The 108,910-nt window shown below is 39.4% G+C and overlaps 1 protein-coding gene and 1 non-coding gene across 2 annotated transcripts; both read right to left on the bottom strand.

Moving 5' to 3' along the window:
- Positions 1-6,914: 6,914 nt before the first annotated feature.
- On the bottom strand, positions 6,915-103,712 carry LOC132776898 (bifunctional heparan sulfate N-deacetylase/N-sulfotransferase 3). The gene is made up of 14 exons (XM_060779022.2): positions 103,118-103,712; positions 95,343-96,471; positions 62,214-62,301; positions 58,629-58,783; positions 53,872-54,057; positions 52,168-52,296; positions 31,140-31,322; positions 28,591-28,687; positions 26,981-27,104; positions 24,350-24,524; positions 23,070-23,240; positions 20,727-20,836; positions 15,580-15,682; positions 6,915-9,974 (listed from the first exon to the last, which is right to left on the bottom strand). The coding sequence occupies exons 2-14, from the start codon at positions 96,336-96,338 to the stop codon at positions 9,855-9,857; spliced, it is 2,637 nt and encodes an 878-aa protein (XP_060635005.2). The 5' UTR covers positions 96,339-96,471; positions 103,118-103,712; the 3' UTR covers positions 6,915-9,854.
- LOC132777393 (U6 spliceosomal RNA) lies at positions 64,028-64,130 on the bottom strand. Its single transcript, XR_009631676.2, has one exon. It is a non-coding gene; the product is annotated as a U6 spliceosomal RNA (small nuclear RNA).
- Positions 103,713-108,910: the final 5,198 nt, after the last annotated feature.

The following is a 108,910-nucleotide window of genomic DNA, read 5'->3' as shown; positions in this document are numbered from 1 at the left end:
AATAATCCAGTTCAAAGCAGATTATGTGGATTATCTATTTTGAGAATTTGAATTACATTGCAGTGTAGATCTAGCCTCATAATGGCTAACAATGTTAAAAAATAAAATAAAAATGTACAATTTAAAACCAATGTAGACGCCAACTCCTACACTGCCATATAAAATCCAGATTATCTGCTTTGAACTGGATTATATCACAGTGTAGACTCATATAATCTAGTTTAAAGCAGATAATGTAAATAATATGCTTTGATAATCTGGATTAGATGGCAGTGTAGGTGGGGTCTAATGCTGGATCTACAGTGCCATATAATCCAGATGATCAAAGCAGACCACCCAGATCCTCTGCTTTGAACTGGAATATATGGCAATGTAGACTCTGGCCCCTTCTACACTGCCATATAAAATCCAGATGATCTGCTTTGAACTGGATTATTTGGCAGTGCAGACTCATATAATCCAGTTCAAAGCAGATAATGTGAATAATCTGCTTTGATAATCTGGATTATATGGCATTGTAGATCCAGCCTCATTAACAGCTAACAATGTGTGTGTATGTATGTGTGTGTGTGTGTTGTTGTTGTTGTTCATTCGTTCAGTTGTCTCCGACTCTTCGTGACCTCATGGACCAGCCTACGCCAGAGCTCCCTGTCGGCCGTTACCACCCCCAGCTCCCTCAAGGTCAGTCCAGTCACTTCAAGGATGCCATCCATCCATCTTGCCCTTGGTCGGCCCCTCTTCCTTTTTCCTTCCACTTTCCCCAGCATAATTGTCTTCTCTAGGCTTTCCTGTCTCCTCATGATATGGCCAAAGTATTTCAATTTTGTCTCTAGTATCTTTCCCTCCAGTGAGCAGTCGGGCTTTATTTCCTGGAGGATGGACTGGTTGGATCTTCTCGCAGTCCAAGGCACTCTCAGAACTTTCCTCCAGCACCACAGTTCAAAAGCATCAATCTTCCTTCGCTCAGCCTTCCCTAAGGTCCAGCTCTCACATCCGTAGGTTACTACAGGGAAGACCATGGCTTTGACTAGGCGGATCTTTGTTGCCAGTCTGATGTCTCTACTCTTTACTATTTTGTCGAGACTGGACATTGCTCTCCTCCCAAGAAGTAAGCGTCTTCTGATTTCCTGGCCACAGTCTGCATCTGCAGTAATCTTTGCACCTAGAAATACAAAGTCTGTCACGGCCTCCACGGTTTCTCCCTCTATTTTCCAGTTGTCAATCATTCTTGTTGCCATAATCTTGGTTTTTTTGACGTTTAGCTGCAACCCGGCTTTTGCGCTTTCTTCTTTCACCTTGATTAGAAGGCTCCTCAGCTCCTCCTCGCTTTCAGCCATCAGAGTGGTGTCATCTGCATATCTGAGATTGTTAATGTTTCTTCCAGCAATTTTCACCCCAGCTTTGCATTCATCCAGCCCCGCACATCGCATGATGTGTTCTGCATACAAGTTAAAGAGGTTGGGTGAGAGTATGCAGCCTTGCCGAACGCCTTTCCCAATCCTGAACCAGTCTGTTGTTCCGTGGTCAGTTCTGACTGTTGCTACTTGGTCCTTGTACAGATTCCTCAGGAGAGAGACAAGGTGGCTTGGGATGCCCATCCCACTAAGAACTTGCCACAATTTATTATGATCCACACAGTCAAAGGCTTTAGAATAGTCAATGAAGCAGAAGTAGATGTTTTTCTGAAACTCCCTGCCTTTCTCCATTATCCAGCGGATATTGGCAATCTGGTCTCTCGTTCCTCTGCCTTTTCTAAACCCAGCTTGAACGTCTGGCAACTCTCGCTCCATGTGTTGCTGGAGTCTTCCTTGCAGGATCTTGAGCATTACCTTACTGGCATGAGAAATAAGGGCCACTGTACGGAAGTTTGAGCAGTCTTTCGCATTTCCCTTTTTTGGTATAGGGATATAAGTGGATTTTTTCCAGTCTGATGGCCATTCTTGTGTTTTCCATATTTGCTGGCAAATGGCATGCATCACCTTGACAGCATCATCTTTTAAGATTTTAAACAGTTCAGCTGGGATCCCGTCATCTCCTGCTGCCTTGTTGTTAGCAATGCTTCTTAAGGCCCATTCAACCTCACTCCTCAGGATGTCTGGTTCTAAATCATTCACCACACCGTCAAAAGTATCCTCGATATTATTATCCTTCCTATACAGATCTTCTGTATAGTCTCGCCACCTTCTCTTGATCTCTTCAGCTTCTGTTAGGTCCCTGCCATCTTTGTTTCTTATCATACCAATTTTTGCCTGAAATTTGCCTCCAATGTTTCTAATTTTCTGGAAGAGGTTTCTTGTCCTTCCTAATCTGTTGTCTTCTTCCACTTCCATGCATTGCTTATTTAAAAATAGTTCCTTATCTCTTCTGGCTAACCTCTGGAATTGCGCATTTAACTGGGCATATCTCCTCTTATCACTGTTTCCTTTTGCTTTCCTCCTTTCTTGGGCTACTTCCAGTGTCTCAGCAGACAACCATTTTGCCTTCTTGGTTTTCTTTTTCTTTGGAACGTACTTTGTTGCCGCCTCCTGAACAATGTCGCGGACTTCTGTCCATAGTTCTTCTGGGACTCTGTTTACTAAGTCTAGTCCTTCAAATCTGTTCTTCACTTCCACTGTATATTCGCTAGGAATGTTAGTGAGATCATATCTAACTGGTCTGTGTATTTTCCCTGATCTCTTTAGTTTTATTCTAAATTGGGCAATAAGAAGTTCGTGATCTGAGCATACAGTGTGTATGTGTGTGTATACAGTATAATTGATATAGTGCAATATAGCAATATTTAAAACTGATATTGTACTATGTCAATAATATATTGTATGTATATATACCTTGTAAGCCGCTCTGAGTCCCCTTTGAGGTGAGAAGGGCGGCATATAAATGTCGTAAATATATATATATGTTGTTCATTCGTTCAGTCGTCTCTGACTCTTTGTGACCTCATAGACCAGGCCACGCCAGAGCTCCCTGTCAGCCGTCACCACCCCCAGCTCCTTCAAGGTCAGTCCAGTCACTTCAAGGATGCCATCCATCCATCTTGCCCTTGGTCGGCCCCTCTTCCTTTTGCCTTCCACTTTCCCCAGCATCATTGTCTTCTCTAGGCTTTGCTGTCTCCTCATGATGTGGCCAAAGTACTTCAGCTTTGTCTCTAGTATCCTTCCCTCCAGTGAGCAGCTGGGCTTTATTTCCTGGAGGATGGACTGGTTGGATCTTCTCGCAGTCCAAGGCACTCTCAGAACTTTCCTCCAACACCACAGTACAATTTAAAACCAAGAACATATAAACATGAAAATAGAATTAAATGTAATAGTTATTTTTTAAAAGAAATACATAAACACCAATCCCACCTTCTGACTCAGTCTTTAAAAGCATTTTTAAATGTTCCCAGTGCAAATCTATGATCGGCTTCATTAGAAACTGACCATACAGTCTTGCTGGAGGACCTAGAGATTCATAGAGATACACTTCTTTAGGTATTTGTAGGTTCTCAGAGTGAATCTAGTGGAAGTTGACCATAGAGTCGTGCTGGAGAACCTAGAAGTTCCTAGACAAGTGTTCTGTCAGATTTTTAAAATCTTTCTATTAATAGTTTTTCACTTTTGCGTTGAATTGTGCCTCTAACCCCAATGAACATGGAGGACAGTATAGCTATAATCCGAATAAACCTTTCCTGTAGAAAACTTGGGCTTGTATGAGGTGCAACAAGAAGTAGAGGACTGATATGAAGCTCTGTTGAATTCCAGCATATACATATATCTTTGGTTGACACTATATCCATTTCAAGATGTTTTATTCATAAAACATTGACTAGCAAATGCTGCTTTTTATGATGTAGCCTTTTTCACAAACACTAATGCACAAACCAGCCTGGCCACTGGGTGGTGCTCTGGCTTCACAGATTCTCTCTCTCTCTCTCTCATCTATGTCATCTGTATCAATATCTATCTATTAGGGCTGGGCGGTTTCGTTTTGTTAATTCGTAATTTGTTAAAAATTTGTTAATTTTTTTGTTAACGAAGCGATAACGAACCATTCTGGAGCAACTTAAAAACGAAACGAATTTTTCAATTCGTTTCGTAAATGCTTCGTATTTCGTTATGTATTCGTTTAGTTATTGGTTTGAGGTCGTTTCGTTATTATTTCTGCATGTCTGGGGCAAGTTTTATAGTTGTTTTTTGTTTAATTAGTGAAAAAAATTATAATATCACACCAACAGTCAACAACAGAGGGAGAGGGAAGCTTCAGAAGTTTTTTTAGCGTATTGCGCGATCGCGGCCGCCATTAACGAATCGATTCGTTATTGTTTCGTTATTGTTTTGTAATTTTTTTACCATTTACGAAATTTCGTAAATGTCGAACTTTTTTTAAGGAAAATTTCGGAATTCTTTTAAATATCGAAACGCAAAAAACCCCAAAAAATGAATCGATTTTAGAAACAAATTTTTCCATTGTTACCCAGGCCTACTATCTATATCTATAGCTAAGGTTGGTGATAAAGCTTCAGTGGAGACACCTTTTCCACATGAAATCTCTTTCATGATCGTAGTTCCCTTCCAAGGGATAGATTTCTCTCACTTCTTCTTGGCTCACCTCTGTTCTTAACTATGAGTCATTTGTAAGTCGGATGTTTGTAACTTGGGGACTGCCTGTACATGCAGACTATTAACATTTTAAACCACTGGATAATACTATTACCCGCTGCAGTAGAAAGCACCAGCCAAATTATATCTGAGGCCACTTCCACACAGCTGAATAAAATCCTACATTATCTACTTTGAACTGGAATATATGGCAGTGTGGACTCAGATAACCCAGTCCAAAGCAGAAATAGTGGGATTTTCTGCTTTTATATTCTGGGTTATATGACTGTGTGGAAGCGCCCTGAAAGAAAGGCAATTCCTGTAAAGGATCACCCACAACATTTTCAGCTAGAACATGTTGTCCCCAAATCTCAAATAATCTCAATGACCTCTATGAACAAATCAAATCAACAAAACAAAAGGATATAATACATTCATAAAGTTGTCATAATTATTGCTGTAACCTAAATGCAATTCAACAGCATTATCAGGGACTGGGATACTGGACTAGAGGATATGCTTATCGGATTTGCAGATGACACCAAATTAGGAAAAGTAAAACAATTTTAAGGGATTGGGGAGCTGAACCAGAACTAAGGCCCCTTCTACGCTACCATATAAAATCCAGATTATCTGCTTTGAACTGAACTATATGGCAGTGCAGACTCATATAATCTGGATTGTATGGCAGTGTTTGTTTTCTGCTGCCTTGGAAAGTAGGACTCAGAGCAATGGGTTCAAATTGGGAGATTCCACCTGAACAATAAGAACTTCCTGACTGTTAAGGCTGTTCAGCAGTGGAACTCTCTGCCTTGGAGAGTGGTGGAAGCTCCTTCCTTGGAAACTTTTAAACAGAGGCTGGATAGCCATCTGTCAGGGGTACTTTGTGCTTTTCCTGTATGGTAGATAGAGGGTTGGACTAGATAGCCCATTTATTTATTTATTTACATTATTTCTATTTCGCCCGAAAGCAACTCAGGGCGGCACACACAGTTGGCAAAATTCGATGCCATAAAATACATACATTGATAAGCAAAAAAGAACATTATAGTGCATTTAAACATAAAGACAGTGCATAATAACAGTTTAAAAAAACTATGTCCACTTATTCAAATCCTCATCTGTTCCATTGTCTTCGGCCATTCCTGGGTCATTTTCCGATTCAAGTTTGTCTATTTATTCCGAGGTTCCAAATGCTTGCTCGAAGAGCCAAGTTTTTACTCTTTTCTGAAGGAGGGAGGGGGCTGATCTAATATTCTTAGGCAGAGAGTTCCACAGCCGAGGGGCCACCACCCATGTGGTCTCTTCCAACTCTATGATTCTATGATTCTATACGAACTTGATAAATTGAAGTCATAACTTGTTGACAAGTAAGTGCAACAATAGTGTGCTGTCATCATAATGTGAACTTGATTTTATAGGTATTACTGAGATGTTTCCAATAGTAGTCGCATATGCTTTCGATGTCAAATTCTTCCTGAAGATTCTCTATATCAGTAGTTCCGAACCTTTTTTTTGACCAGGGACTACTTTGACCAGGGACCACTTTCCAACATTAGTACCAAAAGGGTCACAAATCAGTTTTTGGTCAACTTTAGATTTGGTCTGGTTATTTGGGGTGCTGATTCAGAAAATTGCATTAGATAGACCACATTAGCTCTAGTTTCTGATACAGAACATATGCCATCCTGTAGTCCTCATCTGTTTGCCCACAAAATCCATATTTAATAAGCCTCAGCACTATAAGAGGGTCTCACGAGACCAGTTGCTCTCATTGCAATTGTGTAATATGGTGAGGCCACGGACCATATTTTAGTTCTTGTGGACCACTGGTGGTCCACGGACCACAGGTTGGGAACCACGGCTCTATATGGAGAGAGAAGCCTTTGCATGCAAACATTCTATCAGTAACTATGAGGCCCTTCCCACCTGCTGCTATATAAACAATTTCTATTCAGGCAGCAGCAGGATGTAGGTATCTATTTTAAATAATAGTGCAAGTGCTGGGCTCTTTTTATTGTATCACATTTCACGATTTAATGTAATTGCTAGAAGTATCTCTACTACTTTTCCTTTTTGTAATAGTATGAATGTGGAGTTGTAGCGTACTTGAAAGAAAATCCGGCACTGAAGTTAAAAACAAGTCTCAAGATAGTAAACACAAGCAGCCCAATAATGTTATCTACTTGGAAACAGCAGACAGCTTTAAAAAAACAGAAATAAAAACCTCAGCCAGGCTTCTTGAGTATGTTATATCTTGGTGTCAAGTTTCCATAAATGCTGGAGAAATAGTAAAGAAATCTGTAAATTGGAATAAAGTCACTACCAAGTGCTGAGGCCATTTTCTTATCAGAGTTTATTGTTGCACAGCAGAAATCATGCCACTTTCAGAATAATATCTAGTTTTGTACTTTATTTTTTAAAAAACGGAGAAAAAACATTTCCAGCAATTTTCATTCAATATGAATGAGAAGAGTATTACATCTATAAACACAGAAATATCTATCTTACTCTTCCTGAGGAAGCTTCACGTTTTTCAGCAATATCAAAGTATAATCTGTACAATATATTCTGAAGATTGCTTCCACTTCTTTTTCCTTATGTATAGGACTAGGCAAATAATGCAGCGGAACCGTGGCGTTTGCTTGGATTGATCGACTGACATCCGTTTTTGGTTTGTTTTTCTCTTCCTTTCCCATTAATACTTGCTACAAATATCCATACTCATTTCCTACTAGCACAACGGTTTCAGATAGGCAGCTTTCAATGTCTCTTTCACAAGAAATGCCTAGCTTAAATTAAATGTCTAAAAATATATGCTGGGATTTGAGCTGCCATTTAAAGAAAGACAATGTATTAAATGCCATTCTGGATTTTTGAATGCTTTTGCAGTGCAATGGAATACAAGCCTATTCAGGAACAATATGGGTTATTGTATGCCTGAACCAAATAAATAGTTAATTTTTAGGAAAACAGTAAATGGTCTTAAATACAGCGGACCCTTGGTATCCACTGGCATTTGTCCCGGACTAACATTTGTGCATACTCAAGGTGCTTATCTAATATGGGGAAATCAATGTTTGCTTTTTCAATTTTTTTTTAGTATTTTTAAGCTGTAGATAGTTGAATTTGTGGATATGGAGAGGTAACTTACAGTAATGGAAAAATTTTGAAAATCAGAATAATAGCTATACAATGTGTTTATAAGCTTAATACTGCAGCCCCCGGTGGCGCAATGGGTTAAACCCTTGTGCCGGCAGGACTGCTGACCGAAAGGTTGGTGGTTCGAATCTGGGGAGCAGGGTGAGCTCCCATCTGTCAGCTCCAGCTTTCCTTGTGGGGACATGAGAGAAGCCTCTCACAGGATGGTAAAACATCTGGGCGTCCCCTGGGCAATGTCCTTGCAGACGGCTAATTCTCTCACAGCAAAAGTGACTTGCAGTTTTTCAAGTCGCTCCTGACATGGAAAAAATCTTAATACTTTCTAAAGTCTGAGCACGTTTAAATAAAAACTGAGTCCGTTCATGTACTTTTAAGCATTTAAGATTGCACAGAAGAAGAAAAAAACCAACCAAAATATCAACCAACATAGACAACAGTAACAGTAAATTACTAAATCAGATTATTTAAAGTGATAAATCATAATCCTTCTTCTGTTGATGAAAGATTACTAAATCTGATGTCAGTGGCATATTTTCCCATTTCAGGCAGCTGAAAACATCCAGAATATGTGTTTACTTATCCCATGTAGTGACAAAAGCTACCCAAATTAATACATAAGACACCACACGAATTGCACTGGCATTATACTTTCACAGTCTGATGTGTGTAACACTTGAATGGGCTTGGATTCTACTGTTTTAAATCATTTTACTTCACAAAAACATAGACCCTGTTGGGTTCATTTGCATAGCTTACAAGTTCTTCTATGCAAATAAAACAATTTGTGAGTGGTGTCAATGCCTTGTTTCTTTCAGCATCCAAAGCCCTGATCCTACAAACGCACATGAAATACATAAGGAAGCATGATTAGGAAAAATCCTAATCTGGGTTGAATTTGCAGTGCTGGCCCTGAGCTAAATGTGGAGTCCCTGCTCCATTAATTGCTGGATAGACAGAGAATCAATCCAGGCACGCTTCTCTCCCAACAGCACACCTTTCCAGAAAATATAGGGTCCACAGTGTTACAGCTATTCCCAGCTCTATAGATTGGGGCAAAATAATTTAATCACACAGATCTATTACGTATTGTAATTTATTCTCGTAGATCCCTCCTGCACATTTAGCTAATGGTAAGGAGTCCCCCAGTGGTGCAAAGGGCAAGACCTTGTGCTGGCAAGACTGAAGGCCAACAGGTCAGTGGTTCAAATCCGGGGAGAGAGGGTTGAGTTCCCTCTATCAGCTCCAGCTCCCCATGCAGGGACATGGGGGAAGCCTCCCAAAAGATGCTAAAACATCAAAACATCTGGGCATCCCCTGGGCAATGCCCTTGCAGACGGCCAATTCTCTCACACTAGAAGTGACTTGCAGTTTCTTAAATCACTCCTGTCATGAAAAAAGCTAATGGTTCTATTTTTCACTAATTGTGTATTCCTAAAATGTGTACTTTCATTCCAAACTTTATAATTCTTTATAATTTTTTTCCCTATTTTAGAAATCAGCTTGGAAAGTGGGGGGGGGGGTGGCACATCTGGCACTGTGTGCTACATCTTTCCTCTTTTAAAAAAAATAATATAAGACACATCAATTAAACAATTTAAAAACTAAGCAGGCAGACAGTGGGTTACAAAATTGACATGAGACACAATATTCTTCAACTGATATGAATATAATATTTAAAACTGTAAATAGTGCGGCATTTTTGAACAGTTGTGTATCTTTGCCTTTGAAGCTGAAACCAGTTGTCATTCACACAGACACACAACACTCCATAGGCGCAATCATCTCAAATTCTTCTGTAGCAGCCCCACTGAAATGAGTGGTAATTATATAGGGGTACACCTGGACAGCTGTGCAGCTCCCATTTTGATGCATCTGGCACCTTCTCGTATATTGTACTCTATTAGAATCTTCATAAAACCAAAAATTGTTCCAAAATCCATCTCTCCCCGGATGCTTGTGTAGACAGCTTGCCAACCCATGTCACAAACCTCATTTCTTTGTTCTCTTTTGAAGAGACATATTTCCCAACAGTCTTCCGCCAGTTTCTGGAGACTTTAGGTCTGATTACGTTTGAAGTGAAGGAGAGCTCTTATATGAAACTTCTTTTCCCCAGTGCTATCTCACTTTTTGCAGCTCCTGTCTCAGCCATGATGGCAGGGGTTGTCCCAATTTGTGGAGAAGCTTTGACAGTTCCACATTATGATCTCTGTAGTAGCTTGACAGGAAAACCCTGCACTGATGGACACAAAAGCTGACAGGTTATTTGAGGAAATACTATGGTGCCTTCATATTATTTTTATTTGGATCTGAACAGTATACTATGCATTTTATTAAAAACACATTTGGAAATAAATATTAGGACATGAATAACTAAAACAGAGACATGTGTAACCTTTCAGGTTTGTCATGCTCAGCAAAGAGGATGGGGAACTATCCACATTCATGCATTCAGACTATGAGCTCCCTTTTTCTCTCTAGCAGCTAGAACTGTATATCTATAGAAGAAAAAGTCAGGTGACTCAATTCATTAAATAACTAATTTCAGTAATATTATCATTTTGGAGAGTCCTACCATGTACTCTTATACATACGCTTGGAAATTCAGGAACAAAAAATGTACATTTATATGCTCAAAGCAAATCTGAAGCTAACATGATTGAATTAATTCACTCATTCTAACCAAGAACAGTTTGACGGCCTGGGAGTTGGTTATTCAAAATTAACAAGTGGGACCTCATGCAAAGTATCTTGTAGCACCTTTGAGACTTATTGAGAGAAAAATGTTTGTAGCATAAGCTTCATAGACCGAGTGTACTTCATCAGATGCAAGTTCCACTCTGGCAACTGATCAAATACTCTCAGTATTCTTTCTCTCAGTACGTCTCAAAGGACTCCTTGCATATTGAGCCAGACTAACATGGCTATGTATTTGAATTCTACCAAAAGGGACCTGAAATGGTTGCTCTGAAGACAAGTATTTGATTGGTGGAAATCAAGAAGAGCAAGTCTAAAATTGGAGTCTTTTCTCTATGCTACAGCTGATAGAGCAGATACTCAAAGAATGTTTAAGAAAGCTCACCTATAAAATTCTGAATATTTCCAAGTAATGAAAAAAATATATTAACATCATATCGTATAGTATATTTTTGTGTAAGAGAGGCTTAATGCATAAAAAACTAATGCCACTTGGATGGATAATTGTGGAATAAATGACATAGCTAAAGGTTTCCCCTGACATTAAGTCTAGTCATGTCTGACTGGGGGTTGGTGCTCATCTCTATTTCTAAGCCAAAGAGCCGTCATTGTCCATAGACATCTCCAAGGCCATGTGGCCAGCATGACTGCACGAAACGCCGTTACCTTCTATAACGAAGATCAACAACAGCTAGGCAGGGTGGACAAGCAATCCCACCACTGCCCACCAGTGTAATAAAGATCAACGTTCTCTTGGCAGAGGGGACAACTAATCCCACCTCTACCAGCGGTGTAAAGCGTTAACGTTCAGCTGGACACTACTTTAACAAGGATAAAATGGCTGTGACAAAGGGGGAAAGACTCTCTTATCCCACCTCAGTATTACTATCAAGTGACCAACTGTATTAACGAGGTTAATTACTGATGTAATTGGTAGTTTCGCCGCCACCACCTCAATTAATGTCTGAGGAAAACATGAGTGTGAATGTGAAAGAGGCAAAGTACATTCAAGCCCTTAGTTCTTCTTTAATAACTGCTTCTTTTGCGGACTGGACTGAAATAGAATTGTTTTTAGACTTATTATTATTATTATTATTATTATTAACTTTATTTGTACCCCGCTAGCATCTCCCAGAGGACTCGATGCGGCTTACACAGGCCGAAGCCTCAAACACAATACAATAGAGAATATAACATCACAACAACAAGGCAAATCAAACAATAAGCAAATAACATAACACCGCAATACTAAGCAAATCAAACAATAAGCAAAATAACAACAATGGCAGTACATCAGGACATTATTAAAAACTGGTTCAGCCGGCGCACTGGGGTACAAGGGTTAAAAGTGCTGAATGACAGGAGGCACGTAAGGTTAAAAGTGCGATGTGCAGCGACAATTTGTTATGCTAAGGTGCTACTAGGACTTGGGGTGGGGATTCCTAGTCTGGGAAGGCACAACGGAACACCCAAGTTTTTAAGTTCCTTCTGAAAACGGCTAGAGTGGGGGCCTGTCTGAGATCTTTTGGGAGGGCGTTCCAAAGTCGGGGGGCCGCCACAGAAAAGGCCCTGTCACGTGTCCCCACCAAGCGCGCTTGCGACGTGGGTGGGATCACGAGCAGGGCCTCTCCAGATGACCGTAACGAGCGCGTGGGTTCGTAGATGGTGATGCGGTCACGCAGGTAGGGTGGTCCCAAACCGTTTAGGGCTTTGTAAGTGAGCACCTGCACCTTGAATTGGGCTCGGAAAACAAATGGCAGCCAATGGAGCTCCTTAAACAGAGGGGTAGACCTCTCTTGATAATGAGCTCCGGTTAGTATCCTAGCTGCTGCCCGCTGGACCAATTGAAGTTTCCGAGCTGTCTTCAAGGGCAGCCCCACGTAGAGCGCATTGCAGTAATCCATTCTAGAGGTGACCAAGGCATGGACCACCCCAGCCAGATCAGCCTTCACGAGGTATGGTCGCAGTTGGCGCACAAGTCTCAGTTGCGCAAAGGCCCTCCCGGATACTGCCGACACCTGAGCCTCAAGTGTAAGCGAAGAATCCAAGAGGACGCCCAAACTGCGGACCTGTGGTTTCAGGGGGAGTGTAACCCCGTCCAGCACAGGTGACCACCCTATACCCCGATCTGGTTTGCGATCGACCAGGAGGACCTCTGTCTTATCGGGATTGATCTTCAGCTTGTTCTTCCTCATCCAGATAGACACAGCGGCCAGGCACTCGTCTAGCACCCGAGAAGCCTCCTTGGAATTAGGTGGAAAAGAGTAGTAGAGTTGTGTGTCATCCGCGTAGAGATGGCACCCAACTCCAAAACTCTGGATGACCTCTCCCAGCGGTTTCATGTAGATGTTAAAAAGCATGGGCGACAAAATAGAGCCTTGCGGGACCCCACAGGTCAAAGGCCAGGGGTCAGAGCAGGCGTCTCCCAGCTTCACCATCTGAGTTCGTCCCTCCAGGAAGGACTGGAGCCACGACAGAACCGTGCCCCCAAGGCCCATCCCGGAGAGACGACCCAGAAGGATACCATGATCGATGGTATCGAAAGCCGCTGAGATGTCCAAGAGAACCAGCAGGGTCACACTCCCCCTGTCCAGTTCTCTGCGGAGGTCATCCACCAAGGCGACCAAGGCTGTCTCGGTGCCATGACCAGGCCTGAAACCAGACTGTGACTGATCTAGGTAGTTGGTATCGTCTAGGAAACCCTGAAGCTGAGAGGCGACCACCCTCTCCAGCACCTTACCCAAAAAGGGAAGGTTGGAGATCGGCCTGTAATTATTCAGCACCGTGGAGTCAAGGGAAGCTTTTTTAATAAGTGGACGGACCACGGCCTGCTTCAAATTAGATGGAAAAATTCCTTGCTCCAGCGATGCATTGACAATCAGTACAAACCAATCAAGCAACCCCCCTCTGGCTGATTTAATGAGCCAAGATGGGCATGGGTCTAGAGATGAGGTGGTCGCTCTCACAGCCCCAAGAATCTCCTCCACTGTTTCAGGGAGAACAAGCCTAAAAGAATCCCATAAAACTGGACAAGCAGGTGCCTCCGTCACCTCTTCTGGCACTGCGATGGAATTGGAGTCGAGCTCGAGGCGTATCTGGGTGACTTTATCTGCAAAATGGTGTGCGAAATCGCGACACCGAGCTGCGGGGTCGTCAGGGACCTCCTCCACTGCAGGTGGGTGGAGGAGTTCTCCCACGACCCGAAACAGCTCCGATGATCTATTTGCTGCAGATGCTATACGAGCGGTCGTGAATTACTTCCTGGCCGCCCGTATGGCCACGGAGTATGCCTTAAGAGAGGCTCTAGCCCGTGTTCGATCAGATACATCTCGAGATTTCCTCCATTTGCGCTCTAGCCCCCTTCTCGTATGCTTCATCACAGCCAGCTCCTCGGTGAACCAAGGAGATGGCCTGTCACGACGCAACGAGATGGGGCGTTCGGGTGCGATCGTATCTAACGCCCTGGCCATCTCCCCGTTATAGAGAGTTACCAAGGCGTCGATAGAATCGCCAGGCTCCAAGGCAGGAAGAACCCTAAGATTCCTCAGGAATCCGTCCGGATCCATCAGTCTCCTAGGGCGGACCATCTTAATTTGTCCTCCACCCCTGCGGAGGTTTAGGGTCGCAGTAAGTCTAAATGTGATCAGATGATGGTCAGACCATGACACTGGAAGGATGTTTTGATCTTCCACTCTGATCAATTCATCGTCCGCCACAAAGACAAGGTCGAGAGTGTGCCCAGCTTGATGTGTGGGGCCAGATATTATCTGTGACAGTCCTATGGCCGTCATGGTGGCCATAAGGTCCTGAGCTGCGCCAGATAAAGTGGTCTCGGCGTGGATGTTAAAGTCTCCCAGCACCACCAGGCGCTGGGAGACCAAGGCCGAATTAGAGACCACTTCCGCTAACTCAGACAGGGAAGCTGCTGGATCTCGGGGTGGGCGATACACCAGCAGGAACCCCACACTGTCACGGCTCCCCACCCTCAAGTGGACGCACTCAAACCCAGAAGCTTGCGGGACAACGCATCTGGTCACGGCGATGGATTGCCGGAAGACCACTGCGACCCATCCTCCCCGCCCCCCTTGTCTGGCCTGTTGATGCACTCCAAAACCTGGAGGACACAGCTGGGAAAGGTTTACACCCCCCACCTCGTCCAACCAGGTCTCGGTAATGCATGCCAGATCCGCTCTCTCATCCTTGCTGAGATTGTGTCAGACCGAGGCAGACAGCAGTTTAAAGATGAAATAAGCAATAGGTTTATTGAAACTTGGTGAACAAATCAACTCTTAAAAAGAGTGGTACAAAATCTTAATGCGGTTACTGAGGCTTAGCTGGTTAAACAGGCAGTCTTGTCTTAAGACTTTAACTTTTGTTTCTTGTGAGATCCTTGCTTCACACTGTTCACTACACTGACACAGTGTGTCCCTGATAACAGTCCACTGACTGCCTCACAGAGCAAACAGGCTTTCCTACACTGACCCTATGTACAGTGATCCAGGAACCTTTGCCTTCCCTATGCTCTAACTACAAGGCTCACTTCAAAAGTTTTCCTTCCCTGTGTAAAATCTTCTCAGCTCCCTCTTCCTAAAGTACTACTACACTCTTCGATGTTTAAATCTCTTCTCCCCAGCTTGTCAAAAGACACAGCCTTTTTCCCCTCTCAAACCTAACTCCTCCCCTGACTGCTCTAGCCAATCAGGAGCCGGCTGACTCCTCCCTCTTGCCTCTTAACTCTCCTGTCTATCTCTGAACATGTCAGCCACTGACTTTCCAGGATTCGGCCTTCCTGGCAAAAGGTTAGATTCATGACACCTTCCCACAGAAACAGTACCTATTAATCTACTCATATTTTGTATGTTTTTGAACTGCTAGGTTGGCAGACGCTGGGGCTAACAGCAGACGTTCACCCCGCTCCCTGGATTTGAACTGCCAACCTTTCGGTCCACAAGTTTAACAGTTCAGCGATTTAACCTGCTTCGCAGCTAGGGGGCCAATAAATGACATAGTTGGTACAATTAACGTCTATCATTTCCATTTTCTATGGTGAAATTAAGTTTACCCACCAATACCTATGAATTCAGTCAGACTTTGACAAAAATCTTGTTGGGTCTTATTCATAGTGTGATGAAGAATAAGTGTTTACCTCAGAATCCATTGGAGGATATTTTCTTCCTTTGCTCTTTCCAAGGCATTTTGTCTTTCCTTCTTCCAGGAGCTGACACCAGAACCCTTTGTGTGAATCAAAGCTGAAAGATATAACGTATGATCATTATATCATTGAAGAATGCTTTCATTTAGTAATTTGAAAAATCAAGCTTTGTTATATGCTAAAATTGTGAGCTAGTTTACAGGTTTATCTATCTATATGGAAATTACTGGGAAGAGAGACGGCAGGTTCAATCAGCCATTACAATTTTCTGCTGCTGAACAATCTCCTTTCCTTACTCCATTCTCCCATAAAGAGAATTTGCTTGCTGCTATATCTGTTAATCCTTAAATAGCAGGCCTAACAGAAATAACAAAAAAGTCATTGCCTGGCTGTTTGCTGTCTTTGTTCACTTGGTATAGCTACTCTTGTCTACAGCTGAGAAGAGGAAAGAATAGGAAAGAGAAGCCAACATCACCAAGAACAAAGGAGGCAAAAGCCAGGCAATAAATATACTGTTTTGTTAATTAAACACAAATGTGATAACAGTGGGTGCACAAAAATTAACTGAGCCCTCTCCTTGAAGGTTGAAGTGATGCATGAATGCAGCAACTGTTCGAGCCTCTTTATGGACAATCCCTGGTATGTAAATAAGTTATTCTCTGCAAATTTCCACAATGCATTGAAGTTACAGGGTGATCACACAAGACCATTTTCAAAGTCCTTGTATAATGAGATGCGGTACACACAAAATTATACTATTTTTCTGTAGTGGTCAAAAAAACTTGTGGTTATGCTACCACACCTTCAAAGCAAGTGGCCCCTCAACTCTGGAACTCACTGCCCAAGGACATCAGACATGCCCCAACTTTGGCAGTCTTTAGGAGGAGCCTGAAAACGTAGTTGCTAATTGAATGCGATCTATTTGTCATGATAAGAGTTCAGTCATTTCCTTGTCCGTTCATCTCCTTGAAAGTCATCTGTATGAGGTATGGAATTTCAAAACTGTCCTTGATCCCCTGCAATATTTGTGGGCATTATTTCAAATCCAGATTCACCGAGGTCACATTATGATCCATCAACACAAATTTGCACACAGAATCACAGTATTTGTTTGACTGGCCAGCTTTTGATCTTTAAAGAGCACCATATAGGGACACTTATAACACACCAACACACATGTGCCTTCAAATCACCTGTTGATTTAAACCAATTTTAAAAAGAAGAGATGTATCTCATCAGCCTATTAAAAACTCATTTCTGAAGAGCTTCTAGAAGATGCCATAAATAAAACGATACCTGCTTGGCACCAGAAGGAGGACAGAAATAGTGTCAGCTTAGCTCCTCCTGGCAGGTGGTTCTACAGATGGGGAACAGCCCCTCTCCCATCCCCACCAAATGTGTCTGTGTGAATGGAGAATATGGCCTTTGAGATAGCCAACCCAACTGTCTATATCCTACTTCAGTCTTTGGAAATGGATGATGGTTATTTGGCATATGCTCATATGTGAAGAACTATAGCACATCCTGTGTAGGAATTAAGAGAAGTTTGTCCAAAAGAGCTGCCTAAAACAAATCAGAACTTATCATGTTTTCAGAACCAGTCTGTGAAAAGTTAATTAAAATCAACATCCACAAGCTCCAGACCCACTATTTCAGCTACTTGCATCTAACAAAAAAAGTCCTCCCTGGAAATTTTCTAGGTCCTCCAGGTAGTTCTATAGTGTGTTGCCTGGAGGACATAGGAAATTCCTACAGGAGATATGCCTCTAGGAATTTTCTAGGTCCTCCAGGGCAACTCTATAACCACTTCTTTCAGAAGTCACTCATTTCAATAGGGGTTGCTATTATCCACAGTCTCCTGCTTCAGGAATATATTCTTTATGGGTATTTCTTCTTAATCCCATGCTGGCCTTCTTATTCATCTTTCCCCAATAGCAGAGAGACAAGATGCTCCTCCTAAGATTAAGCACATAATAGTGTGTATGTTGTAGTACTGATGGAGTGTCATGTCTCAGAAAATGGACTTCATTTGTGGTCCACTTATCTCAAAGATTTGTCTCTCACTGTTTAAAATAGGGATGAAGATACTTCCAGATGATGCAGATCTACAATTCCATTCATGCCTGATTACTAGAACTACTATCTGAGGTGAATGGAAATGTAAAAACACCCGGAGAATCAGTCTTCACCTCTGATTAACCAAAGGTGGGTGTTTATCAGCTTTTATAAGTGAACTACATACAGTAAACCAACAAATATTACCCAAAGGCTAAAATAACCCCAGTGCAATTTTACTGGCTTTATATTAAAGGGTTGGAAAGGAAATGTTATTAAAATGCACATGTTTTAACAAATCTTTTTTCACAATTGGGAGTAGACAGAGAAAAAAGAGCATGGATATGGAATTAGATGCAGATGGGAATAATTCACAGCATCCAGGTCAAGGGCTATGGTGTAAAAGCATTTGAAAGCTCAATAGAATTACTCTAGGGGTGAATTTGATCCATTATGTCTTTACAATGCACTTGACTTTATCTCACAGAAGATAAAGTCAGTTTTGCCACATTGACTACAAAAAAGAAAAAAGGGGGAAAAGAAACAGCACAATTGACTTAAATAAAAAACTGTCTGGGAACAGACACCATTCTTTTCTGAAAGCTTTGTATGAAAACAGACAATGGGATCTCATACAAAGGAGAAGACTAAGGTTATCAATCTCATTTTAAGGGCAAGTGAATAAATGTTTAAATATAAATGGTTTGTGTACATGACTATTTATTATATACACAGCAGCTGCTGTATCCCTGACACAGGCATTGTTGTGTCTCCAAACACGTAAAAGAAATGTAGTTTCTGTTCTTCCTCCAGCAAAAGATGGTGAATCTTTTGCTGCAAATCAAAGAGGTGGAAAGGCATTCCACTCTTTTTATTCATTCAAAAGGCAGAACCAATCCACTGGAGACAGCCTTTGTCTGCCTAGAGTCTGCCCATTATAGAGTACTTCACCACAGACATGTTTAAAGCATGATTTACAGAAATGATTTTCTTCCTAGTTGTCAGGCTTATTGTGAATTAGATGAATTGTAACTTGTTAACACCCAGAATAGGAAATCCTGATGTCAACAGTTCCTATATAAGTGCAGATTTTTTTCTGTGGGAATGAAGTGGAGAAAGCTCTTAAAAACAAAACATGTAGTAATCCAGTTCAGATGATCACAACCCTGTTAAAGGACTTGAGATAAAATATAAATACAGAAGCAGAGAAGAGCATGTTAGTGTACTTCTTGTGCAGTTCCGTTAGCCTTTTCTAAGGTGAGAAATCAGATCCACAATGCTTGGTAAAAGTACTACATATTCACTTCACAAGCTGAGGTTTAAACAAACCCTTTGTCTTCATATTCGTCCCCTTCCTTCTTCTTTACCTGACCAAACAAATGAAACAAGGCTATCTAAAACTAAACAAAATGTCCTATTTTGTCTAAATTGGAGAACTATGATTGCTAGCTTCAGGATAAGCCAGGATCATAATCATAGGATGAACGATAAAGTTGGAAGAGCCTACAAAAGCCATCCAGTCCACCCCCCTGCCATGATGGAATGCACAATCAAAGCACTCCTGACATATGGCCATGCAGCAGTTGTTTAAAAACCTCCCAAAAAGGAAACTAACATACTCTGAGATAGCATATTCCAATATCAAACAGCAATTACTATCAGGAATATTATCCTTATGTCTAGGTAGAATCTTTTTTCCTATAGTATGAACCCTTTGCTGCATGTCATAGTTTCTGGAGCAGCAGAAAATCAGTTTCCATCTTCAATATGACATCTTTTCAAATATTTAAATATGGCCATTTGCTTTGGTCAGACTTTACCTAGAATACTACGTCCAGTTTCTTACACTAAAATTCAAGAATGATATTAGCAAACTAGAATGTGTTCAGAAAAATGTGACCAAAATGGTAAAAGTTCTGGAAACCATGCCCTATGAGGAACAGCTTATGGAACTGGGTAGGTTTAGTCTGGAGAAGAGAAAGTTAAAAGATGACATGATAGCTTTTAAATACTGTATTATTCTTTCATTTTTTTTTGCACTACAATTAAAATCTGTGCAGTGTGCATAGGAATTAGTTTATTTATTTTTCAAACTATAGTCCAGCCCTCCAACAGTCTGAGGGACTGTGAACTGGCCTCAGACATTATACTCCTGCTGATCTAGTCCAGAATCATATTGACTTTTTAAGCTGCTGCATCCTGCTGTTGATTTCTTTTCAGCTTGTGGTCTGCTAGGATTCCTAAACCCCTTTCACATGTACTACTATTGTCAACGTTGGTTTCACCCATGCCATGTCAGTGCATTTGTTCTGACCGTTGAAATTAATTAGTTTTAGCTTAGGTCACCAATCTGTTAAAGGCATTTTGAATTCTCATTTTGTTCTCTGCAGTATTAGTTACCCCTTCTAATTTGGTATCACCTGCAAATTTGATAAGCATTTCCTCTATTCCATTATCCAATTAATTGTCAAAGATTTTGAACAAACCTCTGTGATAGCCCACTAGTTACTTTCTCAGAGATGAGGAGGAGTCATTAGTAAGCATCCTTTGGGTTCAGCTGGTCAATGAGTTACTAATCCACTTAAGAGTAGTATTGTCCAGCTAACATTTTACTAGTTTGTTTGCAAGAAGATCATGGGGGTCCTTACTGAAAAGATGGTATGATACATTTACAGCATTCCTTTCCGATACCAGATCTGTAGCTCCATATAAACACAGAGAGAAAGAAATCATATTACTCTAGCATGACCTGTTTTAAAGAAACCCATGTTGACTTTTAGTGATCATGGCATTCCATTGTAAATATGTACACTGCTGCTTAATATCTGTTTGAGATTCCTTCCTAGTATTGATGTCAGGCTGACTGGCAGGTAATTGCTTAGATTCTCTTCCCCCTACTTTATGAAGATGGTGAATGGGTTTGCCATTGCCTTCCTTTGTGATTTGTCCAAGGTCACACTAGTAGGTTTCAATGGCTGAGTGAGGATTTGAACCTTGGTCTCTAGAGCAAAAACCCAATGCTTAAACCAATATACCATGTTAGCTCACTATGCATATTCAATAAAGAAAACATGGAATTAACTCACGTTAGGGCTTCTGAGTAGTTATAATGAGGAGTAACTCCTAGAAACTTCTGCACTTCGTCCATCACAATTGCTGGGTCATTTCTTAGTTGCTGCCCATCTATAATTAGCAACTAAGGGGAAAAGAGGAACAAAAAAAATGAAAAGTTAGCTATGAAAACTGCATTTAAAATTCATATTCCGTCAAACTTCAAGCTCATTTTTTCATGTATATGAAGCTTAGTGTTTAAAAGGAAGAGAGGTGCCCCAGGGATCAGTAATAAGTCCATTCATATTTATCACCACCTTTAATGATCCAGGAAAGAGGTAAATGGCTCACTAATTAAATCTGAAATAATATTAAATTGGAAGCTGCTTGGAACATCAGTGAAGGCAGAGAAATAAAGCTGAAAGACCTAGACAAATTAGATCTATCAGCAGGAAACCAAACGTGATTCGTACTGAAAATGAACTCAAAAGAAGCTTTGATGAAAGAGCAAACAGTGTAATGTATATGTGCATATCTTTGAAGAATATAAATCAGTTTAGTGACAGTTACTGTCACAAATAGAGCAAGAAACTCAGTTTTTTGGGCATGTGCCATAATTTAATTGCTTGTTATCCGCTAGGACCATCATGGCTGAGCAGAAATCTCTAGGATATAAACCTGCTGGACTGCAGATTTGAGAGCTGGTAGCTTGAGACCAAGCATTTTGAGGCATCCACTAGCTGACAGAGAGTGATTCACAGTACTCTGTAAATTGGAGATGATCTCAGTGGGAATTATAACAATAATGAAAAGATGGCTTGTGCCCTTTTGTATGAAAGCTCATTGTGCAGGCCCTGCTTGGGACTCCTAGGACCCCAGTGAGCTTAGAGGGGCAGAAAGTGTACACATTTCAAAATAAGGGAAGGAAAAATACAGCAGCATGCCATGTAATCATTATCACCATTACTTTATGTCAAAATATCCCTCTAAGACCCTACTATTTGTGATATCCAGACAATTATTCAAATAATAAACACTATTGTCAAATACACATTCCTTAAGTGCAAAATTTTGCCCTTCATAGTTGTGCTGGGCCTGTGAAAGAGTCTGTAGACAGGACGTGTTCTCTGTATGCCCAACGGGACGCCGGGGGTGCCTCGGATTAGAGGCCCTTTGGATTTCCCTAAACAAAGTCTTTAGAAACTTGAAAAGTTTAACCAAGTTCTTTAATATTGCTTAGATCTTCAATAAATCAAACAAATACTTCAAGGCTTTGAATCAATTGGTGGCTTTCTTAATCTTGTCCACAAGGAACAGACAACTATCTTCATGAACTGTTTCTTCACAATCAGGGAAATCCTAGCTAGTCAAAATCTCCTCTTTCCAAATTTGTTATCCATTGGTTTGGATCCTATCTGCTGAAGCAGCAGAACTCAAGGTCATTCCATCATCTATAATAGCCCTTCAGATATTTCAAGATAGCTATTATATCACCTCTCCATCTTCCCTTCTCCAGACTACATATAACTCCCATATAACTCCCACATTCATTCCCAAAAGCAGTTGGTTTGTAGACCTTTTATCAACTTGGCAAATGAAACAAGAAAATATTCAAAAAGATATAGACAAATATTTGAAAAAATAAAAAAAATATTAAAAATGTATGGTTTTGAAAAGAATAAATCTGAATTTGAGATGCAGTTATGTGCAGACGATGAATATTTGATTGACAAGAGATAAAACTTTGTTAAAAATTGAATTGGAAGAGGAACATGTTAACAAGTGCATGTTAAAGTGGTCTCTGAATTTCTGAAATAATATATGGCACAATGTGAAAAATGTGGTCAAAGAGAGTTAGATTTACATTATGTTATGATCTTAAAGGAAATTTCTATAAAATGATGTATCATAGGAATTAAATTCCCAAAAACTTAGCCAAAATGGGAAAAGTGAGCAGGTTGTAACATTTTCTCACTTGTGGGAAGTCCAAGAAATTTTGGAGCCAGATACATAGCTTGATGCAGAAAAGGCTGAAAATTAATTTGTTCAGCTATAAACACTATATATTTTTTATACTAATACTTTTTGTTTCTTCTCAATTTGTTCATTTTTTAATTTTAGTAAAACAATTATGGGTTCAGTTTCAGTTGAATATTATTTTCTATAATAAGATGTATAACAAACTTTAGTTGGAAGTTGAATGTTAATTCTTTTTTCCTGCTCTTTTATTCATTTCTATTATTTTAAAAATGGTTTTTTTCTTTTTGTTTATATATTCCTTTTTCTCTTTAACCAATTGGACAATATCTAATTAAAATATTATTTGAGAAAACATCCAACGAGATATGGGATAGTTATTTAAAAATACTGTTGTTTACCTGATAAGCTGGGAAGTAAGTGAGCCATCTTTCTATATGGGTGGCATACCATCCAGGTACCAGGCATTTCTTCTGCAGAGCCTTAAGGTCAGGTGAAGAATGGTGGCCAGCAGTGATCACCTGATAGAAGGTGAATTTTAGAGCAGTTGGGTCTTTGTGTGATCGCTGATGCTGTAAAGGTAATATTGTAGAAAGAACAGTCATTGTAAAGCAGAGTGGCCACACAGAATATTAAAAGGATTCTTCTTTGTCATGATAGCGGACTTGTAAGGAGACGTTCAGTCTATAGGAATGCCTCCTTTATTTCTAAGCTGCTTGCTTGTATAATGCCCAGACTAATTATGTGTAAAAATTCTAGACTCTTAATTTATGTAGATTAGTCTGATTAAGCATATGTATTTTTAAAAGTGTATGATAAATTCCAATAAAGACACCACATAGCTTGCTTTGAATAAAAGGCTAATGGGCTGTACACAAAAGGATAGTAGTTCTTAACCTTTTTGAATCATAGATCCTTTTAGAAGACGGATGGACACTCTCAACAGAAATACATATGCATATAAACTTATAAAAGATTAATTCCATTTAATAAAAATTACATTTAAATGTTATTTTTCCTGATATTTCATATAAACAAGAAAAAATCCAAGTAAAATGAAATACATGAATTGAATAAATATTCCCAAGCTGTTAACCACCACAGGGTCCTCATTCACACTACACAACAATAGTGCTAAAATTTCTCTTTAATGCCATGGTGCAGTGCCTGGTACTTTTAATTTAGTATGGGGTATTTAGGAGAGGTAGCCAGGCAACTCTAATGCTTCACCAAACTACATAACCCAGGATTCCACAGGGATGTTATCATGACAATTACAGTGGAATGCAGTGCTACCATTATATAGTATGAATGGACTCCATGAACATGGTTAAGAAACTTTGGTGTAAAAAATGGAAAGAACTATATAAAACTATGTAGAAATAAATGTTAATTTTTTTACTGTGTTTAGGTCCAATATATTTGATGAACTGTCTTGCTGAGATGCTGCCTTATTTCAGAGAGGTGAACCTATACCTGTTTTTTGAATGAGACTCACAAGGCATCTCCAATAAATTGGCAAAGCTGATGAGCTATGTTTGGAGGCTGAATATACAGTTTTGTTCACAGCTTTAGTGCAAAGTTGGCAAGAAAGTATGTAAACATATTTAAACATTTAAATAACCTGCAATCATTTGCTATATTTTAATATACTACCTATATTAATTCTTAAATTTCCCACCTGATACCAAGAGTATGCTCGATCTGATGGATCAATGAGAATAGTGATAATCTTTGCTTTGGGAATCAAAGAAGCTGCTCTTTTAGGGGCTTCTTCAGAATGGAAATAGTTGGCACTCTTCTCAAATAGAAAGTCTGTTGTGACATTGGATGGCATAGGGAAAAAGTCCATGTACCTACAAAAAGAATATACTTCTTAGAACAGTTTAGAAGAACAGTTTAGAAGTCTTAAAAACCACACTCAGATATATTTTCTAGCAAATATATTTGCTAGAAAAAAATAACAGTCGTAGATACTATTGTCAGTCTAATCTTTGCACTTTGTCAGCTAAATCATATTTGCTAAATCCAAGGAGAGATGCTTACAAGTACTTATCAAAATGACATTTTTTATGGAAGGTATGGAATTGGAGATTTTGTTGATGTAATCTTCCTACGATTAAATTTGCAGGAACTGGACAACCATTCAATCATATTTTTGTCAAAGAATAATAGATTTATTTCTTTCAAACTACTGTGACAAAAGGAAAAAAACCCAAGTCTGCTGTGAATGTTGATACTTCACAAGGGGCAGGTCCACACAGCATGGAAAGTATGCAAGCTCCCAGATTTTTGTGGGTGGGGGACGTCCAAATGACACCCCTAGCAAAAACAAATTAATTTAGGACAAAGCAGGAAAACTCTGCTTTGCTCCAAATTAATTTGATAGTAGATTCAATGTGTGCCTTCTTGAAAGGCATGGGTCAAACTCACTATTTCCTGGGGGAGCAGTCCAGACAGTAGTCTCACATTTTTCTGGGCTAAATTAGCCCAGAAAACCATGAGGGCACCAACCCCCCCAACTCCCCCCCCCAAAAAAAAAACACCCTTTACAAAAGAAAACTTATGGGGTCAGTATTTCCCTGCTGCCGGCCCTCTCCTGGTGCTTAGGAATGACTCGCCAGGAGAAGGGGAGGGGGCAAGAGCAATTTTCCTCCTCCCCCTTCTCCTGGCACATCATTCCTAAGCACCAGGAGAGGGCTGGCAGCAGAGAAATGCTGGCCCCGTAAGTTATTTTCTTTTTAAAAGGGTTATTAAAGAGGTTTGGGGAGGGCATGGGGATTGTCTTCCTGTTCTCCCAGTAGGTACTGGGAGGACATGTAGACAACACCCACAGAAAGTGTGGGCTTTTGGGATGGTGTGCGGACTACAATCCACCCTGATCTGGACTTTTCCTCTGTCTGGAACTGCCCAAAGTCTGTTTTCCCAAGAGCTGTTTAAGAATACAATATTGATTAAAATGGACAAACGGGTTCTTTGAGATGTTCAAAGACGAAATTGTGATACCTCCTGTCATCTGAAATTTGGAGTGAAAATGCAAAGTGGGAAAGGAACATTGGAATATACATAGATATTTCTCTTCTTAGGGAAGGCAAACATCCCCACTTGCACCTAAAGTCACTGAATCTCGAGTATTTTTTTCACCAAACCTAAATCTTAATGCCTGTTTGCAAAAGTGGGTGTGGACTGAATACTCCTTAAAGCAGGGTGCATAGACTTCTTTAGATAAAATGATGGTGGGGAAATGTCTACTTCTGATTTTGAAAAATTGTTTTTAATATGTTAAACTTGTGTGTGTGTGGAGGGAGTTATCTATTCAAAACATTAAATGGTAGTCCCAGAATTTTGTTAAAGTAATAATTTTCATGGTGGGGGAGTGGGGGGAGATGTTGCCTCCTTCCTCCCCAGCCTTACATGGATAGCTACAGAAGCAAATTCAAGCCAATTGGTTTGTAGTTGTTTCATTTATTTTCTCCATCCAACTTCTAGGAACAATTCTGGGTGTGTGTGATTCCAGGTATCACATAAGTCATATTCTGATATCTCCTTCTGTTTCAAACTGCAGATAATTTGTGATTCATCTACATAATACATCAAAACCCCTTCCAGTCAAGTTTACAAACTACTATTAAAAGTCTGGGGGCAGGAGAATCCTGCAAGTGCCATCTTAATGTTCTTTCTTTCTTTCCCCCTGTGGGCAAGAGTGAAGACGAGCAAAACCTTACAGAGTCTGTAGGCAATATCTGAGTCCCAATCCCAGGACTCATCTGGCACCTGCAAAAGCTGACCCAGAGCTTCTTGCCTCTTTCACTTTCTCCATGGAAGTAAGAATACAACTGAGTCCTTGCGTGAAGTATCAGGTGGAGAAAAATGAGATATGAAGATGTGGAACCATGGCTTTTAATGTCAGATGGCCCTGGAAGGGGGCAAAAGGAGGGGAGCTCTGCCTCCAGCGGTGATACACTTTGTTTTAGTTAGGCTTAAACTTTTAAGTGCCTATACAATATCCGATTGCCTGTTAGCGCACAGCTGAATACCCTGAACTGAAATCTAATCAATATTCTAAGAGCTCAAACAGTCCTAAGTGTATAATTGATATGGATGTGTTTTCTAAAAACAAAGGAGAAACAAAACAAGAAATCACAGACAGGTATTTATTGTATTGATACTAGCTGAGGTTATTTGCACACATTTAATTTTTAGTAAAGTCCATTTTATTCTGCACATACACACTCACATTAGATATGGTAATGCCATTTTTATATTGCGCACAGTATAGAAATGTTAGGTTTATACTAGTAACCCATCTTACCAATCAATCCCCCTGTGGTAGTTATTTCTATTAAAGAACTGTACCTCCTCAAAGGTTTTGGGGCTGGGGGAGTTACTAATGATGGAAGGATGCATAATCAGGAACAAATACAAAGCTGTTGTGCCTGCAAAGAGAATTAAGAAATTGAATAACTGAGACAAGACACACATTCGGCCAGCTGGTCTTGATTTCATGTAAAACAAAGCAGCTGTTTTTCTCATAGTCTCTAGTGAACATTATACCTATTTTTGCCACGAAATAACTGAAAAATATATGAAATGTTTACAAAGCTTTATTTGATGAACTGGAAAAAAGCTTGTATTTAGTAAGATTTCTTGGATCAAAGATAAGCTGATTTTTAAAAAACTAAAGCCAATCTGCAATAGCTGAAAACATCTGCCCTCTGTCCTCTGTACATCAGTGGTTCTCAACCTGTGGGTCCCCCAGGTGTTTTGGCCTATAACTCCCAGAAATCCCAGCCAGTTTACCAGTTGTTAGGACTGCTGGGAGTTGAAGGCCAAAACATCTGGGGACCCACAGGTTGAGAACCACTGCTGTATGTGAGCCATTGTTAAAAAAAGCAAACATTTGGTGCTAAAAAGGCAGCATATATAGAATCATAGAATAATAGAGTTGGAAATCATCATCTAGATCCACCCCTGTCAAATACAATCAAAGCACCCCCGACAAATGGTTAGCTGAATGGTTATGATAGATCAGAAAGACATCTAGTAGGGGAAAAACATAATATGGGATAGCATTTTCTATTTGGTACATTCACAGGTCTAAGAATCACATTGCCCTTTACACTGCCACTCTCAGGAGGGTAGGATCAGCTCTGTGGTGGCTACATGATGCATACAACTGATTTGGATTACAGCAGACCAAGGCCACTTAATGTGGCCTTAAACAATGTTAATAAAAGTTGCAGATAGCATTGGAGTTCCCACAAGAACCTGGAACAAACTGACTTTGGGTCCATGTAAACAGTTGGGATGGTTGTGAGACAGAACTGACTGCAACTGTTTTCATGGCCATCCTGTGTTCCTCACGTGATACAGGATGGCATTTACCATTCCCCTCCTGTTCTCATTGCAGCGATGGCCACTGGGCACAAAATGGCTGGTGGCCAACACTCGTTGCCTGGAGTGTCTGCAACAACTTTCAAGAATAATTGGGCAGGGAGAGCAGAAGTGATTCTTCTTTTTCTCCCTCCCTCCTCCCAAGTTTCTCTGGCACCTGTACAACATGAGTCCAGGTGATGAGCGATAGCCACTAGCCATTTTGCTATGATGAGAACCAGGGGGGTGGTCAGGACTCCTTCCTGTCTCCACATTTTCCCAGAGGCTGGTGGTAATGACTTCTTTTCACTTCCAGATTGGCCTGGGACTGGCGGTAAGGTTCATCCTGCAGCCAATCCAAATTCTGATGCTAAGGATCAGCCCAGGGATATTGTGTCCATGTAGAACTACCCCTGGTTAGAATAGCTATTGATGAGAAATGTTGGGAGATGCTAATTCAACATCATCTGGGGAACCACATATTTCCCCCTGTAACTTAAAATATATCAGCAATGTTGAGTATATAGATGTAATACCAGAAGTTCTCACCAGTTTTTTGAGGTCCAATTACCAGGAATTTTGGTAAACGATCACAGGTTTTTTCTTTAGACCAGATATCTCTGTGCCGCTTGTCATCACAGGGATTCTAAGTGAAGGAGAAAGTAGTCCAATATAATTTTGCTTATTTTGTATTGGCCAATTTATTTCTAAGCATTGGAAAGAAAGAAACCCTAACTTTTATAAAGGAAAATAAGTCATCACACTAATTTTGAATACTATATACAGAGTAAGCATTGATATTTGGAACCCTTTTACATTTTTTTATAAACAAGATGAGCAAATTCAGTGTTCCAGATGTTGACTGCATGCTACTTCTTTTATAAACCAGATGTATAGTGTACAAATCGGCAGAGCTCGTGGGTAAAAAATACTGGGAGCTGCAGTTCAAGGTCATCTGGAAGACTGCAGTAAGCTGAGGGCTGAATCCAATTGTTCATCCCCACTACAATAGACCCACTGAACGAATGTGAACTTGGTAAATCAACACTTTTATAAGTTCCCTTTATTTAATGGACCTACTCTAGTTGGGTTTAACAATTAAATTAAGCTAAATATATGTTTTATCTGACCATTGTAAAGCTACACGATTTGTACAGAGTAATTGGGATAATTTGAATCCTTTGTATTTTAACTTGATGAGTAAGTACAATTGAGTTATACGAGGCTAAGACTGCAGTCTTATTATTGAAAACTCAGTAAAGTGGCTCAATCTATTTTACACAGAAAGTTACATTATTTTGGAAGGTCAAGTATTCAAATGTATAAGTAGTACCTAAGATAGGTCAGTTGCTTTGGTATTCACATACCTCATTTTGGTTTCATTGGAAGAAAATCGTTATCATTGTCCCTTAAACACAGTAGGCACTGAAAGCAGCTTATAGTTTAAAAGGAACCATTTCCTTTTATTTCATCTGTTAAATTCCTACGTGTTTCGAATGATACACAGTTTTCTAAGCTAAATCCAGATGTGTCCTTCATGTGTAGAAGGGCATTTGATCTAGAGGATATTCTTGCCATAAAAGGTGGTAATTTATCACAATTTGTCCTCCCAAACTCATAAAACAGGGTGCAAGACTGGGCAATTATACAAAGAGCTGTTTTAAAACCTGTGTTTCATGCCGGTTTCATATGGATGTCATACAATATCACTTCTATCATCATTTCCTAGTATTTTAAATTGATTTGTGCCCATTAAAAGATGTTTCTGGGGTGGTGGGGCCTTTGGGAAGTGGGTAAATTAACCTGTTATGTTTGTAAAATGATTTGGATCATTTTTTAAAGCTAAAGGTAAAGGTTTCCCATAAGTCTAGTAATGTCCGACTCTGGGGGGTGGTGCTCATCTCCAGTTCTAAGCAAAAGAGGTGGCGGTGTCTGTAGACGCCTCCAAGGCATTGTGGTGGGGATGACTGCATGGAGCACTGTTACCTTCCCGCCAGAGCAGTACCTATTGATCTACTCATATTTGCATGTTTTCAAACTGCTAGGTTGGCAGAAGCTGGGGCTAACAACAGGAATTCAACCCGCTTCCTGGATTTGAACTGCAGATCTTCCAGTCAGCAAGTTCAGCAGCTCAGCGGTTGATTTATTAATTATTTATTTTATTTATTTACAGTATTTATATCCCGGGCGGATCACAGAACATACATATGCAGCAAATATTCAATACTGTTTTTAAACACAACTAGACAGAAAATTATACATAGATTAGATATATTGGCTTTCACCATCTTTTGGCATCTTTGGAGGTGTTGTGCTTGGTCCTGGGCACAGGCGGGTGCTGTCGCTCCATCTCCCTCCCAAAGAGCTAGTTCATAACTTCTTTCATTCCTTCTGGGTGCCTCAGAATACCTCCCCCGCTTTTTTATAAGCAGTACATATTTACCTAATCACATTTTTTTTGTTTCTGTATCCCTAAGTAGGTGGAAGTTGGGCGAAGGTCAGAGCTCACTTTGACCCAGCTTTGAACTGGCAGCCTTTTGACTGACAAGATTGACTACAGTTGGTGCGTAATCTGCTGAGCCACCGGGGGCTCATTTACTAGAATTTAAAATATGGGTGGTGTTTGGGTCTTCTGAAAGGCTTTGGGGCTACGTGCAAATTGTGGTCTGAACTTCCCCTATCCTTTCTATGGGGAAAATTATCTCTCATTCTCTTCTATTAGCAAAGGCCTCCACTTGTCAAAGTCCCTTCAGGGGCAAGATTTCTCCCCACTCACATATGGGCATAATTAGTAATAACATCTGCTTTTATTATTCATATTTTGTATGACATCCCCTGATATTATTTAGTAAAAGGCAAAGTGATAGAAAAGTGAAGAAACTGTGCAGTTGGCTTTCTGATATGAAGCCAGCAGCCAGAAGTTATACTTAGTTAGATGCGGTTTAATAATAGGTCGTTTAAAGTGGGGAAAAAACCAACAATACCCAGTTCATCTATAACAAGGAAGCTGCAATATAATTTATACAATGTAGACTAACAGTTCAAGTAAATCATCTCCATCATATAAAACAGGAGAGTGCTCCTTTTTGTGTTCTTACCTGCCAAAGAGGATCCTTCTGCTCAGGGAAGAGCTCAAAGTACTTATGAGCCAGTTGTACTGGAGGAAGTGTCTGCAGCTTCAAGTTAGTCCAGCTCTGAACAAAATTGGCCAGATTGACAAAGGTGTACAAACCCAGCTGGTCATTCCCATAGTTGGACAGGTGTGTCATAAAGATACTGATCTTAAAAAGAAAGACATTTTTTTCTTATTGTATCACTAGATGGCAGTCAAGTTACAAGGAAGATGTTATTTTATTATTTTTGCCCTTAAAATGGAGAAAGGTATGGAATACAGAACATCCTATGTCAATTATTTTTAAATTGAATTGCAATATTACATCCTTATCCATGATCATTGCTCGTCTACATGTCAGGTGTGACATGTAATAATAGTGCATGTTTGTAATCCTATAGAAATCTTTCAATATGTTCCCCGAACCTGTGCAACCCTGGCTGATTATACATGTAAACACACATGTTGACATACATTCCCTTAGTAAAAATGATCCAAGTAAAGTGGGGAGCACAAGGAAATCAGGGTGTGGCAAGAGGAATACAGAGAAATAATTTCAAAATTTGGTAATATAGAACAGTGTTTCTCACCCCGAGGGTCGCAAGGGGATGTCATAGGGGTAATCAAAGACCATCAGAAAACACAGTATTTTCTGTTGGTCATTGGAGTTCTGTGTGGGAAGTTTGGCCCAATTCTCTTGATGGTGGGATTCAGAATGTTCTTTGATTGTAGGTGAACTTTTAAATCCCAGCAACCAAAACTCCCAAATGTCAAGGTCTATTTTCCCCAAACTTTACCAGTGTTCACATTTGCGCATAGTGAGTATTCATACCAAGTTTGATCCAGATCCATCATTATTTGTGTCCACAGTGCTCTCTGGCTGTAGGTGAACTACAACTCGAAAACTCAAGGTCAATGCCCACCAAACCCTCCCCGTATTTTCTGTTGGTCATGGGAGTACCGTGTGCTGTTTGATTCAATTCCATCATTGGTGGAGTTCACAATGCTCTCTGATTGTAGGTAAACTATAAATTTCAGCAACTACAACTCCCAAAAGCCAAAAGCCAACCCCTCCCCCTCCCAACAAGTATTCAAATTTGGGCGTATCAGATATTTGTGCCAAATTTAGTCCAGTGAATGAAAATACATCCTGCATATCAGATATTTACATTATGATTCATACAGTAGCAAAATTGACTTATGAAGTAGTAATGAAAAGAATGTTATGGTCAGGGGTCACCACAACATGATGAACTATATTAATGGGTTTTGGCATTAAGAAGGTTGAGAAAAACTGATATAGAGTAATGATGAGCATCAGAAACTCATTTGAAACTCAGAAAATAAATTAAGAATCTTTAGGGTATTTTCTGCAACAGAAAAACTGTCTTTTCTACACAATTCAAAGCCACCAGAGGCTTATGTGCTGGAGCATAGTGCTAGCTTCAGTGACCTAAGTATAGTTCACACACATGCCTGCAGTTGCTGTCAGATGAAAATGAATAAGAGATGAGTAGTCCTGAATTCCCTAAAGGTAACTGATCCCATCTGATCTTGGAAGGGTAAGGGCCAAACCTGGTTAGTACTTGGATGGAAGACCACCAATTAATACCAGGTGCTGTAGGCTTTATTTCAAAGGAAGACATTGGCAAAACCACATCTGAGTATTCCTTGCCAAAGAAAACCTTTGTTCCTTGTCATAATGAACAATATTGTGGAACTCATTCGAAGCAACTAGGATAAAAGGAGAATTTTTACTTAAATGCTACTGTAATTTTATTCTGAAATGCATTTTGCCCACCTGTGGATATAAAACTAAGACCGGATCTGCTATGTAATCTGGTTTCTGAATTCAGATTAACTGATTTGAACTGCATTATATGATTATATAATCCAGTTCAAAGTATATAATCTGGATTCAGAAACTGGATTATACTATATAACTTTATATATTAAATAATAATAATAATAATAATAATAATAATAATAGATAGTGTAATACTAAATCCTTATTTCTATCCCACCCTATCTCCCCAATGGGAATTCAGGGTGGTTTACAACATACAGTGGCAAACATTCAATGCTGTAAAGTGCAACCAAAAAGCAAATAAACAAACCATAAATCAAATAACAACGTTATTAGACATTAACATCAGACAATAGTGTAACATTACAACCAATTAGGCATCACACAACTAAAAATTCAAGTTTTGATAGGTAAGCATTTAAAAGCAAAACTTAAAAATTGAGACCAATAAGAATTAAACATTACAATTTAAAATCCAGAGTAATAAGCCATTTCCATATTCCATTCTGTTTTGTTTGTGCCAGATATTTTATATGTTCTCCTCTCTGTATGCTTGTGAACATAAAAGGGGTATTTAATTGTTTTTTTTTTTGAAGGAGAACAAGGAGGGGAATGTTTTGATCTCCTTAGGGAGAGAGCCCCAAAGATAGGGCCTAAGTTGCTTAGTTTTTCTTATTTTGGGCAGGTAGCATAAAAAATAAAGGGTATGGGGTACAAACTTAGACATACATTTGGTAAGAAATGTTGATTTCTGATTTTGATAAGAATTCTGATGTATCATTCTAAAACAACAACAACAACAACAATAATAATAATAATAATATAACTTTATTTTTGTACCCTGCCTCCATCTCCCCGAAGGGACTTGGGGCAGCTTACACATGGCACAACATGCCTGAAACAATACATAAAAGAAAATAAACACAGAATACAATACAAGATAAACCAGTAGTATAGTAAAGGTAAAGGTTTTCCCTTACATTAAGTCCAATTGTGTCTGGCTGGATGTTGGTGCTCATCTCCAGTTCTAAGCTGATGAGCCGGCGTTGTCTGTAGACACCTCCAAGGTCATGTGGCCGGCATGACTGCATGGAGTGCCGTTACTTTTCTGCCGGAGAGGTATCTATTGATCTACTTACATTTGCATGTTTTTAAACTGCTAGGTTGGCAGAAGCTGGGGCTAACAATGGGAGCTCACCCCGCTTCCCGGATTTGAATTGCTGACCTTCCAGTCAGCAAGTTCAGCAGCTCAGTGATTTAATCCACTGCACCATTGGGGGCTCCAGTATTATATAAACAACGATTTGACTCAAAACAGTGCCCAATAACTTATAGTGCCGACTGTTGTAAAAACATGGGCAACTTTAAACAAGAAGAGGGGAAAGGGATAGTACAAGTTGTAGCTAAGGAAAAAGGGTGTGGGATGAAAGTGCTGAATCATAATTGCTTAAGTGTTCCTTTGTATGAGATAAAGGTGAGTGTAATCTTTAAAAATGCCCCCATCCCAAAATAAGTACCTACAACTTCGAGATTACAATACATGCTAAAATGTCACATCTTCTTCTGTATAGTACTCCCCCTAAAGCTCTGTGATTCTATTTCTGTGCTGCTTCTTTGGAAGAATTTGCAACAACCATTGTTTCAAAGAGAACTTGTTTAATGAATGTCATCTTATGACACTGCCTAGCTTGCGACTAAAGCCTACGGCTTCCCCCTTTTTTTGTTTTTCTCAGAGGATGAAGAGATACAAAGAGATATAATTCATAAGACGCAACCTGTCCCTTTAAAGTTTGAATTGTAAAGATGTATTTTCAAAAGATGGTTGTTTTCCCTTCAGGCAAGGAATAATGCATTTTGGCCCACATGTATAACCTTTCCTTATTTCCTTTGCTATTTCTAGTCCTGAAACTATAAGCAGACCAGAAACCGGACTGTTGTTTTTAACAAAGATATAATTGGAAAGTTTCCCTATAAAGTGTAACCTTCATTTTTTCCCCAGCATACTTTTTTCTCCTCCCTTACCTGAACTGACCTCTGACATTTATAATGTCAGTTCACCCCCTGGCAATTCTTTACCTGCCAACAACTTTAGCTCTGCATTGAAAAGGGAAAAAAGGGTGAAAAACTTGAAAAGGTTAGCAGTTTGGGGAAAATATGTATTATTCTTTCCCTGAAGGACATCTCTCTATATTTTTAAAACAGTTATAGAATGGAGGGTTGGGTTTTAAATGTATTTTTAAAAAGTGGACTGAATAGATCACACTAAATTATCTTCAGGGTTAAAATGCCCTACGACAAAAGAAAAACATCTCAAATAGAGTTTTATTACCACTTGGCCTCCTTATACTAGAAATACCTCAACTTGCGTGCAACAAAAGAGACATAATCAAATGTTCCATGTCAAACCATGTAATGCTAACGTTATTTTTCTTTACCGACAAGTTCCAAATACTTCTTACTGCTTTTCTTCTGAAAAAAATCAATATTTTTGAAAGCTCTATTCTCTGAGATGTCACTCTGACTTTAACTTGGTAGCCCGGTAGGGGAAAGTTTCTCAAATGTTACATCTCATTTCATTGAAGGAATCTAATAGGAAATGCCATGCGTAAAACAGTTGATTGGAATCCTGTCATGTATTGCATCTTCATAAATAGACTTAGGATTCATCTGCACAACAGAATTAATGCAGTTTGACACCACTTTTATTGCCATGGGTAACTGCTATGGTATCATGTGAGTTGTATTGGTGAGGCACCATAATTCTTTGGCTGTAAAGGTTAAAGGTCTTGTAAAATGAAAGATCCTCAGTATATACCACAGTACCGATGTAGCCTTTGTTCTGCATCACATTGGTCCCAGTGAGCATCAGGAACTAGGGCTATGCAAAACTTGGTTTATAACTTATTTGTTGTCTCTATTTCATAAGATGCATACATATGAAGCAATATTTAGAAACGTGAGGGGCGCCCACACAAAAAACAGAAGATTCAAAACACGGACCTATGACTTTCGAAAGAGTTCTGTAAGTCTCATAAATGGCTCCAGATCTTTGTCGTGGGTGCTACTTTTCCCCCCAAAAGGGCTGGGTTTGGTTCCTTCAAAGGACCCTGAGGAGGATGGTGAGGCCAAAGTGGAGGGAGAAGTCCTGATCTTTTCCCAAAGGGGGCAGTAAGGGAAGCCCAGGACGTGCAGAAGGGGGATGTCTGGCTGGATGCCTGGGCAAGGAAGGAGCCGCTCTGGCACAAACTACACTTCCCAGAATTCTGCTTACCTTCTTGTGCTGCCTCCTCCTCCCTGAAAGTTTTGATGGGGGAAAACCCATGTTCATTCTCTAAAGAGATTCTGAGATAAAATTGGATTGTTGGGAGTTGAATTAACCCTATGAGTCAGGCAAAGTTGAGAGGCAGTAACATCGAAGTTTACCTTGTAGGTTTCCTATTATTATTATTATTATTATTATTATTATTATTATTATTAGCATCATCATTATTATTTCAAAGGCTGGATGAGTACCCCTGGGGTCTTCCAGTAAAATGATACTGTTAAGTTTAGGTTGGTTAAAATTCCCTAAAAATCAGTGGAGGTGCAAATCTTTCTGAAATTTGGTGGCAATGATAATAGAAATAGAAAACAGAAATTCAAGGAGATAGCTCTTGTAGTTTTTTTTAAAAAAAATGTTCATAAAACCTTTTTTAAAAAATTCTCAAAAGTCAGTGGGTGTGTGAAGCGTTCTGAAACTTGGAGGGGGTAACAGTGGTAAATGTGTTCTACCATTGTAGCAAGTTTTATCCCGATAGTTCTAAAAGTGAGGGAGAAAGGATCCCTGGAGGCTCCTCCCCTGTACAATTACTCAATGAAAAAGTAATGAAAAATTCTTTATATCATCATAGTTATGATACATCCCCCTAACGTTATTTTGGAAACACTTTAGAAATGATTCATTGCCCTAATTTAGTAATGAGTATTGAAACTTTTTTCATTTATTGCACTGGCCTCTCACGAACTAATGCACATCAATTACTCTTCCTGATGTCGCATTACATATCTTTGTAATAGAGTTACTGGGTTTCTTAGTGTCTGTGCTACTTAGCTAAATATGCTTAAAGTAATGTTACATAAATGATCATATAGGATTTTGCTGCTTCTTGTTCTTTTTAAGCAGATCACAGCTAGAATGGGGATCTTCCAATCACATATTTATGTAGGAAAATTTGTATGTGCATAAAATATTTGGGGCATGAAACCATGAGGAAATCAACACAGACTCCCATGGTTCATCAGAGAACTGCACGGGTTGAAATGTGTCCTGGAGATCAGAGGTTTTGTGGATATCCATTTCATAGGATAAGGAAACAAGACTATTCTTAAAGAAAAAAGATATACCACTGGAACCATCTTCATCCAAGAGTGAAAATGACAAAAAGGGCTATTCCAAGAATGTGCCTTAGGTGGGATAAGTAACACTTCTAAACTTCTGGTCCAAAGCCTTTCCATTTTAATGATGTATCCACTGAACCAGTTGGAATGGGGAAGTATGCCAGGCCTGGAGCGGTTGTATTTATTTTTCCTCCAATTATCTTTCTAATTTACATCCTGCCAATATGAGCCAGAAGGGCTTCAGTTTTGGCAGTTTCTCTCTTGCCTTTCCACCCCCCTCCCCAAGAAGTGCCCTGTTATATTGCAGTACAAGCTTTGTGTCAAAATTAAAAGCACAATGTAATGGTTTTAACATAGGCTTTAAAAATAAACACTAGCAATAATGTCCTAGTAGTATTACCCCTTTTCTGGTTCTTTTGAATACTTTTCTGACAAGTTCATACTGTCCAATTCTTCTCGAGCAAATGATTCCTTCAGCAATGCACGGATGGCCTTTATTGCTCCCTCTCGCTTTTATAAAAAGGCAAGGCAGACTGAATAAATTCAACTAACCCTGCTGCACTTTAAATCAAATGTGTTCCAGTGAAAACAGCCTATATTATTAGATTACATCACCCCATCTTTTAAAAGTCTTCCTATTAAAGCATTTCATTGTATGTGGCTTTAGTGCAAATACCGCCATTCTCCTTCACCTTTTCTCCTAAATAAATCCGAACACTAGCTGGGCTTTATTGTGCTCTCTCTGGAAATGAATATCTTTTATAAATGGAGTAAACCAAATGCACAAAAATGTTTGAAATGGCAGTTTGGCCCCTGACTAGTAAAAGGTTTCCAACTTTCATCTTTTGGACAAAAGCAAAGGTTCTCAGTCTCATTTTCTTATTGCATAGAGCCCTCTAGGTAAGCTGTATAATCACCTCCTTTTGATTTCTTGCCAGCCCACCTGCTTTCTTACAAGGCAAAATCAAAGCGGGAAAGGATCTCTTTTTGGGTCTCTGTTCATTCCTAAGCTTTGAAGTAAAAGGCATTCTATCCAGCTTTTAGTTTATGATAAGGAATTGCAGTAAAATGGCAGAAGCATTCAGGTAGTACCAATTAAATTAGTTTCACACCGTTATTTTATTATGTGTTTTGCACCAGCAGTTTGATACAGTTAATGCCAGGAGCACAGAGACCAATGATGGTTGCCAACCACCTCAGCCCTGTTGCTGCAGAATCTCCATATGCTTGAAGAGGATTTCTGTATATACAGGCTTATTGCACGAAAGGATGGCTGCATATTGGCAGCAATGCATTGTGGAATATCACAGAATTCTATTATATTGCCATCTCTCTATTGTATGAGATTTTATTACCATTCATAGTTCCTTCTGACACAGAACAATGTATGTTGTCTATTCAGATGTGACGTGTGTTCCACATACTAAATCCCAAGAATCATATACACACAGTGATATGGAGACCATAACTTCATGTGGTTATAGCTGTAAGGTTGTTTGTTGATTGATGAACCTGCAGATGTGGCCCAGTGCCAGATCCTCTAGCGATGGCAAAAGAGGGCCCCACTGGGCTGCTCCCATCTGTGGTTTCCTAGCCACCAGGGGATATAGAAAGAATCTGCCCTCTGCTGTGCAAGTTGGTGCTTCGATTCTGTGTTCATGCATGGCAAGAAGTTGGACAGGATGGCCCTTATTGTCTCTTTCAGCTCTATCGTTCTATCACTCCAGGCCACACATCCTAAGTGCCAAGTTGGGATCCATTCAACCAATGCTTGGTGAACACTGGTTACCCAGTCTTGGGATGGTGTTTGGAGTGAACTGAGAGTAGCTTGCTCTGATGCCTGGCTTCATACCAGGTTATTGAACGGGAGTGAAAACCAATTCCTACGTAGGAGGTGGCCTGTCAGCCAATGTGAGCAACCAGTTGCTTCAATTTCATTTCATTCACATATCTACTATTCATCTTTCCAGGTCACAGGGGAATCCCAGAAAGAAGAATCACTAGTGTTGCAGGCCCAACAGTAACCCAAAGCTCTGCTACAACCCTGACTCACAGCTTTGCTGACTAGGTGGATTGGGTGTCATATTTTTTTTGTTCAATAGATATAGTGACTTCTCTGTTCCTTACTCTTGAACTGATGATGACTAATAATTACTAGACACTTGTGGAGATAAATGAATGTGTGTGATGGTCAGCACAATTGACAACTTATTTCCAGCTGGGATTCTGCACCTTTTACAAAACAGAAATGTGCATGTTTTCTCCATGAAAATGTTAAGAGTTTAAAGCTTTCATGTTTTGTTCCTTTTTTGTTGCAGCTCTTTCTCTGACTGATGGACAGCTTTAATGCCTTTTTAAAAATGATCTTTTTTTTCTGTGCAATCCTGGCAAATGTGGCAATGCTATATCACAATGAAGAGAGAAAGAGAGATTTACTCTGAATACGCCTCCTGGTGATGCCACAGAATTAAACTGATTTAACTATATAATGATAAGCCAAATCAGTATATGCTGTGTTTCCTACCCATGAACTGCATAAGTGAACATTTTTCTCCAGTTTTACCCTAAATAATATGTGAACTGCAAGGGGTACAGACATAATGGATGACATTCTTTATTGATATATACTCCCATTTTGTCATAGCTCTGTCTCTGTCAACTACATGAGATGTAGATGTTCAGCAATTGAAACTTTTTGAAGTATATAGGTACAGAGATGAAAAATGTTTTGCCTGATAAATGTTCATGTGTTATATAGTTCTGCTGAGGTTGAGGGGGGAGATAGGAATTGCAGTCACCAGTCTGGAAATGTGTTTTGATCCAGAATTAGAATTCACAGTGGAGCATTGTTGAGGTATTCACAAGATTATCCACCATGGGAGAGGAATACATCTGTCTACCAATACTATGAGAAACACATTTATAAATTATAAGTAATTTAATTTGATGGTTGGAATGGGAGAGAGGGGATTTATCTCTGGGGCAGAGCTGAGCAACTTTCTCCAGCTCAGACCTCCACCTGGTTTCTTGATATTTTTACCTGAATGTCTTTTGGCAAAGTCAAAATCACTGTTTCAGATCAAATCTTAATCATGCTTATAATAAGCCCAATTAAAATTATTGAGGCAAGGTACTCATGACAATTTCCAAATGATTTATCATAGTAAAATTCCACCTACAGCAGGTGTAGGCAAATCCAGGCCCAGGGGCCAAATGCGGCCCCTTGGGCTCTTCCCTCCCTCCTTCCCTCCCTCCCTCTCTTTCTGCTTCCTTCCTTCCTCCCTCCCTCCTTCCTTCCTTTTTGTTTTTCCTTCCTTCCTTCTCCCTTCCATTGCTTCCCTCCCTCCATTCTCTTCCACCCTTCTTTCCTTCCATCTTCCTTCTCTTTTTCCTTCCTTCTTTCCTCCTGGGGGAAGTTTCGCTGGGAGAATAGCAGGTAGAGATAAAACATGAGAACCATGTTTCAAAATTTCAAAGGGTGTCTCATTGAGGAGGAGGAAGGGGGAAAACTGACTTTCTGCTGCTCTTAAGACCAGGGCACAGGAGAGCAATGGGTTCAAATGGCAGGGAAAGATCTTCAACTAAAAAGATTAGGAAGAACTTCCTGAGAATAAGAGCTGTTGGAGAGTAGCATAGGAGTGTGGTGGAGACTCCTCTTCTGGAAGCTTTTCTACAGAGCCTCTCTATCGGAAGTGCTTTGATTATGCCTTCCTGCATGGCAGGGGGTTGGACTGGATGGCCCTGGAGGGTCTCTTCCAGCTCTAGGATTCTAGGATTCTATATCAGGAGTAGGTAATATGTGGTCTTTTGAATACACTTTTTCTCTCTGCCCACCATCTCATCTAGACCAAGGCCAACCTTTTTGGGATCCAAACGTTTCTCGTATTTCCTTCACTTTCTGCCTCTGAAAGAAAAGGGGAAGGGGAGGAAAGTGCAGGGAGGGGGCTTGGGGAGAAACCCCTCCCTCCAGCTCACCCACCTTACTCCGGCCCACCATGCAGCCCCCAAGTTAGAAAGTTTGTCCATGCCTGGTCTAGACACTTTCAAGCTGTTAAATTCCCTCTGTATGTATCTTTATGTACTTAATTTTGGCAGTGGAATTACTTCATATGCTGTAAAGATAGACACAATGTCCCATATTCTGATGCATCAAATGTAGTGCTTATAAAATCGAAATAACTGATAATTCATGGATCTGCTTCGTTCAGGTGTTAGAAACAAAAATCCTTCCAGTTTAACATAGTGCTGTTATTTTAGTCACAGAACAAATGTTTACAGGCCACAGGAGTATGTTTAACTTTCAGACCATCTATTTCCCAATTAATTTTGCATTGTGTACACTGTGTATGCAGGTTCCTGATACTGTCGCCATATTACTCTGAAGAGTTCAATCTCAGGTATTCAGAGACTCAGCAACAGCTGCTCTTATACCATTAGACTCACAAAGTGACAGAATAATGAATTAGGCTTCGGTCTGTGCTTGAATATATTTCCTTAAATTGGAGCAGAGAAATTCATTTTTAAAAAGATGGATGGCATGAAAACCCACTGTGTTCAGTGTTCCTAAGAAAAAGAAACCTTGCTGAAACTTCACACTTTTACATTCATATAAATAAATATCACACTTTTACATACTATAAATATCCATTTGTAAATGTTAGAATTTCCTCTCTCCCCCGTCCCCTGCCCCTACTAGAATACAGAAAAATATAGACATCTTATTGACTATACTTAAAGAAAAACACAGCATACATTTTTGTTATTGTGTACCTTCATGTCATTCTTAACTTATGGCTACCCTATCAATGAAATTATTTGGCAAGATTTGTTCAGAGAGTGTTTGCCTTTGTCATCCTCAGAGATTGAGAGAGTGTGATTTTCTCAAGGTCTCTCAGTGGGTTGCCAAAGTTGAGTAGGATTGGAAATTATGGTCTCCGGGGTCTTAGGACCTTACCAAATCGGGATGTTTATATTAGCATGCATCCTGTATTTTTAAAGATTAGACGCATACTGTATTCAGACAGGATGCATACTGACCCCATCACACCCAATTTTTACGTTTTGAAAATCCTATGCTTTGACTCATGACACCAAGGAAAGCTGGCTCCTCCCACTCCATTTGAATGCATCACTTTAATGTCACTTAAAAAAAAATCCTAATATTGCACAGTGGCATAGCCTGGAAATCTTGAACTACCATTCCCATGAGATTTTAACTGATGGAATGCAGACTGGTTTTCCAATCATAGTAAATAAGATGAGAATACTGTGTGTTATTACTTCATTTCGGCAATGTTTTGCAGTCAAATTCTAATGGATTACTGATGGAATGGGGTAAAATATGTGATAAGATCTGTTCAGAATTGTGCTCAAAAAGTCTCTGAAACAGAGTATATCCCAATGTGATAAGGTCCCTAGTGAAATACCCACACTGTTGTAGTTTGGCAAGGATCAGAAGATTTTTCTGAATGTTCAGAGGATGAGGGGGATGGTGGGTTCCAAAATGAGGAGTCTGTGAGTATTTGGGGAAAATTGCAGTCAGACAAGGCTGATGTTTGTAATTCCTCACCTGGTTCTCAAGCAACAGAGAAAACTGAGAGTACAAATTCCCTTGAGAAAAGGCCTTGAGAACCCAAGGAGTTTTCAAGGGAGTGTAGATTAGACCTGAGAACGCAGGGTGTGAAAGGCAGGCAAACTAGATATTCTCAGAGGATTTGCAGTAAAACTTTGAAGTCCAGATGTGTTAGGCATAATGTCATGGGTGCCTGGCAGGCTTAAATTAAGTGGTTTGGTTCCAGGGCTCTCAGAGGAGACAGTGTTGTTAATGGGGATTCGGTCTCCTGTTCATGATTCCAAGTTCATGGTTCCTGTATTGCCAGGATTTCTATTTCATGTTCCTATTTTTGCCTATGCATCTTTGGAGAGAGGTTCCTGTTTTCATGTTCATGAATATACTTTCAAATTAATGATATAAATTTAGGATTCCCTGGTTTTGATGTTTAACTTGGCATTTTTGGATAACTGCTACTGAACTCTGATTTCTTTTGTGTATTGCATTTATATCCTGTCTCTTTTGGATTTGCCCCCTTTCCCTTTGTATATGCTTTTTTAAATAAACACTTTTTTATTGACTCACTGGACTCTGGTGTGGTGCTGAGTGAAATGAGTGTTCCAGTCCTAGGGCACAACACAAACCATTATGTCAGGCTGGTTCTCTCTGCCATGCTGGAGAGATTTTTAGAAGACAATAATTCAGACCAAACTAACCAATATTAAAAAAAGCCCTCTATGTTACATGAAGATGAATGGAAAAATGGGCAGACATAGAAGTGTTTTATTTTTTTGGATCAAGGCCTTTCTACTTGTTCACGACTGTCAAGAAATTTTCAACAGAACAAGAAGTGACTAGTAGAAGACTCCTAGGACACTAATCTCATGTCTGCTTAAAGTAGCGGTCCCCAAACTAAGACCCATGGGCCAGATGCAGCCCTCCAAGGTCATTTGCCTGGCTCCTGCCCTAAACTTTAAACTCAGGGTTGCCCTTAGTCTGAAACGACTTGAAGACACACAACAACAACAATCCTTTTTAACTTGACTGTCTCATCAGCCAAAAGGAGACCCACACTTCCCATTGAATTACTGGTAAGTTTATGTTGGGTAACATTATTCTTCAGTTTCAATATTCTATGGTTCTTTTTTTTTTTTGCAAAACAAATAAGATATGGGCAATGTGCAAAGGAATTTGTTGATTCCCCCCCCCCCAAAAAAAAAACAAAAACAAAACTATAGTCCTGTCCTCCCAACAGTCTGAGGGTCCATGAACTATCTCTTGTTTTCAAAAGTTTGAGGACTCTTGACTTAAAGCATAGGAAACATCTCTCTAAACAATATATGGCACTATCAGTCAAGCCAGTGAATACCAAAATGGATCCTGAAGGAGTCTGATGTGGTATTAGGGAGAAGAGACACTTGTTGCCTCAAGCAACAATTTTCTCGTACTGTGAAAGACTATAAAGCTGTATGTTATTTAATTGCAGTTGTCACTGAAGATAAGTTGAATTTTTTGCATCCAAATATCTTGGTCCAGTACTGTGAGCTAGATTCATGGGCACAGAAGGGTTGCAATGATGGTTTGCCAAGACGTGCGTAATTTTGTTATAAATGCCTTCTCTGTTGCTTTGGTCATTTGCGTGAGTTTTAATAATATATTGTATCATGTATTTGTATGACTTCTTTGATTCCCAAGAATTATGGAGTTAATATTTTAAATACAATTTGCAGTAAGAAATCCACAGTCACTGCTGTTGCTACTAATATTTTTGACTGATATATCCCAGTGGCAGTATAGGTTTTTCAGTGTTTTCTGGATATGGTTGGCACGACTGGCCTCTTCCCAAAATAGCAGGCGGCCTAATTAAAAACATAGTTGCTGGTTCATTTCCTCCAGCTGTGGCTGTTTCTGAACAGCAGATTGGTTCTGCAAAGCAGTTTACATGCCTTCCCAGCAATAGAAACTCATCAGGATACCCTAACCCAGGATTCTATGGAAACATTCACCTTTTCTAGAACTTTTCTCTACCTTGTAAGCAGATTTTGAGAACAAGGTGCTTGCATTTATCAGGTTCATATTTGTAATCAGTCTAAATCAGGCATGAGCTATTAGGAATTGTGAGAGCTGAAGTCCAAAACACACGGAGGACCGAAGTTTGCCCATGCCTAGTCTAAATCATCATAAAAAACCTATGGTCATTGACAACCATTGGGATGGTTCCCTCTATTGCATATAACTAGACACCTTTATCACAAATTAGCAGTTTAACTCCATTTAATACAATTACAACAAAGTACCATTTTATTCTAAAGCTTTTGACTCTTATTGCAAAGATTTATTGAAATAAGAGTTATTTTAACAAAATTACTTGCCTTTAAAAAGTTAGGATTCAATAATATTGTCAGCTTCCTCTTGACAATGTGTGCTACAAGGCCGAGGCAACATGTATGTAAATCAAATTGTCGCAATGAGTCTTATCTAATTGAGATTAATGTAATTAATCTATAATTCATATTTTAATAATATTTTAGCAAAACGTCCAATATGATTTCTTTCAATAACATTTTCCTCCAATACTCACATCAAACCCCGGGGCCTTAGGAAGTGCTCCTATAACTGTAACATTTTGGGGTGAGATATGGATGGTTAGCATATTTTGAAAAACCATTGCCTATGTTTGGCCTTAATAACCTGATCCATAATTTGGTTGTGCTCAAAATGTGTTAAAACCAGTTAAATGAAGAATCAAGTGACAGTATCTAAAAATGGAGGCATCTTCAAGTAAAGATATCTACATCTGAAAGTGGCTCACAGAACACAGTTTGAAAATATTTGAGCTTGATGGTAATAAAGTATGAGGAATGTCACTGCTTAGGATAGACTAAACAGCTTGGGTCATTGAGAGCAACTTCAAACACATGTTGACACATTGCTATATAGATTTAGTATAAACAGGGACTGGCACACAAAAGAAAGAATGGGTATTTGCAGTAACTCAGGTAGAATGATACGGAATAGAGATGACAAAAAACAAAAACAAAAAACAAAAAACAACCACAAGTATCTTTGACTAGGTTTACAGGCAGGTATTTCTCTATGTTGAACTCAGCCCTTGGGTGTAATTGCTCTTCTACAGGCTCAGAGAGACTGATAATGTCTTCCTGTCATGTTTTGTTAGGAAGACTTACAAAACAAATATACTACTGAACTACAATTCTGTATCTGGTTATATTAGGCTGGAAAGCTAAATGTTTGGTTGCTTCATATTTCACAATATGCCCTTAGAAAATTATTAGCATTAGGCGAGTGAACCATTGAATAGAAATATGATTCTGATGGTCTCAAATGGCAATTTTAAAATCCCTGCAAAGATATGGCATGAAAGTATGATTCAGTTTGCCTAGAATATTTATTTTCAAATGGTTACAAACACAAAACTCGTCAATCAAAAGGGAGGGGTACAATTTTTGTCCATTTCTCATTCCCACTACAGCCCCCTAGGTTGTCCCCAAAGTGGAAAACCCAGAAAAATATTTCAATTGATTTTGATTTATCAGAAGTATTGGTTCAAACTTGTGCCTTTCCAATAAAGTACAAGAGCAAATTAATGTAATATAATGTTGGTATACCTATGGTATACACAAGCAATAGGCAAAGAAACATATTGTTGACTCCAATGCAACCTAATCTAAGAATAATCTAACATTAATTTTCCAATCAGCTACTTAAAAGAACTGGAGTCCTAAGACTGGATGGATATTTGTTTAAGTTATTGCTGGTTATTTTGATGTTTTGCAAACAATGACTACATTCTCTAGGACTTTTTCCTCATGTGTGCAATATCTTTTTGAATGCCTCTCTACCATTCACTGCCTAATTTCAAGAAATAGCTGCAATAAACACATCTATAGTGTCCTTTTAATGATGCATTAAGACAAGGTCAGTTACTTGTCATTTGTTATTTGGTGCTTGCTCAAACACCAGAGAGAAGCAAGGAAAGCATTTCTCATTGTGTTTGCCACTGATTACTCCAAACACTTTAAGACCAACATTGCATTGGTATAAATAACTTTTAAGAAATTTAAAGCATAATATATGACACAAATGTCAAATAGAAGGCCCTTGGGCTGAATTCGGCCCACCATGTCATTTTATGTAGCCCACAAGGCTTTCAATGCCAGGGCAACATAGGTACATTTATGGAGTCTTACAATTAGAAAGGTTCCTTTGAAGGCTGATATGGCCCTCAATGAAAATGAGTTCACCACCCCTGCAATAGGAGTTCATTTAGTGGGGTGAACTCCATCCTAAGGACCAATATATTTAATTAGAAAACTGGTACAGATCACAGTTGGACCTGTTATTAACCAGATGAAGCAGCCACCTCATGCAGTATATGATGTTGGAGGTGCTACAGGAGGAAACAGTGTCCTACAGAGACTATTCTGAGCTTTCTAGTAGCCTGTTTCCATCAGATGCAGTGGAGAATAGCTAATTTTGAAAAGGATTCAACTCTAGTCCAGATTTTGAACATGCAAAGGGTGAAGCACCATCTTGCTTTATGTTTTAGGGAAAAAAATAGAGTCAGCTCTTGGATTGGTATCTGCCCGCCAACATTTCACAGATGAAACGTGGAATCCATTGACCAAGTTACATCAGAATATAGTCAAAATGGCAAAAGTTATTAATTAGGAAAAACACTAATTGCTACAACAGTTTGCTTTTGTCTGAGCCTACTGTGGAGGGCAAAATTCAACCCAACTCCTCTTCTCTCAACTGAGTTAATTGAGTGTAAACTACTTTTGCACTTAGAACTTGAGTCTGAAGGAGCTGAAGTAAGTTGACTACAAAGTACAAACTGGGAAGAGGAGTGAGAAACTGGGACATTTTAAGAAGTTATTGAAAAAGTAGGATGATGTAGAATTAGTTTGGACTATCACTGCCAATTCAGAACAGTTGGAAGACAGGTTCAGTACTATCACTTAAATGGCTCACTGTACTATTGCCAATTGTGAATAGCTGTCAAAGGAACATTAAAACAATAATCAGATGGACTGAAGTACAGCCAGCACTCTGTGTCCATAGATTCAATCATACACGGCTTCAAAATAGGCCAAACAACAAAAACATTCCAAAAATCTTACTTAAAAGTGTATAAATAAGCAAGAAAACAATATGAGATTGTCTGCATTATGTAACTTTGCATTCACTACCCTGAACGTTTTCAGCATGTCCATTTCCCTAAGGATTTGGAGTTTTTTATGACATTAGAGAGCTACAGAATGGCCCCTGTCACAATGATCTAGAAGGCTTCTAGCACTTGAGAAGCAACAAAATATGCCATAACCTATGACATTTTGGATTCACAGAAGGGACTACTGTATCAACAATTAGTTTGCTTCACTGAGGTTTCATATATCCTTGTTTTCTTTGCGTGGTAGTAGTGGGTAGCCCTAAGGAAAGAAGGGAAAAAAACAGCAGGAAGATCTGCTGAAAGGCAGAAAAATTCTTGTTATGGATCAGTAAGCAAGCTCTGTCACAGAAAAGATACCACAGTACTGTCAAAATGGAATACCATCAGTAGCAATAATAGAGTCACTGACTTCAAAATGGAAAAACATGAGACAGCAGTCAGTCATGTTTGGAAGCAATACAATGTGAAGTAAATTGCCACCTGAGGTATCAAATTTAGTCATAAAAATAAATAAAAGTAATTGAGAATTCTAGCAAAATTGATAGCATTTATTTTCAGGTGAAATTTTAAAATATACACACATCAAATAGACTGTGCCTTGGGATAGACAGATGACATATTTGCTAACATGAAAAAACATAAGGCACTCAGGAGAAAAATTGAAATAATCCCTGTTCTTTTTAGTTTCTAAACACTAAGTACACTCTATAAGGTATTTAGGGGGAAATGAAGTTAATAAAAATGAAAGTGGTAATAATGATTTTTTTTCGTGTCACAAGTGACTTGAGAAACTGCAAGTCGCTTCAGGTGTGAGAGAATTGGCCGTCTCCAAGGACACTGCCCAGGGGACACCCGGATGTTTTGATGTTTTACCATCCTTGTGAGAGGCTTCTCTCATATCCCCACATGGGAAGCTACAGCTGACAGAGGGAGTTCACCCACACTCTCCCCAGATTTGAACCTGCAACCTGTTGGTCTTCATTCCTGCCAGCACTAGGATTTAACCCATTGCGCCACTGGAGGCTCCTGGTAATAATGATGTATCCACTCTTTAAAATGGAATAGTCTCCTGCCAGCAAAGCCAAGAGTTAAAGAAATACCAATATTCAAGAGAGACTACCAGAGAGGTTGAACCTGATAGCATAAGCTTTCATTTACTATGTCAATAATTTAATCTGTATTTCCTTGACTCAGTGATTAGTAATATTTGGTCTTTTAGATGAACTAGAACACAACTCCTACTGTCCCTTACCATTTGCCATGCAGGATAGAACCAATTGAATTTGTATGGCAAAAATATCCAAAATGCTAAAGTTTTTACATCCTCAGCTTAATGCTTAGTTTAGTATAGTGCACAAGGCTCATAACTTGATGAGTTAAGAAGAAGATCTAGGTCTATTGCCCTAAATCAAAACAGTTTTGATAATTTCTGCCAAGGATAGAATTACACACAATGTATCCCATTAAAGATGCTGAACTCCTATTTAAGGAATAACAATTATAATGAAGTATTTCTGATTTTCAACCCTAAACACCCTAAAGGTAACAGATCTCGTCTGATCTCAGAAGCCAAGTCAGACATATACATTTATAGGAGACTGCCAACAAATACCAGGTACTGTATGACATATTTCAGATGAAAGAACTGGCAAAATTGTATCTGAGAATTCCTTGTCTAAGAAAACCTATGAAAGACATTTGGTTCCTTCTGACATTGTTAGATGGCAACTTCTTTTATCCCCAATTAGCAGAGGTGATAGGAACTATAGACAAAGACTCCATCATTTGTCTAAGTGAAACAATAGCTGTTAGATCTGCAAGAATACACACTTTTTTGGGAATGAGAATCACTGAATTCAGTAGGACTGACGATGCATTAGCTGAAATGCATAGGACTGAAATGCAGAAGCATTTGCTGCTGTAGATCTCACCTTCAGCAGCAGTCTACAGATGTGCAGCTTTTCTTTAAAATATATAGTGTGTTATGAACTTTCAATTCTCCTTATGGAGTCTGACACAGTTTAGTCATTCTATATGCTTTATGAACACAATGAGGTTTGATGCCAGGGTAATTTTATAGCTGCTATCAAATTACAGTTCAGCCAGTAATGCAAACCAATTTCACATATATGCACACACATTAGAGGCAACTAGATGAGCTACTTCAGCACACAAATTCTTATACTTCCAATAAATATTAGGTTTTCTTCACCTAGAGAAAACCTAGAATGCCTGGGGAAAACAGAGTAAATGTAAATTGTTGTGCCATATTAGACATTCATATACGGTTTTCTGGCTATTTTTCCAGCACAGAATGTCTGACATGATATAAAAAAGCACAGAATGTAAAACAAACTTAGTATATCTCTTTTCACAATATAATGAAATGCTTAGATACCAATATATACAATATATAACTTGTGTCTATAGCTGTGTTTTTTTTTAAAACCCCATTATCTTCAGTGTATCTACACAGACAAGTGTAAGTCATGGTTGTGTCAAATATTTGTTTCATGTAAGTACAGTAAAAGGTGAACTAGGACTCCTGGTGACCTTGATTTGAATCTTCACTCAGCCATGCAAATCTACTGGGTGATTTTGAGCAAGTCACACTCTTTTAGCTTAAGAGCAAGCCAGTGGCAAACCTACACTGAATAGATTTTGTGAATAAAGTTCTTTTAGAGGATCACCATAAGCAGCAGAAGTTCATTTGAATACATGTAACAACAACAATAGCAATGAAAGAACTGTGATTATTAATGTTTCCATGTTGATAATGTATTCAGGTTTCAAACTCTGAGTTGCCTTTGTAAGAGGGGATAGTCCAGATTAGACAATAAGACTTACAGAAGTTATAGCAAGTATTCCTCATCTGAAAGCTTGGGACCATAACTGTTTTGGATTTTGAAAAAAAGAAGGTGGGGTGGAATAATAATACAACACCCACATTCATAGGAGATACATTTAGAGTCCCCACATGGATACCTGGAATTGTAGATAATAGTGAACCTTATATTTTGACTATATCTGGGCCTGAAATACCATAGAATTGCATTGGAGGACCTGAGAAACTCACAAACACTTCCAGGATGTATATATTTTTGGAACATGGGTAAGTGAAACCGTGGATTTAGAATCAGTGGATACGGAGGTTCTATTGTAAATAATTAGATATCTTGTAGATGGGACTCATGTCTTAACACTCAATTCATTTATACACATAACCTGAAGGTAATTTTGTAGATATTTTAAATAGTTTTGTTCATGACAAAGTCTGTGTGCATTAAACCATTAGACAGCAAAGATGTCACTATCTTTGCCATCCATGTGGACAATTTCGGATTTTTCAACATTTCAGGTTTTTGTTTAAGGGATACTCAACCTGTACTACTCATATCAGCTCTTACCCCACTCTCACATGCATTCTCATTATATGTATCATGGATTAATAGAGAAAGAGAAGAGTGCAATACCAGGCAACCCTGCCAATTCCCTGACTGCTCAATTGAGCATGTTTCACATGTCGTAAGTCCTCATATATGCAGCAAGAAGGAGAAAGTCTAATTATTAATGCTTGTGTCAGGTCCCCAAAATATGAAGTTAATATATGTGCATGTGCACAGTGCTTGTCAAGTAGGAATCCTGTGCATTCGAACTGGATCAGGCGTTATTAAACATATTACAAAAGCTACCCCAAATAAGCTGGAGCTTCATACAATTTATTTGGTGAAATTGTTTTTGTGTGCTAATACATGTTGTATTTAGTGATTCTGCATATCTGTTTGGAATACCTACTTCAAGGAGCAGGTCTTAGAATTCAAACTTGAAAAAATGTAAAACAAACAAACAAACAAACAAACAAGCAAAACAAATTGTTAAATATAAACTCAGAATGTTTACCATCACATTATTATATTGAACCCGGTATCCGAATATTAAGTTTAACAAATATACACAATTTTTGTAATATGTTTATCAACATGTCCCTAAGCATATCAACAATGTTAAATCAACTGCTTGATTTAAAACCTGATGCCTAGTAGATTAGTTTGTTATTATTTTGGTAAAACATTTGAATTACTTACTGGATTGAGAACAACTGTGAAGAACAATTCTCCGCCCTGTATACTTTTGTTTAATTCCTTTGGACCACCTGGGTATTCCTTGTAAAAAATTGTATGTGTAAACAGTCCACAAGTTTGTCGAGGAAGGACCTGTACAAAAAGAGAACAACAAGTCAATTAGAAGGAGTACACATAGAACAAGACACATTCAAGACTATAGAATGTAATCATCTGGCTTTCCAGATGTTGAGTGCTGTAGCTCTGAACAGCCTTACTTGGCATACTCAAGAAGGAATGTAGGGAATTGTAACTGAACATCAACATTTGGAGAGTTGCACAATTTCTACCCTTGGGAATTGGCCCAGGAAATGTAAGTACCTTGAAGTCACAATAATTGTGATGCAAGAGAAAGAAGCAGGTATTTTAACTTCCCCATTGTGAGACTTAAATATATTTAATATGGCTGACTCGTGGTTCACTTTATTTTATGCACAAAAGACCACATTGACTGAAGTCAAACATCATAGTGCTAGGGTGCCCCCACAAATAAAAAAAAATCATCAAAAGAAAAGACAAGAGGAGGAGACGGGTCTGTATAAAGTGTACATAAACTGACTTATAATGTATATAAATTATTACAAGTAGAACATGCCTTATTGAAATTCCAAAATCCTCCAAACTTCATTATTATTTTACATAAACCTTATATACATAACCTGGAAGGAATTTTACACAATATTTTCCATAATGTTGTGCATGAAACAAACTTTGTGTACCATCCGAAAGAAAGATAGTACTACCTCATGTTGATTATTGTGGATTTTTTCAAGTTTCAGAATTCTGGATAAGAAATATTCAACTTGTACTCAACAGGAGCAGTTACAAAATTCAAAACATCAAAGCCTATTTTTCATTGCCTCCAGTTATATCCGGCAGCCATGAGATTATTTGCAGTTGATCTCAGAGCATGGCCAGGTTCATCAGGGAATAGACAGTTCTTAAATTCACACTGCTTTGCCCTTAGGAGCTTAAGGTTTAATAATAGCTCCTGGAACAGAGTCCAGTAACAAACAAATGACAAAAAGGGATGGTATAAAGTGAAAGTTATATGTTCAGTCTCATGGATCCCAATTAAAATACTAGCAGCTGCCTTCTGGACTAACTTAAGTTTCCAGACATTCTTCAAAGGCATATTAAACATCATTGTAATCATTGTAAACACCATGTTAAACACCAGGAGGGCCATGTCATCGCCTCCTCGAGGCCACCGGGACATCAACAGGTCCAGAAGGGCCTCACCATTGCCCTCCTCAAGGGTACCGCCACTCCTGTTGATTTATTGTTGTTGTTTATTTATGTATTTATTTATTTTGGCAATGAATGTTTGGCACTTTGTTTCTTTTGTCTGTAAACTGCCCTGAGTCCCTTTGGGGAGATAGGGTGGTATATTATTATTATTATTATTATTATTATTATTATTAATAATAATAATAATATACTCTGGATACAGGGAGCTCTGGCATGGGCTGGTTCATGAGGTCTCAAAGAATAAACAACAACAACTCTAGATATAACTAGGATATTAGTAACTAAGGACAGCTCTTCAAACAATGTCAATGTTTAGGATATACAACTTCTAGAACATCTTTTCTATTTCTCTGAAACTATTAACAAGTAACTGAGAACATAATCAGAACCATCAGAATGAGAACTGGAACAGCTCACCATAATGTTTTTGTGGATGAAGCCTTTTCTATATCTTGCAGGTTTTAGGTGTGGGTACTCTTCAGTACTTGTGATTTTAATATTCCAGACTTTTTTCCAGGCATCATAAAGTTGAACATGAACAGGATAGACACCCGAGTGGTGTGGAGCCACAGCATATCCCATATCGGTTGGAATGCCATGTTCCTAAACCAAGGCATAACCAGATTAGAAGACTAAGCAATCTACAAACATCCTAATTATGCATATATTTGAACAAGTATAATAGTGTTGCTTTTCACATGTCAAAAACTGTAGGCTGCCATATTTGTTGTGTTAGAAAAACTTCAGAAGCAACAGCAGAAAACCGTACCTTGGTAAGGACAAAGAAAGAGTGATAAATAATCACCAGGCTTTCTCTCTCCTCTTTCTAGTAGTGCTGCTATGCAACTAAACACCCCTCTTCATAGATGGGATAAAATCATATTTCACTATGAAGGAAGAGGGGGCCATTCAAAGAATACCTAGCCCTGATCCCCCTAGCCCTGGGAAGGTCAAGAGCTCAAACATTGTTTCCATCCTAAATATCTCAGTGTCATCTTGGATTGAACACTAGCATTTAGGATACACTGTATGAAAACCAAGCACAAAGTAGCTGCATGTAATAACATCCTGCTGAAACTTTCTGGTAGAGCATGGGGTGCACAACCAAAATTAATAAGAACATCAGCCCTGGTCTTGTCTTACTCAGCTGCTGAGTATGCCTGCCCTGTTTGGCACAAATCTATCCATGTGAAGCAGGTGAATGGAACACTGAATGAAAAATGCAAAATAATCACAGGATGTCTCAAACCTACACCTGTTGATAGACTCTGGCATTGCCCCCCCCCCCCCCCCGATGTGTGATGGGAAGTTGCTGCTAACTGTGAGAGAAATAAGATTGAACACTGTGAAAGCCATCCTCTGCATGGCTATCAGCCTCCTGCCAGTAGATAGTAGAACCACCACTCCTCTTAATGTTCCCTTAGCAACAGCAAGAGTATCCCTCTGGGTGGCTCAATCTGGCAATTCCAACTGGATGGCCCCCCACAAGGAACTGCCTTCAGGGGCAAATCAAGAATGGGCAACTTGGAAGTCCCTGAACAGATTCAGAAGCGGAGTGGGCAGATCAAATGACAACCTGGTAAAATGGCACTACCTAGAATAATCCCCCACCTTGTGCAACTGTGGAGCAGAACAAACAACTCAGTATATGTATGCTTGTCCACAATGCCCTGCCTCATGCACAGAGGAAGAAGAGTTTAAAGCTACAGACAATGTAGTCACTGTTGCCTGGTTTTGGTCAAAAATTAGTTAACCACTTGTGTTCCCTCTATTTTTATCAGTTTTATACTTATTTATGCAATGTTTTTGATACAAAATAAATACCCCCCCCCCCCCCGATGCAAATAAGTATGTATCCAGAAGCATTTCTTCAGTAATGAATCACGCAATACATAACAACTAAAATTTCTGATTAACATGTACATAATTTTACAAAGAATTTGGCAGAACCAGCTGTAATATAATAGTATGAAGCTGTTTTTCCTGCTGTACAACAGGAATAGGAATCATGTGGCACTTTTGATGTTCATTAATTAAAACTGCACAAGATACACCTGTATCAGGTCCCTTCTTCACTGCCATATAAAATTCAGATTATCTGATTTGAACTGGATTATATAGCAGTGTAGACTCATATAATCCAGTTCAAAGTAGACAATGTGGGTTATCTGACTTGACAATCTGGATTATATAGCAGTGTAGAAGGGGGCTCAGGCTAGGTCACCCCCCTTCCCCACAATATTCTTGTATCTCTATTGGTTTTCTATTGAAACACCTATCTTTTAAAATGCATGTAACCCTCTCAGAATAACTTGTTAATTTAAAAAGACTTACAAGGCTTATTTTAAAACAGCGGGTGAATGCCTTCATAGTAGAAAACCTTTTATTCCTCTCCAGATTCGAAATCTCTCTCCATCCTAATAAACCTCATAGTTTAAAGCTTAAGATGAAGGTTCCTCTGTGATATTGAGTCTTTCCTTTTTATTTTACTAAATTCAATTTAGGTCTCCTTTGGAGATGCTTATCTCCATAAGTAATGTAATTTCTCAATTCCATTTCAAAGTTAAATTCTACTTATTGGCACTGAACACTTTTGAACAAGAATACTGGATCGGAATTCCTTATAAATTCAGCTGTTAGTCCCAACTGAAATGGCCCCACTGTATCAATGATAATTCAACATGTATGCCAGTTCAACCTTTTCAACAAATTGACTTTACAAGCAAAAAGGGTAGGGCAGTGAGCCTGAATGCCTGTCTATCTTAGAAGTAGTCAAATCCATTTAAAAACCCCTTGGATTCCCCCCGCCTCCTGCGCTGAAAAAGAAACAGTTTCATTGTTGTGTGCAAGAGCCCTTGACAAACTCTCCCTGAGTTGTACATTTCTCAACATCAGATATTGCACAGTTTCAAGAGATGTTGAGCAATCCTGCCTGGATTTGAAAGAGGGGAAGTGACTACTTGATTGGCTTTGTTCCACGTGCAACGCCATTGTTTTTATCTCCCCAGATCATCTAAGAGTCATTACGAGTGCCTAGAGGGAAACAGGCAGGGGTCATGTTGTAATATGCATACAGACGAAAAAGCTTGACAAGTGAGGTCTAACATTTGCATTGGTCAATTTAGGCACATGGGGCCTTTAAAAATCATCTATATAATAACCTGCCAGAGATTTCTATTTCACTCAACAACCACTAAAGACTTCATCACATTGAAGTCTTCAAGCTGGATGACAGTGGGGAGATTTGCCGGGCGGTGCGGTGAATCCGTGGGGCAGCAAGGGAAACCATCACCCAGTGTCCCACATTTCCGCTTTCCCATCACATGGGAGAAACCTTCCTCACTTGGCTTTTCCTCATGCTGGCCCTGTTCTAAGTAATAAGAATACAAGGAATCCCCCATGTTCTGTGGGCTCTGTCCTAGCACTGTTCCAGGTTGGAGCAAGGACGGAGCCTTATCGGAAGTAGCGCAGCACCATGTGATGGGCTCCATTGGGGTCCATCCTTGCTCCATCCTGTAAGCATCCGTGTACGGAGCCCAAGGCTAATGTGATGAGATCCATAGGCTCCTTCCTCAAGAACCTGCTTCCCTGCCTTCTAAATTGATAGTGTTGCTGGACTCTTCTTTACATTGGAGGGTAATAAAATCCATCTATGTCTTAGGTTGGATCTACACTGCCCTATATCCCATGGCCTGATTCTAGATTATCTGCTTTGAACTTGATTATATATGAGTCTACACTGCCAAATAATCTGGGATAAGCAGATAATGTGTGATCAAGTCTTGGGATATAGATCCAGCCTCAGTGTTTCAGTGCACCCCTTCTACCCTCCTTAGATTGGTTAGAAGTAGGGTTGTTGTTGTTGTTTAAAAAATCCCCCCTTTTCTTATGAGAAATGGCATTTTTTGAACACAGGCTGTTCAGTTGGGTTTCTGCTTCTATGCAAAAATTGCCTCCCTCCCCCACTGCAAACCTCTGCCCCCCCCCCCCCCAACTTGTCCTTGACCTGATTTTCCCCCATTCACCTTTGAAGTATTCTGGCTAATTATCCATTTCTAAAACCTTATCTTATCGGTAGTATATGAAAATAATAGTTGCAGTATACTTCTAAACTGGGCTATGGGTTTACATGATGGTGGACAAATTGTGTCTTTCCAGATGTTGGTGAATTAAAATTCCCAATGGATCCAGAATGCTCTCTCAGTATATTTTCATGGGTGCATTTGGCACCACTGGAGTAGATTTAAGGGCTACCAGTGGAGCTTTTTTTTTAGCATGGCCAACTCTTTATTGAAAAATAATTGTGTCATTATATTTTATATTAATATTTAACATTGAAATTCTGTAACTCTTGAGCAGTCATAATATAACCTTATTTGGAAAGGCATCATGATGACAAATTTAAGGATGAATCATCGCTTATAAAATACAACACTCTTTGGGAAAGCATTTTGGGAATTTTAAAAACCTGTTTGAGACAAGCTACTAATTTGTACCGTAGTCTTGTTATTTGTTGACACATGACAGCAAACTTTAGCTTTTCAGGCCATAAAAGTATTTGATAGCTCTAATTTGTGATATTATATAAATTAGAAGGCTAACAGAAATACCAGATGTGGGGATAGGAAAATGCCATTTTAGTATTATTTTTTTTTGACATATTCTTGTACTACAACAGCAAACAACATACTTTTATTTACCCCTAAAAAATAGAGCACTATACGGGAAAGCAACATTTTCTGGCTAGAATAGCCTATGAATATTATCTCTAAATCAATATTATTGATCGCTGGTTCAGTTTTCTCTTGTACTTTAATATTGACAGAACCATTGTTGAGTTGGAAACCTGTGGTTTTTAAGGAGCTGCACTTTCCTTGTTATCACTGGTTCATTCAAACCATCTGATTGGCCAAGGCCAACCATCCAAACTAGATCCAGGACTCCCACTGAGTGCTGACAACTGGTCTAAATTTCAGACAATATCACCCCTGTGATTTGATTTATCCAGTGGCATTATATAATCAGGAGTTGAGAACAAAAGTCCTGATTGATGGATTGTTGAGGCATTTCAGTACACGCTCATTAAAGTAAGACAAAGCACTAAAATTACAAAATCAGGGAAAAACAGAACACACAAAACTCCCAGGAAATTCACACTACATGCATCTACTTACTAAGGCAAATTTTTTGTTGAGAATCATTTGCTCCACCAATGATGATTCATTGTGGAAGAGATGAGGCTGCATATGGCTCCACATGTGAGGAAACCACCAGAATTCATCCACAGACCCCAGCAACAGGTCATCACCTTCATCTTCTTCTGCAGTTCCTGCAGAAAAAACCCCAATCAATAAAGATATCATCTCTTTTTAGTTCTGAAATCACAATGACAATTAGGATTAGGAGAAGCATCAGTGCCACTTAACTGTGTTGCCCAAGAATGAGAAAATAGAGCCACTATTCTACATCTAGTAGCCAAACAGACCACTATTTTAATGATTTTTTTTTTTTGTGTATCTGATTTGTTGACATGGAAAGGGACAAAAGCTTCTGAGTCAGAAAGCTTCTGAGTCAGAATTAGTGAATGTGTTTCTAGCTAGCATGTGATTATATGTCTATCCTACCAGTGGGCTTTGGCCTGAAATATCAGACATCCTGCCAACCTATTGAGGCATACCTTCACAAATACACTACAGTCTTGGTTCACTGTTGGAACTGGATTCCTAAGGCCCTTAGGACATATTTAGAGGTATTCTTTGTAACATGTCATGCTCCAAACATCATACTATTTCTATGTCATTCCATAAGACCCAATGTAAGCCTCTTTTTAATTATATCAATATTTTAACATCTAGGATGCAATCATAGGCATTGTAGTAACTCTTCCACACTATTTAAAATTATTTAAAGCATCTTAAGGAGCTTTTAACTGTTAAGACCTTCCTGGGCAATATACAGAGGAGGGGGAGAAATAATGCACAATGGAAACAACTGTCTACAAATTCATGTGATTTAATTTGGCATAAGCTTTGTCCGTACATACTCCAGCCAAATGTATTCTGGAAAGTTTCTAAAATTTCTCATCAGTTTTTAATAGCCAAACATTGTCTTAATGGAGTGATTAGTTGCATCTGTTTCATTTTGTGTTTTCAAAATTACACTAGTCATAAGAATCTCTCTCCCGCTCTGTCACCATTTCATGTTTCTGATTTTTAAGATCACGTTCCAATATCCTGATTTATATGGCTTTGCATATGCAGTTTCATATGTTCAACTTCTATCTTTCCTTTGCTTTTTATTGCTATTGCTCTGTTAATCATTTTGCTCTCAGTGCTTTCCCCTTCTCTTTTAGTCTGAGAGAAGCAAGTAATTTGAGCAAGGAAACAACATTTCGGGCAGCTGAAATGATGCAGCGGCCTGCCTGGGATCATTAGATTTTAGGAGTACATTAAAACCAATGACTTTGTAGTTGAACAATATGGTCATTTCAGGGGTGAGCCAACATAAAGAGATTCGTTCTGTTGTAATTATGTAGATGCACTGCTTTCTCATGCCATCAGGGAGCCTTGGATCTTGTTCACATTGCAGCAACAACGCAAATTAACTTTTTCTTTCCCTGCTTCTTAGAATAGCTATTGGGCAACTGTGGCTGATGGTGATAATATGCTAAGTGGATACATTAGCAGTTTTTGCACAATTCAACACTGACAATTGGGTAAATAAGTAGTTATTTTAAAGTCTATCTACACAATACAGCTAGCAGTTTCACACCAATTAAGCTTCCATGACTCTGTCCTATGGAATCCTGGGATTTACAGTTTTTGAGGAGTGCCCAGAATTCTTTACTACAGAGTTCTAGTAGTTCTCTATCATTGTTCCTCCAAATATTTTGCATTTCCGTATTCAGAATGCTGACCATTGGCCAAACTGTTGGGGCTTCTGGGAACAGAAGTACAAACACCTCGAGACCTCTATAGCAGAAAATTCCAAAAACATATCTCCAATTCTCCATATTCCATGTCTCATAGGATGGAGCCACTGCAGTTAATGATATCTAATAACTGTTACTCTGTAGCATAGATAGATAACTGTCTTAACCAGGGCTTAAACATTTTCCATGTGTGAACTCTTTCCATCCAAGACATTTTAACGTGACCTCAGGCATATAGGTATGTAAAATAGGTATACAAATCAAACATTTACTGGAAATAAATCAGTCTTTACAAGGCTTGCTAAACAGAAAGATTTTTCTTTTTTTGTGTGGGGTACAGATTCTGCAGATGCCACTGTAAGCACAGCTTGTTGTTGCTAATAGATTTGTGTTGGTGCTCAGAAACCATTTACTGCAGCCTAATTTTAGTGACCCCAACATTGAGCTAAAGGGACCCCATTTGGGGTAGGGACTCAAGGTTTAAGTAGTGGTGATCTATACCGCATATGGCTACAAATCTTCAGAAGCCAATATTGCCCTCTCTTTTCCTTTCAGTTTGCATCACATTCTACCTGTTTTTTTGTTTTTTTTTTGCTTTCCTTCATTACAGAGGCCATTCAGATTTACTTTATATTCAACTGGTGCCATGGCACCTGTATGCCTGTCTACTAGAAAATAATCTTGCCAATTTAATCAGCCAAATAGAGTGGACCTATTGAAGCAATGCTTAAATAAAACAAAATTTACACAAATCCTATTGACTCTGTGTGCCTGCTCTAGTTAGACTTTACTCTAGAATACCAATTGGATTTAGGCTTTCATGTATGCTTTGATTTCAGTGAAGAAAAGGTGGCTAAAATGCATCTCATCGTTGGAAATATCGTGTTTTTTAAAAACACAGTAGGTGTTTTGTTCTGTTTTCATTTTGAAGCAATTTCCAGATGTATACATTCAACTGCCATGAGCTCACAATTCCAACAGGAAGAACACTTGGCAAGCTTGGTACCAAAGCAGTCTATGATAAAGGAAAATGAATGAGCACAAACATGATGATGAAAGCATATTGATTTCAGCGTATGGAAGAATGGTATTCCGCCAGTGGTTTCACAAAAGGGGCACACATATTTTACATCATAGCTATGACACTGTGTGTGTTCTTGGGGCCACGCCTAATAAATCTATTGTGAAAAACAGTCGTTGGCAAATGTGCATATATTTTGCAAATGTTATAGGTTTTAAGAATCACAGTCTAATCCAGTTCTACAGTGTTATAGCAGAACTACTACCTTTTCTTTGAACCCAGGTACAAGGGCAAATTTTGCAATTTCAGTCTCAGCTGGGAATGATTTCTTAATGATTTTGTAAAACAAAGATTTTAGCAGGCAGAAACAGATAACAGCATATGTCAAGAAGCTGCTGCTTGGGTTGGTTTTTCTAACTCAATATGATAGTTAGGGACTCATTAAATTAGAAGAATCTTAATGAGATGGTAGAACTAACTGCTGTGCCACTGAAATGGTACATTTCAGAGTAAAGTGTAACATTCCTATATGCAGATATAATGCTGGAAATGTTTGGGATTTCAAAGTCAAGCTACTCATATTGTAAAATTCACAGCATATGGAAGAGGTGATCGGTTTTCTAGTTTTATCCTCTGGAAAGAAGATTTTCCCCCTCCCCAAGCTCCAAGAGTTCTTCACTCCCACTTCCTTTCATTTTATAGTACAGAGCTGCAGCAGCAAAATTGATCTTGACTCCTGTGAACTGCAGGGGAACTAATAAATTGTAACTGCATTTCCTTGTCCCCCCCCCCCCCCCCCATTCTTACCTGTGTGATAAAATTTCCCTGAAAATCCCAGGTTGAAAGTGAAATTTGAAATTTGAGCTCTTAGAAGATTCTGAGTATGAAGCAGAGCCTGAAATAAATATAAATTAATACATATCAGTATGTACATGATAATGTTATTACTGTAGAAAATTCCTTCTTTCCATTCCCCCCCCCCCGAATTGTTTGTAGTATGTTTTTTCTCCAAAACAACAGCAATGCCCCTCTTCTGATTTACTACTTTAACCCAAATAGTTGATAATTACATGAAACATAAAATCTGAGACAGATAATGGAGATACATTCTCAGGACTAGACTATGGCCTGAGTGGAATATACTCTGAAGAGAGTAGTACTCTGCACCAAATGCCAAGGATGCCATTTTGGTCCTGAACCGGTGCCTTTAATCAGTAATGGACTGGATGAGGGCCAACAAGCTGAAACTAAATCCAGACAAGACAGAGGTACTCCTGATCAGTTGTAAGGTGGATCAGGGTGTGGGATTTCAACCTGTGTTGGATAGGGTTGCACTCCCTCTGAAGACACAGATCGACAGTCTGGGGGTGGTCCTGGACTCATAGTTGATCCTGCAATACCAGGTGTCAGTAGTGGCCAGGGTCACCTTCGCACAGCTAAAACTTGTGCGCCAGCTGTGCCCATACCATGAGACTTGGGCATGGTAGTCCATGCCTTAGTCACACCCCATTTGGACTACTGCAATACTCTCTATGTGGGGTTGCCTTTGAAGATAGTTTGGAGGCTGCAATTAGTGCAGAGATCAATGGCTAGATTGCTAACTGGAGCGCCATATCATGAGAGGATGACTCCCATGCTACGACAGCTCCACTGATTGCCGCTCCACTTCTGGGCTAAATGCAAAGTGCTGGTTGTTACCTTTAAAGCCCTAAACAGTTCAGATCCAAGCTATTTGTCAAATCCTGTATAGAGCATCACATGCACTGCCGTCTACAGAGGAAGCCCTCCTCTTAGTGCCACCCCCATCACAAGCTTAGTTGGAGGGGACCGTCTCTGGGATTGCTCCTCATCGCTGGAACTCCCCCGCCCTCCTCTCTGTATGAACCTTCTAAAATATACCTATGCACTTTAGCATACGGAGAGGAGGAGGATTAAGACTGCTGACTAATCTACGTGTATTAGATGGCTGCAATGATATGCTTTAAATGTAACACTGTTGTCAGCCATTTTTAATATAATATCTCATAAATTGTTTTTAGAGTGTTCATTGTAATGTTTATTTATGTTTTAGTTAATGGATTGTTTTTGGTTTTATTTTATTTTGATGCTTAATCCCTTGCTGTATATTTTCTGTTGTTTTCACTATTTTGTATTATTTGATGTGTTTCCACCTCTTTGAGGCATTGAATGTTTGCCTTTTTATGTGTAAATCACCCCGAGTCCCTCTGGGGAGAGAGGGCTGTCTAGAAATAAAATTTCATTATTATATTATTATACTTCTGGTTGAGTATCCCTTATCCAAAATAATTAAGACTATAGGTGTTCTGCATTTTGGATTCCCCCCCCCCCCCCCCCCCATTTTGGAATATCTGGATTTGCAGAAAAAGATAAATGGAGATAGAATCTATGTCTAAACATAAAATGCATGCATGTTTTATCATCAGCAGCAGCAGCACTATCATGTTTACCTGTTCTCTCCACAAAGGAGACTCAAAGTGACTTACATTAAAATCCATGTAATTTAAAATTTAAAAATATACAAATAAATAGAATTAAACGTTAATAGTATTGATTAAAAAATAAAGGTTAAATCTTTTCAATTGATTAAAATGTATTCAGAGAAAAATATTGAATGCTTCAATAATTTGTGTGTCATCCTTGTGCAGAGGTCATGCCAATCTTCTCTGTATCATTTCAATTTTAGTATATGTGCTGATGAAGCACTTTATACACATAGCCTGAAAATAATTTCATACAATATATTTGATAATTCTCTATATGAAACAAAGTTGGTATATATTGAACCCTCAGAAAGCAAAACTGTGACTACCTTAGCTACCCATGTGGGCCATTTCAGATTTGGAGTATTTCAACCACAAGAATTAAGGATAAGGAAAGCTCAAACATGCCACTACTCATTCTGCATGAACCTTTGAATAACAGTCTCTTATATTTCATGTAAGGAAAAACTTCAAAGCTATTTTTTTTCAAGTTTGTTCAGCACCAATTGGAATCTAATCCATAGAATATGGCTCACTAACCTTGAAAGCATTATATGTCAGCATAAACAATATTATATGAATTTAATATAGACCTAATATTTGCAGTTAATCAGTCTCATGACCTAAAAGGCTCATTGAATCCCTCTCATGACTTTGTTCTATGAAGTGTGTCTATCCCAAGGCAGTTGAAAAACAAATAGCTCAGTCCTTGTATTATTTTCTGGATGTTAAATTCTACTATGCTGAAAGAGACTTATTCCCAGGAAAGTGTGCACAGGACTAGAGTGATTAATGAACACACGTTGAAATTGTTCTCAAAGTGTAGTAATCATGAATGATGATAATTGCTAGGCAATCCTCCTCTAGAAAAAGGACAAATTAGATGTAGTTGATTAAGGTATTTCCAACGACAATGGTGGAGAGATCAAACAAGATCCCTAAATTCTATACCTGATCAACAAAAGGAAGCAAGCATTGGTTTCAATTCATTTAGTCTGCTAGTATCTTCATCATAACTTCCACATCTTGGTCTAGAACTGAAATTGGATATGGATGTCTGATGACACCTTGCTCTAAGAACTCCTAAAGTGATAGGGCAGAACATGAAGTAGTAAATGTTTTTAGTTTGAAGAAAAGAGGGCATTTCTTTATACTATGCTGTAACACCTCCAGATTGGTTACCAAAACATCAGTAGTATTGTGCTCACTCAGTGGTGTTTTACTATTTCTTGTCATGTTGTTCTAGCTTGATTAATCCATCTTAAAATTTGCTAAAATTTGCTTAAAATTTGAGCAACATGGTAGTAGTGGTATAAAGTGCACCAAAGGAAAAAAAAAATCTGTGATTCCTTTACAAAGGCAATGATCTAAATATGCTCCACATGGCTTCATCAAGCTGGATGGACACAAGTCCAACAATTCCATGGGGTGCTGCATGTCTGCCCCCATGTAGAAGAGAAATATGCTGAAAACATAATGTAACAATGTATACAGGGGCGGCTCAACCCATTACGCAAAGTAAGCATTTGCAGTATAGTTGATTTTGCCCAGGGGCGCTCTTGAGGCGCTCTTGGGGGAAGATAGACCTTGACATATACGAGTTGTAGTTACTGGGATGTATAGTTCACCTACAATCAAAGAGCATTCTGAACTCGACTAATTTGGCACACAGAACTCCCACGACGAACAGAAAATATATATCAGTGATTGGTGGGGGGGGGGGGGGGGGGTGTTGCCGCTGCCAAAATGCTGTTTGTTTATCGTTGAAAATTACCTAGGGCCGCCTCTGAATGTATACTGGGATGGAAATATAAACCAAAGCATGGTTATTTCCACTTGAAACTAGGTGGATAGCTGAGACCTAGACAATTACTTCCTCAGGGCTACCATTTAATATATGACTAGGCTAGTACAGTAGAGTCTCGCTTATCCAACATAAATCGGCTTACAGAAAACATTGATAAGCGAAAATGTTGGATAATAAGGAGGGATTAAGGAAAAGCCTATTAAACGTCAAATTATGTTATGAATTTACAAATTAAGCACCAAAACATGTTTTACAACAAATCAACAGAAAAAGCAGTTCATTACATGGTAATGTTATGTAGTAATTATTGTATTTATGAATTTTGCACAAAAACATCGCAATGTATTGAAACAGTTGTGGATCTGCGTGGGAGGCAGATTACATTGGATAATAAAGAATGTTGGATGAGCAAAGGTTGGATAAGCGAGACTCTACTGTACCTGAAACAAGAGGGTACATCTTTTGTCAGTACTCAAAGCAGCTGCCAGTCAAATGCGATTAGTTAAGTTTGGTGTAAACCCCAATTCCTATTGATGATCCCAACTAGACTAGATACACTGAATCAATTGTTAATTATATAAAATTAATAATTATATACATTCCCTTGATATAATACTTTTATGTAATAAGGACTACCAACAGAATGCTCTTTCCAGATATAAACAACATTTACTAATCTTCTCAATAATCTAGGTTTTGTGAGTTGCAGTAAGCCTTGTAATGTCTGTGGGTTTTAAGTCATATGATTCTTGTTAAAATCAATAAGAGACATGCGGCTAAAATCCAGCACGTCTTTGAAAGTTTACTAGAAAAAGGACACAGTAGCATCTTTGAGGCAGAGAGATACTTCTCTCCTGTGAACTATTTTCTAGACATACAAGCCAGGCTAACATTTTGGTTGTCATGCCTATGATTATTTTAGGTGGTTTGACATTTTAGTCATCATTTAAGTTCTACAACCAGAATGTTAAAGCTCATGAAATATATACAACAACAGATGGAACAGACTAATAGATTGTTAAGTACATGACTTTCGCAGGGAGAGTAGGAATGTGGGGGCAGAGAGCAGATTTTCATTTTTAAATGCCATTTTATATTGTCAAGGTAAGCTATTTGAAAGGTGCTCTCCACACTTTTACGCTTTCCTTTATGGAGAATTTATCTGTAAATGTGTGTGTGTGTATACATGTGCTTTCAAGATTCCTGTTGACTTAGGATGACTCCATGTGTTCATAGGGTTTTCAAAGGCAATGAATGCTCGGAGGTTAAATATAGCCTATAGAAGCTGGCATTTGTTGGTGGTCTCCCATCCAAGTATTAACCAGGGCCGATCCTTCAAATATTAAACAGGATCTGGTGTCGTTAGGGTATGTGGAGATATAAACAGCATACAGCTACAGACAACTACACTTTATGACCTGTTCATTGATAGCCAAATACATTTAAGTAAATATTGTTTATGCCAGCAATGTCAAATTATGGAGGAATGGGGAGGAAATACATCTGGTTTTTTTAGCAGTTAAGTAAAGAGATTTTTGGCACATGCAAAAAAAAAGTCACTCCTTCATCTTATTTCACGGTTTAGTAGAGATCATAAATATTTCATAAAATGCATATTTAGAACCAGACATCTATTGTTTTTAACAGTAGCAAAATAAATAATGGCATATTGCAGCAAAGAGGAATAATGATGCTGACTGTGACTACAAAAACCAATGTAAATGCACTCAGATTACAAGAATGATAGATGTGTTTTAAAGTTGATAGGATGAAAAACATTAACATTCTGTGTGACCATTTTTTTTTAAAAAAATTAAACATATTTTGGGAGTTGCTTTGCTTCTTGTACATTGGCCTCAGGAAATAAAAACCCGTTTTCTGTTATAAACAAGAATAGAAATTACCATTAGTTCTGAGAAGTTATGGTTTAAAATACACTTCATGTTATATTCCAGCTTATTTACAAAATTTTATATAATGTAATTTATATCTATCTAAAGCAGAAAGCAGTGTAGATATTTCTAGAGTAAAAGATCCAAGTGAGATATCTGTGGTCAGGGCCATAGCCAGAAAAGAAATGGGGGGGGGGGGAGTTGAAACTTTTTTTTGCGAATCATGAAGAGTAATTCCATAACACAAAATAATTAAAATTACAAATTTAATTAAATCCAATTTCTCTTTTAATTACAAAGTTTCAAGCCTTAAAATAACTGAAAATGACAGTTAATTGGTCATTTATAGTTACAAAAAAAAAATCACAATGTCTGTTGGAAACACTTGTAAACTGTGCCAATACACTATGACAAATATCAGGCTCCATTGATAAATTTTGGTGTACACCCAAGATTGCAAGTCAGAGTGTGAACATTGGAATGAGCACATTTCAGTTTTTAATTAATTCCATTAGTAGGCATGATAAGAAGTTTGAACCTCAAATGCATGAGACTAAATTTACCAGACATCTTTAGAATTCCAATGAGAGTAAACATAGTCATTCAACATCACTTTTCAAGTTGCAATGGCACCATATTCAGACAATGACAAATATGTATAAATACACAGGGAAGGTAGTATACTGGGTACAACAACCACCCACAAAGATGGAGGACTGAAGGCAGAATCTGTAACAGGCACACCACACACAATATCGAGGACACTGGACAAATGACGAAGTCTGGCCCAAGCTAAGGCCATGAGGGAATCATAGCACACATAACCTCACACACACAAGGCCAGACAGTGGGAAGCTACCACTGTATTTTATATTTCGCCTTTGCTTCCTCCAATTATTTATTAAAAGTTTATTTTGCTGCTACCAATTTATTATTTTAACAGGCCATTTCCTTCAACTGGAAATGAAACAGGAATACGTTGTTTATTTTGAACAGTCAATATGTGTAATGGTCTCAAATACTGCAACTTGTCAGGCTTTATTTCTTACAGAGGATGGTACTTTTATCTTGAGTTTCTTAAAACAGAGTTCCACACACAGAAATCCAAACAGAATCATTTTAAGCCTGTTGAATCTCCCTTCCTCTCAAAGCACTTTAAACACTATAGAGGCCTATTTATTATTACCACCACAGAGGTATCTTTCATATAACTAACAGTTCCCAACTTCCTTCCTTCCTTCTTCCTTCAAACTCCTGACTGTCTTCTTCTCCACCAAATAATAATAATAATAATAATAATAATAATAATAATAATAATAATCTTTATTTGTACCCCGCTACCATCTTCCCAAGGGACTCGGTGTGGCTTACATGAGGCCAAGCCCAAACTACATCAAACAAAACATCAAACAAAACATCAATAAACAATCAATAAAATACAAATCATATAAATCACATAAACAAAAAACAATCAATAGTGACATAAACAATTTTTAAAATGGCCGGGCCAAATGTAATACATTAAAATTGAAAATATGCTGACGTGAACAAGGTAAAATATAACTAGGATAGGACTTTGGAGAGAAATGAGGGAGCACAGTCCATCCTAAGTCAGTATTAAAGTGCATTGTGAGGACATATTGCTGAGAGTTCTCCTTATTCTGGGAAGGCACACTGGAACAACCATGTTTTCAGGCTCCTCCTAAAGACTGCCAATGTTGGGGCATGTCTAATGTTCCTGGGAAGTGAATTCCAGAGTCAGGGGGCCAACACCGAGAAGGCCCTCTCCCTCATCCCCACCAATCGTGCCTGCGAAGGAGGTGGGAGCGTGACCAGGGCCTCTCCAGATGATTGAAGAGATCGTGTGGGTTCGTACACAGAAATGCGGTCATGCAGGTAGGCAGGTCCCAAACCGTTCAGAGCTTTGTAGGTAAGAACCTGCACCTTGAATTGGGACCGGAAAATGAATGGTAGCCAGTGGAGCTCCATAAACAGGAGGGTTGACTGCTCCCTGCAAAAACCACCGATTAGTAACTTGTACCAATTGAAATTTCTGGGCCGTTTTCAAGGGCAGCCCCACGCAGAGTGCATTACAGTAACCCAATCTGGAGGTGACTAAGGCATGGACCACCCTGGCCAGATCTGACTTCACAAGGTACGGTTGCAGCTGGCACACGAGTGACCAAACTCCTAAGTGATCTAAAAATGGCTGCCTCAGCTTCTTCTCTCCCCTTCTGGCTCCACCCATCTCCAGTAGCTGAGCTTTCCCCTCCGATTTCATCAGCCAATCAGACTGCACTCCTGGCTGTGAGGCTGCCTGTTTGCTTCTCCCCTCAGCTCTCCTTAGCTTTAGCAAGCCAGGCCTGGTTTCTGCCTTTTACACCAGTTCGTTAGGCCTTGGCAGAAACTGGAGGGCCTCTCAGACACAGGTTATGTGTCTTCTGAAGGCATGAAGCCCAACATGTGGTCTGAACAAAAGGGAGACAGACCTTCAAATGAAGGCTTCCTAATATACTGGCAAAGGCTATAAAGCTGAACATGCAGCCTAGTACAAGATGCCAATATAATGGCAAAATTTAAGCCTAACATGAGGCCTGAAACAAAGGAGGAGTTGTCTGCAACCTTCCTCTGTGGCCTAGCAACCATGACTTGAGGTTGAGATAGTATGGCTCACCCAAGCAACAACTTATTAAGAGTTTATTCTAAAGGGGGGGGGGGGGGAGGACAACCCTCTGCTACAGGATGTGCCTTCCTTGAGGCCACCCAGGAGGGGAACTCTGTTTACTGCAGCCACCCAAACCTCCAGCCCAGCCCTTATGCTCTGCTGGGAAATCTCTCCTCAAATTGTAGTGTGTCTACTTGGGGCAAAGGCATAGTAATAGGAACCTTACTTTCTGGAAAAGAGGAGGGAAGGGAGCAAGGAGGAAAAGGCAAATGCCCCATTAGGAACCTGCCTCCTACCTCATGCTGAAGCAAAGAGCACAGCGGGGGGGGGGGGGGGGGGGAAGCAGACTTAAATAGCCTGCAGATCTTCCCCTGTCAACCTCCCCCCCACCTTGGTCTGGTCTCCTTCATGAGGCCTTCAACCCCCCCCCCCCCCCCAGGTGTCTTAGGCTTTGCCAACTTGGTTGCTTTCACAATAATAAGGACTTTTACAAGTCAAACAAGCAGTTGGAGAAGAAAAAACATGCAGAATATGTCAAGGAAAACCAACAACCTACTTTAATTGATGTCAAGAATCGGAAACTCTCAAAGCACAGCATACAAAGAGTCAGTACAAAAAAACTGCACTCCAAACCAGAGCTGACAGCTGGCACAACAAAGCCTTACATGGGCAGTTCCTTGAGAAGATTGAAGGAAAAGTTGACAAGGAGAAGACCTGGTTATGGCTCATGAATGGAACCCTGAAGAAGAAGGCCTGATTCTTGCAGCCCAGGAGCAAATCCTCAGGGCAAATGCAATTAAGGCCAGGATTGAAAAATCAGCAGATGACCCAAAATGCAGACTGTGCAAGGAAGCTATGAAACCATGGATCATATCCTCAGCTGTTGCAAGAAAATCACACAGACGAACTACAAAGACACAACTCTGTGGCCCAGATGATTCACTGGAATTTATGTCACAAGTACCACCTGCTAGCAGTAAAGAATTGGTGGGATCATAAACCCGCAAAAGTCGTGGAAAATGAACATGCAAAAATACTGTGGGACTTTTGAATCCAGACTGACAAAGTTTTGGAACACAATACATCAGACATCACGATTGTGGAAAAGAAAAAAAGTCTGGATTATTGATGTTGCCATACCAGGTGACAGTCAATTTGAGGAAAAACAACAGGAAAAATTCAGCCGCTATCAAGACCTCAAAATCAAACTGCAAAGGCTCTGGCATAAACCAGTACAGGTGGTCCCAGTGGTCATTGGTGCACTGGGTACCGTGCCAAAAGATCTCAGCCGGCATTTGGAAACAATAAACATCGACAAAATCACGATCTGTCAACTGTAAAAGGCTACCTTACTTGGATCTGCGCGCAGCATTCGAAAATATATCACACAGTCCTAGGCGCCGGATCGAAGAGAAACAACTGGAAAAGCTGACACGATATGAGGATTTAAAGATCAGATTGCAAAGATTCAGGCACAAGCCAGTAAAGGTGGTCCCAGTGGTGATCGGCACACTGGGTGCAGTGCCTAAAGACCTTGGTCTGCACTTAAACACAATCGGCGCCAACAAAATTACCATCTGCCACCTGCAGAAGGCCACCTTACTGGGATCTGCACGCACTATTTGCCAATACATCACACAGTCCTAGACACTTGGGAAGTGTCCGATGTGTGATCCAATACAACAGCCAGCAGAGTGATCTTGTCTGCTGTGTACTCATCTTGTTGTGTTTCTATTATTACTATTATTATTATTAATAATAATAATAATTTATTTATATCCTTCCACCATCTCTTCGAAGGGACTCGGGGTGACTAACAAAAGAACTCGGAAGTGCAACACACATAAAATGTGCAAATACATAAACATTTAAAACAACAGGTTCTGTTTTGGATGCTATGAACATTAATTCTTCTACCAACAGTTTCTTCCTATAGATCACACTATGTTCATGGTTTCAATGATGTTCATATTATCATATATGAAAATAATCAAAATCTGGCTAACAGTATTTAAAAAACTCTAAAAATTTAACAGTAAATAAAAAAGAAAACTTAAACACAGGGGAACTCCAGACAAGAAACAATCAGGAGCAGCTAATCACCTCTCAACAAAGGATTCCCCCAGGTAGGAACAAGCCACATTGAAAAACTGTCAAATCATTAAATGCGAATCAAGGTGGCCAAGTGAAACATTCACACCTCGCTCCAACAGACAAGAGTTCTTTCTCCCATCCTGGACTTTCCACAGATACATAAACCCAATTTTCCTAGTTTCCAACAGACCTCACAACCTCTGAGGATGCCTGCCATAGATGCAGGTGAAACATCAGGCGAGAATGATTCTAGAACATGGCCATACAGTCCGAAAAACCTACAACAACCCAAACTTTAAATATTGATGGAGGTTTTTTTTTGTGGTTAACCTGGCATGATGTCAGTTGCAGTTCACCCACAACCTTATGCATTTTGTACAATTTACAAATGTACTTTTTCAAATAACCTGGGCAATGCCGGGTACCTGAGCTAGTAATATAATTAAAAAAAACTCTCTTCAACAGGTATTCTGCATGGCTTCTGCATCTGTTCAGTTATATCTTTGGCATTTTGCATTCTTTTTTGGGGGGAAGGGGGGCAAGAAAGTGGCTGAAAGTGAGGAGGAGCTGAGGAGCCTTCTAATCAAGGTGAAAGAAGGAAGTGCAAAAGCTGGGTTGCAGCTAAATATAAAAAAACCCAAGATGATGGCAACAAGAATGATTGGCAACTGGGAAACGGAGGGAGAAAATGTGGAGGTAGTGAAAGACTTTGTATTTCTAGGTGCAAAGATTACTGCAGACGTAGACTCCAGCCAGGAAACCAGGAGACGCTTACTTCTTGGGAGGAGAGCAATGTCCAATCTCGATAAAATAATGAAGAGTAGAGACATCACACTAGTAACAAAGATCCGCATAGTTAAAGCAATGGTATTTCCCATAGTCACCTACGGATGTGAAAGCTGGACCATAGGGAAGGCTGAGCGAAGGAAGATAGATGCTTTTGAACTGTGGTGCTGGAGGAAAGTTATGAGCATGCCTTGAACTGCGAGAAGATCCAACTATTCCATACTTCAGGAAATAAAGCCTGTCTGCTCATTGGAGGGAAGGATAGTAGGGGCAAAGATGAAGTACTTTGGCCATATCATAAGACACGAAAGCTTAAAGAAGACAATTATGCTGGGGAAAATGAAAGGAAAAAGGAAGAGGGGTCGACCAAGGGCAAGATGGATGGATGGGATCCTTGAAGTGACTGGATTGACATTGAAGGAGCTGGGGGTGGTGATGGCCGACAGGGAGCTCTGGTGTGGGCTGGTCCATTAGGTCACAAAGAGTCAGAAACAACTGAACAAATGAACAACAAACAACAACAAGAAGAAAGTCTAATTGAAATTTAATTCCAATGGGAAAACAGATCACAATTACCAGTATTCATTGAATCAGAAATGTGCATGTGAAGAGGGGGACAGTGCTGACTCTTTTAGCAGATCATGTATATTGGGCTGGTTCAGGCAATCATGTCCCTGAACTTGAAGTGAAGACATGATCCAGCCTCTTTGGGACACTTTCACTGTCCCATCTGACACTATTTGAACTGACAAACTACACAGGAATTCTTAAGGCTACCATAGTTTCCCTACATGTTATTGCCAATATCATTTTGAATTTGTTGCTTTTTCTCTGTTCTTTATTCATATAAAATAAATATAAAATTAAAAGAAACATAATTTTCTGTTTCATCAGAACTTAAGAGTTACTGAACAAACTAACTTCGAAATATGGCCTAAATTTGATTGTTAGTCCCAACCAAAGTGCATCCATTAATAAATGAATACAGGTATCTTGACCTACCATTCAGCAATTAATTCAACAAGTGCATGGAGTTTGGGATTTAGGTGTATGGGTTCAAATCTTGGTTCATTTCAAAGCTCCCCCAGGCCCCAGTCTGGACCAAAGAGGAAGCTGTAATGCTCCGTAGTGTAGTTGCTTATTTGCTAAGATATATCCTCTCAGTGACCACTATTTTAAAAAGCAGTTGTTATACTTCAGAAACTTCGTTTTTGTGGCTGCCACCAACTATGTTGAATTGGTTGAGACTCAATGAGATATTAATTGAAAAACTATAGCAAAATGTGCTGCAGGGAGTCCTGCAAAAACAACATTATTGCAGGGGTGCTGTAAGTTTTTTGGACTGTATGGCCATGTTCCAGAAGCATTCTCTCCTGACGTTTTTGCAGTTTAATAAATTTTCCCCATGTTTTTATAATAGACCCAATTAGGAAATGACATTTATAACCCAGGAACAAAAATCGTGTTACATACTGTTATTTAATGTGGGGAAAATAAATATCTCTACTATAAAAATGGAGTTCTCAAAGGCAGAGAGTTCGTATCACTCGTCAGTACATGGCACCGTGGGGTTTTCCCCTTTACAACAACTTTCTTATGATAAGGGAGGGGAAAAAAACATGGAAGAAGCAGTAGGCAATCACAGGAGGGTTGCAAATATAAGATGTTGTTGGAAGCCTCCCTGAACTTTTGCAAATGAGGCAATGTGACGGTTCAATAAAAGCTGTTGTATTCTGTTCCCGTCCTACATTTTTTTTAAAGAAGAAACTCCACAGTATTCCTCAATGGCCCGAAAGTGCACATTCCATACATAATATCTACGGTCAAAATCAGGCAGTGATATGTACAAAAAGCTAAACAGCCGCCCTCTAAGAACTCAACAAAACAAATGAATCCCTATTGTGCTATCCTTTTAAGAACTAGTATGTATATTATTACCTACTGCTTAATTTTCCAAACAGCTCCTAATTAAATATTTACCCACTCTAAAAGTCCTTTATGGCTTCCTAGAGAAAAATGAAACAGAATACAGAAGTGCTTTTACTCTCTGGATAACTGTATAAGCAGCCATTACAATTTCTTGTATTAACAAATCTGTATTTAACAAAGAACACTTATTGAAGCATGCCAATTTTAAAAGTCTTTCTAACAATGCAGTCTCTCTCTCTCCTACTGAAAAGCAGTCCTAAATGTTTTCAGTAGGTATTACACATCCTTTGCTATCCCGCCTTTTCAAATGTTTTTTTTTTTTTAAGAATGCCTCATTTTCTCTCCTTCTCACCTCACTCTCCCTCTTTGTCCTAAGGGGCTAATCCAGACAGGCCCCAAAAGCAAATTAATTTGGGACAAAGCTTTATTCTTAATTAATTTGATACCCCATTAGACCTGGACCTTCCTGAAAGGCACGGGTCTAATGGGGTATTAGTCCTGTGTAGACTGACTGTCGGGTATTCCTGGGGTTAGTCCCCATTTCTTTTCTTGCTTATTTGGGCTCCATGAGCCTGGAGAAGTGAGAGGGCACCCACCCCTTCTCAACCCCCCTCTGAAAAAAAGCTTTAAAATTAAAGAAACTTACTGGGCTGCCATTATGCTGCTCCAGCAGTCCTCCTGGTGCATACAAATGACATGCCAGAAGACTGGGGAGGAGCAAAATTGCTCCTGTCCTGGTACATCATTTCTACGCACCAGGAGAACTGCAGAAATAGTGTAATGATGGCCTAGTAACTTTAAAAAAGATTTTAAGGCTTTGGGGGGGGGGGGTTACGGGGTGTCTGGGTACCCTCCTGGCAGTTACTGTGAGGGCATCTAGACACACACACACATGGAAAGTCTGGGTTTTGAGAGAGGTGTGGAAGTGCCCCTCATCTTGCTGCAAATAGAGTTCAATATACAAAAATAATTTTCACTCTGTTAATTCAGCAGTGGAGAGGAGAAAGGAGAGAACAGAATCTTGCCCTTCCCAATAGGCATTTTGCTGACGCTCTGATATTGTTTGGCCACATATGTCCAGGTTTTATCTGTGAAATGCTGGAGGTATACAATTGAAGCCTGGAACCAACAGGGCACACAATCCTGTTGTCTGGAATAATGATGCTTCTTTGCTCTGTACTATTAAAACAGCTGAATAGATAAGGAACTTTAGCTTGGGGAACAATTATAGAATGCCTAATCTTAGAGATCCAAACTGGTTTTATCTGATTATTTGTTCTGTCTTTGACTTTTATCTAGATTTCTTTCCATCTGCCTTTATTCCTGTGTGCTTTCTGGGTCAAGTCCTGCAAAGAGCTAAGTGCATAATGGATTAAACAGACTCTGAAGATCTTAACCAGTCATTTAGATATCCAAGTTTTGACACCATGCTTAACCTGCAGGGTGGTGGGGTGGGGGGCAGGCACTGGATAGAAAATATCTGTCTTCCAAAACAGTAAAAACTTCTAGTTTCACAGAGTTTATAGCAGAGGATGACTTACATATTTGTATCTGCAGTGTTTCCAAAGGATAATGCAGAGAAAACTAGACTCAGGATTCATTGTGTATGCATGTGTCCACCTGCTTTCTAGATCATAAAACATTTCTAGCAGTTCGACTTCAAGTTTTTATACTTCAGAGATATCATTAGGAACAGAAAAGAAACAAATAAACATAGCGAACAGAACAAAAATATGTAGTGTCAAAGGCTTTCATGGCTGGAATCTAGTACTAGGTTGTTGTAGGTTTTTTGGGCTGTATGGCCATATTCTAGAAGCATTCTCTCATCAGAGGTTGTGAGGTTTGTTGGAAACTAGGAAAATTGGGTTTATATGTAATAATTTTAAAACACTGAAAATCTCTAAAATTATAACAGTAAATAAGAAACAAAACTCAAACACAGGGGAACTCCAGACAAGAAACAATCAGGAACACCTAATCACCTCTCAAAGGAATTTCCCAGGAAGTAACAAGCCACAACTAAAAACTGTCAGAACATCAAATGCTAATCAAGGTGGCCAGTTGAAACATTCACACCTAACTCCAACAGACAAGAGTTCTGTCTCCCACTCTGGACCTTCCACAGATATATAAACCCATTTTCCTAGTTTCCAACAAACCTCATAACCTCTGAGGATGCCTGCCATAGATGCAGGCAAATCAGCAGGAGAGAACGCTTCTAGAACATGGCCATATAGCCTGAAAAACCTACAACAACTCAGAACAAAAATAACCCCTATTATAGCAGTAAAAGTCTATTATTTGTTATTTTTCAGTTCTCAAGGAATTCAGGTTTTTGAAAGAGAAGCAAGATATAATGGAGATATTTCAGAAAGAGAATTACCATACCTAATGAAACTGGCTGTGGTCCAGTGAAGACAGTTTTTGGTCTTGGTTTCAGTCACTCTTCCTACCCCAGTTCCAATAAAAGGCAACAGCCACCCTTACATCACTTTCTTACATCACAAATATTGTGCTTATATACACATACAAAACTGAGTGGAGAAGAGTATACTGTGTGTTTCCTGAAGGTGTGTTCCAGTTTCTGGAACAAGAATAGTCAACTGTGTCCAACCAGATATTTGGCGCGGCTGGTGGCGATGAGAGAAAGGGCATTCTAGGTGGTGGCCCCCCGTCTCTGAAACACCCTCTCCAGGGAGATTAGGCTGGCACCCTCCCTAGCCACATTCCACAAGGAATTAAAGATGTGGATGTTTCATCGTGCTTTTGACTGACAACTCCCACGACAAACGACCTGTGTCATGACCTGAGTCATCATTTAATCTAAATTCCTATATTACATTACTATTCATGTTTTGTAAGTTAAATCGAATTGTTTCTGATCCTGTTAAATTGCTCTGTTTTCATGATATTTCCTATACTATTATACGTTTCTTTCCATCTTATTGAACCACTTAGCCTTTAATCAGCTCGCATATCAGCCTCCTCCTTTCCTCCAAAATTAGTCTGTTGTTGCTTGATACTTGTTTATTATTGTTATGCTGTGTTATGCTATTTTAAATTGTAATTTGTTATTCTGCTTTTAATTGTATGTTGCCTGGACTTGGCCCCATGTAAGCCGCCCGAGTCCCCCCGGGGAGATGGAGGCGGGGTAGAAAAATAAAGTTCTTCTTCTTCTAAATTCCCTCATGTATGAATCTCTGTAGCACTCCTTTTTCCAGTCCAACACACCACAGATGTGTTGGACTTCAAATCTCATCACTCCAAGCCGGTATCAACTATGGTGGATGAGCAGCATTTACCTGCTGTAATCTAATACATCTGCAGACTGCCAGGTTGGAAGAAATCTGCAATATATCAACTGTTGCCAGCAAATGACCTTCAGCAGTTTATGTTGCCAGATTGAAAGTCACAATATAAGATAACAAATGGCCACAGTAGACATTAAAACAGATAATAAAAAACAGTGGGGTAGCATTTCAATTTTCCTGGACACTCTCATCTCTGACCTTATAGCTGCTACAAACAGACAAATTTCAAAGTGCTATGAAATGTGAACTCATTAACTAATCTGATTATGGCTCTCAGGGCTCAATTTAGAATTATGTGCAATTGTTACATGGCACAAAGAATGTGTTATTGTCATGCTTTTTGTCATTAGGTAGCTTATTATACAGACAGAGGTCAAAACAACAAGTCACAACATCCTACCATTAAATTAAGACATCCAAGCTAAACTTTATCGCCAAGAGCATGAGCCTATCTGCAGTTTTCGTTCAGCAATCTTATTTTCCTGCAGGGGTCCACGATAGCAAAATGTAGCACTCCAGACAATGCTGAACCAGAGGCAGCCCTAGGTAATTTCCAATGGTAAGCAAACAGTATTTTGGTACCCCCCCCCCCCCCAACCAATCACTGATATATATTTTCTATTCGTCGTGGGAGTTCTGTGTACCATATTTGGTTCAATTCCATCATTGGTGGAGTTCAGAATGCACTTTGATTGTAGGTGAACTATACATCCCAGTAACTACAACTTGCATATGTCAAAGTCTATTTTCCCTCAAGAGCACCTCAAGAGTGCCCCTGGGCAAAATCAACTATACTGCAAATGCTTACTTTGCGTAATGGGTTGAGCCGCCCCTGTGCTGAACTATACCTCCCAGCATCCCTCACCATTGGCTATACTGACTATGACTAATAGTCAGACAAATATGATGGACTGCACTTTTCTCATACTAGTTTCAGGGGGTTTTAAGTGTCACAGCATATCACATTTTATGGATTTATTTTAAATGACCTTAAATTGTTCACTGTAAGGAATAAATTTAAGTACTCATTTTGATGCATTGTATTTCACCCAAAATCAAATCAAACACACAATTTGCACTACCACAGTGCTTTGAAACAGTAGTTTTGAAGTGCTTTTTCCAGAATCCCATAGCCAACCTGGAAACTATATTCCAACTTTTTTCAGTTTCTGTACTACTCAGTATAGAAATTGAACAGGATTAATAAAAAAAATTCAATAGGAGACAACAAAATTGGGTAATAGAATAGTGTGTCAGACATAACTCTTCAGGGAGAGAGGGCGGGTAATAAATAAAGTTTTATTATTATTATTAACATTAAATCTTGGTTTAATATTAAGTGAAAAACCTTGGGCTTCCCTATTTCCTTTTTTTCCTGGTCTTCTGAGGCTTCCTGTTTTATGTAAATCAGGAACTCTACAGTTGCTTGAGAACCATGAATTGATCTGCGAAGTTATATATTCATTACGCCTATTCATGAGTATGTAGATGCGATAGTGAATTGAAACCTGTCTCTTGGCCAGCTGGCATATTAAATCCAATTGATTCATGAGGCGCATCATAGCTCCAACAGGCAAGATTGGAAACTCATCTATACCTATGTATAGATACAAAAATCTCACACCAGTCCAGAGAAGAAATGAATCGGATTGATCCCGGACTCCGTGGTGTAGTTCAAATATCCACATCAACCCACAATAAGGGAAGAGTTCAGGCAGTCCAGTTAGGCTGAAACCAGTTCAGCCTCATGGGATTGTCACCCTTAAATGGGTGGGGCTGACATGGCTCCAAGCTATCCTCCTTTCCCCAGCAAGAGGTAATCTAGCTTGTCCTTCATAGATCAGTGAAGAGACTAATTGCTTTCATTGGCACCTCGGCTTACCACATCTTACTTTAAACATATAATCACCCACCACCTAGTTGGTGGTGTTTAAAAAGTGATGCTTGTGTGAGAGGTGATACACCTCTAACAGAAGTATAACAGACACAGTATATCAAATTGCAGCAGTTTTCAGGATTTTAAATTGGAACAGTAAATTAAAAGGAAGGTTTTTGGAATGTCAATCTCTATAAGTATTTGGGAAATGGGATTCATAAACCTTTTGGAAAAAACACCGGTCAAAGGAAAGGCATGACCTTGTTAGAAGTCACAACCTTTTGAAAAATGATGTTCACCAGCATTCATGCAGGGCAACTAGGTCTCTCAGCGGTTGTACCTCGGTATGCCTTTGAACTGTTAGGAACAAAGACATGCCAATGCGCAAAAATGTACAGTATATTCAGCAGAGTTTCAGAAGTGTCCCTTTAGTTGCCCCAAAACATCTACTCTCCCTTAAAATATATTTGTTTTTAAATCATGCTCTCAAGATACAAAATAAATAGTATTCTTTAAAAGTAACCAAGTTGGTTTACTCACAAAAGTTTATGTATACAGCATACAGACACTTTGCTTATGAATTCAGTTACAATTGGATTTGAAGTAGTTTCTCTGTAGGTAACACAGGGCATCTTCCTTAGAATCAATAGTCCATAGTCCATAGAGAGACCAATGGCTTCTGTTCTATCTAAGAGTCTAACACAAACGCTTATCGAAAATGGAATCTCAGGTCCTGAACATGTCCAGACCTGATCACATGGTCTGCAGTCTCTTCCACAACAAAGAGTTTAGGTAAAATTGCAAACCAATATACACATACTATGCAGTAAGCCATTATATATATAACAAACAACTAGTGGAGACTCAAGAAGGTTGCTGTTTACAACAAGGTAACATCACAGGGAAATGTGACGTTTCGGAGAATGGTTAAGACCTGGCTTTATGAACAAGTGTTTGGTTAAGCAGTGCAACCAATCATAGGAAGACGGTAAATGGAACATAGGAATGGCACAAGGATTATGAGAACGGATCTGATTTCAACTGAGGCGTTATGTTATGTCTGTTTTGTTGATCTGTCTTGTTGATTGTTAACTGTTGTGGATTGATGCTGTTGATCCTGTTTGTTGCATTGTTATGTTTTAATTGCACTGACACTGTTTGATAATTGTACCATGTAAACCGCATTTTCAGCCTGTTAAGGGCTGAAAAATGCGGTATAGAAATAAATAAATAAATAAATAAATAAATGATAGGATTACAGAGTTGGAAGGGGGTTCATAGGGACCATCAAGTCCAATCTCCTACTCAGTGGAGGAACTTCCCCCAGAAGGAAGCTCTCTAGCCTCTTCTTGAAGATATTGTGGAATAGAGACCCCAACACCTCTTTAAGTGGAGCCACTGGTGACGCAGTGGTTTAAACACTTGTGCCGGGAGGACTGAAGACCAATAGGTCGGAGGTTCAAATCAGGGCAGAACACAGATGCGCTCCCTCTGTTAGCTCCAGTTTCCCATGTGTGGACATGAGAGAAACCTCCCACAAGGATGGTAAAACATCAAAACATCCGGGCATGCTCTGGGCATCGTCCTTGCAGATGGCCAATTCTCTCACAACAGAAGCAACTTGCTTCTCAAGTCACTCATGACATGGAAAAAAAAAACCTCTTTAAGTAAATAAGTAAATAATTTCATTGCTGAATGACTCATTTTAGAAGAAGTCCCTTCTGTTTCTCACTGGTGGGTAAATGCAAATAGACCAACAGTTTATTGAAAAGAAATGTCCCAGCCACATTTTCAAAGAGGAAAGTGGGAGCAGGAATATCACCCTCTGTTCTTGAATGTCAGATGAGCAGGATGTTGATGGGATAGAGCTCCACTAAGTCTAAAATACTGCTGTTGACGGTGTTATATTAGAAACATTGTTCAGTGGATACACATATTCACTTTGGTATCATCTTGAAGAAGCCACTGACCAATATAAGATACAATAGCTTCAGCCTTACACAGTCCAAATAAGACTGTGTGGCTTTATTGCAGAGGAAATAATCACTATTAGGGATATGTGGAACCCTCCTGAGAAACCCTGTTAATCTTATTGTACTCAGTGTATCTTTCAAAATTTCTGTGATGCTTTGAGAAGGCAGAAACCTCCAAATTCACTTTGAAATCTTGCTTTAGGCAAAAAACAGTGGCAACGTCCAATTTAAATTCTGAAAATAATACCATATGTTTTGGATCTCTATTATTTGTTCTCTTCTCGCTGCTTACTTTATTCAATTTTATTGATGGTTACATTTGTAACTTTTTATAGCCTATGGCTAAAACAAATAAAATGTGTTAATTTGAGATATCAAATGCGTGTCCCATATCATCAGGTCTGTCAAGAGCCCTGAAGTTCTACATACAGAGATCAGTGAATTTATATATGTAAAAATGGTTGGTGTGTATAATTAAACTGTTTAGTCAGGTTCTATAACTTAAACATAACCAACAGCAAAACTCAAAGATCCTTTTCCTTTTTTTTAAAAAAAATCAGTTGTCGATACAAGTTATGAAAAAACTGCCCAGCAGATGTTCCAGTTATTTTAATAAATAGACCTCATTTGAACATGACACTGAATTATTTAGCAAGACATCAATAATTCTTGCATCTTGCCAAGTGCACACTGCACAGAGCTCCCCTGTGATGTCACATATTTGTATTTGAAAATCTTGCTTGATTTATGGATTGCATATTAGAATATGAGGAAAAGGAGGGAGGAGAGAATGAAGTGTTGAAGTGAATGCTGATTGGTTGAATGGTTTGCGGATATTTGCATGAGGCTGGTGACAGTTAAAAGCTCTGTTTGACAAGTAAGTTTAGTTAAATAAGTGACTAGTTAGGAAAAATGTCAAGAAGTGTTGCAGTTAGATATAGATTGGTGTGAGAAAAGGGAGTTGGAATTAAGTGGTTGGTAAAAGTTGAGTGCAGTGCGAAAAATAATATGTGGTGTTATAAATATAATAAATATGTTGCTTTGATTCTGCTGTTTGCAAATAAATATTTGTTTTCATTTTAATACACTTTTGCCTTCTGGAGATACCATTTATCTGAGAATTTGTATTCTGAGAAAGTATCTGGGGTGGCAACACTGAAATAGATGGTGGTATGTACCGTATATTCCGGCATATAAGATGACTTGGTGTTTAGACTTTGGTGTTTAGACTACTGCAACGCTCTCTACGTGGGGTTGCCTTTGAAGACGGCCCGGAAGCTCCAACTGGTCCAACGTGTGGCAGCCATGATACTAACAGGAGCGGGACACAGGGAGCATACAACTCCCCTGCTGTACCAGCTCCACTGGCTGCCGATCTGCTACCGGGCTCAATTCAAGGTGCTGGCATTGGCCTATAAAGCCCTAAACGGTTCCGGCCCAAGATACCTAACTGACCGCCTCTCGGCCTATGAGCCTACGAGGACTTTGAGATCTTCCGGGGAGGCCCTGCTCTCGATCCCGCCTGCGTCACAGGCACGGCTGGCGGGGACGATAGGGCCTTCTCAGTGGTGGCTCCTCGGCTATGGAACACCCTTCCCATGGACATCAGGCTAGCCCCCTCCCTGGCTGTTTAAGAAGGCATTTGATCAAGAAGTGAAATGACTGGAGATTTGACCATAGGAATGGAACAACGGAAATGATATCGGATTGTGGGTTTGACGATGAGACGATTCGGAATGTAGTAGAAATTTTGTAGTATTGTCGATGTTTGATAAGATGTTTTTGATAATGATGATTGTGGATATCTTGCACTATGTTTTGTAATTTGCACCTGTTTTTATGTTGTACACCGCAATGAGTCGCCCTTGGGCTGAGAATTGCGGTATATAAGAGCAGTAAATAAATAAATAAATAAATAAGATGACCCCCAACTTTTCCAGTTAAAATATAGAGTTTGGGATATACTCGCCATATAAGACTACCCCTCTTCCCACACACACCAAATAAAATTTAAAAATCATCAGATTTGATTTCAATTTGGTATTTTCCTATTACTGTACCTCCTTCTCTGCCTCTCAGATCTCGCACCTGCGCACCTGCACTGCTTCACTGCAGTCTTCAGGAGTGAGATCTGAGAGGCAGAGGAGGAGGTATGGTAATAGGATACAAGGGCAGGCCAGACAGGTAAAAGAGGTGTGTTTTTCTGGGCCCAGAGCCACTCTATCTCTTTTTTCCATATCCCAGGCATCCTGGACGCCTACAGCTTGCTCCGCCCTTCACTTACACCTTCACTTACACCTTACCCGGGGTGCTCCTTCACCTCACCATCGGGACCACATTAAGTCCACGAATCCTGATGAATGGATTTTCGTCTACCATACTTGTACACTGTCGCCCTTAATGCTTTCATACAGTCGCTGCATACGGCTGGGACGCAGCCACTGCCATTTTTGAGCTCTCCCCACCATATGCAGCAACCACAGATTCTCCGAACAAGATTTTAACCCATTGCGCCACTGGAGGCATTTAGCATTTAGATGCACCTTACAATGGATGTTACACAGGTGCAACACTCTGGTAGATGTGAGGATTAGGGAAAGCCCACATCCTTGGAAATTACAGTGTTTACCCTGGGAAACTTCAGATTTAGCAGGTTAAAAAGTTGTTGTTGTTGTTCATTCGTTCAGTCGTCTCCGACTCTTCGTGACCTCATGGACCAGCCCACGCCAGAGCTCCCTGTCGGCCGTCACCACCCCCAGCTCCTTCAAGGTCAGTCCAGTCACTTCAAGGATGCCATCCATCCATCTTGCCCTTGGTCGGCCCCTCTTCCTTTTGCCTTCCACTTTCCCCAGCATAATTGTCTTTTCTAGGCTTTCCTGTCTCCTCATGATGTGGCCAAAATACTTCAACTTTGTCTCTAGTATCCTTCCCTCCAGTGAGCAGCCGGGCTTTATTTCCTGGAGGATGGACTGGTTGGATCTTCTTGCAGTCCAAGGCACTCTCAGAACTTTCCTCCAGCACCATAGTTCAAAAACATCTATCTTCCTTCGCTCAGCCTTCCCTAAGGTCCAGCTCTCACATCCGTAGGTGACTACAGGGAATACCATGGCTTTGACTAGGCGGATCTTTGTTGCCAGTCTGATGTCTCTACTCTTTACTATTTTATCAAGACTGGACATTGCTCTCCTCCCAAGAAGTAAGCGTCTTCTGATTTCCTGGCTACAGTCTGCATCTGCAGTAATCTTTGCGCCTAGAAATACAAAGTCTGTCACGGCCTCCACATTTTCTCCCTCTATTTTCCAGTTGTCAATCATTCTTGTTGCCATAATCTTGGTTTTTTTGATGTTTAGCTGCAACCCGGCTTTGCAGGCAAAGCCGGGTTGCAGGTTAAAAGGTAGAAGCCCTGAATTTGCTCCCAGTGGTAGGATTCCTTGGGAGAACCCTTACAGTTGTAGCACTGGTGGGATTGAAAGAGTGGAAAATCCCACAATTAGTGGATTAAGGGGTAGAAAACCTGCACATTTGGTGATTATAGCAGAGGGATAAACCTCATATCTCCCCTCTCTCTTGTACAAATGACAGGAAGAGTTGGGCAGTTTGCAATTTCTCCTTTTGGTTAATTATGCTTTGCGGTATAGCCTGAACCCAGAACTAATGTTAGCATTAAGCACGCTGATGTCATGTTAACCTTATCATGTGTTAACCTTAGTGTCATTTGGAGTTGACTTTTATGCAAATTGCTAGTGCTGATGGAGTTTGCTAGGTTTTGATAAGATGAAAATGTTCTTAAATGTCGGAAGAAAAGGAAAAGAGGGTGGAGGAATATGTAACCCTACAATTAGACAGGATTATTTACATCTTGTTAAATCTTTTTGGCATGACTTCATCAATGCCCTCTCCAGTAAATTTCTGGGATATGCATTATTGTCTATAGTAATTAGTGACTGTATCTTCAATGCAGCCATTCTTGAATCCTTATATGCAACCTTTCAAAGGTAAGATTGTGCTTAGTGAACCTTAACTAGAGGGAAATAGATGTTTTCTGGCATATTATTTCTTTATAGTGGGAAAAAGTGAGAACAGGGATTGCTGGCAAATGCAAATGTTAGGGCAATTCTCTCAAAAGACTCTAATTTTAGGCAAAAATGAAATGCATAATAGGGCAAGCAAATGCTATAATTTGTCTTTTAAATGTCAAACCGTACAAAGGGAAGTCCAAAACAATTCACTCACAAATATGTTTGCTAGAATGTCATGCTGCCAAGAAACCTGAACATCGGGGAACATGAGAAAGATTTCTTCTCTGGTTACTGGGTGTTAGATTCTTTTGTTCCCCAAGCACTCCAGAATTTAAAAGCACTGAAGAATCAGAGTGAATGTGGCTCATTCAGACTCAAGTGTTCTTGGCTCCATTACTGCATTCAGAGTCCTTAGTGCTGGTCTCTAGCTCTGCAGTGTTCAAAGCACTGATCCTTTCACTCCATGACAACACTTCTCCTGGAGTTGGTAATTACTGCAATGTGCCTACTTTCCTTTAGCAATATTTCAGGGAGACACTGAGGACAAATATTTCCTGACACTTGTATCCATTTGATGCCACTGTACACTGAGGTTATCTTAAAGACATGTCCACACAATTCATTAAGTTCCTAATTAGTATTCTGATATAGTATTTTTTTTAAAAAGCCACGCTACATAATCTGTGGGACATTCTGTTCCTACCATGGCACACAGATGCCTATGGGAGGCCCCCAAGAAAGGGCATGAATAATATAGCATTTTCTTGATTGTGGTCCTTATTAAATGATACTGGAGGGCATAGTTTCTCTAATGCTAGAGGTAATACATGACCATTATGAGTAGCAGCTGTTGATGGCTGTATCTTCCATTAATTGTTGTAATATAAGCATAACAAAGATGCTAAATTCCTCTTAAATAACTCATTAATGTATGTGATATACGGACTAGAACAATAACATTGTAGAGAAACCCAATTGGATGCCCCCCACAAGGGTGTGCCTCCAGGGGCAAACAAGAATGAGCAACTTGGAAGTCCCTGAACAGACTCAGAAGTGGAGTGGGCAGATCAAAAGGCAACGTGGCAAAATCCTCCACTTCGCGTGACTGTAGAGCTGAACAGACAACTCCATTGCTTGTCCGCAATGTCCTGCCTCATGTGCAGAGGAAGAATTGTTTGAGGATGCAGACAATGCAGTCACTGTTGCCTGTTTTTGGTCAAAAGATATTTAGCAGCTAGTGTTTCTTCTATTTTATCAGTTTTATACTAATTTATGCAATGCTTTTGATACAAAATAAATAAATAAATTGAGATACAAATACTATTTTTTCAATTGATTACATTGACATCCCTTGTGCCATTTTGCTGATTAATTTTAATTTGGATACTACTCTGTGATGTAATATGGCCTCTTTTGCATCTCCAAGTCACATTTCGATATTTAAATCACAGTATGCACCTTTCCACATCTTTAATATCCCACTTAAATTGATATTGCTATGCCAGTGTTCACTTCTGTTTTTAAAGTGCATAATTTGTGATCACTGACTACACTATATTGTTGCATGATAAAATAAGGATACATATGTTCCTAAATGGATCAAAGACACCAATCAAGTTCAGATGATCACTTCCTAATTTAGGTGAAGCCCTGGCAAGATATAAGCCATCACACATCACTTTCCCCCTTCCCATGTGGGCAAAGACAAGAGTGAAAAGGTAAGCTGTGATTTTATAATAAACTTTAAAGGGACTGTTTCATATAAAGTTGATTGAACCAGGATCTGAAAATGGAAGCCTGGAATATTTGGTTGTCTTAAGTTAGAATAAAATTTTCTTAAGTTGATACATTATGCAGGGTTGTGTGTGTGTTGGGGGGGGGGGTTAATACAAGCAACAGTTTCCTATGTCTTCTATACAAAATGGATGAGTGAGAACAACAGTACAGACCACACCAGGATTCATCTCAAATTATCTAAAATAAACCACTACTTGAATAGGACCATCGTGCATTTGTGTAAAAGGCAATATTTTGGGTTTCTACACATATATTCCACATTCCAAATTGGAAGCAAAAATGAAAATGTTTTTCTTAATTCCACTGATTTCAGAGTGAATCACTTACACAAGCACTTAAGCACTTAATTCTCTCTGTGAAATTAATATAATTTTAAATGCTCTCATCTTTGACTGGCTCATAACTAGGATTTGCAATGAAGGAAAAGTTTTATACTGCCTTTAAAATGAGCAGATCAGGGATATGCATCTTAATGGGATATTTAAAAAATTAAACTTGCATTTACATACAGAGTGCATGTTAGCTACTATTTGCCTGGACTGAACTGCTTACGTAACAAAGGATACAATTGTGTGAAAATGTGTAGGAAGCACCACACACACACACACCATAATTGTAAAATACCATGATTAACCTGAATAACTAATCTGAAATTCTTGTTAATGTTGTATAGTATATTTGATACCAATATAATCAAACTCTTTCCCTTAAGTAAAACTTTATATCCTGCTATTAATGAGCAAAAAAAGTATTGAGGGCTATAGCTTTGCTTCCCCTGTATATATGCATCTTATGTTCTTGGCTATTTAAAACACCTTTTTGGTATTCTGAGAACATACAGTTAAAGCCATAAATAAATAATTCTGATAAACTATTTTCAAGTTTTATAAGCAACCCTCTCACCATCTGTTTTATCACTAGATTTCTCTTAAAAAGGAAGAAAAAAGCTGAAGAGCAGACAAACTGTTTTCATCAAAGGTCATAGCTAGTTATACAAATATATGTTTCACTTCTGTTAAATGGAACACACTGAAAATAAAACTTGCACTATGTCTATATAAATAGAAAGTTACAGATATTTCATCAGAGGTAGGTACAACTTGCATTGGTAAACCAATTAATTTATTAAGAATGTTTACAAAGGGATTTTGCATTCAGTGACTCATCCAGTTTTCCTTACCAGCCAGAGACCAAGGAAGATGAAAATCTCAATATCACTGGAGTACAGAGAACAATAGAAACATAGAGTTGGAAGAGACCTTGTGAACCATCCAGTCCAACCAAGAAGAAGGAAAGAACCCCCAACAAATGGCCAGCCAACCTCCTTAAAAGCCACCAAAAAAGGAGCCTCCACCATACTCCATGGCAGAGAGTTCCACTGCTGAACAGCTCTCACAGTTAAGAAGTTATTCCTAATGTTCAGGTGGAATCTCCTTTCCTATAGTTTGAAGCCATTGTTCCGCGCCCTAGTCTCCAGGGCAGCAGCTTGCTCCTCCTCCCTATGACTTTTCCTCATATACTTATACATAGCCAGCATGTCTCCTCTCAGCCTTCTCTTCTGCAGGCTAAACATGCCCAGCTCCTTAAGCAGTTCCTCATAAGGCATGTTCTCCAGACCCTTGATCATTTTAGTCACCCTCCTCTGGACACATTTCCTTAAATTGTGGTGCCCCAGAATTGAACACAGTATTCCAGGTGTTGTCTAACCAAGTGAGAATAGAGGGGTAGCATGGTTTCCCTGGATCTAGACACTATACTCCTATTTATGCAGGCCAAAATCCCATTGGCCTTTCCAGCTGCTACATCACTTTGTCAAAGGAATCAAAGAAAGTCAAAGAAAGATGAATATTCAGTTTATTCCAATCTGGTGCCCCCGCATGGTTCAGCCTACAATTTTTGTCAACGTGGTCAGTATCCATTATAAATTTCACATCCTAAGTAATTTATTTAGTGACTACCAGAACTGGGAAAATCAAATCCATTGATTCATTTAAATCTGCCTGGATCTACTTCAGAACCCAGTTGGGTATTATGGAGAGTATGCTTCAAGGATGGTTGAGAACTGGCAATTTATTTGGAGTACATACTGTAACTCATGAATTTTGCTTATTTATTTTTCTAGGCTTGGATTCTTTTTACACTGAGATCCCTTTGGGGAGAAATTGTCCTTTGCAAAATTTTAGCTGCCCTTAGCAAAACACAGTGAGAGAAGTTACAGTAAAAAAACCCCATGTAGATTGGTTTTAAGTATGTTGGTTTAACTTTGTCTGATGTAATTATCCTACATATATTTAGGTATTAGTCAAAAATCCATCCAAAAATCTAGGTCAATTTATCATAGGTCAGTGTGAATACTGTACCTTAGCTATTATCAGAAAAAGAACCATTCCTTTCTCTGAGAAGAGTGGCAAAAGGCAAGATGTTAGTCGATTCTGCGAGAACCTGAAACAAGCACCAATGTCTTCCACTAATTACACTATGGCATGATTTCTGCCTTTTCTGGTGGCCCATCTACACTGCCATGTAATCCATTTTCTGATCCAGATTATCTGCTTTGAACTGGTTTGTATGGCAGTGTAGATCCAGGCTGAATTCTTTGGCAGGGAAATGGTAGTAGCTGTGATGGCTGGCTCCCTGAGGCAGTATTGACGTTTTCCCCTCTCTGTAATGACCCTTGACTTATCCACAGGTCATATCAAAATCCACAATTTTGGCCCCAAGACCTGCCCCCTACTTATAGATGATGTCAGTGTATACATAAATATACACATTAAGTTGTTTTCTTTTTAACACAGTTTGCAAGATCCGAGCAGGTCTCTTAATAATAGGACTTCTTGGATGTCATAGGAATTGAAGAAGGCTTGATGGTGCATAACAACAATAATCTTTGCATTCTCCAACATAATTACCTTGCATTTATATGGGGGAAAGTAGAACACAATATTTAAGACTGAAGTTTTAGTTCTACCAAACACAATATCTCTAAATATGCAAGCAGTGTTTAGTGACAAGACTTATCATGTACGGTGTGCATGCAGTGAATCTATTTGGTTGTTAGAATACTAGATTATTGTCATAAAGCCACTGTGCATATTTGGTTTCTGGGCTGGGGCCCCTATTAAAACCTACACTGGAATGCAGCAGAAGTAATCCAGTAGCCTGGATGAGCACCAAGATCATAAACAACAATTTATGTTGTTCAGCATTTACCTGAACGTTAGTGTATGTGAACTAACCCAATATGTACCTGCATAATGCTCCAATTCAGATATATGTTGACATCTTAAATTAAGACACAGGCAAGCAAAATACAACCCTGAGGCCACATTGCTTCAATAGCTTTTGCTGGGGTCCATGGCATCTCCATACTCCTTAGAATGTTCTTTTTCTGTCCCAAAAAGGTGAATTTCCTTTTCTTGGAAGCCTCCAGAATTGGTGGTTTGTTTTTAAATCAGATGTAGACCTTTGTTCTTATTTTAACAATTGGAAATACTGGTATTTCTCTAATCCAGGAGTAGATGTCTGACTTTTGGGGGTAGGAGAGCACTTTGACATTCCATGTAATTTCTGGAATGTCCCAAGGACAATAAATTGGCAATTAGACCTACACTGGCATCTAGACCATTTCTGACTTAAACTATAGTTTCATGTTACAGGCAGATATCTATGACTTAATGCCAAGCTTACTAACCAGAATCTGAAGCTACAAATCTCACAAGATTTGGTTATTAAATGAAATTGAGCCAGAACATCAAATTTCAAGTATTAACACGTTCCAGCAAAAAGAGAATTAAACAGAAGTGATGGGAAGAATGTTTACCCACTATTTGATCTCTTCTCCTTTGTAGCTAATGTCAAGGACACTCTAATAGTATTGAATCATTGTGTGGATGTAGCATGGTACCAATGCTAAAGATGCAGGTGAACAGACTGTGGCTTAAATGAGACAAGATGGTAATTAGTAGGGAAAAGAACCTGGGATTGGGATGACAACCTGTTGTGGATGGGATAACTTTCCTTCTGTAATATACAGTTCACACCTTGGTATACAGCATTGCATCTGGAAAGCCAGTTGGCTGCAATGCCCAGGAGTACCACACAGCTTCAGATAGTGTGTCAGCTGCACTTGTTCTTGGGAAAGGTAGAACTGGCCACAGTGGTTCATGCCATATTTACCTTCTGATTAAGCAACTGCAATACACTCTGCACAAGGCTACCCTTAAATAGTGTTTGAAGTCACAACTAGTGCAAAATACAAGGGTTGCATGCATTTTAGAGAACATATATCACAAGTCTTGCCAGACCTGCATTCAATTTGGATTTGCTTCTGAGCTCAATTCAGGGTCCTGATGTTAACCTACAACTCTCTAAATAACTTGGGGCCAGGTTATCTGAAAAAACATTTCCTTTCAAATGCGCCAGAAATTTGAGGGCTTCAGAGGAGGCTTTGCTGGGAATCCCAACACCTTGTTAATTTAGGTTGGGTACACATAACAGGGCTTTCTCTGTAGCAGCTCCCTAAAACTGTGGAACTCTCTACACAAACAAATTAGAATGGCCTCATCATTTGTAATCTTCCAGCTGGAACTCAAAAGAGTGTTGTTCTGTATGACATGTAAAGTTTGAAACTGATATATTAACTATTATGAAAATGGATTCTAAGATTGTTTTTGTACTGCTTTTAGGAGTTTTAAAAAAGTATTTTAATGTGTTTTATGTTTGTATTTTAATTCATTTTTATTTGTCCATCTGCTTGGGAGCTCTTGTGAGTTGCAGGGATGGGGTGGGTCAATTAAAAAAGGCTTTAAATAAACAATAATGGTGTTATAAGCCAAAAAATGAAAAGTTAATTGAGGGCATACTTTATACTAATAGTTTTGCTAACTTTGCTCAATGCAATGGGGCATTTGCTGCATTTTCCCCAAAGATTATGTTGTCCATACTTTATAGCTTGTTGAGAAGAATCTACACGTATGTTACTTTAGCAGATTTCACCCCCCCCCCCCCAACGAAATCCAAGTTTTGTGGAGAGGAGATATTTATGGAGAATGAGATCCATCTGAGCATATTTTGGCAGCAGTCATATTACAAGAGAACACATACCCATTATGTTAAAAAGCAATCAATGTGTCCTTAAATTTCTCCTTATTTGTCAAAATGATAAAGCTGCACTACAGTTCACCTTCATTGCAGTGGAAAATGTGCTACAGATATTGTCTCCTTGGGACTTTGGAAAGAGAATGAATGAATGAGATAATGTGGCAAAACTGTACTTACATCAATAGCATGCCTTAGTAATAGGTTTGGAATCTATTTTTCAGAAGGAAGTTTTTACCTCTTGACCCAACTTCTCTTAAAAAGTGGTAAGCAATGCAAAGTGAGGCACATAAAGTAATATTGTGATAAAGGTTATCCTGTGGGTATGATCAATAACTAACAGCTTAAAAATGGATTCCTTCAAATTACATCTTAGGTTCCTTCAAATTGCATCTCAGAACCCAAGTTGGAGAAATATAGAATTGGCTTTTCATATTCATAGTTTCTGCATCCAAGGAATCCACCACCCATGGCTTGAAACTATTAAAAATAAATTCCAAAAGCAAACATTGATTTTGTCATTTGATGTAAGGGATATTATTTTACAATGCCCTTGCATAAGATTGGATTCTGGTTTTCTTAGATGTGGGGGTGGAGTGTCTTGGAACCAAATCTCAGCAGGTTGGTCATTTTCCTGAGTACTGAAACTTGGAAGATGTAAATTTGCTTTCAGTCACAGCTCTGTTTTTACTACAAGAGTTAAAATTCTTGTTCCCATAGTTTCAGGGTACCAGTGCTGAAGTGCCCATATGTAACTACCTTCTCCATTCACTGACTTGTCAAAACCAAACATAACAAGAAAAAAACATATGCCTTAAAAGTTTAGTTCATAAAAGTGATGACACACACTAAGGACCTCATCACACTGATGAGGGGCAGTGGGGTGATTTGCCAGCGTCCATGGCAAATCCATGAGGTAGTATCCTTAGATGCTTGCAAAGACCTGTGTGGTGAAATTGTAGGATAGCACACCATTTTTTGAAAGTTCCACCATTGCTGCAGCTGTGGTGTCAGCACCATCAATGTACCCAACCTAAGTTTGGAGAGACAGAGAGCACTAGGCTTCAAGCCAAAATTCTGTGCCTTTAAGGTTTTTCACTGTATGGAAAGGGACAGAGCGTAAGAAGTGTAGCCTGGCTCTATAGGAATAAAAGTCTTCCATTAAGCTCCATATCTTTTTGGAGCAAGATGTCCCTTGGAATAGTAGCAATGCTGCACTATCTGGTTCGCTTTGCATTCTGTGGGCACTTAGAGCTGGCTGAATGTGTAGAGTAGGAGTCACAATATAAAGTAAGGATTCTATGACCAGATGGCCTCCTCAAACAATTCCAGATACTGACCATTTTTTTTCAAATGTAGAACACAATTCCTATTAAAATACCTATATTGTTTGTAAATTGAGCCACCTACATTTTAATGAAAAACAAAGTAGACTGCAGTATTCTGACATGAGGGTGAAGAACTAGGGAATGGGATATTGTGGTTATGGGGGATAGCTCAATCAAATAGCTGTGGTACGAAAGCCAAAACCAGGGCCATTAGAGCAGGAATTTTGAATGGAATTGACACTATCATAAGTTTTTTTTTGTATAAATATTTTGTGCAACTCTACTTGGAACTGTATTTAACTGTAAATGGGCACAGGTGAAGAAGTCCAGATATAAATGAAAGTAAGAAATACTCTGTATAATTCTAGTATCAATTTCTTAACAATTATATTTATATCTAAACCAGCGGTTCTCAACCTGTGGGTCCCCAGGAGTTTTGGCCTTTTTACCAGATGTAAGGATTTCTGGGAGTTGAAGGCCAGAGCATCTGGGAATCCACAGGTTGAGAACCACTGATCTAAACCAATAAAGGAAATGGTACAATTTCTATCAGGAAGTTTACTACATGTTTTCACTTAGAAAAAAAAACAAAGGATGGAACATAGCAGAAATGTATAAAATCATGCAAGGTATGTGAGATGTTAAATTTTAACCCCTTTTAAACAGTCTTAAGAACAAACAGTTCAACTAGTTACTGGATTGTGCCACCTGAGTTGAGTGCTCTGTATCAAAGGTAAATATGTAGCAGAATGGAATGACTTTTTTCATTTTAATCCTGCAATGAAATAATGGTGAAAGTAAATAACTAGGGTTCCCAAATAAAAATTGCACATCATATGAGGTGTTCTTGTCATACTTCACCTGAACATCATTGGCTTTCATCCTTGTTCCCTCTTTTCCAACAAAGATGTCATCTATATCAACAAGAATGTATCTATCCAAAGGCAATGTAAGCCTTTTTCCAGTCAAGAATGAAACAGCATCTATAAATATGAGCTTGTGCAGCCAAAAGTTCAAGTTGTTGCCAAAAAGGACACGCTGAATCCCGTCATGAAGACCCAAGTCATGAATGACAGTTGCATGGAGAGCATTTTTAATTAAAGGTGGAGGGAGGTTTTCGGGTGCTTTTACCTTTGCAAATATAACAGGTTCATAGGCTGAATGATTTATGTGGAAAACAGTCCAGTCGTTTCCAGGCAAAGAACCTTTATCGAATTTAGACGATTTAGTTATATGAAGCAGAGAAGAATGAGGATTGATGCAACAATCCTTAATTCCTACATTGCTATGGACATAGAAAGGAAAACCCTTTAATCGGAAAGTTTGCAAACTGTTGTCACTGCTCTTATGGAACCCAATCATCCCTACACCATATTCTCCACAGTATTTATGCAGAAGGCCTTGATTCCAGGAATCCATGTTCACATACTTAAAAATATTTTCATATATTATGAGAGCATACTTGCCTTTGTTTTTATCTATAAGTGCGGGAAGGTCACCTTTCCCAGAAGCAATCTCTATATGATACTGGAATCTACTAGATTCCAAAATCATTATTATGTCTTGACCAAGGACAGAATACTGGCTTTCCACAAACACCAGCACTACAGGATCAGTCCTTAGAGGATCGGCGGGTTTTACTGTTTTCCAAGGTGTTATCTTGTAGGGCTGTAAGATGGGAAGATCTCCACATTCAACCTCTGAATTGATCTCAGAAAGTTCATTTTCCTGTTTGTAGCCATTGTATAAATAGTATGCTGAAATAACTATGCTCACCATACAAAAAGTGGCCAGCAGTATAACTGTTCGCTGAAAATGTCTATGTAGTTTCACAACAAAAGTCATGTTGTAAGTCATTCCTTAGATGGTTTCCAAGAGCAGCAACATTTAGAGTGAAGAGAGAAGTTTCAAAAATTTCCCAGTCCAGTTTAGCAGCTTATGTCACCATTGCAGCGTGTATATCTTCAGCACAACTCACAGAAAATATATGCTAGAAGAGAAAAGAGGGAGAGTTCAGATTTTTGCACAAGTGTTAAAATATCACTGCACGTTATCGAACTAATGGCAAATTATTTTTAGAATACTTAATTTTGCAACAGTGAAACTAAAAGAAGTGAAATACAAAACAGAAACCATTTCATATTATACTAGCATAGAAGGATCACTCAAAAGAATCACGTGGAAAGACACAATATGCCCATATAAAGGTAAAGGTAAAGGTTTCCCCTGACATTAAGTCTAGTCATGTCTGACTCTGGGGGGTGGTGCTCATCTCCATTTCTAAGATGAAGACACCTCCAAGGTCATGTGGCTGGCATGACTGAATAGAGCGCTGTTACCTTCCCGCAGAAGCAGTACCTATTGGTCTACTCACACTTGCATGTTTTTGAACTGATAGGCTGGCAGACGCTGGGCTTAACAGTGGGAGCTCACCCTGCTCCCTGGATTTGAACTACCAACCTTATACAAGTCCCATATATAAGTCCACATAACCCACATTATCTTTTACTTGTTTGCAATGAAGCCCTTTTTCCTAATAAGACTTTGGTGGTGATTTATATTACAATCAGTCCCAGTTAAATCACAACATTACTGTTTATACTGCATGGTAAAAAAGAATTAAAGATTATAAAACCATTCCAAATCAGCCAGCATGCAAATAATCTAACCTCCAGATACTATTGTAGTTCAAGTCCCAGTTGCCCCGTGCAGCAAAGCTATTATTAAGAGCTGCAGTCCAATAACGTCTGGAAGGCTGCATAATTCTTATCTCTAATTTAGGCCAAGATAATGTTAAATATTGTGAAGTCTTGTATGTGTCAATGGAAGAAATACCTAACCACATTCTTAATACCCCCACTGAAAATATTGTGATTCCAAAGTGCTTGGTGTTTGCTTCATTAGACTCTCCTTAAAATATGGGGAAAGGTATATATATGTTCCATGCACTGAACATTCTGTTAAATTAATAATGAAAAAGTACATTTTTACTGTTTAGGTATATTTTTGTTGCCTTGAATCACAAGCATTTGACTTGATAGATAAATACTAAGAAATGAGCATCTAGGATCATAATCTTTTTTTGCTGGCTCTCTCAGCATACAAATAATATTCAGTTCAACTCTTCATCCTCATGTACACACAGACAATATTCTTTTAACCTGACAGTTAAAAGGGTGCTGTACAATCCAACCCCAATACATAAAACTCAGAGATGAACAAATGACATTACTCTTAAGAGAGAGTAAGATCTGTTTGGTTGTAGAGATACCCTTGCAATGGTATGTAAGGAACTGTTACAAAGGTCGACAACTCATTATGCAAACAAGCGGCATTCTGCAAGGAAGGACTACATAAGCATTGCAAGAAAACCTGACCAAGGTAATAGTGTTTCAGTTTTCAAGGTGCACCATTCTGCCTTCTTTGAAACATTTCAAAGCACCGGGCTGCATTTGTGCAAAGTGAAATCTGTTTTTACTAAATCTCAGGCATGTGCAGCTTGTTGTTGCTTTGGTTTATTCTAATGTGATCTAGAGATACGTGACAGTGATTGGACTTAGGCTAATTTGGAATCCCAGCCTTAAACGTTTATACAGGATACTGAAATATGAGGCTAATATACCCAAAGTAGTGTTAATGCAAAGTGAGGCGTTTCACAAGGTGTTATAGAATTAATGCAGTTTGACACTACTTTATCTGCCATGGATCAATGCTATGGAATGTGGGAAGTTGTAGCACCAGCATTGTTTGGCAGAGAAGGCTACAAACCTTATAAAATTACAACTCCTGTGAATCCATAGCATTGATCCACTGCAATTTAAGTGTGGCCGAGTTGCACTAATTCTATAGTGTGGATGCACCCACAGTTTGCTTATATATGAGGCTTGGTTCCAGGACACCCCTCTTCCCATGGAATACCAAAAATGTGTGAATGGTTAAACCCTACTATATATAATGATGTAGTACAATGGAATCCCTTATATATAATGACAAAATCAGATTTGCCTTTTGTATTTTTTGGTTGAACCCATGGAAGCAGAGGGCTGCCTTTACATTTTACCTCTCTATCATATGCATTTCCATTCTGTCTCAGCAAGCATGGGCTCTGGCCAAATTTAATTCATTGCAATGAACAGCACTGTCCCATGCACACTATTGAGATCCATTATATGCATGCCATTCACTCACTTGGAAGCAAAGATACTCAGGGATGCACACTGAAATGTCTTTAGCACTCCACTGAGTTGTGGATTGATAGTTTAGAATGTGGTATTATTTATTCCACAAACCTCTTTCGCATTCTATTCTTTTAAAGCATTATTTTCAAAAATGAATTTCCCCTAAGGTATTATCTTAAAATTACAGTTCCAACTTTGACATAGTTCTTTCCTAGCTATACAAAACTCTGTTGTCAAAGGCTTTCATGGGCGGAATCACTGGGTTGCTGTGAGTTTTCCAGGCTGTAAGGCCATGCTCCAGGTGAACTATAACTCCATGCTCTCTCCTGATATTTTGCCCTCATCTATGGCAGACATCCTCAGAGGTTGAGGGGTCTGTTGGAAACTAAGCAAGTGAGGTTTATATATCTGGTATATTTATATACCAGTTAACACCTCCTAATAAAGGATCCCCCCAGAGAGGAAACAGCCAGGCTTTGAAGCTGCAAGACCATTCAATGCTAATCAAGGTGTTAACTGCAACATTCACTTTCTGTTGGGCTTGGGGGTTCTGTGTAGGAAGTTTGGCCCATTTCTATCATTGGTGGGGTTCAGAATGCTCTTTGATTGTAGGTTAACTATAAATCCCAGCAACTACAACTCCAAAATGTCAAGGTGTATTTACACCAAACACCACCAGTGTTCACATTTGGATATAATGAGTATTCATGCCAAGTTTGGTCCAGATCCATCATTGTTTGAGTCCACAGTGCTGTCTGGATGTAGGTGAACTATAACTCCAAAACTCAAGGTCAATGCCCACTAAACCCTTCCAGTATTTTCTGTTGATCATGGGAGTTCTGCGTGCCAAGTTTGGTTCAATTCAATCATTGGTGGAGTTCAGAATGGTCTTTGATTATAGGTGAAGTATAAATCCCAGCAACTACAAAATTACAAAATCAACTCCCCCAACCCCACCAGTATTCACATTTGGACACACTGGGTATTTGTGCCAAATTTATTCCAGTGAATGAAAATACATCCTGCATATCAGATATTTACATGATGATTCATAACAGTAGCAAAATTACAGTTATGAAGTAGCAAGGAAAATAATTTTATGGTTGGGGGTCACCACAACATGAGGAACTGTATTAAGGGGTCGTGGCATGAGAAAGGTTGAGAACCACTTGTTCTAAGTAAGGCTTATATTTTTTGAAAATAAAAAAGTCAAACACAATAGTCAAAGTTTTAAGTGGACGCATGTATGTCCATACAGTTTAGCTGATTCACTATTGTTGTTTTAAAAGGGTATCCACAATCTCTGTGACAATATTAGCTGCCCTCTAATTAATTTTATTTAACTCCTACATCCACAGAACACCCTTCCATGTCGCAAAACACTAGAGGGCAACAACGTCTCACAGAAAACCTCCTTAAGAAAAAAATGCTTGCTTTGGTACCACACTTACAAGACAGATGTTAAACTGAGCTAATGCAATTTATAGAATGAAACGACAAGCTCCAAGACAACACAGTGCAAAAAGAAAGGGGGGAATATTTTTCCCCTGCAGGTCTGTATACGGAAATCACACTAAGTCATGTTTCAACCAAGACGTTTGTAAAGATGGAAAGCTGATCTTTAATCAGAACCATTCTCCATAATTAATAGAGAAACAGGTTGAGCATCGCTTATGGAGAAACTGAAAATGTTCCCAAATCATCCACAAAGATGGCTGAGATAGGGACACCTGACAATGTACACAAACTTTATTTGATGGACAAAGTTATTACAAAATGCTGTCCCTTCAGGCTATGTATATAAGGCACATAGTTTCCCATCAATGAATTTCAAGTTACCCTATACATCTCTCATGTAATGTATTTTAATATTTTTTATGTTGAATGACTGAATTACACAAAGAGATTGACTTTTTAAAATGTTTATATTAATATTTTAATGCATTTACATTGTTTTAATGTGCTTTATGTCAATGTGTTGTCGAAGGCTTTCATGGCCAGAATCACTGGGTTGCTTGTGAGTTTTCCAGGCTGTATTGGCCATGTTCCAGAAGCATTCTCTCCTGACATTTCACCCACATCTATGGCAGACTGCCTCACAACCTCTGAAGGTGCCTGCCATAGATGTGGGTGAAACATCAGGAGAGAATGCTTCTGGACATGGCCATACAGCCTGGAAAACTCACAGCAATCCTGCATTGTGCCATATTTATTGTTAGCTGCTTTGAGTCCCTATATCAGGACAAAGGGGAAAGAATTAAAAATATGGTCCGTCGGTAAGTAAATAAATACATGTACAGTAGACTTTCTGTTAAATGTAACTCAAGCAACTGGAACTCTCAAAAAACTAGCAAAATTTGAAGAAATAGTACTTTAAATAAAAACTACAATACATGCAATTTAACTGTGAAGTTACTTGTCATTATTTGCCTGATTTGCTTTTAATTGCTGTATTTCAATATTAAAATCAAATCAATACAGAGTTTATGGTACAGTATTAGTTAGGCCTCATTTTAATAGTAACTCTCAAGCAACCGGAAACTACATTTATCTGGCATCTACCAATCCCCATGGGTTCCAGTTAATTGAAAGTCTACTATATTGTGGTTAGTTACCTTGAGTCCTATATTGAGAGAAAGGTAGGATTAAAAATAAAGTCTGCAAATAACTACAACTATGAACAAATAATAACTACATGGATATGGCAACTTTTCCCCCAAATCTGAAATCTACTCCCTAACCTTTCTGATTAAGGAAGACTCCAGCTATATAACACCCATGCAAATGTAATAGGATTTACATTGTTTTGATTTATATTATGAGTTGCCTTGAGTCCCTGTACATAGATAGAAAGATGGGATTGAAAAATAAAGTCAATAAGTAAATCAATAAATATATGTATAGGGTAATTTCCCCCCAATTTGGCCCAAGCCTTTCTGATAAAGGATACTCAACCTGTATGACACCCATGGCATTGTCATATATGGGTGTAATATGCTTACATTGTTTGAATGTGTGTTGTGTCATATTTCTTGTTAGCTGTTTAGTGAGAAAGGTCAGATTAAAAATAAAGTCTGTAAACAACTACAACTACAAACAAATAACTACATGAACATGGCAACTTTCCCCCGAAATCAGAAATCTGCTGCCTAGCCTTTCAAGTTAAGAAATACCCCACCTATATAACATCCATGTAAATATTATAGGATTTACATGGTTTGGATTTGTATTGTGTCATATTTCTTGTGAGCTGCCTTGCTTCCCTACATAGGGAGAAAGATGAGTTTGAAAAATAAATCAATCAATTAATAAATACATGTATAGGATAATTTTCCCCAAAGTTGCTCCAAAGCCTTTCTGATAATGAACCCTGTGTGACACCCATGTCATTGTCATACATGGGTATCATACAGGTAATACATTGTCATTGTTTGAATGTGTATTGTGTCATATTTCTTGTTAGGTGTTTAGGCAGGATTAAAAATAAAGTATACGGTCCCAAGCCTTTTGGACAAGGGATACTCAACCCACATGACACCCATGTAATTGTAATACATTTACACAGATTTGTGTGTGTGTGTCAGGAGCGACTTGAGAAACTGCAAGTTGCTTCTGGTGTGGAAAAAATCACCATCAACAAGGACGTTGTCCAGGGGACACCCAGATGTGTTGCCATCCTGTGGGAGACTTCTCTCATGTCCCTGCTTGGGGAGCTGGAGCTGACATATGGGAGCTCACCTGACTGTCCAGATTTGAACCACTGACCTTTTGGTCAGCATGTTTCATGTTTACCATCCTGTGAGAGGCTTCTCTCGTGTCCCTGCATGGGGAGCTGGAGCTGACAGATGGGAGCTCACCACGCTCCCTGGATTTGAACCGCCGTCCTTTTCATCAGCATGTTTCATGTTTACCATTCTGTGGGAGGTTTCTCTCATGTCCCCACATAAGAAGCTGGAACTGACAGAAGGGAACTCATCCCGCTGCCTGGATTTGACCCACTGGCCTTTCGGTCAGCAGTCCTGCCGGCACAAGGTGCAACCCATTGTGCCACCAGGGACATTTACATAGATGCCTTACAGGCAATACATTACATTGTTTTATATTTCTTATTAGCTGCCTTGAGTCCTTATATTGGGAGAAAGGTTGGGCTAAAAATAAAAACAAGTAAATCAATCCACGAATAGTATATGGCAATTTCCCCAAATCCCCCCAAAATCTGGAGTATCCCTTTCGGATAAGGGATCTTCAACCTCTCCATAGTAGCTCTTCCTTATAGTAAACATGAAGAGAGAGAAAGGAAGAAGAAGCAGCAGCCTTATGGAATCGCATCCCAGAACTTTTTGGGAAAGGCAACCCCGAACTAAGGGAGACCCAAGCTCTAAAGTTGAGCCTTCCCAACTTGGAAAGGGCTCCAAGGCGCCAATTCATCCTCCCAGCATCTTTGAAGGCCACTCTTACCTGAAGCTCTGCTCCTCCAGAAGCCCCATGGTGGCCTTTCCACTCCGTCAGTTGCTTCCCCCGCAGAGCTGCCCAAGCCTGGGAATGCCAGTTGGAGGTCTCCTTTCCAAGCTCCGGAAAAGCCGAGGCAAGCAGCAGTCTTTCCCCGCCACCAACCTTCAGGGAGAGGACACGGAAAGAGGGCGAGGAAGGGGAGAGACCCACGGAGAAGGCTGCCAAGGGAGACCAAGGGGGAGGAAGGGAGGAAGGACCAGCCCCCGTCCCTCCTTGAGAAGGAGAAAGGCGCTCTCCGCTTCCAGGCGCACAGCCTCCCTTCCGAGGCGCCTGGACGGGATGCTGGAACTGCTGCTGCTGCTGCGGCTCCCACGCGAGGAAAGGAGGAGGAGGAGATTCCCCCCTTCCTCGCAGGGAGTGGGGGCTGCCCCTCCTAGGTCGCCCAATCCGCGATGCTCCCGGGGAAACGAGCCAGGAGCCTCCGGAGAAGAAGGATGCTCTTGCTCGCCCGGTGCGGCCGCTGCGAAATCCAAAAGCTCTTCCTCTTCCTCTCTTCCCTCCGTGGAAGGGAAACGAGCCAATGTCGCTGACGTGGGGAGCTTTGGCGCCCCGCAGGAGTCTTCTTCGAGAGGAGTGGGACTCACATTGAGGAGATAGGGGGCGGGGGATGTAGGGGAAACAAGACCCACCACTTTCCGAAAATAATATTTGGGGGTGCACTTTGGACTTGCAATCCAAAAACGTTTCCACTTCTGTGTTTTCACATACAACACAGTTTTAGAACTACTTCATCACACTAGAGAAAAAATCCACTTTCTGCAGAATCCTGGGGTTTGTAGTTTAGTGAGGCTGTTCTGCAGGAGGCAGAAACTAGATTTTAAGTGGATATTTTCTCTAGTGTAAGGGGCCCCCCGTGGGGTGGCACAGTGGGTTAAACCACTGAGCTGCTAAACTTGTTGACCGAAAGGTCGCAGGTTCAAATCCGGGGAGCGGCGTGAGCTCCCGCTTTCAGCCCCAGCTTCTGCCAACCTAGCAGTTCAAAAACATGCAAATGTGAGTAGATCAATAGGTACCACTCCAGCGGGAAGGTAACAGCACTCCATGCAGTCATGCCGGCCACATGACCTTGGAGGTGTCTACAGACAACACTGGCTCTTCGGCTTAGAAATGGAGATGAGCACCACACCCTAGAGTTGGACACGACTGGACTTAATGTCAGGGGAAAACCTTTACCTTTCTCTAGTGTGATGCTGTTGTTTATTCGTTCAGTCACTTTCAACTCTTCGTGACCTCATGGACCAGCCCACGCCAGAGCTCCCTGTCGGCCGTCACCACCCCCAGCTCCTTCAGAATCAAGTTAGCCACTTCAAGGATGCCATACATCCATCTTGCCCTTGGTTGGCCCCTCTTCCTTTTTCCTTCCATTTTTCCCAGCATCATTGTCTTCTTTAAGCTTTCCTGCCTTCTCATGATGTGGCCAAAGTACTTCATCTTTGCCTCTAATATCCTTCCCTCCAATGAGCAGTCGGGCTTTATTTGAAGAATGGACTAGTTGGATCTTCTCGCGGTCCAAGGCACTCTCAGAATTTTCCTCCAACACCACCATTCAAAAGCATCTATCTTCCTTTGCTCAGCCTTCCTTATAGTCCAACTCTCACATCCATAGGTCACTACAGGGAATACCATTGCTTTAACTATGTGGATTTTTGTTGCTAGTGTGATGAGGCAGTAATAAACGGAGTTGGACACAACTCTCCTCTTTCAAACAATTCCCAGCTTAATGTAGTCATCACTTTAACTGCCATGGATCAGTGCTATGGGATCTTGGGAACTGTAGCATGGCAAGGTCTTTAGCTTTTCCTTCCAAACTGGTGCGTCACCAAAGGACAAATCCAGAGTTCAAGGCCCATTGCCTGTAGACAAAGCATGAGCAAACTTCGACCCTCCAGGTGTTTTGGACTTCAACTCCCACAATTCCTAACAGGCTCAGGACCCTTGCTTTTCCTCCTCAGCTGCTTAAGACTCCTGAAGCCACAAGGTATAGAATTCCAGTGGTTAAAGTTGTGAGAATTGAAGTGGAATAATAGCGCTATAATTTATAGTGTGAAAAAAGTGTCCTGTTCCTTATACTGCTGGAGAGGATTGGAAGAGGCCATTTGTTTGGTACAAGTTTTTCTCTCTCTCTCTCTCCCCCCCCCCCCCCCCCCCAAATGCCACCCAACTCTCCAAAGGTCTGATCACTTTATGCAGAGCACTTCCTTGGAATCCATCAAACAAGTCTTGCTGAATTTAATGGTGTTTAATCCTTAGTGAGCACTTGTGCATTCTGGAACAACTGTGCAAATCTGGTTCCCAACCTTTATTGTTTGGGACATCAACTCCCAGAAACCCTTAACATCTTGGAACTCTGGGCTGGATGTGCAAAACACCTGGAGGACCAAAGGTTGGGAACCACTGATACACACTGTGGACTTGAATTATTCTGTGTAAGGGCCCTTCCACACAGTTAAATAAAATCCCACATTTTCTGCTTTGAACTGAAATATATGGCAGTGTGGACTCAGGTGTTGTTGTTCATTCGTTCAGTCATCTCCGACTCTTCGTGACCTAATGGACCAGCCCACGCCAGAGCTACCTGTCGGCCGTTACCACCCCCAGCTCCCTCAAGGTCAGTCCAGTCACTTCAAGGATGCCATCCATCCATCTTGCCCTTGGTCGGCCCCTCAAATAAACAATTACAATTAAAACCAGAATGATTAAAATCAACTATTAAAACCATGCCATTCAAAAACATAACCCAGGGCCATTCCATTTGTCAATCATATCGTTTCATTGTTACTTATTGCACTGCTCCAATTACTTGTCAAAAACTTGGTCCCAAAGCCACGTCTTAAGTTTTTTTTTCCCTGAAGGTCAGAATAGAAGCGGTTGATCTGATCTCACTGGGGAGGAAGTTCCATAGTAGAGGGGCCACCACTGAGAAAGCGCTGTCTCTAGTCCCCTCCACTCACACCTGCGAAAGAGGTAGAACTGAGAGAAGGGCCTCCCCAGATGATCTTAATCTCCAAGATGGTTCATAGAGGGAAATACGTTCAGACAGGTAAGCCGGGCCGGAACTGTTTAAGGATTTGTATGCTAAAGCCAGCACTTTGAATTGTGCTCGGAAGCAGACTCGCAACCAGTAGAGCTGGCATAACAGGTGGGTTGTGGGTTTTTCCATAGTATTGCTTTTTGGAAAGAAAACCATCCCATCTTGAAGTGTTAGTGGAAGGAGTCAAACCAAGTAGAACACCCCTTAATGTTGCCAAAAAAAGGGAGGGGGAGTGTGGGATTATCATTTGCACTTTGATAAAAATTCCTGAATAATAAAGCAGGCTCCGTGGAAATAGGTGAAAATCAATTTCCAAAAAGCTGCATGAGATTGGATGTGACACATGACCCATGGAAGAATACAAGGGAGAAAACCCAGTATATTTCAAGAAAAAAAGATTGGATGCAACTCATGAGCAGCAACTAACCCAGACACCTGACTTGTTTCAAGACAAGAGATAGGAAAAATACACTATAATAAATCATCAGTAATTCATTTCTCTTTCATGACATCCAGAATAAGCTATGTATATGAAGCACCTGCCTCAGTCTGTCAAATGATAGAGACCAACCTCTGGTTCACCCAAGGTTTGGAGCAGTTACTTTGAGGGGCTACAACTTCTATAAACCTCCAGAGAGGTGAATCTGTCATTCCAAAAAGGAATGTTTCTGAACTTTGCCTTTATCATATTGTCCAAACAACACTATAACTCTTTGTTACACCTCAAAAGACTGATGCATCTACCAGCCAGTTCCTCCCGTGGTTTAACATTCAATATCACAACAAACCACTGTTTATTTATTTATTTACAACATTTGTATCATGCCCTTCTCCGAGCAGCCTCAACAACAATTCAATGCCATGAAAACATACAATTAAATAAACATTTATATTAAAACACAGAATTAAAACATTAAACAATTACATCAATGACTAAAAACATGTCATCCAAGGTCATAGTCCAGAGCCATTCCTGACTGTCATTGCACCAATTCTACATTCATTTATCGCATTGCAGTTACTCTCTGAAAGATTGGTCCCATAGTTTTAACTTTCTGAAGGCTAGGAGGGAAGGAGCAGATTGAATATAATTGGGGAGGGAGTTCCACAGCTGAGGAGTCACCACTGAGAAGGCCTTGTCTCTTGTCCCCACCAACCACACCTGTGAAGGAGGCGGGACCGAGAGCAAGGCCTCCCCAGAGGATCTAAACCTCCAAGATGGTTCATAGAAGGAGCTGTTGATGCATATGAATAGGCAGGCTTCCCATTCTGTACACGCACGGTCCCTTTTTAATTTGCTATACATCATGTGCTGAGTAATATTTGCTTGAACAACTGCTCACAACAAAACAGCAAGATCTGAAGCGGCTGATGGCACAATCTCCTATATCCATAGAAAGGCAGCTTAAACCTTTAGAGGCCCTAAGCATGTAAAGATTTCAGTGCCAATAATAATAATAATAATAATAATAATAATAATAATCTCTAAAATATTTTTGAAATGTTACAAAACTTGTATTAATATGAAAAATATTGATTACTTTTGTATACTTCTACCTTATTTATATCTGAAAAAAACATTTTATTATGGGAGCCCCCTTTTGTGGAACCTGGTTCAGCTGCACCATTTGCAATTTTGCATCATACGATCCATGGTAAAACTGTCAATTGTAAATTTCTATGGTGCCCTTCTCCCTTTGATGCCCTAAGCACATGCTTATTTTATGGTTAATCCAGCCCTGATCCACCTGGGATCCTTGGGTACCTGCCAGTCTCCCAACGAAGTTCACAGCCAAGGCTTACTGTAAGGCTTTTATTTCTGGTACCTGAGAGTGCAGGAAGTATCTTCCCGAACTACATCTCAATAGCATAGGTTCATTATTCCCTCACCTAACAAATGGTCTTCGAGGGCAACAAATAATGCAAGAGCAATTCCCTTTTTCACTTACAGTGATGATAACACTTGATTTAGATTTAGAAGCATTCATGTCATTGAGAGGAGAATGCATTTTGAAGCATTCATTCTCTAGCGGTTGTTAAGAAGCAACCAGGAGAAGAGAACAGGTCAAGATATATAGCCCTTCTACATTAAACATTGGCTTCCCTGTTTTCTTTATTATGCTTCACTTCATTTCATATCTGTATTATCTGAAGATTTGTTTTGTTATGTTTTCTATAAGCCACTGCTGAGGCAATCCATCCTCCTACACTTTGTCGCTATCTTCGGAGATAGATGGAAAACGGATGGGAAAAGCATCAGCCGTTTCTCTTCACTTGCTTTTGTTTCATTTTCTCAACACCTTGTTTTCAGCAATATATACCTTGCTTCTCTGAAGCCATTTGAAGGTTCCTCGGGCTTTCAGTGATGAATTTTTGATACCAAAGATGAGCTCTTGCCTTTAGGACCCAATCCACACTGAGCAGCCACTCTATACCCCCCAAAACATACTCAGATAAATGTGTTTGTACTGAACACTTGCTGTAACTGTTTTGTCTTGTTAGTATCAGAAGCTCATACTCTCTCTCTCTCTCTCTCTCTCTCTATATATATATATATATATATATCTGATATAGAGATCAGAAGTTTCAGAAAAGATTTTAAAGACACATCTGACTAATTCTAAGTGGATATATGGTGTTCTTTGATATAAATTCTCACATAATCTGCAATTATCTTCCAGTACTACTGCAAGGCTATAATTCCTATA

Source organism: Anolis sagrei, chromosome 5 (assembly GCF_037176765.1).
Source record: "Anolis sagrei isolate rAnoSag1 chromosome 5, rAnoSag1.mat, whole genome shotgun sequence".
NCBI lineage: Eukaryota > Metazoa > Chordata > Lepidosauria > Squamata > Dactyloidae > Anolis > Anolis sagrei.
This window is presented reverse-complemented; position numbering and strand designations above follow the sequence as displayed.

Excerpts from the sequence above, each read along its gene's own strand:
- LOC132776898 (XM_060779022.2), bottom strand. The coding sequence starts at position 96,338 with ATGACTTACAACATGACTTTTGTTGTGAAACTACATAGACATTTTCAG. Across the intron at positions 58,784-62,213 it reads AGGGAAATTTTATCACACAG|GAACTGCAGAAGAAGATGAA; the intron begins GTAAGAATGGGG and ends TTTTTTCTGCAG. Across the intron at positions 27,105-28,590 it reads AATTGGACCTCAAAAAACTG|GCACAACAGCTTTGTATTTG; the intron begins GTGAGAACTTCT and ends TTCTCTTTGCAG.